The sequence below is a fragment of the Zootoca vivipara genome, chromosome 2, assembly GCF_963506605.1.
Source record: "Zootoca vivipara chromosome 2, rZooViv1.1, whole genome shotgun sequence".
NCBI lineage: Eukaryota > Metazoa > Chordata > Lepidosauria > Squamata > Lacertidae > Zootoca > Zootoca vivipara.
The window spans coordinates 1,238,355-1,380,549 of NC_083277.1; the positions used below are offsets into that span (position 1 = coordinate 1,238,355).

The following is a 142,195-nucleotide window of genomic DNA, read 5'->3' on the forward strand; positions in this document are numbered from 1 at the left end:
AATATAAAAAATTATTGAAAAAGCGTTTTAAAAAGAACTCTGTGCTGTTTTAAGTTCCCCTGGGCAGCACCAGCAGCAGAGCAGCGGCAGCAGTCCTTATGAGGTGGAGGGAGTCAGGGACAGGGCTTGTGGGCACTCACGGCAAGAAGAAGAAGAGTCCTGGGCAGCCCCCCTCTCTCTGCCCCCCCTCCCTCTGCCCTCCTCCCTCCACCCCCCAGTCTCCCCTTTGCCCAGAGGCCCCCCTGGCAGGCTCACCCTTCTTGCCAAATCTCTCCCAAGCGCCCCCACCTCTCCATCCGGAGGGGCCTCGCCAGATGAGCAAGGAGGGGGGAGAGGGGGGAGACCGGGGGTCTCTATCCAGACGCAGATCTGGCTCGCCCACCCGCCCCGTTTCCTCTGTCGGGAGCGCGCATCCGGCGGAGGGAGAAAGCCGCTTGCTCCCTCGGCTGGCCGACGCGCGCTCTCCCTGGGGGGGAGTTGAGGGGCGGGCCAGAGGGGCGTCAAACGCGGCGGCCCCCCTAGGGGCGGGGCGCCGCGCCGCAGCGTCGTGACCTCACGACGCACGGGCGTGACGCCCGCCTCTGGCCCGCCGCTTTTGACGCCCCATGGGCTCTCCCTCCCTGCGGTGCGCGCTTTCCCAGGACGGAGTCGAGGGGCGGGGCCAGCGAGGAGCGTCCCCAGGGAGAGTGACGTCACGGGTGTCAAAGCGGCTAGTAACGCCCCTGACCACCTGGGAGAGGAGACTAGGCTTCCATGATGATGATGACGTACGCTCTGCAAAGTAGACTGGCCTTCTGCACATTTCGCTGGGCGGAGGCAGATCCGTGGCGGCGGCTCAGTTCCTTTGCATGCAGAAGAAGGAGCTACTTTCAGTTGCCGGCAGGGAAGGAGACGCCCCTCCCTGGAGAAGACTCGGGGGGGGGGGGCGGTGTATGTGAAGCTTGCACAGCTGGACAACTCTCTGCTCGGGCCTCCCCCCTCTCCCACCCTCATTTCGACAGGGCTGCTCTTGTTCGTAGCTCTATTGGCAGACGCATTCGGAAAGGAAGCCGAAGCACTTCGGGAATGTCCAAGCCGAAGGGGAGGGGGAGGGGGAGGGGAGGAGCCCCTCCCTCCGAGGGGGCGCGTCCTTGGAGAGCCCCCAGGAAAGGAAATCGGAATAGAATAGCGGACGAGGGAAGCGGAGGGCCAGAGAGGACAAAGAGGTAATGCTGGAGGGCGGGGAAGGGGGAGAAAGAAAGGGGGCAGAGACCCCCCCCCCAAGAACAACTCCCTTCCTGGGCGATATCTGCACAGGCCCCGAACCATGCGATCCGGCTGCAGAGGAGGAGGAAAAGGAGGTGCTCAATATATCTATATATTAGGGGGGCGGGGAGGGAGAGAAGGATGCGCTTTTCCTCCCCCTGAATCTGCATCTCTAGGGGAGGAATCAAAGCCATCTTGGAGAAAGAGAGAGGGACTTGGGGGCTGCCTGCCTTGACTTCTCCCTTTTGCCTAGGAATTTCCTTCGAGTCGACCAGGGAGAGATACCTGAGCAGGAGGCCTGATCCACCCACCCTCTCCTCCCTTGAAGCTCAGGCCTTGCCCTGCCAGAAGTCCCAGGTCAGCTGCTGCATGGGGCGCTGGGGGCTGTTATAGGGAGTCTAACCATGGGGGGAAAGAGGAAAGGGAGGAAGCCCCCTTTATTCTTTCCGCCCTTTGAGGCTTCTGTCTTGGCAACTACAGTCTCACCCACATGCCTGTGTTTCTCTGGAGAAGCATCGAAAGTGTTCCTACCCAGAGATACCTGTGTCCAACTCCTTCTCTCCATTCCACCAGGTTTCCATGATTGTCACTATTTCAGATCTCTTAAATCTGTGGGATTTAAGGGATTGGGAAGATTGTTAAATGGGTGGGGGTCCCCCCCTACCAGCCTGTGTAATTATTACTAAAATTGTTTTTATGTATTTACTTATTGAATCTGTTAGTTGCTTTCTCTTGCCCAGGGCAGCCCAAAGTGACTTACAACAAGTTGTTGTTGTTATGATTTTCCACTGTGACACTCCAAGGCTGTTCTCAGGGCCTGCTCCACGGTGAGGGAGACTGAGGCAGCCCCCTCAGGAAGCAGATGCAGAGAGGGGCAAGGAAGCAGATGCAGAGAGGGGCAAGGAGGGGACTGAGCTGAGTGCCATTTGGCCTGCCCTGATCTAACCCTCTATCCCAGGGGTCAGCAAACTTTTTCAGCAGGAGGCCGGTCCACTGTCCCTCAGACCTTGTGGGGGGCCGGACTATATTTTTTTGGGGGGGGGAATGAACAAATTTATATGCCCTACAAATAACCCAGACATGCATCCTATATAATAAAGTCCAAATGTCTCTGCGTCCAAGTTTTCCCGTGTGTCCCTGGGTTACTGCGCATGGGCCCCAGGGACACAGGGATTGGACAGCAGAGACTGGACGCACACACGCACGCTCTCTCCCCCCCACCTACCGTTTCCCTGCGGCTGCCAACCGCCGCTCCTGGCTGGACTGAGCGTTGGCGGGGGGGGGAGCGCGCATGTGTGTGCATCCAGCAAGGACAGGTCTCCTTCCTGTCACCTCCCGTTTGAGCTGGTAGTGGCGCTCCTGCTGACGGGCCAGCCGGTCACCCCCGCCGAAGCCTCCCAGTCCCCGGGCTCCGGCTCCTGCTGCTGCGGCTCCGGCGGCCAGGCTTTCCCCGTCATCGTCGTAGGCGAAGCCCGCGACGAAGCGCACCATGGCTGAGGGAGGTGGCTAGGCCCAGGCGCCGGACTCCGCCTTCCCCTCGCGCGCTCGACGGAGAAGCCCGTGAGAGGAGCGGCGAGGCCACGGCCTTCCCTCCCTCTCTGCGCTCAGCTGCGGGGCATGACGGGATAGCGAGTTTGTTTACTTGCGTTCCTGGCGCGCCCCGCGGCAGAGCGCAGAGAGAGAGAGAGAGAGGGAAGGCTGCGGCCCCGCTGCTCCTCTCACATATCCTCTAGCGCCCGTTTTCTAAACGGGCTGAACAACACTAGTTTTAAATAAAAGGACACATTGTACTAATGTAAAAACATGCTGATTCCCGGACCCTCCGCGGGCCGGATTTAGAAGGTGATTGGGCCGCATCCGGCCCCCGGGCCTTAGTTTGGGAACCCCTGATCTATCCTCTCATCCAGTGGAAGGTGCTGTCCCATTGCCAGTGTCCTAGACACAATGCAGTAGCCTCAGGAAGTCAGTGGTGCAGGATTATTTGGGAATGTGTGCAGTTGGACTATATTAGGAAGATCTTGGAGATCGTGGAGGAAGGAGGAAATGAAATACAGATGCAAGGGAGATATTCAGCATTTTCAGAAGAGGGGGGAGAAGGGGAAAGTGTGTCCCACTGGATAAGGCTCCCATAATCCCTGGCCATGGACCATCCTTGCTTGGGCAGATGGTACTTTGTGTCCAAAATGGGACTCGGGTGGCACTGTGGGTTAAATCGCTGAGCCTAGGGCTTGCCAATCAGAAACAGAATAAGAATAAAAATAAGAATTTATTATTTATACCCCACCCATCTGGCTGAGTCTCCCTTGCCACTCTGGGCGGCTCCCAATTGAATATTAAAACAATACAGCAATAAATATTAAAAACTTTCCTAAACAGGGCCACCTTCAGATGTCTTTTAAAATTAAGATGGCTGCTTATTTCCTTGACATCTGATGGAAGGGTGTTCCACAGGGTGGGTGCCGCAACCAAGAAGGCCCTCTACCTGGTTCCCTGTAACCTCACTTCTTGCAAAGAGGGAACTGCCAGAAGGCCCTCGGCGGTGTATCTCAGTGTCCAAGCTGAACGGTGGGGGTGGAGACGCACCTTCAGGTATACAGGACCGAGGCCGTATAGGGCTTTAAAGGTCAAAACCAACACTTTGAATTGTGCTCGGAAACGTACTGGGAGCCAATGTACTGTTGGTCTTTCAAGACCGGTGTTATGTGGTCTCGGCGGCCGCTCCCAGTCACCAGTCTAGCTGCCGCATTCTGGATTAGCTGCAGTTTCCAGGTCATCTTCAAAGGTAGCCCCATGTAGAGTGCATTCCAGTAATAAAAGCGGGAGATAACTAGAGCATGCACAACTCTGGCTAGACAGTCTGCAGGCAGGTAGGGTCTCAGCCTGCGTACCAGATGGAGCTGGTAGACAGCTGCCCTTGACACAGAATTAACCTGCACCTCCATGGACAGCTGTGAGTCCAAAATGATACCCAGGCTGCGCACCTGGTCCTTCAGGGGCACAGTTACCCCATTCAGGACCAGGCAGTCCCCAACACCCGCCCGCCCCCTGTCCCCCGAAAACAGTACTTCTGTCTTGTCAGGATTCAACCTCAAACCTCAATCCGTGGTTTGAATCCCCGCAGCAGGGTGAGCTCCCGTTGCTTGGGCCCTGCAAAACACATCAAAGTGCAAGAAGATAAATAGGTACCGCTCTGGCGTGTCATAGGTTCGCCATGACTGCTCTATCCTCTCATCTAGTGGAAGGTGCTGTCCCATTGCCAGTGTCCTAGACACAATGCAGCAACCTCGGGAAGTCAGTGGTGCAGGATTATTTGGGAATGTGTGCAGTTGGACTGTATCAGGAAGATGTTGGAGACCATGGAAGAAGGAGGAAATGAAATACAGATATTCAGCGTTTTCAGAAGAGGGGGAAGATGGTGAAAGTGCGTCCCTCCAGATGAGATTCCTATCATCCCTGGCCATGGGCCATCCCTGCTTGGGCAGCTGGTGTTTTGTGTCCAACCACATCTGGGGGGCCAGAGATGCCTCACCTCAGCACAGAAGGTTTCTCTAGGGCTCAGTGTTCCTTGGGAGTTGGTGGAACTGGATCTTAAAGGTTCTTGATACATTTTTTTCAGGGATTATGATTGGTATCTAGACCCTAACACTATAACCCCCCCCCAAAAAAAATTTCTAGTAGCACCTTAGAGACCAACTAAGGTGCTACTAGAAGATTTTTTTAAAAAATTTGTTTCAACTATGGCAGCCCAACGACTACCTGCCTATATCTAGAACTATAAATCCACGGTGTCCACACTCAGCAGTGTAGCAACCCCTGCCAGCCCCTGGGGAAGAGCTTTTTCAAAGAAATTGTTCACCCCCAAAGCTGCTTGCTTAGGAACATACAGTGTGTCCATCAACCTGCAGCGCGAGAGCTGCCTCCCCCCCCCCCCATCCCATCATCTTCTGCTTCTGCCCACACTAAAGTCAAGCGGTTACGGAGAAAAGTGGAACCTGGATTTTCACGATTTTTACATTTTTATATATATAGATAATTTGGGTGGGCATTTTATTTTTATTTTTTTAATATATTTTTATTGAGGTTTTTTAACAGGCACAAAAATCCAAAAAGAAAAAAGAAAAGAAAAAAGGTGTCACAGTGGCCGGAGTGGACTACTTCAGAGTAACGACGCTACGCAGCTCTGCATTTTATTCTTTTATTGGTGCTGCGTATTTACAGTGCTCAAGTCATTGCTATTTACACGGAGCGATGTTGTCAGTCGGTTTCAGAACCTCCTAATGGCTTTTGGCGCGTCTTTCTCCAACACAAAAGCTTTGGCAGACCCATCCTCTTGCCCCTCCTCTTCCTGCGTAATTCTGGAGTTGGGGGGATGGGTCTTCCCCCCTTACTTGCCCCTTCCTGTCCCACCTGGGACCCTGGCTCCTCTACCTTGCCTGAGCCTCGGACACGACTTCCTGCTTCCCCACTGGAATCGGAACTCTCCCTGCTTTCCCCTTTGCTCGGGGACGGGCTTGAACTCAGGAGGGGAGGGACTTCGCGATATCCCCTGTCCCTCACATCCACCCCCCTCCCAAGCTCTCCTTCACCCCTCCCCAGGCCCCCCCCATGTGTCGGTGACGACTGGAAGCCTAAAAACTCGGTGCTCTCCGAGCCCGTTGGTGTGAACACCTCCCCCCAGTCCTGCGAGCCCCCCCCTTCCGCCTGGGAGGACGGGAATCCCAAAAAGTCCGTGGCGTCAGAGCTGGTGGGGGTAAAAATGTTTTGCCAATCTGCTCCTTCCTCTGACTGGGTGGATCTTGGCGACACCCATACCTCATCCTCCGGTTCCTCAAACTCCGCTTCCCAGCGCCATGGTGAGCTGTTCTCCCGTGCCTCCTCCTCCTCCCCCTCCCTTTCCATGTGCCAGGGCTTGGGTCTGTGGGGAAAGAGGGCGTGAAATTCTTCCACCAAGAATTCCTCCTGTATCTGAGTGGCGGGAACCCATTCATTCTGGGACGGTGGAGCATCCTCCCATGCCATGAGGTACTCCAGGCCCCCCACCCCCCACCTTGAATCCAGGATGGCCGTGGCCTCATTGAGTTGCTCCCTGCTTTCCCTCTCCCCCCCTCCCTCGGGGGTTTGTTCGCTGTCTCTGAGCCTGCTGCTTTCCCTGTACGGCGACAGCAGCGATCTATGAAACACTGGATGCACCCTCATGTCCTCTGGCAGTGCCAGCCTGTATGCCACCGGGTTGACCTGTTGCGTGACCGTGAAGGGGCCCAGCCATTTGGGTGCCAGCTTTTTGCACCTCCCTCTGGTGGGAAGGCCCTCCGAGGACAACCACACCTTGTCCCCCACCCTGATGACCTCCCCTTGTCGCCTGTGGCGATCTGCCCCCTTTTTGTACGCTTCCTTGGCCCTCTCCAAGTGTTCTCTGAGCTGCTGGTGCACCGTCTCCAGTTCCTCTGCCCAATCCTCAGCCTGTGGGCCCTCCTCCTCCTCCTCCCTCTCCCTCTCTGGGAAAGATCTGAGGTCGCGCCCGTAATTGGCCTTAAAGGGCGACACCCCTGTGGAGACGTGCACTGCATTGTTGTAGGCAAATTCTGCTAGTGGCAAGCGATCCACCCAGTCCGTTTGCCGCTGGCTGACGTAGCATCTCAGGTACTGCTGCAGAATGGCGTTGACCCTCTCCGCTTGTCCGTTGGTCTGCGGGTGTCTAGCCGTCGACAAGCTGACCTCCACCTGCAGGAGGTTCATGAGCCGCCGCCAGAACCTGGAAACAAATTGGCGGCCACGATCCGAAATAACCCTTAAAGGTAATCCATGCAGTCTGAAAATGTGATCAACAAACAGTTTGGCTGTCTCTTCTGCCGAGACTGCCCTGGCACACGGTATAAAGTGACACATTTTGGACATGAGGTCCACCACCACCAACACTGCAGTCTTACCCCTGGACGAAGGCAGATCTGTGATGAAGTCCATGGACACCACTTCCCACGGCCTGTGTGGTGTGGCTAAGGGCTCCAGCAACCCTGGTGGCGCTGCTCTGACCACCTTCGCCCGCTGGCAGGTGGTACAGCCCCTTACATAGTCTCGAACATCTTCCCTCACCCCTGGCCACCAGAAGTGTCTCATGACTAGGTGAGTGGTCTTGTCCCTTCCAAAATGCCCCGCTGTAGGGTTGTCGTGCATCTGCTTGAGGACCGTACGTCGAAGCTGGGTGGTGGGTAGGTACAGCGCACCCTTGTAGAAAAGCAGCCCTCTGCGTTCTGCAAAGTCTTTTGCCTGCTCCCTCCCCCCTCTCAGTTCTCTGAAGATGCGGTTGGCAAATTCATCCGCTGCCGTCAGTGCTGTGAGTTCTGCCTCGCTCACCACTGCTGCTCCGCAGGACCATGCCGACGGGGGGAAAATGTGCCTTGGGGCTGGTGGCGCCTCCTCCTCCATGTACTCTGGCTTGCGGGAGAGGGCATCCGCCCTGACATTCTGCTCTCCTGGGATGTAGTGTATGGAGAAGTTGAAGTTCGAGAAGAACTCCGCCCACCGTATCTGCCGCTGGTTGAGCACCCTGGCAGTTCTCCAGAACTCCAGGTTCTTGTGGTCTGTGCACACCTGGATGGGGTGCTTGGCGCCCACCAGGAAGTGTCTCCAGTGCTGGAACGCCGCGTGGATCGCAAGAAGTTCCCGATCAAAAACTGTGTAGTTTCGCTCGGGCTGGGTCAACTTCCTGGAGAAGAAGGCACAGGGTCTCCACTCTCTGTTGGCGTCCAGTTGCAACAAAATGGCGCCCACAGCCTTATCAGAAGCATCTGTTTCAATGCGTAGGGGCGCGTCCTGAACCACGTGGAACAGGTTCTGGTCTGAGGCGAACACCCTCTTGAGGCTTTCGAACGCTGCTTGCGCCTCTGGTGTCCACCTGAACTTCTGCTTGCCTCTCAGGCAGTCAGTGATGGGAGCCGTAACTCGAGAGAAGTTCTTGATGAACTTCCTGTAGAAGTTGGCAAAGCCTAGTAGGCGTTGGGCATCTTTGCGCGTCCTGGGGCTGTGCCAGTCCAGGATGGTCTGCACCTTGTCCTTGTCCATTGCCAGCCCCTTGTCTGACAGCTTGTAGCCCAGGAAGTCCACCTCCTTGGTGTGAAACTTGCACTTCTCCAGCTTCACATACAGGTGGTTCTCCTTCAGGCGCTGTAACACCTCCCTGACGTCCTTCACGTGCTGCACTGGGTCGTTGGAGTAAATAAGGATGTCATCCAGAAAGACCAAGCATTTCCTGAAGAGTAGGGACCCCAGGACGTGGTGCATGAAGGCCTGGAAGCATGCTGAGCCCCCTTGCAACCCGAAGGGCATCACCAGATATTCAAAAGAGCCCAGAGGCGTGAACATCGTGGTTTTCCACTCATCGCCTTCCCGGATCCTGATCAAGTTGTACGCCCCCCTCAGGTCTAGCTTGGTGAAAATCTTGCCTCTGCGTGCCGCTGTCAGGAGATCATCCACTCTGGGCATGGGGAAAGCCACTGGCTCTGTCACCGAATTCAGCCGTCTAAAATCCACCACAAGACGGCGCTGTTGCGTGTCTTTCTTGTCCACCCAGAAGACCGGGCTGCCCCCTGCTGCCTTGCTTTCTCTGATGAACCCCCGCTTGAGGTTCTTGTCGATAAAAGCGCGCAGATCCTCCAGTTCCTGGTCTGACATGGCGTACAGCTTGGCTGGGGGTATAGTTGCCCCAGGCACCAGGTTGATCTGGCAGTCAAAAGGCCTGTGTGGGGGCAGGTGGTCGGACTCCGCTTCACTGAAGACCTCCTGCAGGTCCCAGTATGGTTTGGGTATCGCCTCACCCCCTTTGACGTGCATGGTGGCCACCGTGGCTATCGGAGGCCCCTCCCCTGGTTGGTGCTGCATGCAATGTTCCAGGCAAAAGTCCGATCCAAAAGTGATGCATCTCTGATGCCAACTTATGGAGGGGTCGTGGCGCGCCAGCCAGCTCATGCCCAAAACGATTGGGGGGTCTGAGATGGTGGTGACGTTGAATGCCAGTGTCTCTGAGTGCCTTCCAACCGTCATTCTCATGGGGGGGGTTTGATGAGTGATGGCCCCTCCCAGCAGCTCTCTGCCGTCAATGGTTGCCACGTGCAGAGGAAAATCCAGCTGCAGAAGCTGGATCTGGTGCTCTTCTGCAAAGTTTCTCGAGAAGAAGTTGGCTGAGGCACCACTGTCAATTAGGGCGAGGACCGTCAATGGATAGCCATTTGGGAGCGTGAGCGTCACTTCTAGAACCACTCCTGCTCTGGGAGGGGTGGGCTGGCTCTGCTCCTCTCTGTGCGGGTGGGTGGGCTGGGGCTGTTGTCTGCTGACTGTGCCTGGCTGCCGCCCCTTGTCTCCTGCAGCCAGGCTTTCCCGTTTCCCTGCTGTGGTGCTGCGTCAGTGGGGGAGGGCACAACCGTTCCCGCCTTTCCTTGCCACTCCCTGCGATGTGGGCAGTCTCTGACGAGATGCTGGGGGGAGTTGCAGAGAAAGCAATTCCCACCCCTTCCCTCCTTGCGTCTTGGCGCCGCTGGGGTTTGAAAAGCCCGCGCGCGCGCGCGCTATCAATCTGCATGGGTTCCTGGTCCTGACTGGCCCCAGGCGTGGCTTGAAAGGGTTGTTGAGGGAGTGGCTTCTCCTGCGACCGTGGGAACCAAGCCCGCTTTGCGCGCGTTGCTTGCTTGTCGCTCCATCTGGATTCCTGCCTCACCCCCACCGCCAGAGCCGCTTTGCTCAGTTGATCCATATTACTGGGCTTTGGACCTCTCGAGAGCTCATCCTTCACCTCCTCATGCAACCCCAAGTAAAACGCCGCTTGCATTGGGGCAGACTCCAGATCCCACCCCAATCTGTGCACCAGCATGGTGAATTTCGCCCAATACGCGCGAACTGTCATATTTCCTTGGCGTAAATTATGAAGTTCCTCCTTAGTCTGGTCCATATGACTATCGGACGAATACATCGTTTTCAAACCTTCTAGAAATAGTTTGACATTCTTCATGCAAGGATTCCTTGTTGCAATTAACGGTCTTAGCCACTCCCTGGCCGCCCCTGTAAGGTGCTCCACAATAAACGCTACTCTGTGCTCATCATCAGGGAACTCATCGTGGTGCAGCTCAAGAGCATACACAATCTCAGTCTCAAAGCCCTGAAACTCCTTCGGGTCTCCATTGAACTTGCTTACTAGGGTCCCGGCTCTCCTTCCTGGCAGCACTTGGACTTGGGGTGCCCCTCCCGCCTTGTTTTTCTCTGCATCCAGCTTGTTTTGGAGGTCTACCGCCACCGCCCTTAAATGCTGCTCTTTTTCCTGGAGCTCTCTCACCTGTTCCGCAAGTTGTAGCCGGTCGTCCTGGACCTTCTTAGTCTCCTCTTTAGCTGCCTTCAATTCTCCCTGCGCCTGCAGCGACAGCTGTTGCAGTTCTAGCTGGGCTTGCTCAGCGATCTGCCGCCACTTCTCCGCCTCTGACACGCTCATCCCGGCAACTCCAAAGTAGCCCAAAAATGATTAGGAGGTTGCTGTCACAGTGGCCGGAGTGGACTACTTCAGAGTAACGACGCTACGCAGCTCTGCATTTTATTCTTTTATTGGTGCTGCGTATTTACAGTGCTCAAGTCATTGCTATTTACACGGAGCGATGTTGTCAGTCGGTTTCAGAACCTCCTAATGGCTTTTGGCGCGTCTTTCTCCAACACAAAAGCTTTGGCAGACCCATCCTCTTGCCCCTCCTCTTCCTGCGTAATTCTGGAGTTGGGGGGATGGGTCTTCCCCCCTTACTTGCCCCTTCCTGTCCCACCTGGGACCCTGGCTCCTCTACCTTGCCTGAGCCTCGGACACGACTTCCTGCTTCCCCACTGGAATCGGAACTCTCCCTGCTTTCCCCTTTGCTCGGGGACGGGCTTGAACTCAGGAGGGGAGGGACTTCGCGATATCCCCTGTCCCTCACAAAAGGTATAAAAAAAAAGCACAAAAAAAGAGAAAGAAAAAAAAGGCTTTCCCGTCCCTCCCTACCCGGGTCCATTTCATATCTTATCTTTACAGCTTTCATATTATACAAAATAATATATTTCTCACAATATCTTATTTTTTAACTATTTCTTTAAATTTCCCTTAGCCTCTAGTTTCCCCCTAAAAAGAAATACCCCTTCCTACTTTCGAATTCTAATATACCCCTTCTCTTATTTATCTCACTTCCCACCCCCTCCCCACCCCTGGTAGCAGTTTCCCTTATTCCCCGACCAGCATCCTTATACTATCCAAATTCAAACCTTTTATCCATCCATTTAATCTATTTATGCACCTTTCTTACCCCACACCCTCTCTTAACCATTCCAGACCACCCTGATCTTCCTTCCTCCCATTCTGTTGTTTTAACATTTCATCCAGTCTCTCGCTCTTGTCCTCATTTTCACTGTCCCCTATAGTTTCCAGTCTCTCTTCTGGCTTGCACCCCCTCTCTCTCACTGGGGGGGTACAAACCAAAATTTTCCCTCCTACGACATTTTGGCTGTCCTTTTCTGGGGTCTGGTCCCCCTCTCTCACAGAGCAGACCAAGTCCTCAGGTCTCTCTTGAGCATATTCTTCTGGTGTCAGGTGGTTATTCAACGTTTCCTCTCTCACAGGTTGCGTTGATTTCTCAGTCTGTTGCTCCTTATTCTCAATCTGTTGTGTTGATTTTCTTTCTTCTTCCAATTCCAGAACTTCCGTAGGAGGTAACTGTTGTTGGTCTTCCTCTGGGGACTGGAAAATTCTTTTGCCATAACGTATTTCTTCTGACATTTCTCGAATAAAATCCAGAATGTCCTGTAGACAAACTTCCTCTATTTGCGTCATGGTTATTTTGGCTGGCTGCCTTCTTTGTCGTCTCGTATTACCGTGGGAAATGTCTCTCAATCCACCAGAGGTGGTGCTGTATTACATAGGCTAATTTCTTTGTTTAATCCAAAATTATTCAAAAATCAGCTTCTTTTCAAATCAATTTCGATGTGGTATCTTTTTGGGTGGGCATTTTAATCTGGGATTCCCAGCAGTCAGGCTCCAGCTGCTTGCCTTCTGCATCTCCAGCTCTCTCCACGCAATGCAAGGCTGAGAGATGGAGGTCCAACCCCAAGAACATTCTGCTACCTGAGCACTCCTTCAGCCAACCACAAGCACCAAGCCTTGTCACTAGGCTTATATATGGGTCTCCCCAAATTGTCAGTATGCACCTCCAGAGGCAAAAGGGACTGTGCAGGTGATTAATTAAGATCTAGAGGTCAAAGGGGACAAAATGTGGCCCAAGGGGTGGAGGGTTATAGTGCGCAGTGCATCAGTTAGAATGGGATGCTTACGAAACCTCTGCAGATTCTCAAACGGGAGAAGCCATTTAGATGTCTGGAGTGTTTGACATATTTCTTTCAGAGTTCCCTCTTTCCTTCCCATCAATAAACTCAGATAATGGGAAATCAGTCTTAAATGCATGGAGTGTATGTGAAGTTCTGGTATTCGTATATAAAGTTGTATAGACAGGTCTTTAAAGAAATGAAGGTAATGTCTCACAAGTATAATAGAAGATATAAAGTAATGTTAGATAGGGAGGGGGAGAATCTGGAGTGTTGGGGTGAGTGATGACGGGCTGAGAGTCAGCTGATTTTCGGTCCTTGGTGGAGAGAGTTGGAAATGTTGGTGTTAGGAGTTGGGGTGGCAGTTTGGGAGCAGGGTTGGTGGGATTACAGCATCATAACTCCCATTGATGTAAGTGCAATAAAGGAACAATAAAAACACAAAAAGACTAAAAGCATCTTGTACATTCTGCTAATATCCAAACCCTCATACAGTGGAACCTCTACTTAGGAATTTAATCCGTTCCGAATGCACATTCGGTAGAAACATTTGTAAGTCGAAACGATGTTTCCCAGAGGAATGCATTGGAAACGGATTAATTCGTTCCAGGGCCTTTAAAAAAGGCACTTTGAAGGCAAGCAGGAGGCCTGCGAGGGGAAGCAAGTGTGGGGCAGCAGGAGGCCGGTTGAGCGGCGGTGGCGGCAAGGGCCTGATCCGGCCATAGGGCCGGATCAGCAGGAAGCGAGGTCGGCGGGAGGCTGGCAGCAGCGGTGACAAGGGCCCTATCCAGCCCTATGGCAGGTGGCGCGGCCGGTGGGAGGCCGGTGGCAGCGGTGAGGGCCCGATCCCATGGGTGTAGGCAGGGGGGGCAGGAGGGGGCAGCTGCCCCCCCTAGAAGCAAAAAAATTAATGTATTTTACAGACCATAACCAGCACTTTTCCCCTCCAAAAACTGAAGTGGAAAGGGCTTTGCTTTAGCAAGAGCAGCTAAGTCTCCGCTTGCTGGGGGGGGGGGGACACAGCAGTAACAAAAACACATCAAATAAATAAAGCAAAGTGGCTACCAGTAGTTAAGCAGTTAAGACAATGGAGCATATATCCCCAGGCAAGATTCGATAGCTGACCATTTCACCCTATTGTTCTTAAGTGGGAGCTGTTAATGAGCATTCAGGAGCATTAAAGAGTTCTATTGGCGATTTAATGAGGGTGCAGACTCAGGGGATTCAATTTGACTAAGGTGGCTCTGCAAGGCTAAAAAGAAGTGAATAAGAAAGGGGGGGCTGTAGCTTTGACAGACACAGTGATGTTTATAAAAAGCATTGGTGTTCCAGTCTGCCCCTCCTCCTGCATCTGTATACTGTAAATCAGGGGTGGCCACCTCCCAAGAGACTCTGATCTACTCAGAGTTTAAAACTGGGGGTGATCTACCCCCTTTTGGGGGGTTCAGGTCAAAGCTGTTGAGTTTTTTTTAAAGGAAGGGAAGCCCTGTTTTTTGGGGTTTAGGTCAAACTTGTTGAGCTTCTTTTAGGAGGGAGGGAGGTCCATTTTTGTTTAGGGCTTCAGGTCATAGTTCAACTTTTTTGAGGGAGGAGGAAAATTTTGGGTGAGCTTTTTTTAGGGGTGCCAGTGACCTACCAGTGATCTACCACAGACATCCAGTGATCTACTGGTAGATCACAATCTACCTGTTGGACGTGCCTGCTGTAAATCAAGCAGAGAGAAAGCTGCTTACAAGGCTCCTGTACATGCAGAGTTCCAGCATCCCAGCGTCACCCAGAGGCACCCACAAATATGAGTTATCCCTCTCTCTATTTCTTCCTTCCTTCCCTCCCTCTTCCATCTTTAATAAAATACGGGGGGGCAGATAAGCCCCACATAGAAAGCCCATCAACATGGGGGGATGACTCTTTCAAATACGGTATTTACCAGTAATTGGGGGGGGGGAGAGGGGCACCTAGGCCTCTAGGAGTTGGCTGCTATGCCTAGGAGTAGGGCAATTCAAGAAAGCAGAACGATGCATATGGTATGGTAATATATCAATAGAATCGTAGAATTGTAGTCGGAAGGGACCACAAGGGTCATCTAGTCCAACCCGCTGCAATGCAGGATTTTTTTCCTAAGGTGGGGCTTGAACCATGGTTGAAATATTATGCTGATATGCAGCAACGCCTCGGAGCCGTCGTGGCTGCGGCCATGCCTTGCCCCGCCCTCGCCCGCCCTTCCACCCCCTCTCGCCTGCCCGACCCTCCTGTCCTCTTGCTGCAGAGTTCCAGCATCACAGCGTCATCCAGAGACACCCACAAATATGAGTTATCTCTCTATTTCTTCCTTCCTTCCCTCCCTCTTCCATCCTTAATAAAATACGGGGGGGGGCAGATAAGCCCCACATAGAAAGCCCATCAACATGGGGGGATGACTCTTTCAAATACGGTATTTACCAGTAATTGGGGGGGGGCACCTAGGCCTCTAGGAGTTGGATGCTATGCCTAGGAGTAGGACAATTCAAGAAAGCAGAATGATGCATATGCTATGGTAATATATCAATAGAATCATAGAATTGTAGTCGGAAGGGACCACAAGGGTCATCTAGTCCAACCCCCTGCAATGCAGGATTTTTTCCTAAGGTGGGGCTTGAACCATGGTTGAAATATTATGCTGATATGCAGCAACGCCTCGGAGCCGTCGTGGCTGCGGCCGTGTCTTGCCTCGCCCTCGCCCGCCCTGCCACCCCCTCTCACCTGCCCGACCCTCCCGTCCTCTCCAGCCAAGCAGGGTAGCCGCCAACGCTACCAGCCCCAGAAGCACAAGGTGGCCGCTGCTGCCACCGCCACGATGTCATCAGGCCCGTTGGCCCTTTAGCCCCGCCCACTTTGTGGCCCCTCCCCTTCTGTGCCTTGGCCCCGCCCCTGAACAACCATGGCTTGCCCCCCCCTAGTTTTGATCCTGGCTACGCCCCTGCCCGATCCCATGAGGCGCAGAAGGCAGGCCTTGCAGTGGCAGCGCCAGGCGCGGGGCAGTGAGGGCCCGATCCCCCGAGGCCAGCCCTTGCAGTGGCGGAGGCGGCGGGGAGAGTGTGGTTGCGTGTGCCGCAGTGGTGGTCGCCGATCGTGGGCCTGACACCCCCCCCCCCCGAGGCCGGCCCTTGCAGCAGTGGAGGCGGCGGGGGAAAGCGTGATCGCGCGCACCGCAGCAGCAGCAGCAGCAGCGGCCGATCCTGGGGCCGATCCCGAGGCCAGCCCTTGCGCGCGCCGCAGCTGTGGCCGCCAATTGTGGGCCCGCTCCCCTGAGGCCAGCCCTTGAGGCGGCGGGGAGAGCGCGATCGTGTGCGCCGCAAGAGCGGAGGCGGCCGATCGCGGGCCCGATCCCCGCCCTTGCAGCAGCGGCGGGGAGCGTGTGATTGCGTGAGGCGGCAGGGAGAGCGCGATTGTGCGCGCCGCAGTGGTGGCCGCCGATCGCGGGCCCGATCCCCTGAGGCCGGCCCTTGCAGCGGCGGAGGCGGCCGATTGCGGGCCCGATCCCCGCCCTTGCAGTGGCGGCGGGGAGAGCACGATCGTGTAAGGCCGGCAGAGCAGCTGTGGTGGCGAGCGCGGGGCAGCATAAGTCAAATAAATTTGTAAGCGCACGGTCATTTCCCCCCTTCGTAAGTAGAAAAATTCGTATGTAGAGTCATTCGGAAGTCGAGGTACCACTGTATATTGTTTATGTTTTATAAATTGTGTCGCAACACCTCCTCATTCTTGGCTATGTGAAGGGGGAAGTGTTCAGATAAACATTATCTCTGGGGGCATCCGGAATAAAAGGGCTGTTTAGCGGCAGAACCAGGAAGGACTCGCCTCCTAGTTGCACATCTTGCATGAGGAGGGAAGGTGGCAGAGCAGAGAGTGGGCAGTGCCAGAGAGACCTCGATGCAGTGGGGAGGTGGCCTAAGTGTGTGTTCAATGCTTCACTTGAAGCTCATATCAAATAACCCCCAAGATAACACACATAGGGGAGAAACCCTATGGATGTCTATAGTGTGTGTTTGGCAGGTCCCAAACTTAAGGGTCAACTGTCTACAAATTCACAATCTGCCTGGAGGCAGGATCCACCTCATCCCTGTGATTGGGCCCACCCTGTCCTGACTCATGACCTATTCGGACCACCCCCCACCCAGGCAAGCCCCTACCTCCATTTGGCCAATCTGGAAAGCGGCCTAGTCTGCAAAGCCGAGCCAAGTACCAGTGTAGCCATCGCTAGAGTCGCTGTGTCGCGACCTCTCCTGTACTCTCAGCATGCACTTTCGTATGATTTGTGAGTACTGAAACATGGGGTTTATGGGATTTTACGTGGCCCAGGTGTGACATCTGTCTACGCAACCACACAATTGCAAGGGATAACACCATTTAGGGTTGTTGTAAGTCACTGTTCAAAGCTCCAAACTCCGGTCTACTTTGCAGGGCTGTTGTAACGGGGACACCCTACGCCATGGCCCTGCCTCCCCCATGTTGGGAAATGAGTGTGAAAATGACTGGATCCCCACCCACCCCCTCTCCTGGGAAGGGATTAAAAGAGATGAAGGGGGAATGTAACCTTCATGCCCCGGAGGACTTTTTGGGAGGTGGGGCAGGCGTCTCATTCCCTGCAGTTTCCGGGGATTGAACCTGGGAGATTATCAGGAAAGAAACAGGATAACGTCACCCATTCCTCCCCAAGGTCAGCGAGCTCCACTTCCTATGGAGGAAGGGAGGTTTGGAGGGGGGAGCCAAGGTTGGAGGGGGAGGGGCCGCCATCTACATTCCCAGAAGAGGAGCAAGTCTGCAGAGGAGGAGGAAAAAGAGGTGCAAAACTCTCTTTTTTTAGTGGGGGGAGATTTGGGGTTGTGGGGAGAGGGAGGAGGATGCCCTTTTCCTCCCCCCGAATCTGCAACAGGGCAGCTGGGAAGGGAGGGCAGACTTTTGGGCGGGGGGATGAAAGGAAGTAGGGGAGTGCTCCCCCTCCCCCTTCTTTCTGAAGATCAGTCGAGTGGGGGAGGGGCTGATTTAGGCCCTTTGGGATAAAGGAGCCCCTCCCCCATAGGGGGGCGCATCCTTGGAGAGCCCCCAGCCCTTATTATTGCAGGAAAGGAAATCGGAATAGAATAGCGAGCAAGGGAGGGGGAGCAGAGAGGACAAAGAGGTAGAGCTGCAGGGCCTTTCCTAAAAATTTGGAACAAGTGCTAATTCATGTATGTAATATTCCTTTGTTCTCTTCCTAGAAAACAAATAGGATTTCCTCCCCCCACCCCGTCGAAAGAACACAATGGAGAAGGCAGTCAGAACTCTGGGGGGCCCATGTCCAATGTGAATAACGAATAAACCACTAAAATGCATGGAGTGTGGCAAGAGAAAGAAGAATCAATTTGAAAGTATGGAGTGTGGGAAGAGCTTCAGTGACAGTGGAACACTAAGAAGACATAAACAGACGCACACAGGAGAGAAACCATTTAATTGCATGGAGTGTGGAAAAAGCTTCACTGACAGTGGAACACTTAGAAAACATCATCGGACTCACACGGGGGAGAAACCATTTAAATGCATGGAGTGTGGAAAGTGCTTCAGTAGGAGTGACAACCTGAATTTGCATCATCAGACTCACACAGGACAGAAACCATTTAAATGCATGGAGTGTGGAAAGTGCTTCACTGTTAGTGGAAAACTTAGAATTCATCAATGGACTCACACGGGGGAGAAACCATTTAAATGCATCGAGTGTGGAAAGTGCTTCAGTAGGAGTGACACCCTGAATTTGCATCATCAGACTCACACAGGAGAGAAACCATTTAAATGCATGGAGTGTGGAAAGAGCTTCAGTTGGACTGGAGACCTTAGAAAACATCAACGGACTCACACGGGGGAGAAACCATTTAAATGTATGGAGTGTGGAAAGAGCTTCAGTCAGAGTGGAGGCCTTAGGAAACATCAACGGACTCACACGAGAGAGAAACCATTTAAATGCATGGAGTGTGGAAAGAGCTTCAGTCAGAGTGGAGGCCTTAGGAAACATCAACGGACTCACACGAGAGAGAAACCATTTAAATGCATGGAGTGTGGAAAGAGCTTCAGTGAGAGTGGAGGCCTGAATTCACACCATCAAAATCACACAGGAGAGAAACCATTTAAATGTATGGAGTGTGGAAAGAGCTTCAGTCAGAGTGGAGGCCTTAGAAGTCATCAGCGAACTCACACAGGAGAGAAACCATTTAAATGTATGGAGTGTGGAAAGAGCTTCAGTGTGAGTGGAAACCTTAGAAGACATCAACGGACTCACATAGGGGAGAAACCATATAAATGCATGGAGTGTGGAAAGAGCTTCAGTCAGAGTGGACACCTTAGAGTTCATCAAAGGACTCACATGGGGGATAAACCATTTAAATGTATGGAGTGTGGAAAGAGCTTCAGTGAGAGTGGAAACCTTAGAGTTCATCAAAGGACTCACATGGGAGATAAACCATTTAAATGCATGGAGTGTGGAAAGAGCTTCAGTCAGAGTGGACACCTTAGAGTTCATCAAAGGACTCACATGGAGGATAAACCATTTAAATGCATGGAGTGTGGAAAGAGCTTCAGTGAGAGTGGAAACCTTAGAGTTCATCAAAGGACTCACATGGGGGATAAACCATTTAAATGCATGGAGTGTGGAAAGAGCTTCAGTCAGAGTGGACACCTTAGAGTTCATCAAAGGACTCACATGGGGGATAAACCATTTAAATGCATGGAGTGTGGAAAGAGCTTCAGTCAGAGTGGAAACCTTAGAGTTCATAAAAGGACTCACACGGGGGAGAAACCATTTAAATGCATGAAGTGTGGAAAGAGCTTCACTAGTAGCCGAAACCTTAGAATTCATCAACAGACTCACATGGGAAAGAAACCATTTAAATGCATGGAGTGTGGAAAGAGCTTCAGTCAGAGTGGGCTTCTTACAAAACATAAGCAGTTACATACAGGGGAGAAACCATATAAGTGCTAGGGAAATGGAGTGTTAAGAGGTGTAAGAGTGGAAACTCTCCAAGCCATCAATTAACTCAAAGAAGAGAAACGGTTTAAATAGAAGGAGTGTGGAATCTGATTTGGTTATTATGGAATGCTTTTGTCAACAAGGCATGGGTCATGAGAAGACATTGGGGAAAGGCTGCAGACATTCCTGCATTGTGCCTGGGGGATCGTTCCTCCCCCACAGTGGCCCGACATTTTGGTTATGGGCCCAGCATGCTTCCAGAAACTTTGTTTTCATTCCCAATTTTACATTCTTTGGATTCAAGCTGGGATGTGATTGCTAGCCAGTTAGCTGTTTTGCCTATGCAGCAGTTAAATGTGGCACACGTCACGGCAGTCATTCAAAATGAAGCCGACAGGCGGAGTACCGGGTTCATTGCTCAGGGGGAGTCAGCAGATACCTCACCCCAGACCGCACTAAGTGGAACTAGAGCTTTGAAGGCCGTGAAATGTTTCTCGTATGGACATCTTGGACACATGCAGGAGGAGAGCAGCAGAGGGAGGGGGAGAGGCCCGAAGCCCAAATCTTTCTAGGGTATCAGAAAGGAGCTTATTCAGTGCGAATGTCCGACACTGGTATAATTAGACTGACCAGAAATGTTGAGTACAATGCGAAGTGGGGGGACGGACAATGTGGAAATTTTCCAATGTTACCCTGTCACTGATGAAGAGTCTGAGGATGACTCTACCTCTACTAGTGAAGAAAGTGATAGTAGTGGAGATAGTGATTCTGAAAATTACACAAGAGTGCAAAGGCCTCTTTGAGACCATCTGAAGGGTCTGACCAGGAATTGGAGGAGCCACTGTTCTGTTAAGACCAGCAAGGCTGAACCTGGCGTAAATGCCAACTAGTACCAGTTGAACCCAGCAGAGTAAGCGCAGGCATAGTGGAAACTTATTGGCTGCAAGGCGAAGGCAAGTGGCATGGACACGGGAACTCACTGCCACTAGTACTGAGTAACTATATACAGCTTTATTTACAAATAAAAACAACAAACAGTACATAGATCAGCACTTCTCTCTCTATCTCTCTATACAACCTCCAACTCTCCACAACGTCAGACTACACCACCAAACTACACCACACTAAGCACACGGTGGCCTTAGTCTTTATGTATTTCTAAACCAGTCACCTGGCTGTTACTAGGCTTCTAGCACCAGGCAGAGTTGAGCCCTTGGAGATAGCTGACTCATACTTCTAATTGCTATGTGGCTAGCTGCACGTACACAGTAAGGCAAATTCTACAACATGTTCACCATAGGTACCCATTCTCCTAAGGAGGAGAAGCCTGGTCCTCAGGATTTGCGTATGGCACGTTGATCCGGCGGAGCGAAAGCTACTCCATCTGCTGGGGAATTGCGTACCTTACGCAGAAGTGAGAGAACCACAAAGGGTGTAGCCCCCAAAAAGGAATGCTGATCAGTTTGCTAAAACAGCCAAAACAGATACAGTTGTTGTTAGTAGCTCAAAGAAGGTTTTTGAACCTTCCAGCCTCCAAAAGATCCAGTCTTTGGACTCAAAGGATCCTGAGCCATGGTTAAATGCCATGAAGGCTGAACTTGATTCCCAAAGTTCCAGGAATAAAGCTGCTTGCCAACCCTGTAGATACACCATTGGTAACAGGTTTTAAGGTAGATGATACTGAAGCATTTTCTGACACTACGCTGTACAGATGTGTTCTAGGCAAACTAAGCTTCATTGCCAGATGTTCAAGACCTGATATTGCAGTTAGCACAAATTTGCTAAGCAGACAAGCTAACAATCCTACAGTTAAGGATTGGAAAGCACTGAAACGCATAGTACGCTATCTGAAAGGTGCTATGCACTACAGACTGAGATTCACTGATCAGAAGTCTGGAGGTCTTGAGATATTTGCAGATCCAAGTTTTGGAAGTGATGCCACAGATGGCAAAAGCACTTCTGGTGTTTGTTACATGTACAACCAGTGTCTTTTTGACTGGTCGTGCAAGAAGCAGACAACAGTAAGCCTGAGTTATTGTGAAGCTGAACTCAATGCATTGTCATATTCACTTATGGATTGTGAGTGGTTATTGCAATTGTGTAAATACATGATAATTCATGTAAAGTGCCCTATACAGGTTTATCAGGACAACAAAGCATGTTTGGCTTTGCTAACTTCTGGGAGTTGTAAGCAAGGCACAAAACACTTGCAGTTAAAATTACGACGTGCAAGAGAATGTGTTCAGAATGGACTCGTAACCATGTCCTACATGCCAGGAAATGAAATTCCTGCTGATTTGTTATCCCAGGTTGTTCCCAGGGAACACAGTACCTATGTACAGAAACTGGGATTGTTTTAACACACTGCCCAGTGATATTTATAGAAAGGGGGAGGGTGTTGGGTTTCTATAGCCTCTCACTGTGCACTCACAAGACTGTGCTGATACATTCCAGCAAAAGACTGTTGGAATAACGGGAGCGGATGTGGTGCTGTATTCTGTTTCCGTTTGTTGTTTCTTCTTCTTTGGACTTCTCTCAGCGAGAGGAGACATGCTTTATTTTGTTCTGTCTATCTCTTAGCAATAAAGTAGCTTGTAGCCACAACCCTGCCTCAATCCATTGGGTTTACTCTGCAAGATTTATGGAACACGTGCCTGGTGTCAACAAAGCATGGGTCATGAGAAGATGTTGGGGAAAGGCTGCGGACATTCCTGCGTTATGCCTGGGGGATCGTTCCTCCCCCACAGTGGCCCCACAGTCTAGACATGTATTTAAAGTAATGAAGGTAACATTTACAATAGTAAGCATAATACCGGCAGGCACGCCAACCGAATTTGTTTTCATACCCCTCCAGATCTAATAATTTGTGGTTGTCTAACATAATCCATTCTTTCAACCATAGGAAGCCTGCCGCATCATGGTACAGGTTTAGGTCTTGCAAGGCCAGGCCTCCCCTATTTTTCGTATCAATCAATAATTTATATTTGATTCTTGCGGGTTTGTAATTCCAAATAAAGTTTGTAAGATCTTTCTTCCATTGTTTAAAAATATCAGTTCTCGGTCCTAAAATTTGTAACATTTGGAACATGAATAGCAAAATGTTCATTTTAATCGTCGTGATTCTTCCCAATAACAATAACTTTAATCTATTCCAAGCCTCCAAATCTTTCTTTATTTCTTTCCATTTTTTAATATAATTATCTTTAAATAAATTGTTCGTGTTGTTTGTGATCCAGATGCCTAAGTATTTTGCTTAATTCACTACCTTTAACCCCACCTAGTTTTGTAATCTGTAAACCTAGACAGCATCTTAAAAAGCAGAGACACCACCTTGCCGACAAAGGTCCGTATAGTTAAAGCTATAATATAATAAAGCTATGGTTTTCCCAGTAGTGATTTATGGAAGTGAGAGCTGGACCATAAAGAAGGCTGATTGACAAATAATTGATGCTTTTGAATTATGGTATGGAGGAGACTCTTGAGAGTCCCATGGACTGCAAGAAGATCAAACCTATCCATTCTTCAGGAAATCAGCCCTGAGTGCTCACTGGAAGGACAGATCGTGAAGCTGAGGCTTCAAGACTTTGGCCACCTCATGAGAAGAGAAGACTCCCTGGAAAAGACCCTGATGTTTGGAAAGATGGAAGGCACAAGGAGAAGGGGACGACAGAGGACGAGATGGTTGGACAGTGTTCTTGAGGCTACGAACATGAGTTTGACTAAACTGCGGGAGGCAGTGGAAGACAGGAGTGCCTGGCGTGCTATGGTCCATGGGGTCACAGAGAGTCGGGACACGACTAAACGACCAAACAACACTTTGTGGGATCAGCCCACCTGCTGTGGAGCCCCCCCTCCCTCCCTGTGTGTCTGCTGTAGGACCAGCCTTTTTATAGATGAAATTTGGGAGAGCCCGTGTGGTGTAGTGGTTAAGAGAGGTAGACTCGTAATCTGGGGAACCAGGTTTGTGTCTCCGCTCCTCCACATGCAGCTGCTGGGTGACCTTGGGCTAGTCACACTTCTTTGAAGTCTCTCAGCCCCACCCACCTCACAGGGTGTCTGTTGTGGGGGAGGAGGGGATAGGAGATTGTTAGCCGCTTTGAGACTCCTTTGGGTAGTGATAAAGCGGGATATCAAATCCAAACTCCTCCTCCTGCTCATCCCAAGGGGAAACCCCCCCCCTAGAAGCCACTGGGATAACTTTAGACTTTTAGCAGTTCCTGCCCTTGGCAGACTCTCCTTCAAATGGTCACCTGTCTTGCTTCATTTACCGTACTTTCAAATGAGGCAAGCTACCTCTCACATTCACTAGACCTGTGGCTCTTTCTGCCAAGTGGGGCCCTGGCCTCCTGCCCCACCTCCTTGCCCTGGCAGCTCCCCTGGCCCTCCTTGTTCCCCACATGATACTTTGCTGAAGGTTCTCCTTTGCTTCTGCCTTGAGATCCAGGAGAATGTTTGCTCTTTTGGTGAAAGAGGATCTGCAAAAAAAGGTGATATTTCCCCTTCTAAATAAAAATTGACAACTGTCAGGTATAATATCACACAGCAGGCTGGCCCTTGTCTCTCAGTCCCTGGGATGTCCCTGCACAAGCGTTGGCCCAGAAGGGATGCCTCTCCAAAACCCCTCTCGGGGGGGGGGGTGTCATTGACCTTCTGGAGACTCTTGCCAAGGGAAGGAAGAGCTGGGCGACTCTTTCCGAGGTCCTTCTCGGTGGTGGCGCCTGCCCTGTGGAACGCCCTCCCAACAGATGTCAAAGAGGAAAACAACTACCAGACTTTTAGAAGACATCTGAAGGCAGCCCTGTTCAGGGAGGCTTTTAATGTTTAATAGATTACTGTGTTTTATTTTTCTGTTGGAAGCCGCCCAGAGTGGCTGGGGAAACCCAGCCAGATGGGCGGGGTATAAATAATAAATCATCATTATTATAATATTATTATTTTGACTTGTATTCCTTTTTGGAAGGAGGTATTTCCGCAAGGAACACACAGAATAGGGGCAAAAGAGGGAGGTGGGAATTACCTAAAATGTCAATTGCTGCTGGGCTGGGGGGGGGGCGGACGGCTGTGCTGCGGGGGGGGGGGGGCTGGAAGCTTCTTCTTTGTGAGGAGGTTTTGCTGCGCTCCCTGTTGACCTCAGTCTCCTGGATCATGGCCAGCTTCCCTCTTTCATTTCCCTGAATGCTGAGCTGTGCTCCAGGCCTCCATGTGTCGGGAAGCAAACCCCCCCCCCCAGTGCCTTTCTGCAGCATCTCCTCTGATGCCAGAAACAAGGGGGCAGAAGGAAGGAGAGGTGGGGGAGGGAGAAGTCCTGCTTCTCTCACCAGGGAGCAGACTGCCTGGATCCTGCCCCTCCTGTCCAGGGACTCCCTTTGCCCCCCCCTCCGCTTGGTCTTTATTCCACCAAGAGGCCTCCTTCCCAGCCTCAGGCAGCAGCTGCATGTACACCCAAATTATATTGGCACTGCCTGCAAGGAGAAATGTAGCACAGCAGGGAGAAAGGCTGCAGGCCAAACCATTGCCCCAGTTTCCTGCTTACAGTGGGGAGTTTATTTTGCTTCTCCTTCCCATTGGCGAGAGCGCAGTAAAAACATGATGCTGCAGCTACAGTGGAACAGTCTCTCCCATGTTGGCATGGGAGCCGTTGTGGAATATAGATCTGAAGTTTATAGCAAGTTATGGTTTGAGGGGAAACTATATGAAAATGATGTATAGATGTTATTTGACACCCAATGGATTAGCAAAAATGTATGAATCTGAATAAAATGCCTGTTGGAAATGTTACATATTCATCCAACTGACCTGGGTTGTTGTTGTTATTATTATTATTATTATTATTATTCTCATGCCCAATTTTTCCCCTGAGCATCTTGTATTCCGAATAGATTTTGACCCACAGTTTCCTCCTCTCTCTCTCTTCCTTGCCTTCACCATTGGCTGCTCCAGGCTCCAGCCAAGGCCCGTCTCTGTGGAAGTAATTCCTGAGCATCTGGCATCAGGTGTTGCTAGTCTTTTGTGCCACAACTAGGAAAGGACCAATGTGCAGATCCAGTTATTGGATTGGAAGCTCATGTACAGATAACCTGCAACAGTGGGCGTAGCTGTGCTTGGTGTTTTTGTTGGGGGGGCAGGCCTTTTGTTGGGAGGGCAGATCCTCAGTTTGCTTTGTATTTGTATTTATTTGTATTGATTTTGGGGCAGTTTCCCAACCCTGCCCCCCTGGCTACGCCCATGTTTGCAGCCTATTTGATTGGTTCTTTTTTGAAGCAATTTTTCCTTCAGAAAAAAAATGAGGCACAGGAAATTCCCTCTGTAGGTGGGGGGATGACTGAGTACTGGGATAATATTGGCTCCTTCCTCTTTGAAGCAAAATGCAAAATACAGAGGCTGTCACAAGCTCACAGAATGCAAGCCTTGTGGTTGGTGGGGAACTTGAAGAGCCTGTCATTTCCAGTTTTGCATTTAAGCACAAAAATAGAAATTAGAGTGTTGGATTTCACATTTTACATCGCCGGCAAAACCCAGCTAGACGGGCGGAGTATAAGTAATAAATAATTATTAATTATAGTAGGTTTAGAATCAACATATATGTTTTTGGATAATAATATCACCAAGACATTAGATAAATATATATGGAACTGGAATTGTTAACTCTTATAATGATATAGTGTAATATTATCATATTATCATCATTGTCATCATTATTACTTAGTGTTGTCCAAATACCCTGATCTTTTAAAAATAAAAATCTGTTTAAAAATAATAATAGTAAACAACTGCAAGGTTGGACCCGAAAGGACATCTAGTCCCACCCCTTGCAATGCAGGAATCTTAGCTAAGGAGTCCCTGACATTTGGCCTTCCAGCCTCTGTTTGGAAAACCTCCAAGGAAAGCAACTCTGTTCCTGGTGGTTTAGAAACAGGGAAGGAGTGTTTGATGACACTGAAGATCCAGAGGACAATTTAATTTCCTTTTACTTCTTAACGCAGGAGTACTGGAAAGGAGAAAAATCAAGGGGTGGGTGTACATAACAATGAACTAACTCATGCCCAGGTTGGGAAATGGTGCATCAGCCCCACAGCAAAAGGGGTGACGTTTCCCAGCCTCAGTTGTGGCGCCTGTGAAATGGGTATATCACAGGGAGGCTGGATTCAGAGGGGCTTCAAGTCCATCCAGGTGGATGAGAAGCAGGGCTGGGAAGGGGACAGGCTGGGCTTTGCAAAGGGCTAGAGGGCCTGGTTCTTCTTCTAAGGGTGGGGTGTCATATGGGGGGGGGGGTCTCCATACCCAGGACCTGGAAGGCCAGGCCGGCCTCCACCTCCGGGGGCAACTCAGACTCCAGGGCAGATTCTTCCAGGCGTCTCCCGGGGGGGGGGGAATGGGCTCTCAAGTCCCCTCCTAATATTGAAACACACTTTCAGTCCAGCCATCTAAGAGCAGGGCACCAGGCTGCTGTCTTGATGGCCTCTGAGCCCAGAATCACAGAGAACTCTGCACATGCCCCCTGGACCATCCGGATTCTGGGAGGGAGCGGCTTGCGAAGGGTTAAATCGAGCAGAGCTGGAGTCCTAGAGAGGACAGGAAGTAGATCCTTTTAACATGGGAGTAGCTCTCCGCTTTGCTCCTTGCCTCAAAGTGAAACCAGTAATAAATGGATTTCCTCTCTCAACCCTGGATCACCCACAGTCCCCCCCTTGAGTTGCCTCATGGCTGCCACGAATTAAAGCTTTGGGCATCTTTATAAAAGAGATACAACTGTTGGCCACGCGCCTCTTTCCTTTCCTGAAGCGACTTCCTTCCGGAGGGAGAGTGGCCAGCTGGATGTGCTCAGCTTGCGAATGTTGTTGTTGTTGTTTAGTCGTTTAGTCGTGTCCGACTCTTCGTGACCCCATGGACCATAGCACCAGCTTGCGAATGCGAAGGGTTAAATCGACCAGAGCTGGAGTCCTAGAGAGGACAGGAAGTAGAGCCAGCAGGGGGCAGGTCCTCCGAGCAGAACCCCCTCCCTCCCTCCTTGCCCATTTCCCTTCCGGCATCTCTGGTCTCCTCCACGTGCTGCCTCGGTTTCCCTCCTGGGAAGGATCCGGTGAGTCTCCTCCTCTCTCTTCCCCCTTGGGGTGCAATGGGGAGAAAGAAGGGGGTCCCAGGGGCGCAGGGAGGGTGCATGGGGGGTCCAAGTCAGGGAGAGGAGAGTCATGGCGGAGGGCAAAGGAGACGCAGCAGCTAAGGGGAGAAATTGCAGGAATTTGGGCGAAAGGGGCGGAAAAGAGGAGGCTGGGAAAAGGGGAGAAAAAGGCGGGGAGGAGGGAAGCGCCATTCGGTGTAACACGGAGGGATCAAGGAGGCCAAAACAAGGCGGGGAAGGGAGGGGGCGCTGGGGGGGAGGGGGGCGCTCCTTGGCTGGCTCCGTCCTTGGCCGGAGGTCATAAAGTACCTTTTGCTGCTTCGTTCCTGTGCTTTAGGGTTAGGGTTGCCACCTTTGGCTGGGCAAAATACAGGTGTAATTGGGGGGGGGTACAAATTCCTTGACCTGGTGCATACCTGGTGCAGAAATCACTTCCAAGCAATCCATTGCCAAGACCCAATGGAAGCTCTCAGTCACTGCAACCATTCCAGCAACAATATTGAAAGGAATTCCTCCCCACCTGCTGGATTTCTGCCTGCCAGAAGGATGAATGATGTAGAAACCCAGCCAAAAAGGGGGAGGGGGAGCAAGAAATTCTGCTTCTCTTCCTCACAGATTGGCATAAATAACCCCAGGGCACCTTAACAGGAGACATTTGGGGGTCTTGGCAGGAGTGCCTATAAATTAAGGAATACAGTCAACAGGTCTCCCAGCCAGCCAGCCATGACTGACTGCATAATCCTAGAATCCTAGAGTTGGAAGAGACCACAAGGGCCATCCAGTCCAACCCCCTGCCAAGCAGGAAACACCATCAGAGCATTCCTGACAGATGGCTGTCAAGCCTCTGCTTGAAGACCTCCAAAGAAGGAGACTCCACCACACTTCTTGGCAGCAAATTCCACTGTTGAACAGCTCTTACTGTCAGGAAGTTCTTCCTAATGTTTAGGTGGAATCTTCTTTCTTGTAGCTTGAATCCATTGTTCCGTGTCCGCATCTCTGGAGCAGCAGAAAACAACCTTTCTCCCTCCTCTATATGACATCCTTTTATATATTTGAACATGGCTATCATATCACCCCTTAACCTTCTCTTCTCCAGGCTAAACATACCAAGCTCCCTAAGCCGTTCCTCATAAGGAATATTTTTTCCAAAAGGCAGGCATGGGCATAGCCAGGATTTATGTTAGGGGGCAGAATCTCAGTTAATTAAGGATTTAATTCTCCCCCTTGGACGTCCCTGGACCCAAGGAAGCCCCGCCCTGCAAAACTGATCACAAGATGCAGCTGCACACACCATTTGGATGGCAATGCCCATTAACTGAGGGAGGGGCCTCAAATATTTTATGGGGGGCACCAAGGGGACCTCGGCCCTCGAAGTTGCCTCTCTTCTGGAGTTTATTATTCAGCAGAAAGGAGCAACCAAGCATACTAAGACTCAAATCCTAGACTTTAAGAAAGCCGACTTCAGAAAACTTAGGGAAACGCTGGGTGAAATCCCATGGACAGAAATACTAAAAGGGAAGGGAGTTAAGATTTAAAAGGGATATGTACAAAAAATGGAAAAGGGGGGAAATCACCAGAGAGGAATTCAAACAAATAGCCAGCACGTGTAGAGACAAAGTCAGAAAAGCTAAAGCACAGAATGAACTCAGGCTTTCCAGAGAGGTTAAAAACAACAAAAAGGGCTTTTATGGGTATGTCCGTAGCAAAAGGAAGAACAAGGAAACAGTGGGGTCACTTAGAGGAGAAGATGGTGAAATGCAAACAGGGGACAGAGAAAGGGCAGAACTCCTCAATGCCTTCTTTGCCTCAGTCTTCTCCAAAAAAGAAAACAATGCCCGACCTGAAGAATATGGAGCAGATTATTCAGCAGGGGAAACATAGCCCAGAATAAGTAAGGAGGTAGTACAAGAATACTTGGCTAATTTAGATGTATTCAAGTCTCCAGGGCCAGCTTGGGGACCCCTGATCTAGATCAAGGGAAGTAATAGTACCACTGTATTCTGCTCTGGTCAGACCTCACCTGGAGTACTGTGTCCAGTTCTGGGAACCACAGTTCAAGACGGATACTGGCAAGCTGGAACGTGTCCAGAGGAGGGCAACCAAAATGGTCAAAGGCCTGGAAACGATGCCTTATGAGGAACGGCTTAGGGAGCTGGGTATGTTTAGCCTGGAGAAAAGAAGGTTAAGGGGTGATATGATAGCCATGTTCAAATATATTAAAGGATGTCATATAGAGGAGGGTGAAAAGTTGTTTTCTGCTGCTCCAGGGAAGCGGACACGGAGCAATGGATTCAAGTTACAAGAAAGAAGATCCCACCTAAACATTAGGAAGAACTTCCTGACAGTAAGAGCTGTTCGGCAGTGGAATTTGCTACCAAGAAGTGTGGTGGAGTCTCCTTCTCTGGAGGTCTTTAAGCGGAGGCTTGATAGGCATATGTCAGGAGTGCTTTGATGGTGTTTCTTGCTTGGCAGGGGGTTGTACTGGATGGCCCTTGTGGTCTCTTCCAACTCTATGATTCTATGATTCTAAGGTGCAAAAAGGGCTTCCGTGCTCGAGGGGAACAGGAGGAGGAATGGCAGGCACGAGGGCCACCAAGTTTTTCTGACAATGAGAATGAAAGTGGTCGAGACAGAGGAGGAGTTCCCCCTTCCCCACCTCTTTCTCTCTCCCCTCCCTCTTCAGGAGAGCTGCTGGCTTGCTCTAAGCCTGCCTCGCCAGCCGAGGGGCTTTTTATAGAGCTGCGGGCGGGCCAGAGAGACAAAAGGCGCCCTCCTGCCTCAAATGGGCTTGTTTGGGATAGCGCACCATTCTTCAGCGGGGCGTGCTTGGACGGCCCCGTTTAGCAAGGACCTGGGAGCCCCTCGCCTCCGCCCGTACCTGCCGTCCCGTTACGAGCTGCCGCTCACTCGCGGCAGCCCGTTACGGGCCACTGTGTCTGTGTGCAAGTGCCAGCAGCAGCTCGTACTGGGCGGAGTGCGCACGCGCTGGAATGCGGCCCATGTGCAGTCAGTACGTGCTGCCGCTCGCACACAGACACAGCGGCCCGTAATGGAACGGCGCGCACAGGCGGAGGCGAAGGGCACCCAGAGTGGAGCATGCCCCTATGGACTGTATCAGGAAGATCTTGGAGATCATGGAAGAAGGAGGAAATGAAATATTGTACAGATAGGCATTTTCAGAAGAGGGGGAAGAAGGTGAAAGTGTGTCCCACTAGATAAAACTCCCATCATCCCTCCCTATGGGCCATCCTCCACATGCAGCTGCTGGGTGACCTTGGGCTAGTCACACTTCTCTGAAGTCTCTCAGCCCCACTCACCTCACAGAGTGTTTGTTGTGGGGGACAAAGGGAAAGGAGAAGGTTAGCCGCTTTGAGACTCCTTAGAGTAGTGATAAAGCGGGATATCAAATCCAAACTCCTCCTCCTCCTCCTCTTCTTCTTCTTCTTCTTCTTCTTCTGGCTTTTGGCCGGTGGTACTTTTTGCCCAACCACATCTGAAGATTCCTCTAGGGCAGCATTTCTCAACCTTGGATCCCCAGATGTTCTTGGATTGCAACTTCAATAAACACTAACCACTGGCTCTGATTGCTAGGAATGATGGGAATTGTAGTCCCACATCTTGAGAAATTTCCCAGGGATTATGATTGGTATCTAGACCAATCTGTGGTCATCAACAGGTTTACCACACCTATCAGCCAATCACTCATTCCCACCACCCTTCTGAGTAATACCGTTCCCCACCCTCCCACTATATATAAGGGTCTGGTGACTTCTGTTTCAGTGTATCTGAAGAAGTGTGCACGCACACGAAGGCTCATACCTATGACAAACTTAGTTGGTCTCTAAGGTGCTACTGGAAGGAATTTTTCTATTTTATTTTTATTTTTTATCTTAGACCCTAACACTATAAATCCAATGTGCTCACACTCAGCAGGGCTGGAGGATTATTGTGCAGAGGACGAAGAACTTAGGACCCTGCTCAATAGTGAGCAGGTTCATGGACATACAGCAGCTCCCTGTCCTGTGAGAAACCACTTTTTATAAAAAGTAAACCCCACAGTTCAACCGTATTCTAAGATAATGCTGATTCATTAATGATGATTAAGCATTAGGAAAGGTTGATGATGCATGGCCATTATTTAACATTATTTCATTTGCCTTTCCTAAAAATTTGGAACATATGGAGGACAGGAGAGAATGTACGAGATGTTAAAATAAGAGAAGGTGTTAATTGATGTGTGTAATATTCCTTTGTTCTCTTCCTAGAAAAAAAGGATTTTCTCTCTCCCCCCCCCCATCAAAAAAAAACGAAGAAGGAAGTCAAAATTCTGTTGGGCCATGTCCAATGAGAATAACGAAGAAACCATTTAAAAACAAGGATTGTGAAAAGAGAGAGGATAAACAATTTGAAAGTATGGAGTGTGGGAAGAGCTTCAGTGAGAGTGGACACCTTAGAAGTCATCAACGGACTCACACAGGGGAGAAACCATTTAAATGTATGGAGTGTGGGAAGAGCTTCAGTCAGAGTGGAACACTAAGAATTCATCAAGGGAGTCACACGGGGGAGAAACCATTTCAATGCATGGAGTGTGGAAGGAGCTTCACTTGTAGTGCAACACTAAGAATACATAAACGGACTCACACGGGGGAGAAACCATATAAATGTATGGAGTGTGGAAAAAGCTTCACTGATCGTGGAACACTTAGAATGCACCATCGAATTCACACAGGGGAAAAACCAAATAAATGTATGGAGTGTGGAAAGAGCTTCAGTCAGAGTGGACATCTTAGAATTCATCAACGGACTCACACGGGGGAGAAACCATTTCAATGCATGGAGTGTGGAAAGAGCTTCAGTGAGAATGGACACCTTAGAATTCATCAACGGACTCACACGGGGGAGAAACCATTTCAATGCATGGAGTGTGGAAAGAGCTTCAGTGGGAGTGGACACCTTAGAATTCATCAACGGACTCACACGGGGGAGAAACCATTTAAATGCATGGAGTGTGGAAAGAGCTTCAGTGAGAGTGGACACCTTAGAATTCATCAACGGACTCACACGGGGGAGAAACCATTTAAATGCATGGAGTGTGGAAATAGCTTTATTGACAGTGGAACACTTCGAAAACATCAATGGACTCACATGGGGGAGAAACCATTTCAATGCATGGAGTGTGGAAAGAGCTTCAGTCAGAATGGATCCCTTAGAATTCATCAACGGACTCACACAGGGGAGAAACCATTTAAATGTGTGGAGTGTGGAAAGAGCTTCAGTCGGAAAGGACACCTTAGAAGTCATCAACGGACTCACACGGGGGAGAAACCATTTAAATGCATGGAGTGTGGGAACAGCTTCAGGGAGAGTGGACACCTTAGAATTCATCAACGGACTCACACGGGGGAGAAACCATTTAAATGCATGGAGTGTGGAAAGAGCTTTATTGACAGTGGAACACTTCAAAAACATCAACGGACTCATACGGGGGATAAACCATTTCAGTGCATAGAGTGTGGAAGGAGCTTCACTTGTAATGTAACACTAAGAATACATAAACGGACTCACACGGGGGAGAAACCATTTAAATGTATGGAATGTGGGAAGAGCTTCAGTCAGAGTGGACACCTTAGAAACCATCATCGGACTCACACGGGGGAGAAACCATTTCAATGCATGGAGTGTCGAAGGAGCTTCACTTGTAGTGCAACACTAAGAATACATAAACGGACTCACACGGGGGAGAAACCATTTAAATGTATGGAGTGTGGAAAGAGCTTCACTACAAGTGGAAACCTTAGAAACCATCAACGGACTCACACAGGAGAGAAAGCATTTAAATGCATGGAGTGTGGAAAGAGCTTCACTACAAGTGGAAACCTTAGAAAGCATAATCGAACGCACAGAGGGGAGAAACCATTTAAATGTATGGAGTGTGGAAAGATCTTCAGTCGGAGTGGACACCTTAGAAACCATCATCTGACTCACACGGGGGAGAAACCATTTCAATGCATGGAGTGTGGAAGGAGCTTCACTTGTAGTGCAACACTAAGAATTCATCAACGGACTCACACAGGGGAGAAACCATTTAAATGCATGGAGTGTGGAAAGAGCTTCACTTGTAGTGCAACACTAAGAATTCATCAACGGACTCACACAGGGGAGAAACCATTTGAATGTATGGAGTGTGGAAAGAGCTTCAGTCAGAGTGGAGACCTTAGAAAACATCAACGGACTCACACAGGAGAGAAACCATTTAAATGCATGGAGTGTGGAAAGAGCTTCACTATAAGTGGAAACCTTAGAAAGCATCATCGAACTCACACAGGGGAGAAACCATTTAAATGTATGGAGTGTGGAAAGAGCTTCAGTCGGAGTGGAGACTTTAGAAAACATCAACAAACTCATACAGGGGAGAAACCATATAAGTGCTAGGGAAGTGAACAGATAAATTTTTTGATAATTTTTATTTTATTTCAAATATCTTCATACACCATCACATCAAAAAATTAAATCTTCAAACCAAATCACATTACAAAGTATACAATCAAATTACAATCACATTACAAATTACATCAAATTACAACCCATCAGATTTACATCCCCCAAAATATATCCCTAATACCCCTTATTTCCCCCTAAAGCCTCTTTTTCCCCCTCCCACCACCCTCCTCGTGTCTCGCCCTCCCCCATGTGTGGTATCAATCCTTAAATTTTATCCGTTTCTGTTTCCTTTTTCAGTTGTGTTACTTTTTCTTTTATTATTATTATTTGTTAACTATTTCTGTTGTTATTGATTTCTCTTTACTTCTTTTCCTGTGTATTTTTTAACATATTTATTTATAGCATATCCATTCCTGAGCAGTACTTCCCCATATATTCCTTCAATCCTTCCCATTCTTTAGTTATTTCCTGGTTAGCACGACCTCTGATATTTACTGTTATTTTGGCCATCTCCACAAACTCTATAAGTTTGTTCCCCTTTCCATTTTTTTGCAATTAGCAATCTGGCCGCTGCCGTAGCATACAGGAGTATATTTTTCTTACGTATTTCTGTGTTATCTGGTATTAAACTCAACTAAAATATTTCTGGTTTTTTGTTCACAGGAATTTTTAGTATTTTCTTTGTTTTTCCATATACTTCACTCTGGAAACTCCTTGTTATTTTACATCCCCACCATATATATTGGGAAAGTACCAATCTCTTTTTTACATTTCCAGCATATATTAGATCGTTTTTTATAGATCTTAGAAAGTTTTTCACTTTATAGATCTTAGAAAGTTTTTCACAAGGTCCGAGAGACAGTGGACTAGCCCCCTGCTGAAAAAGTTTGCTGAACCCTGATCTAGTAGATCCATTGTTGTAACCATATTGTGAGGGACAGAAGCTACAGGCAAGTCCCTCCCATCTTAAGTACCAGCTCGTCTCCCAGCGCTAGTGCTAGTGGGGAGGGAGATATCTCCAGTGGAGACTCAGGAAGTGGTGACTGAGGCTCAGGCAAGGTAGCGGAGCCCATGCCCAGTGTGGGAAGGGAAGTGGGAGGCAAGGGAAGAAGGCCGATCCCGCCGACCCCGGAATTGCGCAGGAAACGACGGGGGCGGAGATTCAGTATCCCAAGACTACTTTGCTGGAAGAAAACGCGCGGACTCCTAGCTGACAACATGTACATAGCACTGTTCTGCACTGTAAATAATCAGCACCAAATAAAAGGATGAAAAGACAATGCTTGGAGGAGTCGTTACTCTAGAGTAGCCGCTACCGCGCCTGTGACAGCAACCTCTGAATCTTTTTGGCTACTTTGGAGTTGCCGCGATGAGCGCGCAAGAGACGGAACGATGGCGGCAGGAGGCGGAGAAAGCGCAGCAGGATTTGCAGAACCTGGCAGCGCAAGCCCAGCAGCAGTTGAATGCTGTCAAAGAGGAATCTCGCAGAACGCAGGAGGAGCTACAGAAACTAGTGGAGCAGGTGAGAGCGAAAGACGAAACCGAGAGGCAGCTGAGGGTCATGGTGGCAGAGCTGCAAAACAAATTGGATGCGGAGAAGGCAGCGAGAGGTGGGTGGATGCCCCAGCCACAGATGCTACAAATAAGGAGGGGGCAAGCCCTAGTGACAAAGTTTAACGGAGACCCCAAAGAGTACTTAGGATTTGAGACTGAGATTAATTATGCGCTGGAACTGCATGACGCGGAGTTTCCGGATGATGCGCACAGAGTCTCGTATATCGTGGAACATTTGACGGGAGGCGCAAGAGAATGGGTCAGGCCGTTAATCGCGTCAAAAAATCAATGCATGAAGAATGTAAAACAATTCTTAGAAGCCTTAAAAGCAATGTATGCTAGCGACAGTGAGATGCAGGCTACTAAGGAGGAGCTTCACAATTTGACGCAGGGGAAAATGACGGTCCGAGAATACTGGGCGAAGTTTACCATGCTGGTTCACAAACTGGGGTGGGATCTGCATAGTGACCCAGTGCAATCTGCTTTCTACCTGGGGTTGCACGTGGACGTGAAGGATGAACTCTCGAGGGGGGCAAAGCCACGGAACATGGATGAATTGAGTAAAGCAGCATTAGCGGTGGGGGTGAGACAAGAATCCAGGTGGAACGATAAACAGGCGACGTGCGCAGCTCGACCTTGGTTCCCACGCTCGCAGGAGAGACAGCATTATCAGCCCCCACCCCAAGCCCCGCCCAGGGCCGTCACAGATCCGGAACCCATGCAAATTGATGGAGCGCGCGCGGGGGCTTTTCAAACCCCAGCGGCGGCAAAACGCAAAGAGGGAAGGGGCGGGAACTGCTTCCTCTGCAACTCCCCTAGCCACCTCGTCAGAAGCTGCCCCCACCGCAGAGAATGGCAAGGGAGGGCGGGAACGGTCGTGCCCTCCCCAACTGAGTCCGCGCAGACGCAGGGAAACGAGACAGCCTGGCTGCAGGAGACCAGGGGCAGCAGCCAGGCGCAGTCAACGAACGACAGCCCCAACCCTCCCACCCGTGCACAACGGAGCAACGCCAGCCCCCCCCCCAGAGCAGGGGTGGTTCTAGAAGTGACTCTAACACTCCCAAATGGGTACCCCCTGAGAGTTTTAGGTCTAATTGACAGCAGAGCATCTGCCAACTTTTTTTCGAGGGAATTTGCAGAAGCACATCAGATCCAACTTCTGCAGCTGGACTTTCCCCTGCACGTCTCCACCATTGACGGCAGGGAGTTGCTGGGAGGGGCCATCACCCACCAGACCCCCCCCCCATGAGAATGATGATGGGAAGGCACTCAGAGACGCTGGCATTCAATGTCACCACCATCTCAGACCCCCCCCCAATCGTGCTGGGAATGAGCTGGCTGGCACGCCACGACCCGTCCATCAGTTGGCACCAGAGATGCCTCACGTTTGGGTCGGACTTTTGTCTGGAACATGGCATGCAGCGCCAACAAGGGGAGGGGCCACCGATAGCCACGGTGGCCACCATGCACGTCAAAGGGGGGGAGGCGATCCCCAAACCGTATTGGGACCTGCAGGAGGTCTTCAGCGAAGCAGAGTCCGACCACCTGCCCCCGCACAGGTCCTTTGACTGTCAGATCAACCTGGTGCCAGGGGCCACGCTACCCCCAACGAAGCTGTACTCCATGTCGGATCAGGAACTGGAGGATCTGCGTGCGTTCATCGACAAGAACCTCAAGAGGGGGTTCATACGAGAAAGCAAGGCAGCAGGGGGCAGCCCAGTCTTCTGGGTGGACAAAAAGGACATGTCACAGCGCTGCCTGGTGGTGGACTTCAGAAGGCTGAACAGTGTGACAGAACCAGTGGCCTTCCCAATGCCCAGAGTGGACGATCTGCTGACAGCGGCACGCAGGGGCAAGATCTTCACCAAGCTCAACCTGCGGGGGGCGTACAACTTGATAAGGATCAGAGAAGGCGATGAGTGGAAGACCACGATGTTCACGCCTCTGGGCTCTTTTGAATATTTGGTGATGCCCTTTGGATTGCAAGGGGGCTCAGCTTGCTTCCAGGCCTTCATGCAGCACGTCCTGGGGTCCCTCCTCTTCAAGAACTGCTTGGTCTTTTTAGATGACATTCTTATTTATTCAAATGACCCCGTGCAGCATGTGAAGGATGTCAGGGAGGTGTTGCAGCGCCTGAAGGAGCACCACCTATATGTGAAACTAGAGAAGTGCAGGTTTCACACCAAGGAGGTAGACTTCCTGGGCTACAAGCTGTCAGACAAGGGGCTAGCGATGGACAAGGACAAGGTGCAGGCTGTCCTGGACTGGCACAGCCCCAGGACTCGCAAGGATGCCCAACGCCTACTGGGTTTTGCCAACTTCTACAGGAAGTTCATCAAGAACTTCTCCCGCATCGCGGCTCCCATCACAGACTGCTTGAGAGGCAAGCAGAAATTCAGGTGGACACCGGAGGCGCAAGCAGCGTTCGAGGGCCTCAAGAGAGTGTTCGCCTCAGACCAGAACTTGTTCCACGTGGTGCAGGATGCACCCCTGCGCGTCGAGACGGACGCTTCTGACAGGGCTGTGGGCGCGATCCTACTGCAACTGGATGCCAACAGAGTGGAGACCCTGTGCCTTTTTCTCCAGGAAGCTGACCCAGCCCGAGCGCAACTACACGGTCTTCGACAAAGAACTTTTGGCAATACATGCTGCGTTTAAACACTGGCGCCACTTCCTGGTGGGAGCCAAGCACCCCATCCAGGTGTGCACGGACCATAAGAACCTGGAGTTCTGGAGAACGGCCAGGGTGCTCAACCAGCGGCAGATACGGGGGGCGGAGTTCTTCTCGCACTTCAACTTCTCCATCCACTACATACCGGGAGAGCAGAATGTCAGGGCGGATGCCCTCTCCCGCAAGCCAGAGTACACGGAGGAGGAGTTGCCACCAGCACCCCGGCACATTTCCCCCCCATCGGCATGGACATGTGGGGCAGCAGTAGTAAGTGAGGCAGAACTCACAGCCCTGACAGCAGGGGATGAGTTCGCCACACGCATCTTCCGAGACCTGCTAGGGGGGAGGGGGCAAGCGAAGGACTTTGAGGAACGTAGGGGGTTACTCTTTTATAAGGGAGCCCTGTACCTGCCCACCACCCAGCTCAGACGTAAGGTCCTCAAGCAGATGCACGACAACCCGACGGCCAGCCATTTTGGTAGGGACAAAACCACGCACTTAGTCATGAGACACCTTTGGTGACCGGGGGTGAGGGAATCAGGGAGGACATTCAGGACTATGTGAGAGGCTGTAAGACCTGCCAGAGGGCCAAAGTGGTCAGAGCAGCGCCGGCAGGGTTGCTGGAACCCCTGCCCACCCCCCACAAGCCGTGGGAAGTCCTCTCCATGGACTTCATCACCGACCTACCTTCCTCCAGGGGCAAGACGGCAGTGTGCCACTTCATACCCATACAAGATGTGCCACTTCATACCCTGTGCGAGGGCTGTCTCGGTGGAAGAGACGGCCAAACTGTTTGTAGACCACGTTTTTCGGTTGCACGGATTGCCCTTGAGGGTTATATCCGATAGGGGGCGCCAATTTGTTTCCAGGTTCTGGCGCAGACTCATGAACCTCCTACAGGTGGAGGTCAGCCTTTCCACGGCAAGACACCCGCAGACCAACGGACAGGCAGAGCGGGCCAACGCTATTCTTCAGCAGTACCTGAGGTGTTATGTCAGCCAGCGACAAACAGATTGGGTGGATCGCCTGCCACTGGCGGAGTTCGCCTACAACAATGCAGTGCACGTCTCCACAGGGGTGTCGCCCTTCAAGGTCAACTACGGGCGGGACCTCAGATCGTTCCCGGGGAGGGAATGGGAGGAGGAGGAGGAGGGTCCCGCAGCAGAGGATTGGGCAGAGGAACTGGAGACTCGTGCATCAGCAACTCAGAGAACACTTGGAAAGGGCCAAGGCGGTGTACAAGGAGGGGGCGGATCGCCATCGGAAACCCGGGGAGGTCATCAGGGTGGGCGACAGGGTGTGGCTGTCCTCAGAGGGGCTTCCCACCAGGGGGAGGTGCAAGAAGTTAGCGCCCAGACGTCTGGGACCCTTTAAGGTCATGCAGCAGGTCAATCCGGTAGCTTTCAGGCTGGAGTTACCGGAATCCATGAGGGTACACCCAGTGTTCCATAGGTCGTTGCTGTCGCCCTATAAGGAAAGCACCAGGTTCACAGACAGCAACCAGCCCACAGAGGGTGGGGAGGAACGGGGAGGCCCGCAGCAACTCAATGAGGCCACGAAAATTCTGGATTCCAGGTGGGGGGAGAGAGGGCTGGAGTATCTCCTGGCGTGGGAAGACACTATGCCGTCCCAAAATGAGTGGGTGCCGGCCATGGAGATACAGGAGGAATTCTTAGTGGAAGAGTTCCACGCTCTCTTCCCTCACAAGCCCTGGCACAGGGACAGGGAAGGGGAGGGGGAAGGACCCTCAGGAGGGGCATCCGAGAGCAGCTCCCCATGGAGATGGGAAGGGGGTTTTGAGGAGCCAGAAGAGGAGGTATGGTTTTACCAGGAGGCTGGAACGTCGGAGTCAGTAGAGGACTGGGGACAGATTTTCACCCCCACCAGCTCTGACGCCACGGACTTTTTGGGCTTTCCGTCCTCTCAGGGAGAAGGGGGGCATTCCCAGGATTGGGGGGGGAATTTTCACCCCTACCAGCTCAGATGCCACGGACTTTATTGGTTTCCAGTCATCCCCGGCTCTCTCTGAGCCCTCAGGAAGGGGGGGAGGGGAGCCTGGAGGGGGCTGGATGTGAGGGACAGAAGCTACAGGCAAGTCCCTCCCATCTTAAGTACCAGCTCATCTCCCAGCCTTGTGCTAGTGGGGAGGGAGATATCTCCAGTGGAGACTCAGGAAGTGGTGACCGAGGCTCAGGCAAGGTAGCGGAGCTCATGCCCAGTGTGGGAAGGGAAGTGGGAGGCAAGGGAAGAAGGCCGATCCCGCCGATCCCGGAATTGCGCAGGAAACGACGGGGGCGGAGATTCAGTATTCCTAGACTACTTTGCTGGAAGAAAACGCACGAACCTCCATTCGGAGGTTCTGACCCCTAACTGACAACATGTATATAGCACTGTTCTGCACTGTAAATAATCAGCACTAAATAAAACCATGAAAAGACAACGCTTTGAGGAGTCGTTACTCTAGAGTAGCCGCTACCGCGTCTGTGACAAATATCAACAAAGTATTTGGTAGTTTGCGCTCTTTTGAGATTCTTTGGTGTTCTTTCCTCCAATGGTGAGAAGAAATTTTCTCCCTCATTAGGTGCTACGAATAATATTTTTTTTTCTCCTTCCACCTTCACTTTCACTGCAATAATTTTTCACCTTAAATGATTTGTTTTACAGTCCAGTTTGGAATTCATATATAGTACCACCCCTCTTTTATTTGTTTTATCTGAATTCCTGTCCTAGTCCTTTTCTTGTTGTTTAGTCGTTTAGTCTTGTCCGACTCTTTGTGACCCCATGGACCAGAGCACGCCAGGCACTCCTGTCTTCCACTGCCTCCCGCAGTTTGGTCAGACTCAGGTTCGTAGCTTCGACAACACTGTCCAACCATCTCGTCCTCTGTAGTCCCCTTCTCCTTTTGCCCTCCATCTTTCCCAACATCAGGGTCTTTTCCAGGGAGTCTTCTCATGAGGTGGCCAAAGTATTGGAGCCTCAGCTTCAGGATCTGTCCTTCCACTGAGCACTCGGAGCTGATTTCCTTCAGAATGGATAGGTTTGATCTTCTTGCAGTCCATAGGACTCTCAAGAGTCTCCTCCAGCACCATAATTCAAAAGCATCAATTCTTCGGCGATCAGCCTTCTTTATGGTCCAGCTCTCACTTCCATACATCACTACTGGGAAAACCATAGCTTTAACCAGATGGGCTTTTGTCGGCAAGGTGATGTCTGCTTTTTAAGATGCTGTCTCGGTTTGTCATTGCTTTTCTCCCAAGAAGCAGGCGTCTTTTAATTTCGTGACTGCTGTCACCATCTGCAGTGATCAAGGAGCCCAGAAAAGTAAAATCTCTCACTGCCTCCATTTCTTCCCCTTCTATTTGCCAGGAGGTGATGGGACCAGTGGCCATGATCTTAGTTTTTTTGATGTTGAGCTTCAGACCATATTTTGCACTCTCATTAAAAGGTTCTTTAATTCCTCCTCACTTTCTGCCATCAAGGTTGTGTCATCAGCATATCTGAGGTTGTTGATATTTCTTCCGGCAATCTTAATTCCAGTTTGGGATTCATCCAGTCCAGCCTTTCGCATGATGAATTCTGCATAGAAGTTAAATAAGCAGGGAGACAATATACAACCTTGTCGTACTCCTTTCCCAATTTTGAACCAAATCAGTTATTCTATCATTCATATTCTAACTGTAGCTTCTTGTCCCACATAGAGATTTCTCAGGAGACAGATGAGGTGATCAAGCACTCCCATGTCTTTAAGAACTTGCCATAGTTTGCTGTGGTCGACACAGTCAAAGGCTTCTGCATAGCCAATGAAGCAGAAGTAGACGTTTTTCTGGAACTCTCTAGCTTTCTCCATAATCCAGCGCATGTTTGCTATTTAGTCTCTGGTTCCTTTGCCTCTTCGAAATCCAGCTTGTACTTCTGGGAGTTCTCGGTCCACATACTGCCTAACCCTGCCTTGTAGAATTTTATGCATAACCTTGCTAGCGTGTGAAATGAGCGCAATTGTGCGGTAGTTGGAGCATTCTTTGGCACTGCCCTTCTTTGGAATTGGGGTGTAGACTGATCTTCTCCAATCCTCTGGCCACTGCTGAGTTTTCCAAACTTGCTGGCATATTGAGTGTAGCACCTTAACAGCATCATCTTTTAAAATTTTAAATAGTTCAGCTGGAATATCATCACTTCCACTGGCCTTGTTATTAGCAGTGCTTTCTAAGACCCATTTGACTTCACTCTCCAGGATGTCTGGCTCAAGGTCAGCAACCACACTACCTGGGGTGTACGAGACCTCCATATCTTTCTGGTATAATTCCTCTGTGTATTCTTGCCACCTCTTCTTGATGTCTTCTGCTTCTGTTAGGTCCTTTCCATTTTTGTCCTTTATTATGGTAATCTTTTTTATTAAATGTTCCTTTCATATCTCCAATTTTCTTGAACAGATCTCTGGTTTCCCCCATTCTGTTGTTTTCCTCTTATTTCTTTGCATTGCTCATTTAAGAAGGTCCTCTTGTCTCTCCTTGCTGTTTTTTGGAAGTCTGCATTCAATTTCTTGTATCTTTCACTATCTCCCTCACATTTTGCTTGCCTTCTCTCTCCCGCTATTTGTAAGGCCTCATTGGACAGCCACTTTGCATTCTTGCATTTCCTTTTAATTGGGATGGTTTTTGTTGCTGCCTCCTGTATAATGTTACGAGCCTCCATCCATAGTTCTTCAGGCACTCTGTCCACCAAATCTAAATCCTTAAACCTGTTCCTCACTTCCACTGTGTATTCATAAGGGATTTGATTTAGATTGTATCTTACTGGCCCAGTGGTTTTTCCTACTTTCTTCAGTTTAAGCTGGAATTTTGCTATAAGAAGCTGGTGATCTGAGTCACAGTCAGCTCCAGGTCTTGTTTTTGCTGACTGTATAGAGCTTCTCCTTCTTTGGCTGCAGAGAATATAATCAATCTGATTTCGATGCTGCCCATTTGGTGAGATCCATGTGTAGAGTCGTCTCTTGTGTTGTTGGAAAAGAGTGTTTGTGATGACCAGCTTGTTCTCTTGACAGAACTCTATTAGCCTTTGCCCTGCTTCATTTTGAACTCCAAGGCCAAACTTGCCAGTTGTTCCTTTTATCTCTTGATTCCCTACTTTAGCATTCCAATCCCCTGTGATGAGAAGAACATCCTTCTTTGGTGTCATTTCTAGAAGGTGTTGTAATTCTTCATAGAATTGGTCAATTTCACTTTCTTCAGCACCTTTCTTCAGTTGGTGCATAAACTTGGATTACTGTGATGTTAAAAGGTCTTCCTTGGATTCGTATCGAGATCATTCTGTCATTTTTGAGATTGCATCCCATTACAGCTTTTGCCACTCTTTTGTTGACTATGAGGGCCACTCCATTTCTTCTACGGGATTCTTGGCCACAGTAGTAGATATGATAGTCATCCGAACTGAATTCGCCCATTCCCTTCCATTTTAGTTCACTGATGCCCAGGATGTCAATATTTATTCTTGCCATCTCATTTTTTACCACATCCAGCTTACCTCCACCCATGGTTCTTACATTCCAGGTTCCTATGCAATATTTTTCTTTACAGCATCGGACTTTCCTTTCGCTTCCAGGCATATCTGCAACTGAGCGACCTTTCGGCTTTGGCCCAGCCGCTTCATCAGCTCTGAATCTACTTGTACTTGTCCTCCGCTCTTCCTCAGTAGCATGTTGGACGCCTTCCGAGCTGAGGGGCTCATCTTCCAGCGTCATAACTTTTATATGCCTGTTGTCTTTGTCCATGGAGTTTTCTTGGCAGGGATACTGGAGTGGCTTGCCAGTTCTTTCTCCAGGTGGATCACGTTTAGTCAAAATTCTCCACTATGACCTGTCCATCTTGGGTGGCCCTGCATGGCATAGCTCATAGCTTCTCTGAGTTATTCAAGCCCCTTTGCCACGACAAGGCATTGATCCATGAAGGGGGTGAGTTTTGGTAATGATTACATTACCAGGGGTCATCTAGTCCAGCCCCTTGAGATGGTGGAATCACAGCTAAAGGATCCCAGATAGACAGGCAAGCTGTGCTTAAAAAATGAAGGTGACTCTGCCACCTCTGGTCCCACATCAAACGGGAAGTTCTTCCTAACGTTTAGCCAGAATCTCTTTTCTTGTCGTTTGCATCCGTCGGATCGGGTCCTGTCCTCTGGTTTCCCTTTCCCTGGGTCCAAGCAGTTAAGGGCATCGAGTTCCTCAAAGACTCTGGAAAACCAGGGTTCTGCGCCAGCCAGGACGGGCCATGGGGCCTGCCAATGCAGCTCTGCCAACATTTGGCCACTTCTGACGCCGCTTTGCCCTCTGGCAACCCTATAATGTCCACAGTCTCAAGGGCAGCGTGGGCCGTCAGCCCTGAGCGAGTGGAAACCGAGGCACCGCTCTGTCCTCCTGCCGCCCAACTCAAAAGAGGGCCCTGGCTATCTTCCGCCCGGTGGCCTTGATCTTTGGGAAGGTGGCGCTGATTTCCACCCCCTTGGGCGCCGTCGGCTTAGGCGGGGGCGGTGGAGGGGGCGGCTTCTCCCGCGGGCGCTTGGGTCGCAGCATGAAGTCCAGGCAGGTGCTGCTCATCGTGTAGAAGACGTTCGCTGTGGTGGGGAAGGCCAGCTCTGCAGGGGTGGTAGGAAGACAGAGGGCAAGAAGGGGTCAAGGTGGAAGAAGGAGAGGAACTGCCCGTCTTTGGAGTTCCCTGGTGGAAAAGGAAACGGCACGCCCAAAGCCAGAACCAGCGATTCTTAGGGGCGCAGCTCATTTTCTGTCTCTAAAATAAACCCTCCTCTATTAGCATTGCTTTCCCAGACCTCTGTTGCTTTGCAGAACCTGAGCTGCCATTTTCTGAAAAACCCAAATAGAAAGCCGGAAGATTTTTGCCACTTTGTCAACATCAGAAGATGACAGGATTAGAATCGTCTGACAAACAAGGGGAGGACAATAAAGACATTGAAGTCCATTGGGCAGCCTTGAGGCAGGGAAAATGTTTAAAAGGCATCGTCCTCTGTGCTGCTGCGTTGGAAAAATATTTTTTAACAAAACATTTCTAAGCTGCTGGAGAAGTGCCAGAAAGGTAATTGTAACCTAAAAGCAATTTAGACACACTGCAGAATCCCGCAGGCAGCAGTTAAAACCAGTGGTGTAAATGCTTGCAACAGAATTGTAGAGCTGGAAGGGACCTCCAGAGCTCATCTAGTCCAACCCTCACCTCTGCCTTCTGGCAGGAGCTGCACCAGTTCATAGTTGGGGGCCAGGACCCGATCCTGGTTGTGCTTCTCCAGCGCCTTTCCAATCACAACCGGTGCCTTGTCTTGGCTCGTGACCTGCAGAGGGCAGGCAGCAATAGCACAGGGAGAGAGAGAGAGAGAGAGAAAAGAGAGAGAAGAAACAGGTTTTTCAGCCTTCGCCCAAAGGGTGCCCCTTGGGAGTTTTTGGACTGGGTCTGATTGGGAGTTTATTTCATAAAATTTATAGGCTGCTGGATTGTAACAAAACAAAGTGGTTTTGAAAAATAATGAAGTTACTGGTAAAACAGTGTGAAAATAGCTACCGGTATGTAAAACCTTAAATGAAACAAAAAGCAAACCAAAAACAGATTAAAACACACCAACGTTCTACGTTTTCTGGGTAGAAAACATAAATATATCGCGTATATATTTATATAAACATAAAAAAAGTTTTTAGGAGGCGCTAGTAAGATCACAGCAAAGCTTGGGCGCCCATCTGTCGGGGGTGCTTTAGCTGAGATTTCCTGCATTGCAGGGGGCTAGACTAGATGACTCTTGGGGTCCCTTCCGATTCTATGATTCTATGGTATCTGCTTGGTGTCACTCAGCAGGCAGTTCTAGTCAGGAGCTGCCACACCAGAAAATCCATTTTATTACAGGTGCAGAACGGGTGTTACATGGCCCCTGCAAATGGGCCAGTTCAGCCAATCACAGAATCACATCAAATTAGTTGGAAGGACCCCCAAGTGTCATGCAGCCCACCCCCCTGCAATCGAAGGAACTGAGCGGGTGAGGGTGGGGCCAGGCCACATCACAGATAACCTGGTCCCACGTCATAGCGCAAACAGCTGGCAGGTGCCCAGTTGGGGAATCATAGAGCTGCAGGGCAGGAAGGAACCCCCCCCCCCCCCGAGGCCATCCAGACCAGCTAAAATCTGCTCTTGTAGAGGGTGTCGTTGTGCAGAGCCATGCTGACGCGGATGATGCGGCAGTCCGAGGGGAGTCCACTGTCCGAGGGGAGGGCCATGGGGTAGGCCGACCCACAGGATGCCGAGCGCCGGTGGCCCCGGACGAAGGTTCCCCCAATGCCAGGGGGTGGGGCCACGTCCTCCGGGGAGGAGGGAGAGGCGTTCTCCGGGGCCATGTCCAGCGAGGAGAGGCAAGGGTTAGCGAGGGATTGGTCCTGCTCAGTGCTGCCTACACAGGCCGGCAGCAGGGGGGGAGTTCAATAAATATCCCCCCTGCTCCCCCCCACAGTTCTAATATTCACAACGATGCCCCTTTTAACAACATGGAAAAAATGCAACATAAAACCACCAACAGGCAGCCGCTGGGAGGGTAAAGTGGCCTCATTCCAAACCCAGGTACTTTTGAAGGGGGCTGACGGATAAAATGGACACAGATAAAAGCATCATAGGAAAGACAGTTGTGAAAAAGCAATTAAACACAGGTAGATAAGATACATTAGAGGTGCCATATTTCCAAAAGTGAAACTCCGGACAGAGTTGCTGATTTGATTTTCTGCGAGAAAAGGAAGAAATCAGCCCTTAGTGCTCATTGGAAGGACAGATCCTGAAGCTGAGACTCTAATACTTAGGCCACCTCATGAAGAGAGAAGACTCCCTGGAAAAGACGCAGATGTTGGGGGGAAATGGAGGGCACAAGGAGAAGGGGACGACAGAGGACGAGATGGTTGGACAGTGTTCTCGAAGCTACGAACATGAGTTTGACCAAACTGCGGGAGGCAGTGGAAGACAGGAGTGCCTGGCGTGCTCTGGTCCATGGGGCACGAAGAGTCGGACACGACTAAATGACTAAACAACAAGTCCATTATTCTGTATCCTTTTCCTCCAGATGCGTATTTCACAAGGATACCTGCTTGCGCTCTGGAGTCAAGCTTGTGTCTATGTTCTTTTGGAACGTGGGAGTAGCATAGACTTCCAAATACACGAATGTGCGCCAGGTGGGGAATTCTCCCATGCCAAAGTTCAAAAGGTGTGCATTTAGCTCCCTTGGTTGACCATCTGTTCTAGAGATATACTGCAGGACTTGCTGCATCCGCCCACAGCTTCTGGGGTAGGGATGCATCTTTTAACACTCATCTAGTCGTCTCCATGATAGACCTAAACCAGGGGTCCCCGATTGCGTGGCGGGCCGGAAGGCGGGGGAGTGCGCCTTACTGGCGCGGTGGCGCACTTCCAGGTTGGAAAAAGCACCGGAAATCGTTTGTGCGCATGCGTATGGGCCTCCCCTGACCCGGAAGTGCACCGGAAATGACCTCTTCTAGGTTGGGAGAGGCCCATATGCATGCACACAAACGATTTTTGGCACTTTTTTTCGACCTGGAAGAGCGCCGCTGCGCTTTGCGCCGTAAGAGCGCGCGGCAGCAGCGGGCGGCGGGGGTCGTTGTGGGCCGGATTGGGAGGCCAATTGGGCCGCATCTGGCCCGCGGGCCGTAGTCTGGGGACCCCTGACCTAAGCATTCTCTTAGCTATGGGGTTTTGTTTTGGGGTGTAGTAAATTGTGGTTACATGATCTATTCCCTCCTTCGCATCTCTCGTGAGCAGTACTCACCCCCATTGTCTTTTCATCAGCATAGCTGGAGTTCTCTGGAACTACCGTAGTTCTTCACCATTGCAAGGTATTTCTGGAACATGTCCACTGTCTCACTCTTGATGAAATATGCAACACGATACTTCGATAAATCACCAAGAAATATTAGTATGTACCTCTTCTTCCCTAGTGAGGGAACATTCATAGGTCCACTGTAGACTCTGTCAAGTCACTGCAGACTATTTCAAGCACTTTGGTGCTTCTCTGCTCTGTGCAAGGAGGAGATGAAGGCTTTACAGCTTTCTGAGTAACGCAGCTTAGGCACTTTGTTGGTGCTGTGTTGCTCTTTGTCACCTGTAGTCCCCTTGCAAGTTCTCTTTTCTGTAGATCCTGAATGGCGTTGGTGTCCCGGTGTCCCAGCCTTCTATGCAACAGCTCCAGTTCCGCCACATCTTTCTGGTTTGACCATGACAGCTTAGCAGACTGATTCTCTGAAAGATCAACCTCATGTATGTCATTTATTAGATTGGCTTCAACATACACTTCACCATTCTTTGTCAAATTATATTTTCCATTCCCAAATGTTACAGTTCCTTGCAGTGTGGCCTTCTTTGTTACAATTAAAGCACAATTTTTTATGGGTGTGACTCTGGCCTTTGCAATCTGTTTAGACGCATAATTAGTGTCCTTTAAGATTTGAGAAGCATCATTTATTGCAGTCAATCATGGATTCTTCAGCTTCCATGCTCTAATCTTGGCTAAATCCTTTTCACTTGAGCCGGTAGGCTTAGGATTTTCAATACAGTGGTACCTCGGGTTACAAACACATCGGGTTATAAACACTTTGGGTTACAGACTCCGCTAACCCAGAAGTAGTACCTCAGGATGAGAACAGAAATCGTGTGGTGGTGGCGGCATTGGGAGGCCCCTTTAGCTAAAGTGGTACCTCAGGTTAAGAATGGTTTCAGGTAAAGAACGGACCTCTGGAACGAATTACAGTAAGCTGCTTTCCTTCTGCATCTCCAACTCTCTACATGCAATGCAAGGCTGACAGATGGAGGTCCAACCCAAAGAATATTCTCCTACCTGAGCACTCCTTCAGCTGACTACAGGCACCAAGCCTTGTCACTAGACTTATATATGGGTCTCCCAAAATGGTCAATATGCACCTCCTGAGGCCAAAGGGACTGTGCAGGTGACTAATAAAGATCTAGAGGTCAAAGGGGACAAAATGTGGCCCAAGGGGTGGAGGATTGTTGTGCAGAAGATGAAGAACTTCATGGTGAGCTTAGGAACCTGATTGATAGTGGACAGGTTCATGGACATAGAGCAGCTCCCTTTCCTGTCAGAAACCTCTTTATTTAAATAGTAAATACCACAGTTCAACCGTATTCTAAAATAATGCTACTTCGTTAACGATGATTAGGGATTATGAAAGGTTGAATGATGCATGACCATTATTTGACATTATTTCATTCCCATTTCCCAAAAATTTGGAACATATGGAGGACAGGAGAGAATGTGCGAAATGTTAAAATTATAGCAGGTGCTAATTCATGTGTGTAATATTCCTTTCTTCTCTTTGTAGAAAACAATCAGGATTTCCTCCCCTCTTCACCCTCCAAAGCAGACAATGGAGAAGGCAGTCAGAATTCTGGGGGGCTATTTCAATGTGAATAACGAAGAAACCATTTAAATGCATGGAGTGTGGAAAGAGAAAGGAGTAATAATTTGAAAATATGGAATGTCGGAAGTGCTTAAATGACAGTGGAACACTAAGAAACCATCAACAAACATACACTGGGGGAAAACCATTTGAATGCATGGAGTGTGGAAAGAGCTTCAGTAGGAGTGGAGGCCTTAGAACTCATCAACGGATTCACACGGGGGAGAAACCCTTTAAATGCATGGCGTGTGGAAAGAGCTTCAGTAGGAGTGGAGGCCTTAGAACTCATCAACGGATTCACACGGGGGAGAAACCATTTGAATGTATGGAGTGTGGAAAGAGCTTCAGCCAGAGTGGAGAACTTAGAAACCATCAACGGACTCACACGGGGGAGAAACCATTTAAATGCATGGAGTGTGGAACATGCTTCACTAGGAGTGGAAACCTTAGAACTCATCAACGGATTCACACAGGGGAGAAACCATTTGAATGTATGGAGTGTGGAAAGAGCTTCAATGACAGTCGACAACTTAGAAACCATCAACGGATTCACACGGGGGAGAAACCATATGAATGTATGGAGTGTGGAAAGAACTTCAATGACAGCCAACAACTTAGAAACCATCAACGGATTCACACAGGGCAGAAACCCTTTAAATGCATGGAATGTGGAAAGAGCTTCAGTCAGAGTGGAAACCTTAAAATTCATCAACAGACCCACACTGGGGAAAAGCCATTTAAATGCATGGAATGTGGAAAGTGTTTCAGTAGGAGTGAAAAACTGAATTTGCATCATCTGACTCACACAGGAGAAAAACCATTTAAATGCATGGAGTGTGGAAAAAGCTTCAGTCAGAGTGGTGACCTTAGAAACCACCAACGGACTCACACAGGGGAGAAACCATTTGAATGCATGGAGTGTGGAAAGAGCTTCACTTTGGGTAGAACACTTAGAATTCATCAACGGACTCACACAGGAGAGAAACCACTTAAATGCACGGAGTGTGGAAAGATCTTAAGTTGCATTGGACAGCTTATAATTCACCAACGGACTCACACGGGGGAGAAACCATTTAAATGCATGGACTGTGGAAAGAGTTTCACTACTAGTCGAAACCTTAGAATTCATCAATGGACTCACACATGAGAGAAACCATTTAAGTGCATGGAGTGTGGAAAGAGCTTCAGTCACAGTGGAAGCCTTAGAAAACATCAACGGACTCACACGGGGGATAAATGATTTCAATGCATGGAGTGTGGAAAGAGCTTCAGTCAGAGTGGAGTTCTTGCAGAACATCAATAAACTCATACAGGGGATAAACCATAAGTGTTAGGGAAGTGGAGAGAGGCTCAGTTGAAGTAGAAGTCTTACAAACCATCAAAAGGACTCTGAGGGGTAAGAGCTGTAAGTGTGGGAACTACAAGCCATCATTTAACTCGAAGTGAAATGGTTTAAATAGAAGGAGTGTGGATTCTGCTTTGGTTATTATGGAACGCTTTTTAGAGTGTAGAACCTGTTTATCTCCGAGTTGACAGTTTCTCTCACATCAATAACAGGAAATGAATCTTAAATGCATGCAGCATATGTGAGCTTTTGTATATAACATTTAAAGTAATGAAGGTAACATTTCACAATAGTAAGCATAATATAATATTTAATGGACTGTTAGATAGGGAGGGGGAGTGTGTGAGTCTGGAGTGTTCCTTTTGTGCACAGTTCATCAGCGGATTCACATGGAGAGTGGAAAGAGTTTTAGTCCAAGTGGAGCACTTAGAATATATCAATAGACTGTCGAAGGGCAGAGACCATTTCAATGTATGCAGTGTGCAAAGAAGTTCACTGATAGTATAAAACCTAGAAGACATCAACAAGCTCAGACAAGAGAGAAATCATGTAAATTTCAGCAATATAGAAAGAGTTTCAGTCAAAGTTTAAGTCTTTAATGTATTGAAATGAAGATAGCATCTTCCAATAGTAAGCATAATGGAAGACTTAATGCAGGCATCCCAAACTTGGCCCTCCAGCTGTTTTGCGAGTACAACTCCCATCATCCGTAACCACTGGACCTGTTAGCTAGGGATGATGGACGTTGTAGTCCCAAAACATGTAGAGGGCTGAGTTTGAGGATGCCTGGCTTAATGTGTGTGAATCTGGAGTGGTGGGGATGAGTGATGATGAGATGAGGGAAAGCTGGTTTTTGGTCTTTGTGAAAGAGAATTGGAAATGGCCGCCATGTGGCCACCCCTAAGATGGCCGCCCGGCATGCGTACAAGGTAATTCCAGCACCAGCGACGGCCATTTTCTGGTGCCCATAGATGGGCAAACTGGCACCAGAAAAATGGCTGCCGGCAGGAGCGGATTTAAGGGAGATTTACGGGAGAGGAGCTCAAATGGGAGACCGCCGGGAAAATAATAATAATAATAATAATAATAATAATAATAATAATAATAAAATTATTATTTATACCCCGCCCATCTGGCTGGGCTTCCCCTGCCACCCTGGGCGGCTTCCAACAAACATTAAAATACATCAAATATCACAGATTAAAAACTTCGCAAAACAGGGCTGCCTTTAGGTATTTTCTAAATGTCAGGTAGTTGTTTATCTCTCTGACCTCTGATGGGAGGGCGTTCCACAGGGCAGGTGCCACTACCGAGAAGGCCCTCTGCCTGGTTCCCTGTAGCTTTGCTTCTCGCAGTGAGGGAACCGCCAGAAGGCCCTCGGCGCTGGACCTCAGTGTCTGGGCAGTCTTAAAAGCATTTATAAACCACTTCATATTTTCAAAAGATTCCATCACTCTGACACTCCAGAGTGCCAGAGCACCACCCCAGCCCGGCCCTGCTCCCATGGTGGAGTCTACCTCTTTCTGAATCTGAGCGACTTTATCTGCAAAAAACTTTGCAAAAGCATTGCAGGAGATCTTGGGGTCCTTACCAAGCCCCGATGACGAAGGTGTTTCTGACAGATTCCGAACCACCTGGAACAGTCTCCTGCTGCTGTTTTCTGCAGATGGAATGGAAACAGCAAAGAAGGTCCTCTTCGCCGTTGCTACTGCCACTTGGTAGGCTCGAAGTTGAGCTCTAGCCCGTGTCCGGCGGTCTGATTCAGAACGAGTTTTCCGCCACCGGCGCTCTAGCTGTCTCAGCGACTGTTTCATCGCCCTTAGCCCCAGGGAAAACCACGGGGCTGTCCGGGCTCCATGCAATCGGAGAGGGCGCTTCGGAGCCAGACAGTCAATAGCGCTGGTTAACTCCGCATTCCAGCGGGCCACCAGGGAATCAGCTGAAAGGCCATCAGCAAGGGATAAAACGTCCCCTACCACTCTCTGGAAGCCAATTGGATCCATTAAGTAACGGGGGCAGACCATCCGAATCGGTCCCACCTCCCTGCAGAGGGGAAGGGTCACGGAGAAGTCCAGTTGCACCAGGAAGTGATCTAACCATGGCACTTCTTTTGTTTCGCTTTTACTTAGTGTCAGATCCCCAACATCCATAGAGGTAAACACCAGGTCTAAGGCGTGTCCGCGGCTATGAGTCGGGCCAAACTCACTTCCGGTCTGCCGCGCTGGAAAATGGAGGCGCAGAAACCTCGCGCTGCGAGGTTTCTGGCATCGCGGAGGGGGGGGGAAATCCGCGGGGGCACGCGGATCCCCGTAAATACCCCTGGTTGAGCGTCCAGGGGGCAAAATTTTGCCTGGCGGAGCTCCAGAAGCGACTCCTCAGCTGCCCAGGAAGCCCGCAAGAGCCCCTGAGAGCCAGCCGAGTGGCAGTCGCGGGAGCCATTTTAGGCATACCATCGTTACCTCCAAGAAGCGAAGCTCCGAGCCTCCAACCTGCAGGCGGTGGATTCTTCCTGAAAAAGTTACGATCTGGACGAAGTAAGTTGAAACCAATCAATTTGAAACAAGAATTTGGCAGTGGGAGGCGGAGATTAAAAAGGGAAGTCATCTCCCCCCGATTGAGTAACTAAAGATCGCAGCAAGCTAGAAAACCCAGAAATGCTGTAAAAAGAGCTTTTTCCTGAGGCAGAGTAAAGGAAAAAGTAAGCGGTGTATTTATCTCTGCAAAAGACTGAGATTCAGCATGAGAAAAGCCCCCTGTGAGCCTGGAGTCGGGTCAAAGGAAAGATCAGGCAGTTTGCTGATTAACGTCACAATACAAAGGAATGTGTCTGGCTGAATGTGAGAAACTGAGAGCTGTAAACAGTGAAAGAGGACTTGTTTTGCCTTGAGGCTGCTCAGTATTGAATCTGAGGAAAAGAAGGAGTAAAGAGAGAGATTCTGACCAAGTGGGACTGGATTCTTGGCTTTTTGCATATTTGCTCACTTTTCATATATACTGGACTAAAATTTCAACTCCACGGCCAGTCTGTACAAAGATGGAGGAGGTTTTAGACAAAGGAATAGGAGAGAAGGTTCCAGAGAGTGGACAGGAAGTCACACAGTGGGACTTAATATTGGCAACAATTTTGGATCTTACTAAGCAAGTGAGCATCTCCAAGCTTGATGTAAACTTTCTGAGAGAAGAGACTGTCGAGACATTTGTTTTTGACTGTAAAACACAGGATCCAACAGATATAGAAGAGCAGGAGAAGGGAGAAGAAAAAAGATTGGAAGACCAGGACTGTGCTGGAGTGACGTATGTAAAAAACATAGAAGAGGAGAAAGATAATACTGAAGGACAATATGCTGAACCAATGGATTTATTTCCTGAAAAGAACACTGTTCTACTGGTGGGAGGGGTGGAACAGGGAGGGAAAGTAGGAGAAAACACTGTTTCACTGGTGAGAGAAGTGAAACAGGAGAGGGTAAAAGCAAAAAAGCACCCCAAAAAAGAGGTTGGGAAAATCAGCGCCCCGGTGAGAGAGGGGAGGACACAAACAGTTGGGGGGCAGAAAGAGGATGAAAAGGTGCAAAGATACAAAGTGATGCGATTACAGAAGAGGGGGGCAAGAGTTCGGCAAAAGTTGGTATGGGACAGACTAGGGGTGGGTTGAGAGGTCTTGGATTATTTGGTATTGTCTGAAATAATATGGTCTGATCTCGGAATGTATTAAGGATTGTATGAAGAACCTGGCTGATTCATCTGGAGACTTCGATTCCAGGGAAGGGGGGGTGGGAACTTTGTTGTGTGGGTGGAAGTAAATGGGTAATAAATTAGGATGTGAATCTTATATATTTTTGGGTAAGGGAAAGAGACTAGGGATTAGATAAAAATAATTTTGGAGAGAGGATGTTAAGAGAAAAGAGGTTAAAGTACAAGGAGAATGGATAATAGCAATGAAAAAGATGAAAAAGTTGAAATTTAGAAAAAAGAATGTGAAGTTAGAATGGGAAAATGCGAGAACTATTTTTAACAATAAGAACTCAAGAAGGGGAAATGAGGAAGTCTGAATCTGTTTTTGTTTTTTTGTTTTTTTTTGTTTTTTTGTCGTTTTTTTATGTATCTTTCTTTTTTTTGTGCCTTTCTCTTTTTTCTTGTATTTCTTGTTAAAATCTAATAAAAATTATATATATATATAAAAAAAGAGTTGGGCCAAACTTATTCAGGGACAGCCCCATGGAGGCCATGCTTTCCACGAAGTCCCGAGCGGCCCCTTGTAAGGTCGTGGCGGCATGGATGTTGAAATCCCCTAAGACAACCAAGCTAGGTGTCTCCAGGAGGACATCCGCCACGACCTGAAGCAGCTTGGGCAGGGAATCCTTGGTGCAGCGGGGAGGTCGGTACACCAAAAGGAATCCTGTGCTGCCCATATTGCCCAACTTCCAAAACATGCACTCAGAAAACTCGCTCTTTCCAATAGGACGCCGGGTGCAAACTAAGGACTTCCTAAAAATCACTGCAACCCCCCCTCCCCGCCCAGATGGCCTGGGTTGCTACGCGTAAGAGAAACCTGGTGGACAAGCAGCGGCAAGGACAGGTCCATCTGCATCATCCAACCAAGTCTCAGTCACACATGCCAGGTCAAATCCTCCATCCACAATCAAGTCGTGGTTGGCAGTGGTCTTATGGATCATTGACCTGGCATTGCACAGCAACACTTTCAGGTCATGTGGGTTTCCCTTGCTGATTCCAGTATCCTTCTGGTCAGGACCAAACCTGGAGGCAGGGATAGTCCTCAGAAATGGTAAGGGAAAACGGGGGGTTTCCCGGGGAATACGGGGTACTTGGCAGCTATGCTCCAGCAGGTGCAGAATGCTGCAGCGAGGCTCCTCACGGGGTCCCTGCCATGGGAGCATATTCACCCAGTGCTTTTCCAGCTTGTCTGGCTCCCGGTGGAGTACAGGGTCAGATTTAAGGTGCTGGTCTTGACCTTTAAAGCCCTTTACGGCCCATGACCCTCGTACTTATGGGATCATCTCTCCCAGTATGCCCCGTGGAGGACCTTCAAGTCCATAAATAGTAACACCTTAGAGGTCCCAAGCCCGAAGGAAATCAGTTTAGCCTCAACTAGAAGCAGGGCCTTCTCAGCACTGGCCCCGACCCGGCAGAATGCTCTGTCTCCTGAGACCAGGGCCCTGCGGGACCTGATTTCTTTCCGCAGGGCCTGTAAGACAGAGTTGATCCAGCTGACATTTGGCCTGGAGCCAACCTGATCCCCTCCCCCATTTTCCCTTTCCTTCCATATGAGGCTGCATTTTTAATTTTAACGTATTTAGTCTTGTTGTTAAGTTGTATTTTAATCAGTTGTTTTATATCTAGTGTTAGCCGCTCTGAGCCCGGCCTTGGCTGGGGAGGGCGGGGTATAAATAAAAAATGATTATTACTATTAGTAGAAGCAGCAGCAGTATACAGTACATCTGGCTGGGTTTTCCCAGCCACTGTAGACAGCTTACAGGTAATCTAAAACCATGAACAAAAACATCAAGCATAATAAACCTCCTGATAAAGGGCTGCCTTCCGATGTCTTCTCAAAGGATGATCTTGCAGTGCAAATTGGGCGGGGGTGGGACACCCCACTTTGGGGCTGGCTTGCCTGTATCAGCCCCTCCCCCCCACTCTACTAATCCCCAGAATGAAGGGGCAGGGGGGAGCCCTTCCCTACTCTTCTGATCTTCAAGGCCAGCTGTGGGTTGTGTGAAGCACCAAACCATTATCCCACAGGATCCACCCATGGAACCCCAATCTGTGGGACCAGAGGAGAGAAACAGCCCCCCCCCTGTCCTGCTCTTCCTGAGAGTGGAGTGAGTGAGGGGGGGAAGAGGAAGAAAATGGGCAGAGACCCCCCTCCAAATGCAGTGTGCATGACTGCATGTCTTCTGGCAGGGAGAACAATCCACAGGGGAGGGGTGTGTTTCAGGACATGCAAGGTCAGGATGTGACCCAGTCAGCCTGGCCAGACCTCCATCATGATTTGGCTGTGTTGCCTGGATCATGCCTTAACATCCTCAAGGAAGGATTCATTCTTTTCTGGTATCTTTATCTGGTGGTTTCCCGCCTCTCCCTATGTTGTACCTTATTTCTGTGCCTCATTAAAATAAATTAATGCAAGTTGAAGGAGTTGTTCAGCTCTTTCTCTCCCCCTTGCAAGAGTCTCCAGAAGGTAAATGACACCACAGAGGGGGGGGGGGGTTTGGGAGAGGCGTCCTTCCTGGAGCCAAGCCTTGAGCAGGAACATCACAGAGGCCAACAGACAAGGCCCAGCCTGCTGTGCAATCTTCTATCTTCCGGCTGCTGAGATCTCTTTGGATCTGCTGGTCACCCAGTGGAAGACAAGCGGGATTCTTTTTGGAGAGCATCTTTCCCCAGAGGACATCCTGCTGGCGTGAGACACTCGGGGCTCGTCCACACTTGGCTCCTCCACTTCTCCCCTCTTTACAGCTGAATCGGAGCAAACCGCAGTCGGGTTCTCCAATCTCCACAGATTGCCATTTGTTGCCATTGAGCAGTGAAGAGATTTTGCCAAGGGAACCGGAGGGGCAAACAAACAACTGCTGTGGCATTTGCTTCCTGGGCAGGGGGCAGGCAGCAGCGTGGACAGGATGTGCAGCCACAATCCCTGGCTGGCCAGGTGCCTCCAGGAAGAAGCCGAAAAGCAGGATCCAAGCTCAAGAGCGAGGCGCTATGTGAATAGACTATGCGACTATGGGAGACCTAGGGAGCCGAACATGAGCCCCAGAACCCTCTTCTCTCCCTGGGTTTCCAGCAACTGATATTCAAAAGCGTTGCCGCCCCCATCTGTGGAGGCAGAGTATAGCCATCCTGGCTAATATCCATCGATAGCAGTCTCCTCCAGGAATTCATAGAACTCTTGTGCATTGTCCCATTTCCTCCCCGTCATAGAATCATAGAGCTGGAGAGTTGGAAGGTACCCCGGGGGCATCTAGTCCAACCCCCTGCAGGAGAGGAATCTTTTCCCCAATGTGGGGCTCTAACCCACAATCCCTGGATTCAGAGTCTCATGCTCTACCGACTGACCTACCCACTTACGGGCTTCCTGCATTGTGAGAAAGGTGGGCTGTGGGCCTTGTTCGGCACAAGAGAACACCAGGCACCCTGCAGAATCACACCCCCAGACTTGGCCTCGGGGAAGACACAACCCCCAGCACAGCCAGTCTCCCTTGCCTGGGATTCGCATTCCACAACGGGGCAGGGGTAGTTCCAGAATTTGTCTTGAACCAAAAAAAAAATGCTCCAGGTGGAAATAATCCCACAAGCTGTGTGAAGAGCTTCATTTTTGCCCTAATATGCATCATTTTAATTGTTTGGAGGACACACACTCTTCCTACCCACAGTCCCAACTCCTAGGATTAGAGATTTAAAGCAATCCAGACTGCAGAATGTATCAGTGGACAAGGACCTTTCAAGAGCCTTATCCTCTCAGTGGCACAGTACCTCCAGCATGCCTCTGGATTTGCATCAGTGGGGAGAAAGGGGTGCAATAATGTCGCTCCCCCCATACATGGGGCATCCCAGAGGCATCTAGCAAGCTGCTGTGGGGAGCCAATGCAGTGGGTGTTAGGATTTCATAGTAGATTCTGTTCCACCTTAAACAGGAACAGGCTTGGAAGAGGATGTTGAATGTATCACATGATATATATTTCCGTTTGGTTGTACTATTGTAATACTGTTAGTTAGTCTTGCTTTCGCTTTGAGGATGGAGACAGACACGTTTGGTCTATCTTCCGAGATGCTTTAGATGCTTTATAATAAACGCTTGTAAATATGCAAGGACTTCTCTCTGAGTATTCCTTCTGCTGCTGCTGCCACACCACGCTAACGCTGGAGATGAGCTCTGCTGATTGCGTGCTCAGGTCACTGAGACCTTGAGTCGTGTTCCCTGGGAATCACCGGGACTGAGGAGAAGAGGAGGCTGCTGGCTGGACCTCCCAATGGTGATATCTGAACAAAGGGTTATGGGGCCCAGACTATGGATTGCTGGACAAAGGGTTAACGGGCCCAGTGGAGACGGTGAACAAAGAGTCATGGGCGCCAGACTATGGATTGCTGGGCAAAAGGGTTCCGTGCCCAGTAATGAATTGGCTAATCGCCCAGGAGGCAGCAGGAAACGGCAGTGTGTTCCGAAAGCAGCTGGGATGCTGGAAAACTTCGGACAAAGAGGAGAGAAGGTATGTGGAAAAGCGAAAGGCTTTTTACTTGCCGCGGCAGGCACGCAAGCAAGAGACTTTGATCTCCGCAGCCTGAAGTTTTATGGCGGGCAGTAAAACCTTCACAGTGATTAATGACTGTGAGGACAGTGGACTGTGAGGGGCTGCAAGCATTTTCCCAGTTAGTAAGAGACAAGGGAAAATGGAGTTTTTGCACAGCTCTGGCTCTGAAGAGATAATTTTCCTTCAAGGAGAAAATTATCAGAATTGGGCAAAATGTACACAGAAGAGGCTGCAGGATGCTGGAGTGTGGTACACAATTGCCGAAAAAAGGGGGAGGGCTAATTGCCCAGACCCTAGCAGCTGGAGGGAAGATGATTCTTTTGCAAGAGGATTGATTATCACAAGTTTGTGTCCGGGACAATTGATTTATGTTGGTGCATGCAATTCGGCTTGCGAGATGTGGGAAACATTGAAGCTAGCTTTTGGAGGGGGAGGAAGCTGTGATGGCGATTCCCCAAATGATTGCTGGAGTGCTGGGGCACCCGGTTGCAAACCACAGGAAGAGCTGGCTGTGATGTCAGACGTGGTGGGGGGTGCAGTCTCCAGTGAATGCAAGAGCTGAGGGCGCCACTTGGGAATTGCAGCAGGAGCTGGCTGTCGCGTCAGGCCTGGAACAAGTGGCTGCACAGAGTGCTTCAATGGAAATTGCTGAGGGCGCCAGTTGCAAATCTCAGGGGGACATGGCGTCATCATCCCACACAGACGTGCAGTTCCATGGGAACGAAGGTCAGTCTTCAAAGTCTTTCCAGAAGCCGACACGTAAACAGAAGCTTGCAGGTGCAACAGCTTTGTCACAAAGGAGGGGCGAGGAGATGCCCACAAAAGTGAAGCTTGTTGCTAAGGCCCAGCCGAAGGGGGAAGAATTACAGCCCACAACAGTGTCACGAGGCCAGGAGCAGGGGGGCAGAGAGTTGAAGCCCACAACTGCAGCTGGCAAAAAGAAAAAGTCTTCGGCTGGAAAGAAGAAGGGGGGCGGCCAGGAGCAGAAGCCCACACAGCAGCAAAATGGGACTTTGCTGGCTCGAAAAGTTCAACGCAAGTTTTTTGTCAGTTCCACAATTCAGAAGCACATTTGCAATGACAAAAAATTGTTTACTTGCTTTTCTTCACAGGATGGTTTTGTGAAGTCTAATGGAGAACTTTTAAATGTGCAGGGAGCTGGACATGTCTACTTAAAAGGACTGAATTTGACACTGTATGATGTTTTGTATGTGCAAGATGCACAAAATAATTTGCTTTCCATTTCACAGATGTCTGAAGAAGGGTATGGAATTTCTTTTGAAAATGGAAGCTGTCTCATCAAGAAAGGCGATGAGGAATTTCTGAATGCTCCAAGAGTTGATAATCAATATGTGTTCACTTTTGATTATGTTGATGAAAATGTGGTTTATATGCCTGAAGATGCCTGTGATGCTAACACTAATCAGCTTCTTCTTACAGGTGGTTTTCGTCACACCAATGGTCACCTGAGTTTGCAGGAGGTGTCCAAGGAGGAGCATGGAGAGGGTTTAAAGGTTCAACCCTGTGATTCTTTTGCTGATTGCAATGATGTAATTGCTGATGATGGGAAGCTGTCTAGCAGACAGACTTCCACACCCTGTGAAGTGATTCATATTGATCTAGCTGATCAAATGACACTTTCAGTGGGTGAAGTTGCAAATGGCCAAGATGGTCAACTGACTCCCTCGGAGAGTGAAGAGGGGTACACCAGGAGTGATGGTAATGCCGATCCCATTGGAGTGAAATGCTCCAGTCCCAGTGAAGGAGAATTCACCTCTCAGAAGCTAGATGCTTTCCTGGATGAGAAGCGAATTCAAAAGGATCTCTCACGTCCCAACAGTTCTTGGGAGGGTGGTTTGTGTGAGGGAGCTGGGAATTCTGGAAAATCAATGCAGCAGGGACTTACACCCTTGTTGCACAATGCCAATCCAGATAAGGTGCAAATGGGAGGTATTTCCCAGGTTCACCCAGATGGTGATGTCAATCCCAAGGGGGTGGTAAAGGAGGAAATTTCCCTGGTTAACCTAGGTGGTGCCATCAATCCCAAGTGGGAGGAAGGTGGGGGAATTTTCCTGGTTCATGCAAATGATGTGATTCACCCAAGTGAGGATGTAATTAATCCAGGTGATGATGATCAGGATGGTTCAAATTCAGTGGGAGGTTGTGGTACTGCTGTAGCTGGTGATGCAGCAGGCTACGAAGGTGTTGAAACCTCACTCAGACCTGCAGTTGAGTCTGACACTGAATTGGGAGAACCACTGCTCACCATTGGTCATTTTTCTCCAGAGAAAGAGGAAATTAGTGTTTGCAAATCTGAAGAGGCTACAACAGGCAAACAGCCTGAGAGATTTGCTGTTGAGTTTGCTAAAACTGCTGATGCTGGTCTTAGTAGCTCAGAAAAGGTTTTAGAACCTGCAAGTTTCAAGGAGGTTCAGGAAATGACCTCAAAAGATGCTAAACCATGGCTAGCTGCCATGAAAACAGAGATTGATTCCTTAGATAGGAATCAGACCTGGGAACTGGTCAAAATGGTCCCAGGAATGAAGCTGGTAAACAGCAGGTGGGTCTTTAAGGCCGAAGCTGACCAACATGGCAAGGTAGTGAGGCACATAGCCAAACTGGTCGCAACAGGGTTTTCACAGGTTCAAGGTGAAAACAACATTGAGACTATTGCACCCGATGTGAAGTATGAATGCTTAAAGCTTTTGCTCAAGATTGCTTCGGAGGAGAAAATGCACGTATCACATATTGTATTGGATACTGATGATGCAAATGTTTTGACTGGGATTTTGCAGGAGGATCTGTTTTTACTTCCACCTGCAGGAGTGCAGGTACCACAGGGGATGGTCTGCAAGCTGAAGAAATCCCTGTTTGGTCTCAAGAAGAGTGCCAGGTGTTGGGACACAACACTAACAGAGATGTTGCTTTCTCTAGGTTTTCACCAAAGTATTGCTGATTCATGTGTGTTTGTCAAGGAAGAGGGGGAGCACAAACTGTATTGCTTTTGTTATGATGCTGAAATGCTTATATTCTGGAAACACAAGGATTTGTACCAGCGTACACTTGCTAAGTTGCAGGAACACTACACCATGGAGGATCTTGGTGAAGTTTCCAACTATTTGTCTCTGGAAGTTGAGAAAGACACAGTAGGTAATTTTCTGGTTCACCAGACCCACAAGATTACAGAGGTATTGAACAGGATGGATTTGGGTGATGCAAATCCTATAGACACACCTATGGTGCCAGGTTATCGGAGAGATGATAACGCAGAAGTATTTTCTGACACCACTTTTTATAGATGTGTTCTAGGCAAACTATGCTTCATTGCAAAATGTTCAAGACCTGACATTGCTGCAAGCTGTGATTTGCTTGGCAGGCATGCAAACAATCCTACTGTTAAGGATTGGCAAGCTCTGCAGCGCATAGGTCGCTATCTTCGAAGCACTATGCACTGCAGGCTGAAGTTGACAGGTCAGAAGACTGAAGGTCTTGAGATTTTTGCAAATGCAAGTTTCGGTGGTGATGCCACAGGTGGCACAAGCTATTCTGGTGTTTGCTACTTGTACAACCACTGTCTGGTTGGCTGGATGTGCAAGGAGCAAACAATAGTGAGTTTGAGTTCCTATGCAGCGGAACTCAACACTCTCTCATTCTCGCTCACAGATTGCGAGTGGTTGATGCAACTGTTTCAGGATGTCAAAGTCAAGGTGACTTGTCCAGTACAGGTGTATCAGGACAACATTTCCTGTTTGGATTTGCTAGCTTCAGAAGGTTGCAAGCAAAGGTCCAAGTTCTTGCAGATGAAAGTACGTCTTGCAAGAGAGTGTATCAGGAAGGGACCAGGTCAAGTGTCCTACATGCCAGGTAATGATTTTCCTGCTAATGTGTTGTCCAAGGTTATTGACAAAGAACAACTGCAGATGGATGTGCCAAAGCTACAGTTGGGATTACTGAAGTTTAAGGTTACACAGAATGGGGGAGTTTTGTTAGGATTTCATAGTAGATTCTGTTCCACCTTAAACAGGAACAGGCTTGGCAGAGGATGTTGAATGTATCACATGATGTATATTTCCGTTTGGTTGTACTATTGTAATACTGTTAGTTAGTCTTGCTTTCGCTTTGAGGATGGAGACAGACACGTTTGGTCTATCTTCCGAGATGCTTTAGATGCTTTATAATAAACGCTTGTAAATATGCAAGGACTTCTCTCTGAGTATTCCTTCTGCTGCTGCTGCTGCTGCTGCTGCTGCCACACCACACCACGCTAACGCTGGAGATGAGCTCTGCTGATTGCGTGCTCAGGTCACTGAGACCTTGAGTCGTGTTCCCTGGGAATCACCGGGACTGAGGAGAAGAGGAGGCTGCCGGCTGGACCTCCCAATGGTGATATCTGAACAGTGGGTGGGGTCTCTTATACAGCGGTTTCCATGTGTCATTTCCACCACCAAAAGAGCAGGCAGGAGAGTCCCTTTCAGGCAGAGGGCCAATTGTGGGCAGGGCCAAAGGGGGGAAATGGGTGGAGCACTGGATATCCCTGACACACATACAGCGGGCTACAAATACCTTAAGGTCCACAAATAACAACATTCTGGAGATTCCAAGCCATAAGGTGGTCATATTGGTTTTGACTAGGACCAAGGCCTTTTCAGTACTGGCCCCGACCTGGTGGAACCTGGTGGAACGACTCTCACAGGAGACCAGGACCCTGAGGGATCTGCCATCCTTCCACAGGGCCTGCAAGACAGAGCTGTTCCGCCTCGCCTTTGAATTGGAATTGGACTCGGACTGACCCCTATGTTGTCCCCCCCCCCCCGGTCAGGGTTTTTCATTCATGGATTACTTAAAATGAGGCTGCATATGTAAACTTTTAAATCTTAATTTTCAACATTGTATTTTAAACTGTATTTTAAATTGTTTTCTGGTTATGTCTTGCTGTGATTTTAGTGTTGTTAGCCGCCCTGAGTCTAGACTGGAGAGGGCGGGGTACAAATAAAATATTATTCTTATTATTTTATCAGGAAAGCCCTCCCATCCTCTTCCTGCCTCAGACCCAGGAAGAAGGAACACGGAAAATGATTTTTATTATTATTAAATCATTAGATCTCCACTTTCCCAAGCAATCCTCTTCTCCAAGCTGGGCCAAGGGGTCTCTGGGCAACATGGGCTTGGCTGGATCAGACCCAACCCCCTCAAGCCGCCCTCTTTGCAAGTTATGGGGCAGGAAAACGACGTCCTTCTCTCCCCCCAACCCCCAAATATGATGCCCCTCCCCCAGCCATCTCGACCCTCTTCTGTGGGGAGGGGGCCATGTCCCCACGGAGCCCCAAGAGCAGGTGGCCAAAGGCAGCGCCGTCCCGTCCTCTTCCCATCCCAACACAGGGAGAGGCTGCTCTACTTTCGTAGCTCTAAGGCGCTCGCATCCGAAAAGGAACCGGAAGTGGGGGAGCCAAGCTTGGAGGGGAGGGGCCTCCATCCACATTCCCAGAAGAGGAGGAAAAAAGAGGTGCAAAATATATCTATATATTGTTTGGGGGGGGGCGGGGAGAGAGAGAAGGATGCGCTTTTCCTCCCCCTGAATCTGCAAACAGGGCAGCTGGGAAGGGAGGGCAGACTTTTGGGCGGGGGGAGGGGATGAGAGGAAAGTAGGGGAGTTCCCCCTCCCCCTCCCTTCTGTGGATCAGGCGAGGGGGGGGGCGCCTCACGTCAGTGGAGATCCCCCTGCCTTTTATATTACAGGAAAGGAAATCGCATTAGAATAGCTGGGGGGGGTAGGACTTTGCAGCGCCCTCTCTGCTTGAGAGTCAAGAGATGCTCAGCTGCTCTGCCCCCCCTGGGCGATTTTGGGGGAATGAAATAGGAGCCCCCCCTTAAGGGCAGAGACTTGAACCGAGGCCCCAGTTCCGCGTCTCTCTGCCAGTTCCGGATTCCCCCTGGCAGGAATCCCTGGGGCGCCGCGATCCTGGCTCCCCTTTGGGTGGAGAAGTGGAGGGAGGGAGTCCATGGAAGGGTTAAAGGAGGCGAGAGACGCCTGGATAGAGACCCCCCCCTCCCTCCTTGCTCATCTGGGGAGGCCCTTCCGGATGGAGAGATTGGGAGAGATTTGGCAAGAAGGGTGAGCCTGCCAGGGGGGCCTCTGGGCAAAAGGGAGACTGGGGGGCGGAGAAGGGCAGAGGAAGTTGGGGGGCAGAGGGAGGGAGGGAAGCATCCCTGGGGGAGGAATGGAAGCCATCTTGGAGAAAGAGAGAGAGAGTTGGGGGCTGCCTGTCTTGACTTCTCCCTCCTGACCAGGAATCTCCTTTGAGTAGACCAGGGAGAGATCCCTGAACAGGAGGCCTGATCCACCCACCCTCTCCTCCCTTGAAGCTCAGTCCTTGCCCTGCCAGAAGTCCCAGGTCAGCTCCTGCATGGGGCGCTGGGGGCTGTTATAGCGAGTCTAACCCAGGCATCCCCAAACTTCGGCCCTCCAGATGTTTTGGACTACAATTCCCATCTTCCCCGACCACTGGTCCTGTTTACTAGGGATCATGGGAGTTGTAGGCCAAAACATCTGGAGGGCCGCAGTTTGGGGATGCCTGGTCTAACCTTTGGGGGAAAGAGGAAAGGGAGGAAGCCCACTTTATTATTTCCGCCCTTAGCAGCTTTTGTCTTAGGAATTACAGTTTCACCCCCATGCCCCCCATGGCCCCCCATGTTTCTGACCTGGATTCTATGTTGTCAGGTAATGGTTTCAAATCCTGCTGATTCTTTAAGAAGTCAGTAGCCATGGGCGTTGCAACTTGGGAGTGCATCTTGCATTTGCAAATTCTGGATTAGGTGATGAATCTTTTGACCCATCTTCTCTTTCAACTTGGATTCCGAGGTAGTTCTGGATCTTTCCCAGTTCCTTGACCTCAACCTCTTTGCTTAGATGTTTCACAACCTGTGCATAGTGTCTGTCATTTGCTGTGGCAAGAATCAAGTCTTCAACAAACGCTAAAAGGTATGAAAAGTTGTCCATCACTTGACTTGTTGTACAGGCCCTTGTCAGCATGCCCTTGCTTGTACCCATGTCATAGCGTTGAGAAAAGCCTTGCACTGCCCTTCCTCTTCTGCCCCTTCTTAATATGGCCTTCTTACCAGGAGGTAGGTCAGTAAGGGTCCACGTCTTATTCTGATACAATGCATAAATCTCCTTATGTGAATTAGGAAGAGCTTCCTGACAGTAAGAGCTGTTCAACAGTGGAATTTGCTACCAAGAAATCTGGTGGAGTCTCCTCCTTTGGAGGTCTTCAAGCGGAGGCTTGACAGCCATCTGTCAGGAATGCTTTGATGGTGTTTCCCACTTGGCAGGGGGTTGGACTGGATGGCCCTTGTGGTCTCTTCCAACTCTATGATTCTATGAATTAATCCATTCCCAATGCATTCCTATGGGAAACATCATTTCAACTTACAAATGTTTCTACTTACGAATGTGCATTCGGAACGGATTGAATTCGTAAGTAGAGGTTCCACTATATCTCTGTAAGTCAGCCAGTTTCCCTTCATGTTAAGTTTCTTTACCAATAAGGCCTCTTGAGCTGATAACCATCCTGGAGTCTTCCTTTCAAACCATTCCCTGTATCTCAGCCAAACTTCCAATAATGGCATCTTCATGGTGTGTTGTAAAAAATCCTTATGAACTTGTACCTTATCATACTACAGGTACGCATGCCAACCGTATCAGTTTTGGAAACCTTCAAGGTCTAATAATTCTAAATTTTCCAATTTTAACCAATCCCTTATCCATATTATACATGCTGATTCATAATACAGTTCAAGGTCAGGGAGGGAGAAGACACCCCTTTCTTTTTTGTCAGTTAGAATTTTAAACTTTATCCTGGGCTTTTTACCCTGCCATATAAAATGTGAAATTACCTTTTGCCACTCTTTAAATTGTGTTTTGCCTGTAATAATTGGGATTGTTTGGAATAAGGAAAGTAGCTTCGATAATATTGACATCTTTATAGCAGCCATTCTGCCCCACCAAGATAGGTTAAGCTTGCTCCATGTTTCCAGATTGAATTTCACTTCCTTCCATGCTGTTATGTAATTGTCTTTGTACAGGTATGAGTTTTTTGGTGATAACCAGATACCTAAATATTTTACTTTCTTAACCGCTGTTATTCCTATTTTTTATTGTAACTGGTCTGTTTGTTCTAAGTTCAGATTTTTCACCATCATTTTTGTCTTGTTTCTGTTCAATTTTAATCCCGCTAGTGCCCCATACTCCTCAATTTTCAAGGCCTCTGATGCTGATGTTTGCGGATCTTGTAGCGTTAGGACTACGTCATCAGCGAATGCCTTTAGTTTATATTCTCTCATTCCATGTTTTACTCCTATTATGCTTTCTGATTTCCTTGTTTTCTGTAATAATACTTCCAATGTAAGTATAAACAATAAGGGCAAAAGCGTGCCTTTCAAGATTCTGTGTTTTTTAAAAAAATCTAAAAATCTTTATTGAAATTTCAATTAAAACCATACAACTGAAATACATATATACAATAAAAATCTCTAATCAAAACTAATTATACATTACTAACAAAAATTCTACAAGGCAGGCTTAGGCAGTATGTGGACCGAGAACTCCCAGAAGTGCAAGCTGGATTTCGCAAGGGCAGAGGAACCAGAGACCAAATAGCAAACATGCGCTGGATTATGGAGAAAGCTAGAGAGTTCCAGAAAAACGTCTACTTCTGCTTCATTGACTATGCAAAAGCCTTTGACTGTGTCGACCACAGCAAACTATGGCAAGTTCTTAAAGAAATGGGAGAGCCTGATCACCTCATCTGTCTCCTGAGAAATCTCTATGTGGGACAAGAAGCTACAGTTAGAACTGGATATGGAACAACTGATTGGTTCAAAATTGGGAAAGGAGTACGACAAGGTTGTATATTGTCTCCCTGCTTATTTAACTTATATGCAGAATTCATCATGCGAAAGGCTGGACTAGATGAATCCCAAGCCGGAATTAAGATTGCCGGAAGAAATATCAACAACCTCAGATATGCAGATGACACAACCTTGATGGCAGAAAGCGAGGAGGAATTAAAGAACCTTTTAATGAGGGTGAAAGAGGAGAGCGCAAAATATGGTCTGAAGCTCAACATCAAAAAAACCAAGATCATGGCCACCGGTCCCATCACCTCCTGGCAAATAAAAGGGGAAGAAATGGAGGCAGTGAGAGATTTTACTTTCTTGGGCTCCTTGATCACTGCAGATGGTGACAGCAGTCACGAAATTAAAAGACGCCTGCTTCTTGGGAGAAAAGCAATGACAAACCTAGACAGCATCTTAAAAAGCAGAGACATCACCTTGCCGACAAAGGTCCGTATAGTTAAAGCTATGGTTTTCCCAGTAGTGATGTATGGAAGTGAGAGCTGGACCATAAAGAAGGCTGATCGCCGAAGAATTGATGCTTTTGAATTATGGTGCTGGAGGAGACTCTTGAGAGTCCCATGGACTGCTAGAAGATCAAACCTATCCATTCTTAAGGAAATCAGCCCTGAGTGCTCCCTGGAAGGACAGATCGTGAAGCTGAGGCTCCAATACTTTGGCCACCTCATGAGAAGAGAAGAATCTTTGGAAAAGACCCTGATGTTGGGAAAGATTGAGGGCACTAGGAGAAGGGGACGACAGAGGACAAGATGGTTGGACAGTGTTCTCGAAGCTACGAACATGAGTTTGACCAAACTGCGGGAGGCAGTGCAAGACAGGAGTGCCTGGCGTGCTATGGTCCATGGGGTCACGAAGAGTCGGACACGACTAAACGACTAAACAACAACAAACAAAAATTTAAATCAATTACCTAACTCAAATAACCTTAACTATAAATCATATAGTAACTTCTACTAATTCCAAATAATTCCTACTTATATTGACCTCCCCCTGTCCTCCTACCAGGTTAATTTTAACTCAATATTGTAATGCTTTCTTTTATTTTTCATCTTGGGATCTTTACAGAACATTGGAAGTAAATCCAAGCTTTTTAGATAGTCCCCAAACTTTTTCCAATTGTTTTTGAATTTTTGAATTCTTCCCCCTCTAATTGAATTTGTTAATTTGGCAAATTCAATATAGCTTATTACTTTTTCTTGCAATTCTCTAATAGTAGGAGTTTCCTCCTTTTTCCAATTTTTAGCAATTAAAATTCTCGCCGCTACTACTGCATAAAGGAAGACCTTTTCATCTTGTTTACTTATATCTTCCCCTACCATTCCCAGTAGAAAAGACTCCGGGGCTTTTTAATATTATATTTAAATATTTTTTTTTCAATTCTTCTAATATTTTGTTCCAGAATGGTTTTATTTTTTCACAATTCCACCAAATATGAGTGAAGGATCCCACTTCCTTATGACATGTCCTTGGTCTTATACATTTTGTTGATCTTCACCGGCGTCAAATACCATTTGTAAAACATCTTGATCATGTTTTCTCAAATACTTTCAGACGCTGTAAACCTCCAAGATGTTTCCCATAATCTTTCCCATTTTTCCATATGAATAGATTTTCCCAAGCCCATTGCTTCTGAACGTGTCCAGAAGAGGGCAACCAAAATGGTCAAAGGCCTGGAAACAATGCCTTATGAGGAACGGCTTAGGGAGCTGGGTATGTTTAGCCTGGAGAAGAGAAGGTTAAGGGGTGATATGATAGCCATGTTCAAATATATGAAAGGATGTCATATAGAAGAGGGTGAAAGGTTGTTTTCTGCTGCTCCAGAGAAGTGGACACGGAGCAATGGATTCAAACTTCAAGAAAGAAGATTCCACCTAAACATTAGGAAGAACTTCCTGACAGTAAGAGCTGTTCGGCAGTGGAATTTGCTGCCAAGGAGTGTGGTGGAGTCTCCTTTGGAGGTCTTTAAGCAGAGGCTTGACAGGCATATGTCAAGAATGCTTTGATGGTGTTTCCTGCTTGGCAGGGGGTTGGACGGGATGGCCCTTGTGGTCTCTTCCAACTCTATGATTCTATGTTCATGGAATCCGGCCAGATGGGCGGGGTATAAATAATAAATTATTATTGTTATCATCATCATCATCATCATCATCATCATCATCATCATCATTGTTTCCTTTACCATTTCATCCTTTACTTCTCAATCCAAAAGTGTATTATACATTTTAGAGATAATTTTCTGATTATTTTGTAATAAATTTATATCTATTAAGGATGGTTCCTCTCTAAATCCTTCCCCCCCCCTTATCTTCATTAAATCTACTACAGATTTGGTGATATTGGAGCCACCCCGTTACATGTTCTTTAATAACTTCAAATTTTTTAACTTTAAATTCCCCCTGATTTTCTTCAATTAAATCTTTATATTTTCCCCACTTTCCATCCCGAATTTAATTTCTTTATTGTTATTATTTCTACTGGTGATAACCATTTTGGGGGTTTGGGTTCCAAAAGTTGTCTGTGTTTCTCCCACACCTTTACTAATTATTATTTTTAAAAATAATTTTTATTGTTTTTTCTGACATACACATAACCATACATTTATAAGATGCAAATTAGGCCAAATAAAATACATAAACCATTACCAAACAAATGTTTACATGTTCCCTTTCCCCCCTACCTTCGTACCCAGTTTTGGTTCTGCCGAACCCAGCTTCCCTTTCACTTCACATTTAGTTTTACAATTTATCTCTTACGTTTTGCGCTTTTCTTTTATCTTATTTTCATCAATCCCCTTCTTTATCCATATTTTATATTTAACTCACTATTTCCTGTTGTAGGTATTATTTCAGACCTGTTAGTGTCTTTAGAGTCTTACAATACTGTGAGGTACAAGGGCTATCGCGAAGTCCCTCCCCTCCTGAGTTCCAGCCCAGCCCAGAGCGAGGCTGAAAAGAGGGAAAGCTCCAGCTCAAGCGGGGAAACAGGAAGTGGTGTCCGAGGCTCTGGCAGGGTAGAGGAGCCATCGTCCCAGGTGGGACAGGAAGGGGGAAGGAAGGGGGGCAGACCCATCCCCCCAACTCCGGAATTGCACAGAAAGCGTCGGGGGAAGAGGATGGGTCTCCCCAAGTTGTTATGCTGGCGCAAAACGCACCAAAAGCCACTTGGAGGTTCTGATACAAGCGGAGCAGATGTGTCTTTGTAAATAGCACTGCCATTAGCACTGTAAATACGCAGCACCAATAAAACCATAAAATGCAGAGGTGTGAAGAGTCGTTACTCTGAAGTAGCCCACTCCGGCCACCGTGACAGCAACCTCCAAGTCTTTCTGGCTACTTTGGAGCGGCAGCGATGAGCGCGCAAGACGCTGAGCAATGGAGGCTGGAAGCAGAAGCTGCGATGCAGGAAATACAGAAATTACAGAACCTGACAGCACAGGCACACCAGCAATCGCTTGCAGCCCAGGAGGAAGCGCGCGGAACGCGGGAGGAGCTGCACAAGTTGGGAGAGCAGGTGAGAGTGAAAGAGGAGACTGAGAAGCAGCTAAGGGTAATGGTGTTGGACTTACAGAAAAAGCTGGATGAGGAAAAAGCCTCAAGAGGTGGGGGGGGGTGCCCCAGCCCCAGCTAGTCCAAGTGAGGAGGGGACAAACCCTAGTCACCAAGTTTAGCGGCGACCCGAGAGAGTACCTAGGATTTGAGACGGAGATAACTTATGCGCTGGAATTGCATGATGCAGACTTCCCAGATGACGCGCACAGGGTCTCCTTTATCATAGAGCACTTGACGGGGGCCGCCCGCGAATGGGTCAGATCGCTCGCTCATAGCGCAAAGGAACGATTGCATGAAGAATGTAAAATTATTTCTAGAAGCTTTAAAAATCATGTATTCAAGTGACAGTGAAATGGAAGCCACTAAGGAGCAGCTGCATAATTTAACACAAGGAAAATTGACAGTGAGAGAGTATTGGGCAAGATTCACCATGCTGGTGCACAAATTGGGGTGGGATCTGAACAGTGATCCCGTGCGGTCAGCTTTCTATATGGGGCTGCACTCAGACGTTAAGGATGAACTAAACCTAAGACTATGGATGAGTTGAGCAAAGCGGCGCTGGCGGTGGGGGTGAGACAGGAATCCAGATGGAACGATAAACAAACGGCGCGCGCCTCCAGACCCTGGTTCCCACGCTCCCAAGACAGACCTCACCATCCAGCCCCGCCCCAGGGCCCACCCCTTGCCCAGCCCACACCAGCCCCAGAGCCGGAACCGATGGAGATCGGAGGAGCGCGCGCGCGGGCTTTTCAAACCCCGGCGGTGCCAAGACGCAAGGAGGGAAGAGGCGGGAACTGCTTTCTCTGCAACTCCCCTCAGCATCGCGTCAGAGACTGCCCACATCGCAGGGAGTGGCAAGGAAAGGCGGGAACGGTTGTGCCCTCCCCCACTGATGCAGCACCACAGCAGGGAAACGAGACAGCCTGGCTGCAGGAGACAAGGGGCAGCGGCCAGGCGCAGTCAGCACACAACAGCCCCAGCCCACCCACCCGCACAGCGAGGAGCAGTGCCAACCCCCCCCCCAGAGCAGGGGTGGTTCTAGAAGTGACGCTAACGCTCCCAAATAGCTATCCCCTGACGGTTCTCGCGTTAATCGACAGTGGTGCCTCAGCCAACTTCTTCTCGAGGAACTTTGCAGAAGAGCACCAGATCCAACTTCTGCAGCTGGATTTTCCCCTGCACGTCTCTACCATAGACGGCAGGGAGCTGCTGGGAGGGGCCATCACCCACCAGACCCCCCCCATGAGGATGACGGTGGGAAGGCACTCAGAGACACTGGCATTCAACGTCACCACCATCTCAGACCCCCCCCCCATCGTCTTGGGCATGAGCTGGCTGGCGCGCCACGACCCCTCCATCAGTTGGCACCAGAGATGCATCACGTTTGGATCAGACTTTTGTCTGGAACATTGCATGCAGCGCCAACCAGGGGAGGGGCCTCCAATAGCCACAGTGGCCACCATGCACATCAAAGGGGGTGAGGCGATACCCAAACCGTACTGGGACCTGCAGGAGGTCTTCAGCGAAGCGGAATCCGACCACCTACCCCCCCACAGGTCCTTTGACGGCCAGATCAACCTGGTGCCGGGAGCCACGCTACCCACAGCCAAGCTGTACTCCATGTCAGATCAGGAACTGGAGGATCTGAGGGAGTTCATAGACAAGAACCTCAAGAGGGGGTTCATCAGAGAAAGCAAGGCAGCAGGGGGCAGCCCGGTCTTCTGGGTGGACAAGAAAGACACGCAACAGCGCCGTCTGGTGGTGGATTTTAGACGGCTCAACAGCATGACGGAACCAGTGGCTTTCCCAATGCCCAGAGTGGACGATCTGCTGACAGCGGCACGCAGGGGAAAGATCTTTACCAAGCTCGACCTGAGGGGGGCGTACAACTTGATCAGGATCAGGGAAGGCGATGAGTGGAAGACCACAATGTTCACGCCGCTGGGCTCTTTTGAATATCTGGTGATGCCCTTCGGTTTGCAAGGAGGATCGGCATGCTTCCAGGCCTTCATGCACCACGTCCTGGGGTCCCTACTCTTCAAAAACTGCTTGGTCTTCCTGGATGACATCCTTATTTACTCCAAAGACCCGGTGCAGCACGTGAAGGATGTCAGGGAGGTGTTGCAGCGCCTGAAGGAGCACCACCTGTATGTGAAACTGGAGAAGTGCAAGTTTCACACCAAGGAGGTGGACTTCCTGGGCTACAAGCTGTCGGACACGGGACTAGCGATGGACAAGGACAAGGTGCAGGCCATCCTGGACTGGCACAGCCCCAGGACGCGCAAAGATACCCAGCGCCTACTAGGCTTTGCCAACTTCTACAGGAAGTTCATCAAGAACTTCTATCGTGTTACGGCTCCCATCACAGACTGCCTGAGAGGCAAGCAGAAGTTCAGGTGGACGCCGGAGGCGCAAGCAGCGTTCGAAAGCCTCAAGAGGGTGTTCGCCTCAGACCAGAACCTGTTCCACGTGGTGCAGGATGCGCCCCTACGCGTTGACACCGACGCTTCAGACCGCGCGGTGGGCGCCATTTTGCTGCAACTGGATGCCAACAGAGAGTGGAGACCCTGCGCCTTCTTCTCCAGAAAGCTGACACAGCCAGAGCGCAACTACACGGTTTTTGATAAGGAACTTCTCGCGATCCATTCTGCGTTTAAACACTGGAGACACTTCCTGGTGGGCGCCAAGCACCCCATTCAGGTGTGCACAGACCACAAGAACCTGGAGTTCTGGAGAACAGCCAGGGTGCTCAACCAGCGGCAGATACGGTGGGCAGAGTTCTTCTCGCACTTCAACTTCTCCATCCACTACATACCGGGGGAGCAGAATGTCAGGGCAGATGCCCTCTCCCGCAAGCCAGAGTACATGGAGGAGGAGTTGCCACCAGCACCCCGGCATATTTTCCCCCCGTCGGCATGGTCCTGCGGAGCAGCAGTGGTAAGCGAGGCAGAACTCACAGCACTGACGGCAGCAGATGAGTTCGCCACCCGCATCTTCAGAGAGCTGCGAGGGGGGAGGGAGCAGGCAAAGGACTTTGCAGAACGAAGGGGGCTGCTTTTTTACAAGGGAGCCCTGTACCTGCCCACCAACCAGCTCAGAGGTAAGGTCCTCAAGCAGATGCACGACAACCCAACGGCGGGTCATTTTGGAAGGGACAAAACCACGCACTTAGTCATGAGACACTTCTGGTGGCCAGGGGTGCGGGAAGATGTGAGGGACTATGTAAGGGGCTGTGACACCTGCCAGCGAGCAAAGGCGGTCAGAGCAGCACCAGCAGGGTTGCTGGAGCCCTTAGCCACACCGCACAGGCCGTGGGAAGTAGTGTCCATGGACTTCATCACAGACCTGCCTTCGTCAAGGGGCAAGACAGCAGTGTTGGTGGTGGTAGACCTTATGTCCAAAATGTGCCACTTTATACCGTGTGCCAGGGCGGTCTCTGCAGAAGAGACGGCCAAACTGTTTGTTGACCACATCTTCAGACTGCATGGATTACCTTTAAGGGTTCTTTTGGATCGAGGCCGCCAATTTGTTTCCAGGTTCTGGCGGCGGCTCATGAACCTCCTGCAGGTGGAGGTCAGCTTGTCGACGGCGAGGCATCCGCAGACCAACGGACAGGCGGAGAGGGTCAACGCCATTTTGCAGCAGTACCTGAGATGTTACGTCAGCCAGAGACAAACAGACTGGGTGGATCGTCTGCCACTGGCAGAATTTGCCTACAACAATGCGGTGCACGTCTCCACAGGGGTGTCGCCCTTTAAGGCCAACTACGGGCGCGACCTCAGATCTTTCCCAGAGAGGGAGGGGGAGGAGGAGGAGGAGAGGAGGAGGAGGAGGGCCCACAGGCAGAGGATTGGGCAGAGGAACTGGAGACGGTGCACCAGCAACTCAGAGAACACTTGGAGAGGGCCAAGGAAGCGTACAAAAAGGGGGCAGATCGCCACAGGCGGCCAGGGGAGGTCATCAGGGTGGGGGACAAGGTGTGGTTGTCCTCAGAGGGCCTTCCCACGAGGGGGCGGTGCAAGAAGCTGGCACCCAGAAGATTGGGCCCCTTTACGGTCACGCAACAGGTAAACCCGGTGGCATTCAGGCTGGCACTGCCAGAGGACATGAGGGTGCACCCAGTATTTCATAGATCGCTGCTGTCGCCATACAGGGAAAGCAGCAGGTTCAGAGGCAGCGAACAGCCCCCCGAGGGAGGGAGAGAGAGGGGAGGTATGGAGCAGCTCAATGAGGCCACGGAAATTCTTGATTCCCGAAGAGGGGTGGGGGGCCTGGAGTACCTCATGGCGTGGGAGGACGCCCCACCGTCCCAGAATGAATGGGTCCCAGCCACTCAGATACAGGAGGAATTCTTAGTGGAAGAATTCCATGCCCTCTTCCCACACAGGCCCAAGCCCTGGCACATGGAACGGGGAGGGGAGGAGGAGGGGACACAGGAGGTGGAGAGCAGCTCGCCATGGAGATGGGAAGCAGAGTTTGAGGACACGGAGGAGGAGATATGGGCATATCCGAGGTCCATCCGGTCAGAAGAAGAGGTGGACTGGCAGCAGATCTTCACACCCACCAGCTCGGAGGCCACGGACTTTTTGGGTTTTCCGTCTTCCCAGGAGGAAGGAGGGGGCCAACGGGACTGGGGGGAGGTGTTCACACCAACCGGCTCGGACAGCACGGAGTTTTTAGGCTTTCAGTCACCACTGACACCCGTGCAGCCTCTCGGGAGGGAAGAAGGGGGGCTTGGGAGGGGGGTGGATGTGAGGGATGGGTCTCCCCAAGTTGTTATGCTGGCGCGAAACGCGCCAAAAGCCACTTGGAGGTTCTGATAGAAGCGGAGCAGATGTGTCTTTGTAAATAGCACTGCCATTAGCACTGTAAATACGCAGCACCAATAAAACCATAAAATGCAGAGGTGTGAAGAGTCGTTACTCTGAAGTAGCCCACTCCGGCCACCGTGACAAATACGTTTCCAGATATTCCACAAATTTACTCCACTCTGTTTGTACTTTTTGATCTCTTTGTTCCCTTAACTTCCCAGTAAGCTTGGCCAGCTCTATATATTCAACCATTTTTATCCTCCAATCCTCTACTGTGGGGATATCCGCAGTTTTCCATCTTTGCGCCAATACCATTCTAGCCGCAGTGGTGGCATACATAAATACTTTCTCGTCTTCCTTTTTGATTTCCCTTCCTAACAATCCCAACAGAAACATTTCTGGTTTCTTGGGGAACGTATATTTTAGAATCTTTTTTAACTCATTATAGATTAGTTCCCAAAAAGGTTTCACTTCTTTACACAGCCACCACATGTGGTACATATCCCCAACTTCCAAATTACATTTCCAGCATTTCTTTTCTCTATTCTTACAAATCCTAGCCAATTTTACCGGGGTCAGGTACCAGCGGTACATCATCTTCATAAGATTTTCTTTGAGTACCGTACACGCTGTAAATTTTAAACCTTGGTTCCATAACTTCAACCATAAATCAATGTCAATATTATAACCAAAGTCCCTGGCCCACTTAATCATTACGTCTTTCGTCTCTTCGTCCTTGGTGTTCCATTCTAGTATGTAGTCGTACATTTTTGAGAACAATTTGCTATTTCCTTCAATTATATCAATTTGAAATCTCGATTTGCTACTCTCAAAGCCGTTCACTCTTTTTTCCTCATTAAACAAATCCTGAGTCTGGTGGTATTGTAACCAGGTTGTCATCCTATTCTTAAGGTCGTCATAAGGCTTCATTTTCCAGCCTTTGTCTGTCTTTATTATCATATCTGCATATGTTAGCCAATTAGCCTCCATGTTTTTTTTCTTTACAGCTAATGCTTCTGTTGGCGATAACCAAAGGGGCGTTTTTCTCTCGAGAAGGTTTTTGTACCTTTCCCATACCTCAAAGATTGGCTTAATCAAAATATGATTTAAAAATCCCCTATGGGATTTAACTTTATTATGCCAGAGGTACGCATGCCAACCGTGTCTGTTATTAAACCCTTCGAGGTCCAGCAAATCAGTATCCTTTAAGGCTATCCACTCCTTCGCCCAAATCAGGCATGCTGCCTCATAGTAAGTTCTTAGATCTGGCAGTGCAAAACCGCCTCGCTCTTTCTTATCTATTAATAATTTATGTTTTATTCTCGGCGGTTTTCCCTGCCAGATAAACCTTGAAATTTTTTTCCTCCAGTGATCGAAACAGCTTGTGCCTTTAATTACCGGAAGCATTTGGAAAAGGAAAAGCATTCTTGGCAACAAGTTCATCTTAATAATAGCAATTCTTCCCCATAGCGATAAACTCAGATGTTTCCACTTCTCTAAATCTTTTTCTATTTCTCTCCAGATTACTTTGTAGTTATCACTGAATAAATTTATGTTTTTAGGTGTCAACCAGATACCTAGATATTTTATTTTTTTTACTGCCATAATCCCATATTTGGTTTGTAATTCCTCCGTCTCTGATTTACTTAGATTTTTTACCATCATCTTAGTTTTAGTCGTGTTTAATTTAAAACCTGCCAAATTGCCGAAATCCTCTATCTCCTTTAACATCACCTCCATCGTTTCTTTCGGATCTTCCACCATCAAAATAAGATCATCGGCAAAAGCCTTTGCCTTGAATTCCTTCCTACCCACTTTTATTCCTTTTACCACTTTATTTTCTCTGATATTATTCATTAGGATCTCCATCACTGAAATAAATAGGAGTGGCGACAAGGGACACCCCTGTCTAGTGCCCTTCTCTATATTTAGATCTTCTGTTAATACGCTGTTAATTATTATGTTAGCCTTTTGTTCTTGATATACTGCTCTAATTCCTCTCAAAAACCTTTCCCCAACATCCATTTTCTCCAAACTTTTTTCCATGAATTTCCAAGATACGTTGTCAAAGGCTTTCTCAGCGTCTACGAATACTAGGGCTGCCTTGACATCAATTCTTAAATCTAGATATTCAATCACATCTATCACTGTTCTTATATTATTTCTCATTTGTCGATCCGGTAAAAATCCTTGTTGGTCTTTATGTATAATCGTATTCAATACCTTCTTCCATCTGCATGCCAAAGTATCCGCAAAAATTTTATAATCCGTATTTAACAACGATATCGGACGATAGTTCTTTATATTTGTTAGATCAAGATCTCCCTTGGGTATTAAAGTAATATAAGCCCTTTTCCATGAATTTGGAACTTCTCCTTTTACCAAAATATCATTCATTAATCTTAACATTACAGGTGAGATTTCATCTATCAGCTCCTTATAAAATTTGGCTGTTAAGCCGTCTGGACCCGGGGCCTTTCCTACTTTCAACCTTTTTATTACTCCTTGAACCTCTTCTATTGTTATTAGTTCATTTAGCACACCTTTACTAATTATTTATTAATAATATGTGTGTTGAACCCTTTATGTACTTTGATTTTCCCATCTTCCAAATAGGCGTGCCAGCCAAATTTATTCTCGAATCCCTCAAAATCCAGTAGTTTATGATTTTCTGCCTCGTGCCTTTTGAGATTCTGAATGGCTCTGTCAGGTCATTATTTATGATGATTTTCGCCTGCTGTTCTCTTTTTATTGCTCCCACACAGTTCATAAGGATCTTTCCCATCCCCATTGCCTCCAGATTCTTTTTCATAAAACACCATGAGACGTTGTCAAAAGCCTTCTCGGCATCGATAAAAATTAAGGCTGCTTGTTTGTTAATTTTAATGTCTAAATAGTCAATTATGTTTAAGATATTTCTCATATGTTCTCATGGCTTGAACATACACCTCACCATTCTTAGTCAAATTACATTTCCCATTTCCAAACATTATCTGGAAACCTTTGCTGTCCAAACTGGACACACTAAGCATGTTACAACTGAGTTGTGGAATAAACAAAACTGTCTCCACAGTAGTATCCAGAGCTTTGTTGTTCACATTAAATTTTAAATTTGCAGAACATGCATCTTTAGCTTCAACACTATTGCCACCTGCGATTTCAATGTGAGATTATGCAATATAGTTAATGTCATTAAAATATTCCCTTTTATACGAGAAATGGCTGGAAGCTCCTGAATTTCAAATCACTTTTTCCATTTATTTTCACGATTCTGAACAGTCAAATTCTTTTCTTATAGTAGCAAAGTGCATTCAGATATCCCCTTCTTTTCCTTACCTTGTTGATAAGGAAGGGGTTTCTTTGCCTTTGGAGCCTTACACCAGTGTTTCTCAACCTTTTTTGGGCAAAGGCACACTTGTTTCATGAAAAAAATCACGAGGCACACCACCATTAGAAAATGTTAAAAAAATTAACTCTGTGCCTATATTGACTATATATAAAGTAATTCTCCCACGGCACACCAGGCAACATCTCGCGGCACACTAGTGTGCCGCGGAACAGTGGTTGAGAAACACTGCCTTACACTTCCTTGCACTGTGGCCTTCTTTGTTACAATTAAAGCACACAATTTTCCTGGGTATGTCTCTGGCCTTTGCAATCTGTTTAGACGCATAATTAGTGTCTCCATCATCTCCTGCCGTCAATCATAGATAACTGCTCATGATGGAGCCCATCTAAAATGATGATTCTGGCTTTACTATTCTTCAGCATCCATGCTCTGATCTGATGGATTTTAAACCATATATCCAGACTCAAAACTGCTAGCTGTGAGCACCAATAAACAGATGAAATTCAGCTTCAGAGATTTTGAAGTCATTCTTCTTTTATTTTAATAATCTAAACAAATATAGCTATAATATACAGACTGTGTGAGTTTAACAGTAATAAGAACGCATCTTTACCTTAGAACACACACTCCAGAACTGACAGTTAGTGAGAACAGTTACCAAGGAAGGCTCCTCCCCCTTTTCTCTCCACTGAGTCAGGAGATTGACAGAAAAGGACGAATGAAAATACTAACATGATCTTGGCTAAACCCTCTTCACTTGAGTCAGTTGGCTTACGATTTTCAATACAGTGGTACCTCAGGTTAAAAACACCTCGGGTTACAGACTCCGTTAACCCGGACGTCGTACCTCAGGTTAAGCAATTTACCTCAGGATAAGAACAGAAATCGTGCGGCAGCAGAAGGCCCCCATTAGCTAAAGGGATACCTCAAGTTAAGAACGGTTTCAGGTTAACAGCAGAACTCCGGAACGAATTATGGTTAGCGCTTTTCCTTCTGCATCTCCAGCTCTCTCCATGCAACGCAAGGCTGACAGATGGAGGTCCAACCCCAAGAACATTCTCCTACCTGAGCACTCCTTCAGCCAACCACAACCAACAAGTCTTCTCACCGGACTTATATATGGGTCTCCCAAAATGGTTAACATACACCCCCTGAGGCCAAAGGGACTGTCCAGGTGATTAGGTTCGGAACCTGAGGTACCACTGTAGCTTCCAATATTTCTCTTGCATCTAGAAGCGCTATCAAATGTTGCTTCCAGTGAAAAAAATTGTATTCATTTAACTTGGACCCTGGTGAATAGTGGGCAGGTTCATGGACATAGAGCAGCTCCCTTTCCTGTGAGAAACCACTTTTATAAAAAGTAAACACAGTTCAAGCGTATTCTGAGATAATGCTGCTTCATTAACTATTAAGGGTTATGAAAGGCTGATGATGCATTACAATTATTTAATATGATTTCATATGCCTTTCTTCAAAATTTGAAATATATGGAAGACAGGAGAGAATGTATGAGATGTTAAAATAAGAGCAGGTGTTGATTGATGTGTGTAATATTCCTTTCTTCTCTTTGTAGATAAAAATAGGATTTCCTTCGCCCTCCAAAGAAGACAAAGGCAGTGAGAATTATGGGGGCCATGATCAATGTGAATAACGAAGAAACCATTTAAATGCATGGAGTGTGGAAAGATAAATTTTTTTGAAAGTATGGAGTATGGGAAGAGCTTCAATGATAGTGGAACACTAAGAAAACATCTACAGACTCACACAGGGGGGAATCCATTTGAATGTATGGAGTGTGGAAAGACCTTCAGTCAGAGTGGACACCTTAGAGACCATCAACGGACTCACACTGGTGAGAAACCATTTAAATGCATGGAGTGTGGAAAGAGTTTCACTAAGAGTGGAAACGTTAGAAATCATCAACGGACTCACACTGGTGAGAAACCATTTAAATGCATGGAGTGTGGAAAGAGCTTCAGTCGGAGTGGAAACCTTAGAATTCATCAACGGATTCACACTGGTGAGAAACCATTTAAATGCATGGAATGTGGAAACAGCTACAGTCACAGTGGGAGCCTTAGAACCCATCAACAGAGTCACACAGGAGAGAAACCATTTAAATGCATGGAGTGTGGAAAGAGCTTCAGTAGGAGTGGAGACCTTAGAATTCATCAACGGATTCACACTGGTGAGAAACCATTTAAATGCATGGAGTGTGGAAACAGCTACAGTCACAGTGGGAGCCTTAGAACCCATCAACAGAGTCACACAGGAGAGAAACCATTTAAATGCATGGAGTGTGGAAAGAGCTTCAGTAGGTGTAAGAGAGAGGGCTTGCAGAGAGCAGCCCACTCTGCTTACTTCCATCAGATGAGAGAGCAGCAGCAAGTCTGGGAGTTCAAATCAGGAACAGGAAGGGTTAAGACGGGTCCAGGGCTCTGCAGAGTCCTGGTGGCTCAGCTCCAGGTTGGTAGCAGGGAAGCAGGGGAGGAGCTAGCTTCAGCAGGGGCTGGAAAGGAGGGAGGAGAGAGAACGGCACCTCAGGAGCCTGGTTTGGGACCACGGAGGACCCATAGAGCAAGGAGGAGGGGCGTTTGGAGTCTTAAAAGGGGGGTCAGAGCCCACGAGACGCCATTGTGGGCTTCTGCCCCATGCAGAGCAGACATGATTTGAGACACCTCACCACTGTATATAGCATGCACAATAAAACTATGAAAATCCAGAGGATGTGTGGAGTGCTTACTCGGGAGTAGCCAACACCCCATCTGTGACAGCAAGCCCACAATCTTTTGATGGCTACCCCGAGGGAAGAGGGCTGCAAATGGAGCAGCCGGCATGAAGTTCGCAGCATCTAAAGCAGAAGAGAGAGATGCCGAGGGAGGATTGGCATGAGTTGCCAGCACCCTGCAACTATGGAACGGCTCAAGCACCAGGTAGGCACCCGGGCACAGGGGAAGCCAAGCTTAGTGAACCGAGCAGCTCTGAACACAGCCAAGCCGGGGGAGCGGAGGCTGGACAAGCAGAGAGGACACTCGGGACGGGCCAGCACTTCGTAGGGCGACCCTCAGCACAAGCTGGCTCTAAGACTGAGAGGCATGGTGGCGTGGAAGTGCAGGAGGCTGAGAGGCGAGTCCGGGCAGAGGGGACAGACGGAGGGGAAAGGCAGCGGCCACAAGTTCCCATACAGTCCCGGGGAGGCAGCTGCAGCACAGCACAGCCCCCTCCAGCCAGATGTGATGCAGAGGGACAAAGCCCGTGCGCGGGTACTTTCAAACGCTGACGCGGGAAAACAGAGGAAAGAGAAAGGCGGGAGATGCCTTTACAATGCACCCAGCCACTGGGTGGAACACTGCCCCCAGAGGAAGGAATGGCGAGAGCAGGCAGGCACAGACACAAGCCTGGATGCCAGATCAGGAGGGGAGGGGCCAGGCAGAGCACCAACAACTGAGCCCTCCTGTAACACCCCACAGCACGACAAAGAGATGGAAGTGAGTCTGCAGCTGCCAAGAGGCCAGACCCAGGAGACAGTCGGGCTTCTCCGCAGGGGCAGCAGCGACGATTTCCTATCGGTGGACTTGGCTAAGCAGGATCAGATTCCCATTTTCCCAAGGGAGCGGCCCATGAGCGTCTTGACCGTAGGCGGCCGGGAATTGCAGGAGGGTGAGGTCACGCAACAGACCCCCTCTCGGAAGATGACAGTGAACAAGCACGCAGAAGTGCTAGCTTTGGACTTAATGGACAATGACCCTGTGGGCAGCCAGCGCCGGGGAGATCTCACCTTTGGAGATGCAGACGGCAAGGAGCACTGCAGGAAAGAAGGAGAATCCTCAGGATCGCACCACATCAGCTCCCCAGGCGGATGGAACGACGCAGAGGCGGGGATGCAGGAAGAGAAACTGAGCCAACTCACCAAAGAGGACACTTTTACCCAGAACATACGGAGGGACTTGAGGGAGAAAAAGGGGGCAGGGGAAGGGCTTGCAGAGAAAGAGGGGTTACTCTTTAGCAATGATGCCCGGTATATGCCCCAGGACTCCCTCAGCGGGAAGATTCTCAGGCAATATCATGACAACCCCACGGAGGGGCATGCAGTACATGTCTTCACGAGGCTCACACCCAGTAAGGCCAGTCTTGGGCGAAACCCCAGAGCCTTCCCAGAGCAGGGGGAGGGGGAGATTGGGGGACCACCTATTGAGGCATGGGGTGAGAGGAGGGAGACAGTACACCAACAACTGGATGGAGACGTGGCAAGGGGCAATGAGGCTTACAAGGAGGGGGCAGACCATCACAGGGGACTGGAGAAGGTCTTCCACGGAGGGGACAGGGTCTGGCTGTGGTCAGAAGGCCTTCCCATGGGGGGAAGGGGGAAGAAGCTGGCACCCAGAAGGCTGGGGCCCTTCAAGGTTCTGACACAGATCAACCCTGTCACCTTCAGGGGGGAAGCACCTACAGCGAGAAAGGTCCATCCCGTGGGTCACAGGTCTTTGCTCTCACACTTTAGGGAAAGCCCAAGGTTCAGAGGACGTGACACACATCCAACACAAGACGCTGACAGGAGGGAGGGGGAGGAAATCACACAAAAGACACTAGACAGAAGGGTGGAGGGAGAAGGCAGCCAAGAGGTTCCAGAAAGAAAGGAAGAGGAGGAGGTCTACAGTGCCACAGCGAGCCCGGGCTCCCGGTGGGGGGAGGGGGGGTTAAAATGTCTGATGGCCAGGCAGGGCACTCCTGCTTCCCAAAACGCGGAGGCAACCACGCACACCATGCAAGGGGAGGACCGCACACTGGAACTGCACGCTCCTTTCTCCCACAGACCCAAACCACCACACGTCAGTAGCACAGGGAACACAGAGGGGGAGGGCGATCCCAGGTGGGGAGGAGGGGAGACGCAGACCCAAGGAGCCCTCCGGGAATCGGAAGCAATTTTCCAGAGGGAGGAGGAGGATGACAACGGAAGGAACTACACGGACCAGCCACCCAGCACCGACGGGGAACAGGATTTTACACACACTACAGAGGAAGAAGACCTGTCAGGCTTCCAGCCCTCTTTACAGACATCAGACCAGGCAAACCAGGCCTCAGAAAGGGGGGGGAGCCTGGAGGGGGGGTGGATGTAAGAGAGAGGGCTTGCAGAGAGCAGCCCACTCTGCTTACTTCCATCAGATGAGAGAGCAGCAGCAAGTCTGGGAGTTCAAATCAGGAACAGGAAGGGTTAAGACGGGTCCAGGGCTCTGCAGAGTCCTGGTGGCTCAGCTCCAGGTTGGTAGCAGGGAAGCAGGGGAGGAGCTAGCTTCAGCAGGGGCTGGAAAGGAGGGAGGAGAGAGAACGGCACCTCAGGAGCCTGGTTTGGGACCACGGAGGACCCATAGAGCAAGGAGGAGGGGCGTTTGGAGTCTTAAAAGGGGGGTCAGAGCCCACGAGACGCCATTGTGGGCTTCTGCCCCATGCAGAGCAGACATGATTTGAGACACCTCACCACTGTATATAGCATGCACAATAAAACTATGAAAATCCAGAGGATGTGTGGAGTGCTTACTCGGGAGTAGCCAACACCCCATCTGTGACAGTAGGAGTGGAGACCTTAGAATTCATCAACGGACTCACACAGGAGAGAAACCGTTTAAATGCATGGAGTGTGGAAAGAGCTTCAGTTGGAGTGGACACCTTAGAGACCATCAACGGACTCACACTGGTGAGAAACCATTTAAATGCATGGAGTGTGGAAACAGCTACAGTCACAGTGGGAGCCTTAGAACCCATCAACGGAGTCACACAGGAGAGAAACCATTTGAATGTATGGAGTGTGGAAAGGGCTTCACTTCTAATAAAGTACTTATAATTCATCAACGGACTCACACTGGTGAGAAACCTTTTAAATGCATGGAGTGTGGAAAGAGCTTAACTACAAATGGAAGCCTTAGAATTCATCAACGGAGTCACACAGGAGAGAAACCCTTTAAATGCATGGAGTGTGGAAAAAGCTTCAGTCATAGTGGACACCTTAGAATTCATCAACGGAGTCACACAGGAGAGAAACCATTTGAATGCATGGAGTGTGGAAAGAGCTTCACTTATAGTGCAACACTAAGACTACATCAACGGACTTGTTCTGTCCTCACTACCGTGCCTGGTGACCTAGGTAGTTCGACATACAGCTAAACCTTCTTGTCTTCGGGGAAAAAAGAAGACTGTTTTTTTACTTTTAATCCTATACTTTATTAACAGTCAAGAACGAGGTAAAACAGATCGAATAAGACAAATAATAAGTGTGAAGACAAGTATTAAATGGTAAAACAACAATACAATCTTGCAGGTGGAGAACATGTAACATGTACCCTCTGGTACCCTCACCCCTCCACTGAACTCCTACTCTCTAACCTCCCAGCCAGCAACTGTCAGCAACTGTCAGCAACTGCCATTCTTACAATATTCTTTTTGGCCAGTAGGTGGAGCCGAGCTACCCAGTACGATAACAGCCCATACAAACTGAATACATTTATGAACTTTGCCCGTGCCAAAGGCACGACACTCCCCGCTTGGTATCAACGGATACCACTATTTGATTCCCCCGATGACAACAGTAGAACCAGTTCAGAGACTGGTCTAAGAAACAACTTTGTTTGTTGGTTTTTGCATACTTTAATTTCCACTTTCCTGACTCTTCCATCTTCACTTGGAAAGACTTTGGTGATGCAGTACAATCAGAGAAGCGATGTGGTGCTGACCAGGTATAATTAGAGGGTTTCTTCCATTTAACTCTAATTTAGCTTGCTTGAGATGACCACCTACTCTTAACAGGCCATTTCGACCGAGGAATGGGTCAAGTTTCCTAAGAGTACTGTCCTTAGGGATAACCTTTTTGTTCAAGATACAGTTGATCTCTCTGGCATAGACTTCATGTTGCACAATGCAAATGATCACATTTTGCGCATGTTGATGCTCTGATGGTGTGCGGATGTTGGGACACAGATGCCAGCCTTTACAATTACTCTCTACTGGAGGTGTGACACGTTTAAATGAATGAGCTATGTGGGTTAGGCTAACAATGGCTCTAATGAGTGACTTCCAGGTCGAGAATCCACTGAACCTGTGAGACTCGAGATGACTGACTGTAGTCATTGTCTGAAGTGCAGAAACTTCAGGACGGACTTCAGAATCAAGGTCTGAGTCCACTAGTTCAAATATGTCATTCTGAGGGGCAGTCAGGGGTTTAGCTTTAAACACTTCAAGGGCTGGTGGTGTGTGATTGCCACCTTTTGTATGGAAAAAAAGCATTACAGAATTTTTTTGGCGCTTCAAGACACTTTTTCCTTTGCACATTTCTGATGCGCTCTCCATGACCCTGTTGACCGAAAAACAAGGCAGAAATATTTAAAGACTTTAACTTGTTCAATCAACTGATTCTCAATATACCATCTATGGGCCCTATAGTTTCTTGAAGACACCATGACTTTAGTTTTCTTGTCATTCACAGCCAGCTGGTCTCTTCGGCAGTATCCCGAGAATGCCCTCATCCATTCTTAGGCCCACTTTTGCTTGAGATAGAAGTACCACATTTTGCTTGAGATAGAAGTACCACATTTGCATATAGTAATATAAAAATGGCTTTTGTGGCCATTGGTAATCTGGAGATGTTAAACCCTGGACAATATCATTTATATATAAATTAAATATATAAATTAAACAATGCTTAACTCCCTTTGTGGCTGGTACGGATCCTGCGAGCTGCTCATTTGTAGAGCAACGCACTTTTAGCACAGCGTTTTTATACAATAACAATAATCTTTTATCTATACTTGAAGAGTTCTGCTTATCCCACAGTCTTCTTCGAGAGATTGAATCGAATGCGGCTTTCAGACCAATGAAAGCCGTACATAGCACACCGCCTGGTTTCTTAACATACTTATCTATAAATTGGGCAAGTACAAAGCAATGGTCTATAGTGGATCCGCCTTATCTAATTCCTGCTCCATCAGGTTATCCAATCAACTAGCTTATTGTAAAGATGCTTTGCAGATAATCTGCTAATTACAGGTAGCAAACTAATTGGTCTATAACTAGCCGGAAGGCCCTTTTTAGAGTAAAGGGATTACTGCAGCTGTGGCCCAAACTTCAGGAAATAACGCGGATGAATCGATAAATGACAATATTACCACCAGCAGGGAGGCCCACCAGGCGATGTTAGATTTCAACAGTTCTGGGGGCAAATAGTCTATGCCGGGTGCTTTATTATTATTTAACTGTGAAGTAAGGTACTTGACCTCGATACTGGAGGCCAGGGTGGGAAGTTTCCCAAAGATTCTGGTATTTGGTTGACCTCATCATCCTGCCCATGATAGAGTGAATGACAATACTGGATTCATTCATTGGGTCTGATAGTACACACTGGAACATTGCAAGCATTCTCCAGGAGGCCTGATATTGTACTCCAGAAGAGGGAGATGTCCTTATCATGAGAGGCCTTTATTGAGATACGCCAACCATGTTTTTCTGCTTTCTGTTCCCCCCCCCCAATCTTAGCAGAAGTTTCAAGCACCGATATCCTTCCCCAGTATGAATTTTTAAAAGGACAGTGAGACTCCGCTTGAAATCGAAGCCGTTTCCACATCTCCAGCATTTAACGGGTTGCTCCCCGTGTGAGTGCCTTCATGTAAACTGAGGCTCTCCTTCCGACTGAAGCTCTTCCCACATTCGAAACACTGAAATGGTTTGTGCCCTGTATGAATCCTCTGGTGGGAAGTAAGGTGTGTGCTCTGACTGAAGCTCTTCCCACATTCCAAGCACTGATAGGGTTTCTCGCCTGTATGAAATCTTTGATGGGCAGTGAGTTGGTTGTTCTGAGTGAAACTCTTCCCACATTCCAAGCACTCATACGGTTTCTCCCCTGTGTGAGTTATCTGATGGAGAATGAGACCTGTGCTCTGTTTGAAGCTCTTTCCGCACTCTTGACATGGAAATGGTTTCTCCCCTGTGTGAATTCTCTGATGGGAAGCAAGATTCACCCTCTGACCCTCCATTCTCAGGGTTCTCATTGCAAGCCCCACGCGCCAAAAGAAATAAGCCTTCCTGCCTTTTCCTATGGGGGTTCAGGGGGGGCCTTTCTGCAGAGGGAGCACCGGCAGGGTTTGCATTGCAATGTCTCCTTTGCAGCGCAAGGAGGTGCTCAGCTGTCAAGAGGTGCTCAGCTCCCCTGCCCCCCCCCGGGCGCCTTGGAGGGAATAGAAATGGGAGACCTGCCAAGGGGGTCCCCGCCAGGACCCCCACCCCCAAGCAGTGCTGGGACTTGAAGCGAGGCCTCCATTCCGCGCCCCTCTGCGTGTTCTGGGTTCCCCCTGGCAGGCATCTCTGGGGCAAGGCTTGGTGGGTTCAGCTTGTCTAGAGCAGGGGGGCCTGAACTTTTCTGAGACACATTGATTCCACCACTTGGGGAAGCAAAGCAAGTCAGGGGGGAGGAGATGTCCAGCCAGGACCCTCCTCCCTTGGGGAAAGGGGTGCACTGGAGAGCAGTCTATTCTGTGAGCTGCCTCCCCTGCAGTCTGAGGCGGGACAGATCCTGCCCAGCCATAGATCCACCACTCGGGAGGATGAGGACTGAGAATTTGGGTGCAACTTGCGCTATTAATGCTGCCCTGAGATTTCCTGTAACAGGAATAGCAGCTCCGCTGGGGCACCTCCTTGCATAACAAAATGAGTAACAGAATGAATTTCAACAGGGACAAATGTCAGGCCCTGCACTTAGGCAGAAAGAACCACCCGCCCAAAGAGAGGATGGGGGAGAAAAACAGTGGTGCGTCAGTTAGAATGGGATGCTTATGAAACCTCTGCAAATTCTCAAACGGGAGAAACCATTTAGATGTCTGGAGTGTTTGACATCTTTCTCTCAGGGTTCCCTCTTTCCTTCACATCAATAAACTCAGATAATCGGAAATCAGTCTTAAATGCATGGAGTGTATGTGAAGTTCTGGTATTCGTATATAAAGTTGTATAGACAGGTCTTGAAAGAAATGAAGGTAATGTCTCACAAGTATAATAGAAGATATAATGTTAGATAGGGAGGGGGAGAATCTGGAATGTTGGGGTGAGTGATGACGGGCTGAGAGTCAGCTGATTTTCGGTCCTTGGTGGAGAGAGTTGGAAATGTTGGTGTTAGGAGTTGTGGTAGTTTGGGAGCAGGGTTGGTGGGATTAGTACCGTGTTTTCCCAAAAATAAGACACCATCTTATATTTACTTTTCCTCAAGAAGACACACTATGGCTTATTTTCAGGGGGTGTCTTATTCCAGCGGGAAGGGCTCCGCGTGGTGCGGCATGGCTGAGGGCAGCGAGTTGTTGCTGGGAGGCACCGGGTCCATGTCTTATTTTCGGGGTCTGGCTTATATTGCGGAAATGCTTAGAAATCCTGCTAGGCTTATTTTATGGGTCTGTCTTATTTTCAGGGAAAGGGTATTATAGGAACAGCATGATAACTCCCATTGATTTAATTGCAATAAAGGAACGATAAAGACACAAAAAGACTAAAAGCATCTTGTTAATACCCAAACCCTCATATATTGTTTATATTTTATTATAGTTTTTATTAGATTTTTTATTAATAGTAAGCCAATATAAGCCACATTAATACGATTGTTTTATTGATTGTAGTTTCGAAATTATTGTAATTGCTAAGAGTGGGTTTCTGTTTAATTTTTATATGCTGATATTATTATTCTATACTATTCTAATGATTGTTGAATGTTACTTTATTTGATGTAGATTGCTTATTTTAAAGCTATGTTTTATTATCACATTTTTTGTATTGCATTAGATTGTTATAAGGTGATACATTCTTTGTTTCTTCAGCTTGTAAACTGCCTTGAGTATTGTAAGATAGAAAGACGCTAAACAAATTAAAAGTGATGATACCAAATCATAATACAATTAAAAAAGCCAATTATTCCATTCCAAATTACGATTGGTATATTTCACACGCCTGTCTGAGTGGAGCGTGAGAAAGGAAGACTGCATGGGCGTACCCACCGCGGGGCAGGTTAGGGCAGGTGCCCGTACCTAGAAGCAGGGCCGGGGCGGTACATCCAAGCGAGGAACTGCCATTGAGCACAGTGAGCCAAAACACGCGTAATTACGCATGGGATTGCACCCTGGCTGCCCCTTGCGCCCGGGGCTGTTCTGGGGCCTCGTTGTGCCACGCGGCAATCACTTCCTGCTCCTTCCCTTCACCGCTCGCCTTGCGGAGAGCCTGGAGAGCCTGAGTTTCCCCCGCAGGCTCCGGTGGCGCTGCGCGCCGTTTTCAAACACAAAGCCTGCAGCCGCAATTGGAGGGGTGCAAGGAGAAGGCGTCGCCTTTAAACAAACAAACAAAAAAACCCTACCCGGCTCTTTGCGCCGCCGGGAAACACCAGCTACGGGAAGGTGAGTGTGGCGAGAAGAACAAACAACACTTTGTTTAATATGAGAAGCTGGAAAACCTACAAGTCTGTAATGGAGAGGGGTGGCTTGTCGGGAAGGTCTCAGTTAAGGAGGCTGCAATCTCGTATGCACGTTGAACAAAGTCCCTTTCGAGAAGCCAAGCGGGGGCCTCTCTCTGGAGGAATGCCACACAGAAGATGTTGACACCATCGACCATAACATCCTTCTGGACCGTCTAGAGGGCTTGGGAGCTGGGGGCACTGTCATGCAGTGGTTCCGCTCCTTCCTCCTGGGCCGTGTTCAGAAAGTGGTGGTGGGGGATGAGTGTTCAGACCCCTGGGCTCTCACTTGTGGGGTGCCTCAGGGTTCTGTCCTCTCCCCCATGCTTTTTAACATCTATATGCAGCCGCTGGGAGAGATCATCAGGGGGTTTGGGCTGGGTGTCCATCAGTATGCTGATGATACCCAGCTCTACCTCTCTTTTAAATCAGAACCAGTGAAGGCGGTGAAGGTCCTGTGTGAGTGCTTGGAGGCGGTTGGAGGATGGATGGCGGCTAACAGATTGAGATTGAATCCTGACAAGACAGAAGTACTGTTTGTGGGGGACAGGAGGCGGGCGGGTGTGGAGGACTCCCTGGTCCTGAATGGGGTAACTGTGCCCCTGAAAGACCAGGTGCGCAGCCTGGGAGTCATTTTAGACTCACAGCTGTCCATGGAGGCACAGGTCAACTCTGTGTCCAAGGCAGCTGTTTATCAGCTCCACCTGGTACGCAGGCTGAGTCCCTACCTGCCCACTGACTGTCTCTCCAGAGTGGTGCATGCTCTAGTTATCTCCCGCTTGGACTACTGCAATGCGCTCTACGTGGGGCTACCTTTGAAGGTGACCCGGAAACTACAACTAATCCAGAATGCGGCAGCTAGACTGGTGACTGGGAGCGGCCGCCGAGACCACATAACACCGGTCTTGAAAGACCTACATTGGCTCCCAGTACGTTTCCGAGCACAATTCAAAGTGTTGGTGTTGACCTTTAAAGCCCTAAACGGCCTCGGTCCAGTATACCTGAAGGAGCGTCTCCACCCCCATCGTTCTGCCCGGACACTGAGGTCCAGCTCCGAGGGCCTTCTGGCGGTTCCCTCACTACGAGAAGCCAAGTTACAGGGAACCAGGCAGAGGGCCTTTTCGGTAGTGGCTCCCACCCTGTGGAATGCCCTCCCACTAGAGGTCAAAGAGAACAACAATTACCAGACCTTTAGAAGGCATCTCAAGGCAGCCCTGTTTAGAGAAGCTTTTAATGTTTGATGGATCTCTGTATTTTAATGTTTGATGGATTTCTGTATTTTAGAATTTCTGTTTTGTTGGAAGCCGCCCAGAGTGGCTGGGGGAACCCGGCCAGATGGGCGGGGTATAAATAATAAATTATTATTATTATTATTATTATTATTATTATTATTATTTTTACTTATTAAGCAAAATAGAAACATTATCACCCCCACCCTCCCCCCATCTACTTTCCTTCCCCTCTCCGAGTCCTCACCAATGTCTCAACAAATGAAACTGATTTGTAAAAATGTTAAGAGAGACATTGCACATTTCTTTGTAAACCAAGAAAACCCTTAATAATAATAAAACACAGACAGCCCTTGAGTTTATTCAACACCCCCACCCCTTTATTTGATGCCACAGTTGGTATTATTTAAAAGGATGGGAGACACCTGGCTTGAGAGCAGTACATGTGAAAAGGACCTAGGAGTCTTGGTAGACCACAAACTTGACATGAGTCAACAGTGTGATGCAGCAGCTAAAAAAGCCAATGCAATTCTGGGCTGCATCAATAGGAGTATAGCATCTAGATCAAACACACACACACACACACACACACACCTACCTTGACTTGATTCAACACACACACATACACAGCCCTTGAGTTTATTCAACACCCCCAAGAAGAGCCTGAAGTGGCTCAGCAAGGCGGCATTGGCCATGCTCCCCTTGGCCTGGCAGAGGAAGTCCAGCACCTCGGCTTGGCTCAGCTCTTTGGCCATGATGACCTCAAAATCCCGGGTGCTCTCGCTGCTGCTACTGCTGCCTCTGCTTCCTCCTCCATCCATCCATGTTCCACCTCGCCAAGCTTATCTCCTCCCCAGCCCCGCCGCGGCTCCGCACGCCCGAGGCATTCGGGAACAGAAACCGCCGCACACACGCATTCTCCCCCAGGGTGGCGCCCAGGATGAAACTTCTTCCCGGAGTCAGTTTAACCTGGACTCCGTAGCCCCGCCCACATTCCCACTTCGTGGCCCCTCCCGTGCCTTGGCCCTGCCCCTGAACAACCATGGCTTGCCCCCCCTAGTTTTGATCCTGGGTACGCCCCTGGAAGACTGTATTATCTCTCTTCTGGTGTGAGACTGTGAAATTGTACTTTCACTTTTCTTGGAGCTGATGAGAATGGACACCGTTATGGAATTTTCTGTAAATATTATGTAAATCAGGGGTCAGCAAACTTTTTTTCGCAGGGGGCCGGTCCACTGTCCCTCAGACCTTGTGGGGGGCCGGGCTATATTTGGGGGGGGGGGAAATGAACGAGTTCCTATGCCCACAAATAACCCAGAGATGCATTTTAAATAAAAGGACACATTCTACTCATGTAAAAACATGCTGATTCCCGGACCGTCCGCAGGCCGGATTTAGAAGGCGATTGGGCCGCATCCGGCCCCCGGGCCTTAGTTTGGGGACCCTGATGTAAATAAATAGTAGTTTAGAACTACAATGCCTCTTTCTTTTGCTGTGTTAAGCCAGAAGGCTGAGCTATGCTCACGGGAGGACGCTCAGAGATCCGAGGGGGGCTGCAGATTAGGCCAGAGCATTTTCCAACAAAGGCTTCCCTTCACCCACCTTCCAATCCGGTTACGACGATAGTCCTCTCCAGATCAAGACCCTCGCACTCAGTGGCTGATTCAATCAGCAGGTCATCTTGTCCCCTTCTTCCAGAGCATGTCTGTTTTTAAAGTCCAAATTAATATCTATCCTAAAAAACAGAGGAACTGCCGCTCATGGTGACTGCGTTGGAGAGTTACTGATTATGTGCCATGCTATGCACTCAGCGTTTCCCACCCCGCATCTTAGAAGCGAGCCACAGGTATTGGACAATCTGTGAGTGAGAGCTCACCCCCTCAACCCGGGGGGGGGGCATTGCAAGGATCATTACTCTCAAATCCTCCATTTCTGCACGCCAGGCATCTGCTATTGTGGGATATGTTCTCCACCATGGCAGCGCTGGACTGGCAGTGCTATTGTTTACATTTTATAAATTGTGTTGCAACACCTCCTCCTCCTTGGCTATGTGAAGGGGGAAGTGTTCAGATAAACATTATCTCTGGGGACATCAGGAATAAAAGGGCTGCTTAGCGGCATAACCAGGAAGGACTCGCCTCCCCAAACTTAAGGGTCAACTTTCTACAAATCCACAAGCTGCCTGGAGGCAGGAGCCACCTCTGAGCATTGAGGCAGACAACAGGAAGTTTCCTTTGAACGTCATAGGGGCACATGGACCTGGTGTGGCCACTTCTCAGGGCTCTTTCCAGGAACGGTTGAGCCCATCATTCACAAGTGAGGCCTGGTTTGCTCTCTCCTCCACACCCCCAGGGGTTTAGCCTGTATCTGGACTGCACCACTTCAGCCTGCAAGGAAGACCCTGTTTTCTGGGACACATTGATTCCACCACTTGGGGAAGCAAAGCAAGTCAGGGGGGAGGAGGTGTCCAGCCAGGACCCTCCTCCCTTGGGAAAAGGGGTGCACTGGAGAGCAGTCCATTCTGTGAGCTGCCTCGCCTGCAGTCTGAGGTGGGGCAGATCCTGCCCAGCCATAAATCCACCACTCGGGAGGATGAGGACCAAGAATTTGGGTGCAACTTGCGCTATTAATGCTGCCCTGAGATTTCCTGTAACAGGAATAGCATCTCCGCTGGGGCACCTCCTTGCATAACAAAATGAGTAACAGAATGAATTTCAAGAGGGACAAATAAATGTCAGGCCCTGCACTTAGGCAGGAAGAACCACCTGCACAAAGAGAGGATGGGGGACACCTGGCTTCCTAGCAGGACACGTGAAAAGGATCTAGGGGTATTGGTGGACCACTAGCTTAACATGAGTCCACAGGGTGAATCAGCAACAACAAAAAAGATAACTCTATTCTAGGCTGTAGGGTCTGACTCCAACCAATGGCTTCAAGTTGCAAGAAAGGAGATTCTGACTAAGCATTTGGAAACCCTCTTGGACAGCAAGAGCTGTTTGGCAGGAGAACAGACTCCCATGAGAGGTGGGGGGCTCTCCTTCCTTGGAGGTTTTTCAGCAGAGGTTGGGGGGCCATCTGTCCTGGATGCTTGAGCTGAGATGCCTGCCTTGCAGGGGGTTGGTCTAGATGACCCTTCAGACCCTTCCAGTTCTCAGATTCTGTGATGCTATGGCTCTTCAAAGGGGCAGTGGGGAGAAGGGGGAAAGGAAGGGGGAGACCCCTGGATCTGGAGATCGCCACCCCATGGAGAGGAGGGGGGTGGAATATCTTTTTGTTATGAATGGGGGAAAACCATTGTATTTCAATCTTGCCTTTGAACCAAAGCTGTCCTCCAAGCAGCTCACATAAAATAAGCGGATACAAAAGATAGATAGATAGATAGATAGATAGATAGATAGATAGATAGATAGATAGATAGATAGGCAAGGTATAACACCATTTAGGGTTGTCGTAAGTAACTTTTCCAAGCCCCAAACGCGCATCCCAACTCCGGTCTACTCTGCAGGGCTGTTGTAACGGGGACACCCTACGTCACAGCCCTGCCTCCCCCACGTGGGGAAATGGGCGGGGAAATGACCGGATCCCCATCCCCCCCCCTCCTGGGAAGGGATGAAAAGAGAGGAAGGAGGAATGTCACCTTCGTGCCCCCACAGGACTTTTTGGGAGGTTGGGGGGGGACTCTTTCCCTGCAGCCTCCGGGGATCGAACCTGGGAGATTATCAGGAGAAAAAAAGAGGATATTCAGAGCTTGTTTGGAAGGAGGAGAATTTGTGTCTTCTGGGAGGGAGGGGGGCGTCACTCATTCCCCCCCCAAGGGTCAGTGAGCTCCGCTTCCTAGAGAGGCAGGAAGGATTGGAGGGGGGGCGAGGGGGAGGGGCCTCCATCCACATTCCCGGAAGAGGAGCAGGTCGGCAGAGGAGGAGGAGGGAAAAAGAGGTGCAAAATATATCTATATATTGTGGGGAGGGGGAGAGAAGGATGCGCTTCCCCCCCCCCTTAATCTGCAAACAGGACTGTTGGGAAGGGAGGGCAGGATTTGGGGAGGGGGGTGAAAGAAAAGTAGGGGAAATGGAAATGGGAGCCCTCCCAAGGGCTGAGACTTGAACCGAGGCCCCTGGGATTCCGCGTCTCTCTGCCAGTTCCGGGTTCCCCCTGGCAGGAATCTCTGGGGTGCCGCGATCCTGGCTCCCCTTTGGGTGGAGAATCAGAGAGAGGGAGTCCATGGAAGGGTTAAAGGGGGCGAGAGAGGCCTGGATAGTCTCCCTTCTCTCCCCCCTCCCTGCTCACCTGGCGAGGCCCCTCCGAAGGTTGGGAGGGGGAGGGGCCGCCATTCACATTCCCGGAAGAGGAGCAGGTCGGCAGAGGAGGAGGAAAAAGAGGTGCGAAATATATATGGGGAGATTTGGGGTTGTGGGGAGGGGAGATGGATGCGCTGTTCCTCCCCCTGTTCTGTAGGGCAGCTGGGAAGGGAGAGCAGGATTTGGGACGCGGGGGATAAAAGTAAAGTAGGATAGTGCTCCCCCTTCCCTTTCCCTCTCTGGAAGGGCTGAGACTTGAACCCAGGCCCCAGTTCTGTTTCCCCTGGCAGAAATCCCTGGGGCGCTTCTGGCTCCGCTCGGGGATCCAGACGCGGCTTGGTGGGTCCCCTTTTGTCTAGAGATGGGGAGTCCATGGAAGGTTTAAAGGGGGCGAGAGAGGCCTGGATAGAGACCCCCCTCTCCCTCCTCTCCCCCCCTCATCTGGCGAGGCTCCTCCGGATGGAGAGGGGGGCGCTTGGGAGAGATTTGGCAGGAAGGCTGAGCCGGCCAGGGGGGCCTCTGGGCGAAGGGGAGACTGGGGGGCAGAGGAAGGAGGGCAGAGGAAGTTGGGGGGGCTGAGGGAGGGAGGGAAGCATTCCTGGGGAAGGTATCAAAGTCAGCATTGGCAGGAGGTGGGGAGAGAGAGAGAGAGAGAGAGAGAGAGAGAGAGAGAGATTTGGGGGCTGCCTGACGACTTCTCCCTTTTGCCTAGGAATCTGCCATGATTTCTAGTCGACCAGGGAGAGATCCCTGAACAGGAGGCCTGATCCACCCGCCATCTCCTCCCTGGAAGCTCAGTCCTTGCCCTCCCATAAATTCCAGATCAGCTCCTGCAAGGGGCGCTGGGGGCTGTTATAGGGAGTCTAACCATGGGGGGAAAGAGGAAAGGGAGGAAGCCCCCTTTATTCTTTCCGCTGTTTGCGCCTTTTTCTTGGCAATGATAGTCTCACCCACATGCCTGTCTTTCTGTGGAGAAGCATCTGAAGGGTTCCTACCCAGAGATGTTGTTTAGTCGTTTAGTTGTGTCCGACTCTTCATGACCCCATGGACCAGAGCACGCCAGGCACTCCTGTCTTCCACTGCCTCCCGCAGTTTGGTCAAACTCATGTTTGTAGCTTCGAGAACACTGTCCAGCCATCTCGTCCTCTGTCGCCCCCTTCTCCTTGTGCCCTCAATCTTTCCCAACATCAGGGTCTTTTCCAGGGAGTCTTCTCTTCTCATGAGGTGGCCAAGGTACCCAGAGATACCTGTGCCCAACTCCTTCTCTCCATTCCACCAGGTTTCCATTACTGCCACTATTTCAGATCTGTTAAATATGTGGGATTTAAGGGATTGGGAAGATTGCTATGGAAATGGGTGGGATCCCCCCCCCCCAGCCTGTGAATTTATTACTACAATTGTTATGTTTATTTATTTATTGAATCTGTTAGTGGCTTTCTCTTGTCCAGGACAGCCCAAAGTGACTTACAACCAGTAGTAGTACTAGTAGTAGTTGTTGTTGTTATGCTCCACGGTGAGACTCCTAGGTCTTCTTTGTCATGTTTCCTGTATTTGTGGGGGGGGGAGCAGATGCAGAGAGGGGCAAGGAGGGGACTGAGCTGAGTGCCATTTGGCCTGCCCTGATTTCACCCTCTATCCTCTCATCCAGTGGAAGGTGCTGTCCCATTGCAAGTGACCTAATAATAATAATAATAATTTATTATTTATACCCCGCCCATCTGGTTGGGTTTCCCCAGCCACTCTGGGCGGCTTCCAACAAAATATTAAAATAATCTACTAAACATTAAAAGCCTCCCTAAACAGGGCTGCCTTCAGATGCCTTCTAAAAGTATGTTAGTTGTTTTTCTCTTTGACATCTGATGGGAGGGCGTTCCACAGGACGGGTGCCACTACCGAGAAGTCCCTCTGCCTGGTTCCCTTTAACTTGGCTTCTCGCAATGAGGGAACCGCCAGAAGGCCCTTGGCGCTGGACCTCAGTGTCTGGGCAGAACGATGGGGGTGGAGACGCCCCTAGACACAATACAACAGCCTCAGGAAGTAAATGGTGCAGGATGATTTGGGAATGTGTGCAGTTGGACTATATCAGGAAGATCTTGGAGATCACGGAAGAAGGAAATGAAAACAGATATTCATGTTGGGGAAAACCAGAGATGTTAGACCTCGAAGGATGGAACAACCGCTTTGGTTGGTGTCAGAGGTGCTGATGTGGCTACTCTAGAGTAACGACTCCTCGCAGCATAGTCCTTTTAGACTTTTATTAAGTGCTGATTATTTACAGTGCTCAGAGCGATCTATATACATGCTTACGGTGAGGTGTCAGTACCTCCGAATGGAGATTGGCGCGTTTTCTTCCAGCAAAGAAGCTTTGGGAGACCCAGCCTCTTCCCCCTACGTTTTCGGCGCAATTCCGGAGTTGGGGGAATTGGCCTTCCCACCGGGCTCCCCCCTTCCTGTCCCACCTGGGTCATGGGCTCCGCAACCTTGCCTGAGCCTCGGACACCACTTCCTGATTCTCCGCTGGAGGCAGAGCTCTCCCTGCTCTCCCCAGCGCTTGGGGACGGGCTGGAACTTAAGATGGGAGGGACTTCCCTGTATCCCTTGTCCCTCACAGTTGGCATGCCTATTTGATTTACGATAAAACGGCAGTAAATAGGGACTTTCTGAACCACATAATCAGGAGGTCTCTATATAAAGTTTGGTCAACTTATAGATGGTTGTTAGAACCTAAGATCCCATGGTGGATTTATCCACTAGAAGTGATGGCGGTAAAAAAAGTACATATGGAAAAGGGCTGGGCAACATATCAACAACTAGCAATAATGGAACAAGGTGAGGTTAAAATAAGACCCTATGAGGAGGTCAAGAGTTAATTTAATGGTTTGTTACAATACCACCAGATATTGCACATTTTTAATCAAGATAAAAAGATAGGATTCGAACAAGAAATATCAAAATTACAAAGTGAACTTCTGCAGCCAAAAAAAAAAAAAATGATATCGAAAATATATAATCTGTCCCTAGAATGGGAACTGAAAGATGAGGTAATAAAGGGACCTATGATAAAATGGTCTCAAGAGTTGGGTCAAACAATTACTTTAGACAAATGGGAAAGACTATGGAAAACCGATATAAATTTTACTGCGTGCTACTCAGAAAACCATAGCTTTAACTATACGGACCTTTGTCAGCAAGGTGATGTCTCTGTTTTTTAAGATGCTGTCTAGGTTTACAGATTACAAAACGAGGTGGGGTTAAAGGTAGTGAATAAAGCAAAATACTTAGGCATCTGGATCACAAGCAATACGAACAATTTATTTAAAGATAATTATATTAAAAAATGGAAATAAATAAATAAAGATTTGGAGGCTTGGAATAGATTAAAGTTATCATTACAGTGGTACCTCTACTTACGAATAACTCTACTTACGAATGTTTCTACTTATGAACGAAGCTCCTTCCGCCATCTTGGATGCGGTTTAGATAGGATTTTTTCTACTTACGAATTTTTAGATAGGGTTACTTCGACTTACGGATTTTTTCTCCCAATGCATTCCTATGGGATTTGACTTACAATTTTTTTCGACTTACAAATCTGTGTTCAGAACGCATTAAATTCGTAAGTAGAGGTACCACTGTACAGATATTCAGCATTTTCAGAAGAGGGGGAAGAAGGGGAAAGTGTGTCCCACTAGATAAAACTCCCATCATCCCTGGCCATATGCCATCTTTCCTTGGGATGATGGTACTTTGTGTCCAACCACATCTGGAGGGTCAGAGATGCCTCACCTCAGCATAGAAGGTTCCTCAAGGGCAGTGGTGGTGAACCTTTTAGAGACTGAGTACCCAAACTGCATACCAAAACCCACTTATTTATCACAAAGTGCCCAAAGGTTCTGAGCTTTTGGGGGGGAGAGACAGAACAGAAAAATCACTGCGGTTTTTGCCATCTCCCTCCCCTCCCCCCTCCTGCTGGGCATGCTCCCCGACTTGCCGGCTTGCTCGCTCTCGGGCTCCTGCAATGAGGAGGATGGAGCAGCCCTGAGGCCAGGTGAGCGGTGGCGGTCAGGAGGAGAGGGAGAGCCCCACCCCACCCCAGCCAGCCAGCCCAACCTGCTGCCTGCTCCCCGCCTGCTATCCAGGCGTGGTCTTCCCCATCTTCCTCCCTCCCTCCAGCAACATCGCTGCGGCAAAGGATTGGGTCAGGCGTGCAGGGAGGTGGCGGGCACAAGGCCCACGGGAGGTGAGGGGTCTGCGGAGGATTGGAGCTGGGGGGGGAAGGGAATGGGCGAGACCTGACTTGGAGGGGGGGCTGGGAACTACCGTACCACACAGCACTGAAAAAGTGCAGGGGAAAAATCATGAGGGTCAAATAATGAACGCTGTTATGCCCAATTTAGAAACAGCCATTGCCGCAGCCAATTGAAAAGCAGACGAATTGCCGAACACAATCACCGGCTGCCAGCAAAAATAATGTTCCGGGTTTAAGCAGTGCATGCCCACAGTAGCATGGAGAGGAGTGGGAACACAAATGGAAAAAAACAAGAAAACAACGGTGCGGATGGGCCGATAGCAAACGTGCCAGCAGTGAGGGCTCCGCATGCCCACTGTGCCATGAGTGCCATAGGTTCGCCATTGCTGCTCTAGGGCTCAGTGTTATTTGGCAGTTGGTGGAACTGGATCTTAAGGGTTATTGAAAAATTTCCCAGGGATTATGATTAGTATCTAGACCATAACACCAAAAATCGAATGTTTCCACACTCAGCCACGCTGGAGGATAATTGTGCAGAGGATGAAGAACTTCATGGTGAACTTAGGACCCTGATGAAGAGTGGGCAGGTTCATGGACACAAAGCAGGTCCCTTTACTGTGAGAAACGACTTTATTTAAAAAGTAAACCACAGAGTTCCACAATATTCTAAGATAATGCTGCTTCATTAACAATGATTAAGGGTTATAAAAGGTTGATGATGCATTACCATTATTTGACATTATTTCACTTCCATTTCGCAAAAATGTGGAACATATCGAGGGCAGGAGACAATGTATGAGATGGTAAAATAAAAACAGGTGTTGATTGATGTATGTAATATTTCTTTCTTCTCCTCCTAGACAAGAAGCAATGGAGAAGGCCGCCAGAAATCTGGGGGACCATTTCAATGCAAATAACGAAGAAGACATTAAAAAACCATTTCAATGCATGGAGTGCGGAAAGAGATTCAGTCAGAGTGGAACACTAAGAAGACATCAACGGACTCACACGGGGGAGAAACCATTTGAATGTATGGAGTGTGGAAAGAGCTTCAGCCAGAGTGGAGAACTTAGAATTCATCAACGGATTCACACGGGGGAGAAACCATTTAAATGCGTGGAGTGTGGAAAGAGCTTCACTGAGAGTGGAAAACTTAGAAATCATCAACGGATTCACACAGGGGAGAAACCATTTGAATGTATGGAGTGTGGAAAGAGCTTCAGTTGGAGTGGAGAACTTAGAATTCATCAACGGATGCACACGGGGGAGAAACCATTTAAATGCGTGGAGTGTGGAAAGAGCTTCAGCCAGAGTGGAGAACTTAGAATTCATCAACGGATTCACACGGGGGAGAAACCATTTGAATGTATGGAGTGCGGAAAGAGCTTCAGTCGGAGTGGAGATCTTAGAATTCATCAACGGATTCACACGGGGGAGAAACCATTTAAATGCGTGGAGTGTGGAAAGAGCTTCAGTCGGAGCGGACACCTTAGAATTCATCAACGGATTCACACAGGGGATAAACCATTTGAATGCATGGAGTGTGGAAAGAGCTTCAGTCAGAGTGGAACACTTAGAATTCATCAACGGACTCACACGGGGGAGAAACCATTTAAATGTATGGAGTGTGGAAAGAGCTTCTGCCAGAGTGAAGAACTTAGAATTCATCAACGGATTCACACGGGGGAGAAACCATTTAAATGCGTGGAGTGTGGAAAGAGCTTCAGTCGGAGCGGACGCCTTAGAATTCATCAACGGATTCACACAGGGGATAAACCATTTGAATGCATGGAGTGTGGAAAGAGCTTCAGTCAGAGTGGAACACTTAGAATTCATCAACGGACTCACACGGGGGAGAAACCATTTAAATGTATGGAGTGTGGAAAGAGCTTCTGCCAGAGTGAAGAACTTAGAATTCATCAACGGATTCACACGGGGGAGAAACCATTTAAATGTATGGAGTGCGGGAAGAGCTTCAGTCAGAGTGGACAGCTTAGAATTCATCAACGGACTCACACAGGGGAGAAACCATTTAAATGTATGGAGTGCGGGAAGAGCTTCAGTCAGAGTGGACAGCTTAGAATTCATCAACGGACTCACACAGGGGAGAAACCATTTAAATGTATGGACTGTGGAAAGAGCTTCAGTAGATGTGACAGCCTTAATTTACATAATCAAACTCACACAGGGGGGAAAACCTTTGAATGCATGGAGTGTGGAAAGAGCTTCAGTCATAGTGGAACACTTAGAATTCATCAACGGAGTCACATGGAGGAGAAACCATTTGAATGCATGGAGTATGGAAAGAGCTTCAGTCGGAGTGGAACACTAAGAATTCATCAACGGACTCACACGGGGGAGAAACCATTTAAATGTATGGAGTGTGGAAAGAGCTTCAGCCAGAGTAGACACCTTAGAAACCATCAACGGATTCACACGGGGGAGAAACCATTTAAATGCATGGAGTGTGGAAAGAGCTTCAGTCAGAGTGGAAGCCTTAGAAACCATCAACGGACTCACACGGGGGAGAAACCATTTAAATGCATGGAGTGTGGAAAGAGCTTCAGTCAGAGTGGACACCTTAGAAACCATCAACGGACTCACACAGGGGATAAACCATTTAAATGCATAGAGTGTGGGAAGAGCTTCAGTCAGAGTGGAGTTCTTGCAGAACATCAACAAACTCATACAGGGGAGAAACCATATAAGTGTTAGGGAATTAGATAGAGGTTCAGTTGAATTTGAATTCTTACAAACCACCTAAAGACTCTGAGGGGTAAGAGCTGTAAGAGTGGAAACTACAAGCCATCAATTAACTCAAGAATAGAAATGGTTTAAATAGAAGGAATGTGGATTCTTCTTTGGTTATAATGGAACGTTTTTTGGAGTGTTGAAAATGTTTCTCTCCTACTTGACACTTTCTCTCACATCAATAACAGGAAATGAATCTTAAATGCATGCAGTGTATGTGAGCTTTTGTTGTTTTTATGTAACATTGTTTAAACATGTATTTAAAGTAATGAAGGTAACATTTCACAATAGGAAGCATAATATAATATTGAATGTACTGTTAGATAGGGAGGGGGAGTGTGTGAGTCTGGAGTGTTGCTTTTGAATGAGGATGGACTGAGAGTGATCTGGTTTTGGTGTTTGGGGGAGGGAGTTGGAAATGTTTGTATCTGGGAATGGAGAGTTGCACAAAGTGGAGCTCAGGATTTGGAAGCAGAGTTAGATTAATATTATAGGAGCAGCAGCATGACTCCCACTGTTATGATTGCAATAATGGAACCATGAAGACACAGAAAGACTGAAAGCACCTCCTTATATGCCCAAGGTAATTTTGAACCCCTCATCTGTTCTTTTGATTTTTATATAGATTGTGCATAGATATGTTTTGTGGCAGGAGACATAAAAGGGTTTTTTACTGGCATAACCAGGAAAGGCTCTGTTCCTAGCTGCACATCTTGCATGAGGAGGGAAGGGGGGAGAGGGAAGAAGGGGCCGTACCAGAGCATCTCAAAGCAATGTAAGGATGAGTCTAATGTGGAAGGAGCTTCAGGCAGGTCCCAAACCGAGAGTGCTAAGGGTCAACGTCCTCCAACTCCACCAGCTGCCCCAAGGCAGGAGCCCCCTCTGGGCCCTGAGGGTGGAAAGCCCCCCTCCACCTTTGCAACTGGACATGATCCGAGGGCAGTGATGGCGAACCTTTTAGAGACCGAGTACTCAAACGCGGGTGGCGCTGTGGGTTTAACCACCGAGCCTAGGGCTTGTCGATTAGGTCGGCAGTTGAAATCCTCGTTACGGGGTGAGCTCCCGTTCTTCGGTCCCAGCTTCTGCCAACCTAGCAGTTCGAAAGCACGTCAAAGTGCAAGTAGATAAATAGGTACCACTACAGCGGGAAGGTAAACGGCATTTCCATGTGCTTCTCTGGTTCACCAGAAGCAGCTTTGTCATGCTGGCCACATGACCTGGAAGCTGTACACCGGCTCCCTCAGCCAATAATCCGAGATGAGGGCCACAACCCCAGAGTCGTCCGCGAGTGGACCTGATGGTCAGGGGTCCCTTTACCTTTACCTTTACTCAAACTGCAACGCAAAACCCACTTACTTTTCACAGCAATTGTAACTGTTTATCAAAATTTTTTCCTGTTTGTTTCACGTTTCTTCTTTATGACTACTGTTGTAATGAATAATCCTTCATAAACGTTATTGCATTACATTCTTCATTAAATTATCTTTCCATTGATATGTAATATATAACTCGATGCTTTTTTTCTTTAAAAAATGTCTCATTTTGACTCAAGAAAATCAACACGGGGGGGGAATAAATACAGTTCAACTTGGGAAAAATAAATACAATGGTACCTCAGTTTTCGAACAGCTTAGTTCTTAAACTACTTGGAACCTGAACCCAGAACTGAGTGTTCCAGTCTTGGAACTTTTTTTGGAAACCAAACGTGCTCCGTTCTGAGTATAACTTCCGTTTTGAGTGCCACACGTCCCTTTTCCTAGTGAGGGAAGGCGGGCCAGGCGGCAAGCTAGCACCCAAGGGATGTTGTCCCCACCCCACCCCACCCCACTACCACCCACCCACCCAGCTCCTGCTTGCAGGTAAGTAGGAGTAGGATTGGGCTACTCCTCTAGGCAGCGTTGCTGCTTGCACGGGAGCAGGAGCTGGATCGGGGCTGCTCGGCTGGGGAGGGGCAGGCTGCACTCCCCTCAAGGGAGAAGTTGAAGGGAGCCCCCACCTCCGCATCAGATCCCCTGCACCCCATGAAGGCAGCCAGGCTGAATAGTTGCTGGGGTTGGGGAAGGGGGAGGCAGCCCGGAAGCTGCACCTGACAGCCCCTCCACCACCTCAAGGCAGCCAGGTGCTCCTCAGCTGCCGCTACTTGCATGCAAGCAGGAGTGGAGATCTCTCAGCATGAAGCCTCCCCGTCTGAGAGATCCCCGCCCTGCTCCTGAACAGGGCTGCCTTCAGAGGTCTTCTCTCTTTGACATCTGATGGGGGCGTGTGTTCCACAGGGAGGGTGCCACTACTGAGAAGGCCCTCTGCCTGGTTCCCTGTAACTCTGAGGGAACTGCCAGAAGACCCTCGGAAGTGGACCTCAGTGTCCGGGCTAAATGATGGGGGGATATTATCTTTCCCTTGCGTTAGACGGATGTTGAAACAAGGTGGGATTGACAAGGGCAGGTCTGGATCACAGATTTCTGCCCAACACCACTCCTCTTCTGTGACATACCTGTGATGTTTTGATGGCACTGTGAGAAATGTGTCGTGGGAACTTTTAAAAACTCATGTAATCTTTGTTCTGGACATTTTCTTTTTTTGCTCTCCTTAGAGATTGAAACGTTTGTTGCAACAAATAAATGATCAGGCCTTCACACATACACACGCCAACAACAACAACAACAACAGAATGTCCAGAAAGTATAAGTAATTACTTGTTTCCCCAGGGAAGAGTAGATCGTTCTCACTCATCCAATTATCTTGAAATGTCTATGAGGAGTTACAGGTAGGTAGCCGTGTTGGTCTGAGTCGAAGCAAAATAAAAAAATAAAAAAATACCTTCAGTAGCACCTTAAAGACCAACTAAGTTTATATTTTGGTATGAGCTTTTGTGTGCATGCACACTTCTTCAGATACACTAGAAACAGAAGTGTCAGACCCTATATATATACAGAGGGTGGGGGGGTGGGTAGGAATGTGTGATGGGCTGATGGGAGTGGTAAACCTGTAGATGGGTGTTAATGGCTGCTGATGGCTGCAATTAGTCCTGGGCTGAGGTGCTAAAGAAAGCTTGATCATGCATAATGAGATAAGAATCTGATGTCTCTATTCATCCCAGGTGCTACCCACTCAAACCTCTCTTGTACCTACGATACATTTACGATATTTTTATTATCTGGACACATGGACAACAGACCCTGGAAACCTTCCACCAGACATTCAATGACTTTCACCCCACCATCAACCTAACAATGAACCAATCCATGCAAGAAATACATTTTTTGGACACTACTATAAAAATACAGGATGGACGTATAGACACCACCTTATACAGAAAACCAACTGACCGACAAACATATCTACATGCTTCTAGCTACCATCCCAAACATACCAAACAATCCATCGTATACAGCCAGGCCCTACGTTACAACCGTATCTGTTCCAACTCTACAGACAGAGAATCTCACCTAAGAGATCTACAGCAAACCTTTTTAGAACTAAAATATCCACCTGATGAAGTTAAACAACAGATCAACAGAGCCAGACTGATACCTAGGGAGAACCTGCTGCAAGACAGACCCAAAAAAGAAAATAACAGAACACCACTAGTCATCACATACAGCTCCCAAGTTAAAACAGTACAACGCATCATCAGAGATCTACAGCCTCTCCTGGACAATGACAGCTCCCTTTCTCAAGCTCTGGGAGGAAGACCTTTCATTGCCTACAGACAGCCACCCAATCTTAAACAACTCCTCACCCACAATAATACAACCACCAGACTTAACATGGACACTGGTACCAGAGCCTGCAATAAACCCAGATGCCAACTTTGCTGCCACATACACCCGGACAACATCATTACTGGCCTCAACAACATCCAACATACCATCTCAGGACTATTTAATTGCTCATCTTCTAACATTGTGTATGCCATCAAATGCCAACGGTGCCCTTCAGCTCTCTATATTGGACAAACAGGCCAAACCCTACGCCAAAGGATAAATGGACATAAATCTGACATCAGGAACCATAAGACTGAAAAACCAGTAGGAGAACACTTCAATCTCCCAGGACATTCTATACAAGATCTCAAAGCAGCTGTTTTATTACAGAGAAATTTCAGGAACAGACTGGAAAGAGAAGTTGCTGAATTGGAAATCAATACCAAGCTTAAAACCATGGAAGCACCTGGGATGAATAGAGACATCGGATTCTTATCTCATTATGCATGATCAAGCTTTCTTTAGCACCTCAGCCCAGGACTAATTGCAGCCATCTGCAATTTTTTATTTTGTCTATGAGGAGTTGCAAACAATTGAAGATCCTTATAGTTTCTCTTTTTAGCAAAATATAGACATATGATTCTATGATATGCAGTCCTTTCGATGTTTCAGCCTCTCTGACCTGTTCCAAACATTAAAGTTTCAGTTTATCTCTCCAAGCATTTTTATAAGACACTCAGCTTCCAACTTTAAGAAGGTGGCATAGGGGCTGTCATGCTGCCAGATTCTGCCCAGGTCCTGGAACCACCTTCCCAGCGATCTTTGTATAAATAGGTTCTCCTTTCCTTTCAAAAAGACACAGGCATATCCAGTCCTTATCACTATTTCAGCTTCTCTAGCCCGTTCCAAACTTCAAAATTTCAATTTATCTGTAAGAATACTTTTAAAACAAACTCAATCTTCTTTAAACCACTCCAGCAATGGTGTATTCACAATCCACTGTTATAAATCCAGTTGAAGGTAAGAAAGAATGGGTTTCAGTTCATTTTTAGTCTCAGTGTCACATCAGCAGGCAAATATACCATTTATGCCTGCCTTGAGCCCCCCCCCCCCCCCGCTGCCAGCTCCCTGTACCTAGCTGGCCGAGGCTGGCTATAGATATAGCCTATCTTGATTTCAGCAAGGCCTTTGACAAGGTGCCCCATGATATTCCTGTAAAGAAGCTGGTGAAATGCGGGCTAGACAATGCTACAATTCAGTGGATTTGTAACTGGCTGACTGAACGAACCCAAAGGGTGCTCATCAATGGCTCCTCATCCTGGAGAGTAGTGACTAGTGGGGTGCTACAGGGTTCTGTCTTGGGCCCAGTCTTATTCAACATCTTTATCAATGACTTGGATGATGGGCTTGAGGGCATCCTGAGCAAGTTTGCAGATGACACCTAATTGAGAGAGGTGGCTAATACCCCAGAGGACAGGATCACACTTCAAAATGACCTTAACAGATTAGAGAACTGGGCCAAAGCAAACAAGATGAATTTTAAAAGGGAAAAATGTAAAGTACTACGCTTGGGCAAAAAAAAAAAATGAAAAAAAATGAAAGGCACAAATACAGGATGGGTGACACCTGGCTTGAGAGCAGTACATGTGAAAAGGATCTAGGAGTCCTGGTAGACCACAAACTTGACATGAGTCAGCAGTGTGATGCAGCAGTTAAAAATCCAATGCAATTCTGGGCTGCATCAATAGGAGTATAGCGTCTAGATCAAGGGAAGTAATAGTACCACTGTATTCTGCTCTTGTCAGACCTCACCTGGAGTACTGTGTCCAGTTCTGGGCACCACAGTCCAAGAAGGATACTGACAAGCTGGAACGTGTCCAGAAGAGGGCAACGAAAATGTTCAAAGGCCTGGAAACGATGCCTTATGAGGAACGGCTTAGGGAGCTGGGTATGTTTAGCCTGGAGAAGAGAAGGTTAAGGGGTGATATGATAGCCATGTTCAAATATATAAAAGGATGTCATATAGAGGAGGGTGAAAGGTTGTTTTCTGCTGCTCCAGAGAAGCGGACATGGAGCAATGGATTCAAACTACAAGAAAGAAGATTCCACCTAAACATTAGGAAGAACTTCCTGACAGTAAGAGCTGTTCGTCAGTGGAATTTGCTACCAAGGAGTGTGGTGGAGTCTCCTTCTTTGGAGGTCTTTAAGTAGAGGCTTGACAGCCATATGTCAAGAATGTTTGATGGTGTTTCCTGCTTGGCAGGGGGTTGGAATGGATGGCCCTTGTGGTCTCTTCCAACTCTATGATTCTTTGTGTCCCCAGAAGCGCAGAATAGGGTGCACAGGGGGAGGGAGCAGGCGGTGCCTCCCCAGACAGGGCTCTGTGGCATCACCGCTACCTCTGCTCCATAGCGGTGGGGGGTGGCATCCCAGCACATGCCCAGGGAGAGCAGGGAGAGCAGAGCCTGGCCACAGAGGTGGGGAGGCGACGTGATGCGATTCTGCTGGATTCCTTCCAAGTCAAGCGAGGGGAGGTGATCGTGTGCGCGCCCTCCCCCTCAAGTAAAAATTCAGAGTATTAGGGAAAATTCTGAGTGTGAGGCTGCTCAGCCACCCAGCTTGTCAGGCAAGAGCCCGTGGTCCAGTGCGGAATAAAGGAAGGAGTCCAGCTACCAACTGGAGCAAAATAGCAAGGATTGTTGCGTAACAGGTTCAAGCCAAGACTGAACACCGGGAATAGGGTTATAAGAACTTTTAAAGATTCCCACTCAAATCCCACAATGCATTTCCGAAGTGTCATGCCTACATCATAGTTACATACCGTAGACCTGAGACCCTATCTGCCCACGGACTGTCTCGCCAGAGTTGTGCATGCTCTAGTTATCTCTCAATTGGACTACTGCAATGTGCTCTACGTGGGGCTACCTTTGAAGGTGACCCGGAAACTAGAATAATAGAATCATAGAGTTAGAAAAAAACCACAAGGGTCATCCAGTCCAACCCCCTGCCAAGCAGGAAACACCATCAAAGCATTCCTGACATATGGCTGTCAAGCCTCTGCTTAAAGACTTCCAAAGGAGACTCCACCACACTCTTTGGCAGCAAATTCCACTGCCGAACAACTCTTACTGTCAGGAAGTTCTTCCTAATGTTTAGGTGGAATCTTCTTTCTTGTAGCTTGAATCCATTGCTCCATGTCCACTTCTCTGGAGCAGCAGAAAACAACTTTTCTCCCTCCTCTATATGACATCCATTTATATATTTGAACATGGCTATCATATCACCCCTTAACCTTCTCTTCTCCAGGCTAAACATACCCAGCTCCCTAAGCCATTCCTCATTAGGCATCATTTCTAGGCCTTTGACCATATTGGTTGCCCTCCTCTGGACACAGTCCAACTTGTCAGTATCCTTCTTGGACTGTGATGCCCAGAACTGGACACAGTACTCCAGGTGAGGTCTGACCAGAGCAGAATACAGTGACACTATTACTTCCTTGACCTAGATGCTATACTCCTATTGATGCAGCCCAGAATTACATTGGCTTTTTTAGCTGCTGCATCACACTGCTGGCTCATGTCAAGTGTAGTACTCTACATTTATCCCTGTTAAAATTAATCTTGTTTGCTTTGGCCCAGTTGTCTAATCTGTTAAGGTCATTTTGAAGTGTGATCCTGTCCTCTGGGGTATTAGCCACCCCTCCCAATTCCATGACATCTGCAAACTTGCTCAGGATGCCCTCAAGCCCATCACCCAAGTCATTGATAAAGATGCTGAATAAGACTGGGCCCAAGACAGAACCCTGTGGCACCCCACCAATCACTACTCTCCAGGATGAAGAGGAGCCTACAACTAATCCAGAATGTGGCAGCTAGACTGGTGACTGGGAGTGGCTGCCGAGACCACGTAACACCGGTCTTGAAAGACCTACATTGGCTCCCAGTACGTTTCCGAGCACAATTCAAAGTGTTGGTGCTGACCTTTAAAGCCCTAAACGGCCTCGGCCCAGTATACCTGAAGGAGCGTCTCCACCCCCATCGTTCCTCCCGGACACTCAGGTCCAGCTCCAAGGGCCTTCTTGCGGTTCCCTTGCTGTGAGAAGCCAAGTTGCAGGGAACAAGGCAGAGGGGCTTCTTGGTAGTGGCACCCGCCCTGTGGAACGCCCTCGCACCAGATGACAAAGAGAAAAACAAATACCAGACTTTTAGAGGACATCTGAAGGCAGCCCTGTTTAGGGAAGCTTTTAATGTTTAATAGATTGTTGTATTTTAGTGTTTGTTTGAAGCTGCCCTGAGTGGATGGGGAAACCTAGCCAGATGGGCGGGGTATAAATAATAAATAATTTTTATTATTTTTATTATTCACAAATGCTATGTGAAACATCACTAGTGAACAGGATAATTAAAACCACCAACCCAACAACAGTATTAAAATTGCAGGTTGAGAAAAAAATGGATTTAAAATTACCAAATGACAAGATGAAAGGTCTCGATACTAAATGAGGGAAGGGGGAGACATTTGGGGGGGGGCTTTTGAAGTCTCCCTGCTGACAAGGGAATTCCAGAGCAAGGACACCTATGTGGGTCTGGAATCCCTCACTGCCTCGTCTCCAGCAGGAAGAGAGGATTTCCAGAGTAGGACCCTTCACTGTTAGGGGGGAGGATTGGAGGTGAGGAGGTGCTGGGGCGATGGATGGACATCAGCCTGCAGAAATGCACACACACACCCTTCCTTTGACAGGACTGTTGTGGTGCTGTCTGTGTGTGACAAGGCAACACTCAAGAACAGTTCCCACCAACTCACGTTACATCATCCCACCACTGCCCACAAGAGGGCGAACTTTCCTCTATGCATGGTAGAATCCTAGAATTGTAGAGTTGGAAGGGACCACGAGGGTCATCTAGTCCAGCCCCCTGCAATGCATGAATATTTTGCCCAAAGTGGGGCTCAAACCCACGATCCTGAGATTCAGAGGCTCATGCTAATCCCTGAGCTGGAAAGAGACAGAGAGCAAAAGAGAAGCCATGTCTGACCCCCGTCAGCCTCTGGACTCCTCCAGCCCCCTAGCAGGAGATTCTTCCCAAGCCTCCCCCCCCCCCATGAAACTGGTTTCACAAGTATTGGCACCTATCCAGGGATCTGTGCATGAATGAAATCGGTCTGGGGCGATGGATTCTGCAGTCCAGGAATTCCCCCTTTGAAAGGATATCTCAGCCCCCCCTCCGTAAGCAGTCCTCCGTGGCAAGAAGGGGGCTCGGTTTCATATTCCCCGCTTCATCTCTGTTATTCCCATTGGGTTGGCAGGTCTGTCGTTGTTGTTTAGTCGTTTAGTCGTGTCCGATTCTTCGTGACCCCATGGACCAGAGCACGCCAGGCACTCCTGTCTTCCACTGCCTCCCGCAGTTTGGTCAAACTCATGTTCGTAGCTTCGAGAACACTGTCCAACCATCTCGTCCTCTGTCGTCCCCTTCTCCTTGTGCCCTCAATCTTTCCCAACATCAGGGTCTTTTCCAGGGAGTCTTCTCTTCTCATGAGGTGGCCAATGTATTGGAGCCTCAGCTTCAGGATCTGTCCTTCCAGTGAGCACTCAGGGCTGATTTCCTTAAGAATGGATAGGTTTGATCTTCTTGCAGTCCATGGGACTCTCAAGAGCAGGGGTCCCCAAACGAAGGCCCAGGGGCCGGATGTGGCCCAATCACCTTCTAAATCCGGTCCGCGGACGGTCCAGGAATCAGCATGTTTTTACATGAGTAGAATGTGTCCTTTTATTTAAAATGCATCTCTGGGTTATTTTTGGGGCCTGCCTGGTGTTTTTACATGAGTAGAATGTGTCCTTTTATTTAAAATACATCTCTGGGTTATTTGTAGGACATAGGAATTCGTTCATATTTTTTTTCAAAATACAGTCCGGCCCCCCACAAGGTCTGAGGGACAGTGGACCGGCCCCCTGCTGAAAAAGTTTGCTGACCCCTGCTCAAGAGTCTCCTTCAGCACCATAATTCAAAAGCATCAATTCTTTGGCGATCAGCCTTCTTGATGGTCCAGCTCTCACTTCCATACATCACTACTGGGAAAACCATAGCTTTAACTATACGGACCTTTGTCGGCAAGGTGATGTCCCTGCTTTTTAAGATGCTGTCTAGGTTTGTCATTGCTTTTCTCCCAAGAAGCAGGCGTCTTTTAATTTTGTGACTGCTGTCACCATCTGCAGTGATCAAGGAGCCCAGGAAAGTAAAAGGTCTGTCATTACTGCACCCTTTTCCCCCGCCGAGGGAAACCAGTGGGTAGCTTTTTAACGGGGGAGGGGCTGGTGTTTGAAGCTGGGCTTTGCTGGGGGGGGGTTAGGGTTAGGGTTCTGCTCTGCATGCAGAAGGAGGTCCCAGGTTCAGTCTCCGGCCCAGAAGGAGACCCCGCCCCCTCTTAAAAAATTATGGTGGGTGAAGCTTGCAAAACGTCCCACCCTCCCTGCCGCCCCCACTGAGACTGTCCGTGGGGAGGAGAGGCAACTTGGCGGGGATGAAGGGGGCCATGTCCCCATGGAGCCCCAAGAGCAGGAGGCCAAAGGCAACGCCGTCCCGTCCTCTTCCCATCCCAACACAGGGAGAGGCTGCTCTGCGGACGTAGCTCTAGGGGCAAGCGCATCCCAAAAGGAACCGGAAGTGTCGCTGCTAAATGTGCCGGAAGTTTCCAGGCCGGAAGGGGGGGCAGAAGGGCAGTTTCGGGGAGGGGAGGAGCGGCGTCAGTGGAGGACCCCCCATCAGCCCTTTCTATTGCGCATAAGGAAAGCGGAATGATCTGGAGCCAGGGAGGCGGAGGACCAGAGAGGACCAAGAGGTAAAGAGGGAGAGAGGGAAAATAGAGGGGGGGAGATAAGAGGGGGAGGACAGGACAAAGAGACCCCCCCCCCCAAGAAAGCGCCCTCCCTGGTGCCCATCGACAGGGCCCCGGAACCATGCGATCCAGGTAGGAAGTGGGGACCCAAACACCTGCAGGGTTTGCCTGGCAAGATCTCCTTGGCGGCAGCATCACCAAACTCCCCTTTCTCTTTCCTGGGGGGGGGGCGAGAGATGCCGAGAGATATTGTGAGTTTTGGTTGTTGTTGTTGTTGTTTAGTCGTTTAGTCGTGTCCGACTCTTTGTGACCCCATGGACCAGAGCACGCCAGGCACTCCTGTCTTCCACTGCCTCCCGCAGTTTGGTCAGACTCATGTTGGTAGCTTCGAGAACACTGTCCAACCATCTCGTCCTCTGTCGTCCCCTTCTCCTAGTGCCCTCAATCTTTCCCAACATCAGGGTCTTTTCCAGGGAGTCCCCTTCTCCTTGTGCCCTCCATCTTTCCCAACATCAGGGTCTTTTCCAGGGAGTCCCCTTCTCCTTGTGCCCTCCATCTTTCCCAACATCAGGGTCTTTTCAGAATCTATTCCCTCCTTCGCATCTCTCGTGAGCAGTACTCACCCCCATTGTCTTTTCATCAGCATAGCTGGAGTTCTCTGGAACTACCGTAGTTCTTCACCATTGCAAGGTATTTCTTGAACATGTCCACTGTCTCACTCTTGATGAAATATGCAATACGATACTTCGATAAATCACCAAGAAATATTAGTATGTACCTCTTCTTCCCTAGTGAGGGAACATTCATAGGTCCACTGTAGACTCTGTCAAGTCACTGCAGACTATGTCAAGCACTTTGATACTTCTTTGCTCTGTGCAAGGAGGAAATGAAGGTTTGACAGCTTTCTGAGTAACACAGTTTCTTAGGCACTTTGTTGGTGCTGTGTTGCTCTTTGTCACCTGCGGTCCCCTTGCAAGTTCTCTTTTCTGTAGATCCTGAATGGCGTTGGTGTCCCTGTGTCCCAGCCTTCTATGCAACAGCTCCAGGTCCGCCCCATCTTTCTGGTTTGAGCGTGACACCTTAGCAGACTGATTCTCTGAAAGATCAACCTCATATATGTCATTTATTAGATTGGCTTCAACATACACTTCACCATTCTTTGTCAAATTATATTTTCCATTCCCAAATGTTACAGTTCCTTGCAGTGTGGCCTTCTTTGTTACAATTAAAGCACAAATTTTTTATGGGTGTGACTCTGGCCTTTGCAATCTGTTTAGACGCATAATTAGTGTCTCCATACATGTTCTATAAATCCTTTAAGATTTGAGAAGCATCATTTCTTGCAGTCAATCATGGATTCTTCAGCTTCCATGCTCTGTTGTTGTTTAGTCATTTAGTCGTGTCCGACTCTTCGTGACCCCATGGACCATAGCACGCCAGGCACTCCTGTCTTGCACTGCCTCCCGCAGTTTGGTCAAACTCATGCTGGTAGCTTCGAGAACACTGTCCAACCATCTCGTCCTCTGTCGTCCCCTTCTCCTAGTGCCCTCCATCTTTCCCAACATCAGGGTCTTTTCCAGGGAGTCTTCTCTTCTCATGAGGTGGCCAAAGTATTGGAGCCTCAGCTTCAGGATCTGTCCTTCCAGTGAGCACTCAGGGCTGATTTCCTTAAGAATGGATAGGTTTGATCTTCTTGCAGTCCATGGGACTCTCAAGAGTCTCCTCCAGCACCATAATTCAAAAGCATCAATTCTTCGGCAATCAGCCTTCTTTATGGTCCACCTCTCACTTCCATACATCACTACTGGGAAAACCATAGCTTTAACTATACGGACCTTTGTAGGCAAGGTGATGTCTGCTTTTTAAGATGCTGTCTAGGTTTGTCATTGCTTTTCTCCCAAGAAGCAGGCGTCTTTTAATTTCGTGACTGCTGTCACCATCTGCAGTGATCAAGGAGCCCAAGAAAGTAAAATCTCTCACTGCCTCCATTTCTTCCCCTTCTATTTGCCAGGAGGTGATGGGACCAGTGGCCATGATCTTGGTTTTTTTGATGTTGAGCTTCAGACCATATTTTGCGCTCTCCTCTTTCACCCTCATTAAAAGGTTCTTTAATTCCTCCTCGCTTTCTGCCATCAAGGTTGTGTCATCTGCATACCTGAGGTTGTTGATATTTCTTCCGGCAATCTTAATTCCGGCTTGGGATTCATCTAGTCCAGCCTTTCGCATGATGAATTCTGCATATAAGTTAAATAAGCAGGGAGACAATATACAACCTTGTCGTACTCCTTTCCCAATTTTGAACCAATCAGTTGTTCCATATCCAGTTCTAACTGTAGCTTCTTGTCCCACATAGAGATTTCTCAGGATACAGATGAGGTGATCAGGCACTCCCATTTCTTTAAGAACTTGCCATAGTTTGCTGTGATCGACACAGTCAAAGGCTTTTGCATAGTCAATGAAGCAGAAGTAGACATTTTTCTGAAGCAGAATGAAGCAGAAGTAGACACTTTCCATGCTTTAATCTTGGCTAAATCCTCTTCATTTGAGCCGGTAGGCTTAGGATTTTCAATACAGTGGTACCTCGGGTTACAAACACCTTGGGTTACAAACACTTTGGGTTACAGACTCCGCTAACCCAGAAGTAGTACCTCAGGATGAGAATAGAAATTGTGTGGCGGTGGCGGCATTGGGAGGCCCCTTTAGCTAAAGTGGTACCTCAGGTTAGGAATGGTTTCAGGTAAAGAACGGACCTCTGGAACGAAATACAGTAAGCTGCTTTCCTTCTGCATCTCCAACTCTCTCCATGCAATGCAAGGCTGACAGATGGAGGTCCAACCCCAAGAACATTCTCCTACCTGAACACTCCTTCAGCCAACCACAAGCACCAAGCCTTGTCAGTAGACTTCTATATGGCTCTCCCAAAATGGTCAATATGCACCTCCTGAGGCCAAAGGGACTGTCCAGGTGATTAATAAAGATCTAGAGGTCAAGGGGGACAAAATGTGGCCCAAGGGGTGGAGGATTATAGTGCAGAGGATGAAGAACTTCATAGTGAGCTTAGGAACCTGATTGATAGTGGACAGGTTTATGGACATAGAGCAGCTCCCTTTCCTGTCAAAAACCTCTTTATTTAAATAGTAAATACCACAGTTCAAGCATATTCTAAGATAATACTGCTTCATTAACTATGGTTAAGGGTTATGAAAGGTTGAATGATGCATGACCATTATTTGACATTATTTCATTTCCATTTCCCCAGAATTTGGAACATATGGAGGACAGGAGAGAATGTATGAGATGTTAAAATTAAAGCAAGTGCTGATTGATGTCTGTAATATTCTTTCTTCTCTTCATAGAAAACAAGCAGGATTTCCTCCCCACTTCGCCCTCCAAATCAGACAATGGAGAGGGCAGTCAGAATTGTGTGTGGCCATGTTCAATGTGAATAACGAATAAAACATTTAAATGCATGAAGTGTGGAGAGAGAAAGGAGAGAGAAAGGAGAAACAAGTTGAAAGTATGGAGTGTGGGAAGTGCTTAAATGACAGTGGAACATTAAGAAACCATCAACAAACCTACACTGGGGAAAAACCATTTGAATGCATGGAGTGTGGAAAGAGCTTCAGTAGGAGTGACAACCTGAATTCGCATCATCAGACTAGCACCGGAGAGAAACAATTTAAATGCATGGAGTGTGGAAAGAGCTTTAGTCAGAGTGGAAACCTTAGAATTCATCAACGGACTCACACGGGGGATAAACCATTTGAATGCATGGAGTGTGGAAAGAGCTTTAGTCAGAGTGGACACCTTAGAACTCATCAACGGACTCACACTGGTGAGAAACCATTTAAATGCATGGAGTGTGGAAAGAGCTTCACTTATAGTGGATCACTAAGAGTTCATCAACGGACTCACACGGGGGAGAAACCATTTAAATGCATGGAGTGTGGGAAGAGCTTCACTGACAGTGGAACACTTAGGAAACATCAACGGACTCACACGGGAGAGAAACCATTTAAATGCATGGAGTGTGGAAAGAGCTTCAGTCAGAGTGGTGAACTTAGAAAACATCAACGGACTCACACAGGAGAGAAACCATTTAATTGCATGGAGTGTGGAAACAGCTTCAGTCAGAGTCGTGAACTTAGAAACCATCAACGGATTCACACGGGGGAGAAACCATTTAAATGCATGGAATGTGGAAAGAGCTTCACTGACAGTGGAACACTTAGAAAACATAAACGGACTCACACGGGGGAGAAACCATTTAAATGCATGGAGTGTGGAAAGAGCTTCAGTCAGAGTGGAAACCTGAATTTGCATCATCAGACTCACACGGGGGAGAAACCATTTAAATGCATGGAGTGTGGAAAGAGCTTCACTGACAGTGGAACACTTAGGAAACATCAACGGACTCACACGGGGGAGAAACCATTTAAATGCATGGAGTGTGGAAAGTGCTTCAGTCGGAGTGAAGACCTGAATTCACACCATCAAACTCACACAGGACAGAAACCATTTAAATGCATGGAGTGTGGAAAGAGCTTCAGTGTAAGTGGAACACTTAGAATTCATCAACGGAATCACACTGGGGAAAAACCATTCCAATGCATGGAGTGTGGAAAGAGCTTCACTAATAGTGGAACATTTAGAAGACATCAACGGATTCACACTGGGGAAAAACCATTCCAATGCATGGAGTGTGGAAGGAGCTTTAGTGTAAGTGGAACACTTAGAAAACATCAACACATTCACACTGGGGAGAAAACATTTAAATGTACAGAATGTGGAAAGAGCTTCAGTTGGAGTGGTGACCTTAGAAACCATCAACGGACTCACACAGGAGAGAAACCATTTAAATGCATGGAGTGTGGAAAGAGCTTCAGTTGGAGTGGTGACCTTAGAAAACATCAACGGACTCACATGGGGGAGAAACCATTTAAATGTATGGAGTGTGGAAAGAGCTTCAGTCACAGTGGACACTTTAGAATTCATCAACGGAATCACACTGGGGAGAAACCATTTAAATGTATAGAGTGTGGAAAGAGCTTCACTGAGCGTGGAACACTTAGAAAACATCAACAAATTCACACAGGGGAGAAACCATTTATATGCATGGAATGTGGGAAGAGCTTCAGTTGGAGTGGACACCTTAAAATCCATCAACGGACTCACACGGGGGAGAAACCATTTAAATGCATGGAGTGTGGAAAGTGCTTCAGTAGGAGTGACAAGCTGAATTTGCATCATCAGACTCACACAGGAGATAAAGTATTGAAATGCATGGTGTGTGGAAAGAGCTTCAGTCAGAATGGTGACCTTAGAAAGCATCAACGGACTCACACAGGAGAGAAACCATTTAAATGCATGGAGTGTGGAAAGAGCTTCACTGATAGTGGAACACTTAGAAAACATCATCGGACTCACACGGGGGAGAAACCATTTAAATGCATGGAGTGTGGAAAGTGCTTCAGTAGGAGTGACAAGCTGAATCTGCATCATCAGACTCACACAGGAGATAAACCATTTAAATGCCTGGAGTGTGGAAAGAGATTTAGTCAGAGTGGAAAGCTTAGAATTCATCAACGGACTCACACGGGGGAGAAACCATTTCAATGCTTGGAGTGTGGAAAGAGTTTTAGTCAGAGTGGAAACCTTAGAAATCATCAATGGACTCACACGGGGGAGAAACCATTTCAATACATAGAGTGTGGAAAGAGCTTCACTGAGAGTGGACATCTTACAAAACATCAACAAACTAATACAGGGGAGTAACCATATAAGTTCCAGGGAAGTGGACAGAGGTTCTGTTGAAGTGGAAGTCTTACAAACCATCACAAGACTCCGAGGCCTAAAAGCTGTAAGAGTGGAAACTACAAGCAATCAATTAACTCAAAGAAGAGAAATTGTTTAAACAGAAGTATTGTAGATTTTACTTTGATTATTATGGAACGCTTTTTAGACTGTAGAACCTGTTTCTCTCAATAACATTGATGTTAGAGAAACTGTCCACTCGGAGAGAAACAGGTTCTACACTCGAAAAAGCATTCCATAATAATCATAATAATCAAATAATAATCTCTGTGTAATTAAGAAGAACAGAGAGACTCTGGGTACAGCTATTCCAGAGAATGGGTTGTTTGTGCTTAGAGACTGTTCTGAATATTCTGCAGTAGTTAGTAATGCTCAAAAAGTGTTTAAGAATGAGCCTATGCACAAAAACTGCATTCATTTACTTCACCGCAGATTAGGACATGCTAATTGGGAAAATGTGTTGAAAATGCCTGATTTAACTGAAGGATGCAAGTTGCAGAATTGTGAAAAGTATCTAGACTGTAACGTTTGCAAGAAAGTTAAAAGTCACAGAGGTTCTTATCCTAGAAGTGACAGGGTGTCTGAAGTCCCGTTTCAGCTAGTCCATGCTGACGTGTCAGGACCGTTCCCTGAGAGCAGGGGTCGTTCATGTTTTGCCCTTATAATTGTGGACGATGCCACACGTTTTGGCTGGTGTTATCCCATGAAGCACAAAGGTGAAGTGTTCACCAAGTTTAAAGGTTGGGTTGCTATGGTTGAAAGGCAATTTGACCGTAAAGTCAGGAAACTCCAATCGGACAGAGGAGGAGAATTTATGTCTGGGGCATTCCATAATTGGCTTCAAAATAAGGGCATAGGGCATAGGAAAACAAATCCTTTTAGTCCTGAAGAGAACGGCCTTGAGGACGCAGGTCTTTCAATTGTCTTTGGGCGGAATTGATGTTAACTGCTAATTATTTGCAGAACAGGTTGTTCCATAGTGCCATTGGTACAATGCCATACTTCGAATTGTTTAAAAAACAGCCTACAGTTGACCACCTGCATACATTTGGAGTACAGGCATGGGTACACATTCCCAAATCCCAGAGAAGCAAAGGTGACCCTAAGTCCAAGCTGCTTGTGTTTGTCGGGTACCAAGATCTTGGCAAAGGGTACCGGTTTGCTGAAGGGCTGAGTGGGCTTGTAATCTCCAGACCAGAAACGCAACATTTTGTGAGCAAAAGGGCTGGGAGAAACTGCACGCTAACTCAGAAGTCTGGTTACAATATTCTCAAAAGTTTACTGGCACTAAAGAGCAAAGAGGAGGGAGTACAGATTCTGAGGGGGAGGAAGATAAGGAAGTGCAGGTGCAAAGAGGAAATAAAAGAGTGTTATGTTCAGACTCAGAGCAGGAGGATAGTTCGCCTGTTGCGAAGCAACGGCAAGGGGGGCTGCAGACTGAGGGGGATGGGAGTAAAGAGGAAGAAAGTTTTTTCTCCGAGACGTTCTAAGAGGGAGAACAAGGGAATTCCTCCGAAAAGATTTTCCCAAGATACAGTCAATGTTTTTCATGTAGCCTGTGAACCTGGAGGTTCCAGGAGGTTTTGAAACTTCCAGGGGAAGAAGCAAATCTCTGGATGCGGGCCATGAGAGAAGAGATGGATTCTCTTAAAGAACATGATGTTTTTACAGCCATGTCACCACCCAAAGGAGTCATGACCAAACCATTGGCATGTGTAAAAAAAAAAGAAACTGATGTGCGAAAATTTGGGTTTGTTTGAAAAAATGAGTTAAAAGCACTTTGCTTATGCTCAGGAGCTAATTGCTTAGGTGTGTTCACTGTGAGGGGTGTTAGAGATTTGACCTCTCTGTGTGAACGTGCAGCTCAACACACCACACCAATTAAGCACCTGGTTAATGACTCAGCTCTGCTCGTAGCTGAAATCTGCCCAGAGATAGTAACCTAGCAACAATTTCAGAGATAGTAACCTAGCAACAGCTAGTTGATCGGTGTAAGGAACAATAAAGATAGAGACCAACATGTGCTCAGTGTGGAGAGTTAGTGGAGATGGTGTATGGTGTGAGAGGTTTGGTTAATGCGAGAGAGAGAATTAGGATTACTGATCTATGTACTGTTTGTTGTTTTCTTGTAAATAAACCTGTATATAGTTACTCAGTACTAGTAGCAGTGAGTTCCTGTGTCAAGCTACTTGCCTTCAACTGCGACCAGGAAGTTTTCCCTGTGCCTGTGCTTACTCTGCTGAAGTCCAACTGGTGTAGTTGGCATTTACAGACAGCCTACAACAGTTTTGAGAGTACAACTCCCATCATCCGTGACCACTGAACCTGTTAGCTAGGGATGATGGAAGTTGTAGTCCCAAAACATCTGGAGGGCTGAGTTTGAGGATGCCTGACTTAATGTGTGTGAATCTGGAGTGGTGGGGATGAGTGATGATGAGATGAGGGAAAGCTGGTTTTTGGTTTTGTGGAAGAGAATTGGAAATGTTTGAAGTTGGGACTGAAGAGTTGTGAAAAGTGGAGTGTGAGTCTCATGATATTGCTTTGGAAGCAGGGCTGGTAGTAGTAGTAGTAGTAGTAGTAATTGGAAATTGAGAGAGCGGTTGCTGAACAGCTTGGCAGGATTCTGGAGGAAACATCAGCTTTGGAACCAATTCAGTCCGGTTTGCATTATGGTTTTGGGACCGAGACAGCTCTGGTCGCCCTAACAGATGATCTCTGTAGACAACTGGACCGAGGGAGGTCGGGACAGCTGATTCTCTTCAATTTGTCAGCAGCCTTTGACATGGTCGATCATGATCACCTGGACCACCGCATAGCCCGACAATGGCTGTGCTCTTTTATCTCTGGTTGGGGACTAGGGAGGCTCTAGGGAGGGAGATGCCGCCGCGCCACTCCTTGGTGTGTGGAGTGCTGCAGGGCGCAATCCTCTCCCCGATGCTTTTTAACATCTTTCATAGAATCATAGAGTTTGAAAAGACAACAAGGGCCACCCAGTCCAACCCCCTTGCCAGGATTGTCCAGAGCTTTGGGCTGCGTTGTCACCAATATGCTGATGACACTCAGCTCTATCTGTTGATGGATGGCCATACCGACTTGGCCCCAGACACACTGACCAGATGCTTGGAAGCTGTGGCTGGATGGCTACGTGGGAGCCGGTTGAAGCTAAATCCTTCAAAGACAGAGGTCCTCTGGCTGGGACGGGATGGCATGGGAATGAGGGACCAACTCCATTATATTGTGGGGGCTGCCCTTGAAGCTGTCGCAGAAACTCCAGCGGGTGCAGAATGCTGCAGCGAGGCTCCTCACAGGGTCCCTGCCATGAGAGCATATTCACCCAGTGCTTTTCCAGCTGCACTGGCTCCTGGTGGAGTACAGGGTCAGATTAAAGGTGCTGGTCTTGACCTTTAAAGCCCTTTACGGCCCATAACCCTCGTACTTATGGGACCGTCTCTCCCGGTATGCCCCGCGGATGACCTTCAGGTCCATAAACAGTAACACCTTAGAGGTCCCAGGCCCGAAGGAAATCAGATTAGCCTCAACTAGAAGCAGGGCCTTCTCAGCACTGGCCCCAACCTGGTGGAACGCTCTGTCTCCTGAGACCAGGGCCCTGCGGGATCTGATTTCTTTTCGCAGGGCCTGTAAAATAGAGTTGTTCCACCTGGCATTTGGCCTGGAGCCAACCTGATCCCCCCCCCCAATTTTCCCTTTCCCTTCCGTATGAGACTCCATTTTTAATTTTAATTTTAACGTATTTAGTCTTGTTCTTAAGTTGTATTTTAATCGGTTTTATATCTTGTGTTAGCCGCTCTGACCCCGGACTTGGCTGGGGAGGGCGGGGTATAAATAAAAAATGATTATTACTATTAGTAGTAGTAGCAGCAGCAGTAGTAAATATGGCCTGCCCATCTGGCTGGGTTTTCCCAGCCACTGTAGACAGCTTACAGGTAAACTAAAACCATGAACAAAAACATCAAGCATAATAAACCTCCTGATAAAGGGCTACCTTCTGATGTCTTCTAAAAGTTGTGTAGTTCTTTATCTCCTTGACATTGGAAGGGAGGGCTACTGCCAAGAAGGCCGTCTGCCTGGTTCCCTGTAACTTTGCTTCTCTGTTTTATACACACACACACACACACACACACACACACACACACACACAGAGTGGGGCCTCGCAAGACGAAATTAATTCGTTCCGCGAGTCGTTTCTTACTGTGAAAATTTCGTCTTGTGAAGCGCGGTTGTGCAATTTAAAACAAACCGGGGGAAATTCGGCTTGCGAGTCTCCAAAAAAAAATCGCAAAGCACTTTCGCCTTGCGCGTTTTTCGTTGTGCGAGGCATTCGTCTTGCGAGGCACCACTGTATATATTCTCCCACCCCCAGAGGCTGGGTCCATCTCTATGCTTCACAGATGACCTTCAGTGCAAACTTGGGCGGGGGTGGGACACCCCACTTTGGGGCTGGCTTGCCTGGATCAGCCCCTCCCCTCCCCCTCAACTAATCCCCAGAATGAAGGGGGAGGGGGGAGCCCTTCCCTACTCTTCTGATGTGGGTTGTGTGAAGCACCAAACCATTATCCCACAGGATCCACCCGTGGATCCCATATCTGTGGGAACAGAGGAGAGAAACAGAACAGCCCACCCCCCTGTCCTAAAATGCCTCACCAGAGCAAAGCACCTGCTCTTCCTGAGACTGGAGTGAGTGATGGGGGGAAGAGGAAGAAAATGGGCAGAGAACCCCCTCCAAATGCAGTGTGCATGACTGCATGTCTTCTGGCAGGGAGAACAATCCACAGGGGAGGGGTGTGTTTCAGCAAGGTCTGGATGTGACCCAGTCAGCCTGGCCAGACCTCCATCATGATTTGGCTGTGTTGCCTGGATCATGCCTTAACATCCTCAAGGAAGGATTCATTCTTTTCTGGTATCTTTATCTGGTGGTTTCCCGCCTCTCCCTATGTTGTACCTTATTTCTGTGCCTCATTAAAATAAATTAATGCAAGTTGAAGGAGTTGCTCAGCTACTTCTCTCTCCCTGCCCCCACCTTACAAGAGTCTCCAGAAGGTAAATGACACCACAGAGGGGGGGGGGGTTTGGGAGAGGCGTCCTTCCTGGAGCCAAGCCTTGAGCAGGAACATCACAGAGGCCAACAGACAAGGCCCAGCCTGCTGTGCAATCTTCTATCTTCCGGCTGCTGAGATCTCTTTGGATCTGCTGGTCGCCCAGTGGAAGACAAGCGGGAACCTTTTTGGAGAACATCTTTCCCCAGAGGACATCCTGCTGGCGTGAGACACTCGGGGCTCGTCCACACTTGGCTCCTCCACTTCTCCCCTCTTTACAGCTGAATCGGAGCAAACCGCAGTCGGGTTCTCCAATCTCCACAGATTGCCATTTGCTGCCATTCAGCAGTGAAGAGATTTTGCCAGGGGAACCGGAGGGGCAAACAAACAACTGCTGTGGCCTTTGCTTCCTGGGCAGGGGGCAAGCAGCAGTGTGGACAGGATACTCGGCCACAATCCCCGGCTGGCCAGGTGCCCACAGGAAGAAGCCAAAAAGCAGGATCCAAGCTCAAGAGCGAGGCGCTATGTGAATAGACTATGCGACTATGGGAGACCTAGGGAGCCGAACATGAGCCCCAGAACCCTCTTCTCTCCCTGGGTTTCCAGCAACTGATATTCAAAAGCGTTGCCACCCCCATCTGTGGAGGCAGAGTATAGCCATCCTGGCTAATATCCATCGATAGCAGTCTCCTCCAGGAATTCATAGAACTCTTGTGCATTGTCCCATTTCCTCCCCGTCATAGAATCATAGAACTGGAGAGTTGGAAGGTACCCCGGGGGGCATCTAGTCCAACCCCCTGCAGGACAGGAATATTTTGCCCAATGTATGGGGCTCTAACCCATAATCCCTGGATTCAGAGTCTCATGCTCTACCGACTGACCTACCCACTTACGGGCTTCCTGTATTGTGAAAAGGGTGGGCTGTGGGCCTTGTTCGGCACAAGAGAACACCAGGGACCCTGCAGAATCACACCCCCAGACTTGGCCTTGGGGAAGACACAATCCCCAGCACAGCCAGTCTCCCTTGCCTGGGATTCACACTCCACAACGGGGCAGGGGTAGTTCCAGAATTTGTCTTGAACCACCCAAAACATTTGTATTCCTTTTGGGGGGGAAAAATGCAATCGCTCCAGGTGGAAATAATCCCACAAGCTGTGTGAAGAGCTTCATTTTTGCCGTAATATGCATCATTTTAATTGTTTGGAGGACACTCTCTCTTCCTACCCACAGTCCCAAATCCTAGGATTAGAGATTTAAAGCAATCCAGGCTGCAGGATGTATCAGTGGACAAGGACCTTTCAAGAGCCTTATCCTCTCAGTGGCGCAGTACCTCCAGCATGCCTATGGATTTCCATCAGTGGGGAGAAAGGGGTTCAAGAATGTCAGGAACCCCCTATACATGGGTCATCCCAGAGGCATCTAGCAAGCTGCTGTGGGGAGCCAATGCAGTGGGTGGGGTCTCTTATACAGCGGTTTCCATGTGTCATTTCCACCACCAAAAGAGCAGGCAGAAGGCCAACTGTGCGCAGGGCCAAAGGGGGGAAAGGGGTGGAGCAATGGATTTCCCTGACACATACAGCGGGCTACAATCCAGCCCCACTTTTGTATCTGCGGGACTGCCTCTCCTGGTATGCCACACGGAGGACCTTAAGGTCCACAAATAACAACATTATGGAGATTCCAAGCCATAAGGTGGTCAGATTGGTTTCGACTAGGACCAGGGCCTTTTCAGTACTGGCCCCGACCTGGTGGAACGCTCTCTCACAGGAGACCAGGGCCCTGAGGGATCTGCCATCCTTCCGCAGGGCCTGCAAGACAGAGCTGTTTAGCCTCGCCTTTGAATTGGACACGGACTGACCCCTGTGTCACCCCCCCCCCCGGTCAGGGTTTTTCATTCATGGACTACTTAAAATGAGGCTGCATATGTAAACTTTTAAATCTTAAATTTCAACATTGTATTTTAAACTGTATTTTAAATTGTTTTCTGGTTATGTCTTGCTGTGATTTTAGTGTTGTTAGCCGCCCTGAGCCCGGTCTAGACTGGGGAGGGTGGGGTACAAATAAAATATTATTCTTATAATTTTATCAGGAAAGCCCTCCCACCCTCTGACCCAGGAAGAAAGAACAAGGAAAAGGATTTTCTTCTTATTAGATCATTAGATCTTCACTTTCCCAAGCAATCCTCTTCTCCAAGCTGGGCCAAGGGGTCTCTGGGCAACATGGGCTTGGCTGGATCAGACCCAACCCCCTCAAGCTGCCCTGTTTGCAGGTTTTGTTGTTGTTGTTGTTTAGTCGTTTAGTCGTGTCCGACTCTTCGTGACCCCATGGACCATAGAACGCCAGGCACTCCTGTCTTGCACTGCCTCCCGCAGTTTGGTCAAACTCATGCTGGTAGCTTCGAGAACACTGTCCAACCATCTTGTCCTCTGTCGTCCCCTTCTCCTTGTGCCCTCAATCTTTCCCAACATCAGGGTCTTTTCCAAGGATCCTTCTCTTCTCATGAGGTGGCCAAAGTATTGGAGCCTCAGCTTCACGATCTGTCCTTCCAGTGAGCACTCAGGGCTGATTTCCTTAAGAATGGATAGGTTTGATCTTCTTGCAGTCCATGGGACTCTCAAGAGTCTCCTCCAGCACCATAATTCAAAAGCACCCATTCTTCGGCGATCAGCCTTCTTTATGGTCCAGCTCTCACTTCCATACATCACTACTGGGGAAACCATAGCTTGCAGGTTTAGGGGCAGGAAAACCACGTCCTTCTCTCCCCCCAAACTCAGATCACCCCCAGATATGATGCCCCTCCCGCAGCCATCTCGACCCTCTTCTGTGGGGTCCCCTTGGAGCCCCAAGAGCAGGAGGCCAAAGGCAGCGCCGTCCCCTCCTCTTCCCATCCCAACACAGGGGGAGGCTGCTCTGCGGAAGTAGCTTTACGGGCAAGCGCATCCCAAAAGGAACCGGAAGTGTCGCTGCTAAATGTGCCGGAAGTTTCCAGGCCGGAAGGGGGGCCAGAAGGAAAGTTGGGGAGGGAAGGAGGGGCGTCACTGCAGACCCCCCCCCAAAACCCCTTTCTATTGCGCATAAGGAAAGCGGAATAATCTGGAGCCAGGAAGGCGGAGGAGCAGAGAGGACCAAGAGGTAAAGAGAGAGAGGGAGAAAATAGGGGGGGGAAGAGACAGGAAACACAGGGAAAAAATGGCACGTGTCCCTCTTCCTTTGAAGTGGGAAGAGTCCCAGAGGGAGGGGCCGCCCCACTGAGCAACATGCGCCCCCCTCCCTCTCTCCGCAATCCTGAGCTTCTCCTTTCCTGTCTGGGGGTGGTTTGGGGCTTCCACATCTGCTCCCCCTTGAGCCCCCCAATCGCGTGTGCGTTTCATTCCTTGCCTGGGACACTTCACTTCCTCATCTGTCTTTTCCTGGGATGAGAAGCGGATTGTTGTTGTTGTTGAGTCGTTTAGTTGTGTCCGACTCTTCGTGACCCCATGGACCAGAGCACGCCAGGCACTCCTGTCTTCCACTGCCTCCCGCAGTTTGGTCAAACTCATGTTCGTAGCTTCGAGAACATACAGAAGCAGAAAAATCCACTTGACCCCGGTGGGGGGGGGATTATTTTCCGGAGGGGAGGGATCTCCTGGCTGAGAAGCCCCTCCCCCACGTCCCCCCCCACTCGCTGAGCTGGAGTTTGGGTTTTTTTAAAAAAAGAGGGTGTTTTGATAAAGCCATTTATGAGCCCTCCACTAGGCAGACTTTCGCCTTTTCTCCATCCCAGACTTTCCTTGGGATTCAGGAGCCTGGAGGTACAAAGTTGGGGGAGGGGGAAGAGCCAAGATAACCCCCCCTTCACGGACACCCTCCTCTCCCTTGTGGTTTGTCTGCTTAGATGTGGGCTCCTTGGGGCAGAGTCCTTGGCACAGAGGGAGAAAGAGGGAGGGAAGGGGGGCAGCCCCTTGAGCGCAGGCGCAGAAGCAGGAAGGGCAAGGGTTAAAAGGAGCAGAGCTGCATTCCTAGAGAGGACAGGAAGTGAAGGGGGAGGGGGCAAGGTCCTCCATTGCTGAATTCCCTCCCTCCCACATCTCTGCCTGCAAAGCCCAGAGGAGGCTGCTTTCTTCTCCCCTCCTGGAATCCGGTGAGCCATAGAATCATGGAAGAGACCACAAGGGCCATCCAGTCCAACCCCCTGCCAAACAAGTCTCCCATCTCTCTCTTCCCCCTGAGGGTGCCATGGGGAGAAGGGGGTCCCAGGGGTGCAGAGAGGGTGCATGGGGGTCCCTGTTCAGATCATGCATTGGGGGGGAGACCCCCAAGTCAGGGAGCGGAGGGTCCTCCCTTGTCCTCTCTGCCAAGCCAGGGAGGGGGCCAGTTCGCAGGGGGTCTGCAGCTCTGTTCTTCCTTGGGATCCAAATGCTGCCTTCCTTTTTGGGGAAGGGGCTTTGGGTCAAGGAAAACTGCGCATGCAAATAAACCCCCTTCAGATGGAGGGATAAGTCACATTTGTGAACAGAGGCTGCAGCCAGATGGAAACATTTGCACATGGGAGGAGCAGAGGGAAAATGTCCTTCTGCATCTGCAGCAGCAAAAACCCGACCACTTCCTCTCTCCCAGATGCAACAAAACATGTCTCTCCCCTATTCAGGCTAAAAAAGTAGAGGAACTAATGTGAAAGCAGATTTTAGATCTATCCTCAGGAAATGCTAAAGCAAGGATAAAAGACTCCGTCTCCCAACATTCTGGAGGGATTATCAGTCATTGGGTGTCTTGTACTACTAACAGAGGACATGGCACTCATAAGATCATTTTTGACTGACTGTCATAAAATTCTTACCAGCCTGATAGGTACTTGTAAAAGCTTTTGGGGGGAAATATAGCAGAGAGTCTGTGGGGTTTGATTAACAAGAAATGGAAATTGGTGCTGTCTCAAAATAATCTAGTTCTATCAAGCTACCCTAAGCCTTTGGGAATCTTGTCACAAGAGGAGCCTAAAGTTCTCCTCTGGAGTTCTTACTGTATGTTTTTATGTTTTGTTTTGTTTTTCATTTGGGTGGGTTTTAATCAGCTGAGGTTAATTGCAAATTTTCTGGATTCCAAAATACATTTGAGCATAGATCACAAACTTGCAAAAGTCAACTTACATCAGAGGAAAATGATAGCATCCTTTCTCTGTGGTAACTTTCCCCCCTTCCAGCGGCTGAGTCTTTCCTTGTTTTGCTAGTCTTTCATTATTATTATTTTGCCTTGTCCACATGTGATTTTTATATTCATATACAATCTTTTCAACAGAAGACTTACATCCAAAATTAACCAGAATAGAAGCAAGAACATGACTTGCATATTTTCCTTTGTACCAAATTATTCTGAAATCTCTTGTTTTTTCATTTCTTAATGTTAGTATCCTTCTTTTAACTCCTTGTTCTTGACCTTTTAAATCACATTTATATCTTTAACAGATTTCCAGATGTTGCCCTTTACCCCCCTCCCCTCGACCCGTTAACTTTCCTTCACCCATCTGCGATCTGTGATCTTCTCTGCATGTTATTTCTCGTTGTGTTAACTAACGTTTGTATTTCTTATTCCATATATGTTATAATATCATCTTATATTCTTCTGTGCTTTGAACTCTAATCCCAATTCTTTCCATATATTCCTTTACACAGTTCCACTCTTTGTAGATTTTTTTGGTTAGAACAGCCTCTAATTGTTGCCATTAATTTTGCCATTTCAGCAAATTCACAAATTTTACAAGCTCACCTCTGGAGCTTTTAAAGGGTCTACATGCCCGGTGTTCTTAAGAACACAACAGATTTAGGACATGCGGAAGATCTATACTTTGATCTATACTTTGACGACTTCCATGCCAGGGTGGGGGCCACATTTTGAGACAGGAGATTTGTGAAGAAGGTGTATAAGCACAGGGAATATCGAAGAAGGAGGGGTGTATACACCCAGACAACACCATTACTGGCCCCAACAACATCCAACATACCATCTCAGGACTATTTAATTGCTCATCCTCTAACATTGTGTATGCCATCAAATGCCAACAGTGCCCTTCAGCTCTCTATATTGGACAAACAGGCCAAACCCTACGCCAAAGGATAAATGGACATAAATCTGACATCAGGAACCAGAAGACAGAAAAACCAGTAGGAGAACACTTCAATCTCCCAGGACATTCTATACAAGATCTCAAAGTAGCTGTCTTACTACAAAAGAATTTCAGAAATAGACTGGAAAGAGAAGTTGCTGAATTGCAACTTATCACCAAGCTCAAAACCATGGAGGGACCTGGTTTGAACAGAGATATCGGGTTCTTATCTCATTATACATGATAAGCGATCTTCAGCCATCTCCACCCTTGCTTTTTCATGCAAAACCATTTGCAGTCGTTTCCGGTCATCAACAGCTATCAGTCAGTCAATCACCCATTTCCACCACCCTTCTGAGTGATCCCCCCTCCCCATCCCCACCCCTCCCCACCCCTTCTCTACATAAGTGCCTGGAAACTTCCATTTCACTGTATCTGAAGAAGTGTGCATGCACACGAAAGCTCATACCAAAATAAAAACTTAGTTGGTCTTTAAGGTGCTACTGAAGGAATCCTTTCTATTGTGACATCATAATGGCGGCTAGCTGATCCTTCCTTTGACCCGACTCCAACTTCCAGGGGGGGCTTCCCCTTGTCAAAAACAGTCTTTTGCAGGGATCTATTTACAGTTCAACTTTCCCTTTTACCCTGCCTTAGGGAAAGCCTTTAGACTCAATTTTTAGGCGATTTGAAGCTTCCTGTCAGTTCACAGCTTCAGACAAGTTAACTGCATCATGAAGCACTCAGTGGGAGAGATCAACTTCCCTTTAAAATCTCCTCCCGTGGCCAATTTTTAAAGTTCCGATTTTTAAATCTTTCTTTTACTCACGGTGTCCAATTTGTTCAAATCTTCTTTTTGAAGGAAAAACCTGCCGCTTGCAGACTGTCGGCTCGGAGCTTCGCTCCGTGGAGGCAGCGGTGTGCTCAAAATGGCTCCCGCGACTTCCACTCCGCTGGCTCTTGGGGCTCCAAAAGAGCTTACTGGGCAGCGGAGGAGTCGTTTCGGGGCACTGCTGAGCCCTCACAACCCCAGAAAGCTCGATCTGGGGGTCCTCTGGGGGTCCGCGTCGCTCTCGCGGGTCCCCCCCCTCCACGCAGCCAGGAACCTCAGAGCTCGAGGTTTCCTCGCCGCTCAGCTTGCACAGTAGACCAGACGTGACCTGATCCTAATTTCAGGATTGACTGCAGATGGGGCCTCCGTGTGATGCCATTTTCTTTTCTTTTTGGAATAACTTTTTATTGCTTTTAAAAACAAGGATCATGGGACTAATAGGTGATACAAATATATAAACACAGTCTTCTCATGTCATTTGTATATTGTATGTTAATATTCTGTTGTAAGCCGCCCAGAGTGGTTGGGGAAACCCAGCCAGATAGGCGGAGTATTAATAATAATAAAAATATATTATTATTATTATTATTATTATTATCATCATCATCATCATCATCATCCAAGAGCCCATATAGTCCTTAAGTGGGTTCCCTATCAGTAGGAGAAAACAACAGAGGCCAGGAGGGAGGTGTGCAAGCCCTTATATAGTCTTTTGAAATTGTCCACCCTGTAACCCAAGACCATCCCCCAAAATATTATACAGAAGGAGACTGACTACAGCAGGAATACATCACAGGAGGCGGTATACAGCAGAAAGCCTGTCTGCAAGGATACCTGTTAATGGTCACTAATTGCATTACCTGGGCAGCCTGGCGATTCTTTTTTGATTAGACCCAAGCACATTTTCCTACCTGAGCACTCCTTCAGCTGACCGCAAGCACCAAGCCTTGTCACTCGTTCTCTGACAGGCCCATATCACAGTCCCTAAAAAAGACTCAGGCCTGGATCTCCCAAAATGGTCAGTATGAACCTCCTGAGGCCCAATGAACTGTGCAGGTGGTTAATAAACATATAGAGGTTGAATGAGCAAAAATACGGCCTGGGGGTGGAGAATTAGTATGGAGAGGATGAAATATGTCATTATAAACTATGAACCAGACGACTAGAAGGCATGTTCATGGATATTTCTTCATTGCAGGGGGGAGGACATGGGAGAATGTATGAGATGTTAAAAAAGGAGAATATGCTAATTGAACTTTCTGTGTTTCATATTCCTTTGTTCTCTTCCTTGAAACCCAAACAGGACTTTATTTTCCACGTGCTCCAAAGCAAGCAGTGGAGAAGACATTTCAGGGTATGGAGTGTGGAAAAAACTTCACTGGTAGCAGAACACTTAGAAACCATCAATGGACTCACACGGGAGAGAGACCATTTAAATGCATGGAGTGTGGAAACAGCTTCAGTCAGAGTAGTAACCTTATAAACCATCAACGGACTCACACAGGAGAGAAACCATTTAAATGTATAGAGTGTGGAAAGAGCTTCAGTAGGAGTGACAACCTTAGAATTCATCAACGGATTCACACGGGGGAGAAACCATTTAAATGCATGGAGTGTGGAAAGAGCTTCAGGCAGAGTCAAGAACTTAGAATTCATCAATGGATTCACACAGGAGAGAAACCATTTAAATGTAGAGAGTGTGGAAAGAGTTTCAGTAGAAGTGGAACACTTAGAATTCATCAACGGAATCATACTGGGGAGAAACCATTCCAATGCATGGAGTGTGGAAAGAGCTTCACTGACAGTGGAACTTTATCAATTCATCAACGGATTCACACTGGGGAGAAACAATTTAACTGTATAGAGTGTGGAAAGAGCTTCAGTTCAATTGATACACTTAGAATTCATCAAAGGATTCACACCGGGGAGAATCCATTTAAATGCATGGAGTGTGGAAAGAGCTTCAGTAGGAGTGGACATCTTAGAATTCATCAAAGGATTCACACTGGGGATAAACCATTTAAATGTATGGATTGTGGAAAGAGCTTTAGTGCGAATGGCAACCTTAAAAACCATCAACGGATTCACACTGGGGAGAAACCATTTAAATGCATGGAGTGTGGAAAGAGCTTTAGTACGAATGGCAACCTTAAAAACCATCAACAGATTCACACAGGAGAGAAACCATTTAAATGTATGGAGTGTGGAAAGAGCTTCAGTCAGAGTGGACACCTTAGAAACCATCAACGGACTCACACAGGGGATAAACCATTCCAATGCATGGAGTGTGGAAAGAGCTTCACTAATAGTGGAACATTTAGAAGACATCAACGGATTCACACTGGGGAAAAACCATTCCAATGCATGGAGTGTGGAAAGAGCTTCACTGACAGTGGAACTCTTAGAAAACATCAACGGATTCACACTGGGGAGAAAACATTTAAATGTATAGAATGTGGAAAGAGCTTCAGTTCAAGTGATACACTTAGAATTCATCGAAGGATTCACACTGGGGAGAAACCATTTAAATGTATAGAGTGTGGAAGGAGCTTTAGTGTAAGTGGAACACTTAGAAAACATCAACGGAATCACACTGGGGAGAAACCATTTAAATGCAGAGAGTGTGGAAAGAGCTTCAGGCAAAGTGGAACACTTAGAATTCATCAACGGATTCACACTGGGGAGAAACCATTTAAGTGTATGGAGTGTGGAATGAGCTTCAGTGAAAGTGGATCACTTAGAGTTCATAAACGGATTCACACTGGGGAGAAACCATTTAAATGTATGGAGTGTGGAAAGAGCTTTAGTGCAAGTGGAACACTTAGAAAACATCAACGGATTCACATGGAGTGTGGAAATAACTTCAGTTCAAGTGGAACACTTAGAAAACATCAACGGAATCACACTGGGGAGAAACCTTTTAAATGTAGAGAGTGTGGAAGGAGCTTTAGTGTAAGTGGAACACTTAGAAAACATCAACGGATTCACACTGGGGAGAAACCATTTAAATGTAGAGTGTGTGGAAGGAGCTTTAGTGTAAGTGGAACACTCAGAATTCATCAACGGATTCACACTGGGGAGAAACCATTTAAATGTAGAGAGTGTGGAAAGAGCTTCAGGCAAAGTGGAACACTTAGAATTCATCAACGGATTCACACTGGGGAGAAACCATTTAAATGTAGAGAGTGTGGAAAGAGCTTCAGGCAAAGTGGAACACTTAGAATTCATCAGCGGATTCACATGGAGAGTGGAAAGAGTTTTAGTCCAAGTGGAACACTTAGAAAACATCAACGGAATCACACTGGGGAGAAACCATTTAAATGTAGAGAGTGTGGAAAGAGCTTCAGGCAAAGTGGAACACTTAGAATTCATCAACGGATTCACACTGGGGAGAAACCATTTAAATGTATAGAGTGTGGAAGGAGCTTTAGTGTAAGTGGAACACTTAGAAAACATCAATGGATTCACACAGGAGAGAAACAATTTAAATGTAGAGAGTGTGGAAAGAGCTTCAGGCAAAGTGGAACACTTAGAATTCATCAGCGGATTCACATGGAGAGTGGAAAGAGTTTTAGTCCAAGTGGAGCACATAGAAAATATCAGTAGACTCTCAAAGGGCAGAGACCATTTCAATGTATGCAGTGTGCAAAGAAGTTCACTGATAGTGTAAAACGTAGAAGACATCAACAAGCTCAGACAAGAGAGAAATTATGTAAATTTTAGCAATATAGAAAGAGTTTCAATCAAAGTTTAAGTCTTTTATGTATTGAAATGAAGGTAGCATCTTCCAATAGTAAGGATAATCATAGAATCATAGAGTTGGAAGGGCATTTATGGGTATGTCCGTAGCAAAAGGAAGAACAAGGAAACTCTTAGTATTTTGAAGTGTCAGGCATAGCTCTAGTGGCTTTAGCCCAAACCTAGCAGAGTTTTTCTGCACACCGCAGAAGTTAGTTGAGGTGGAAATGACTAGTTGGCTAGACGCAGAATAACTATTTACAGGACTTATTAAAAGAAAATAAAACCAGCAGTTTTCTGCAAACAAAGCAAAGCAAAATAAATCCTTACTCTCTACGCAGCACTCCTACTCCTAACACCCACAAGAAACAACTGTGCTAGCATTCCTAGATAACAGAGTTCAGTGCTGGTCATTAACCAATGAGAGAGTTGTTGTCAGGTCAGGCAGACCTTGGCTTTCTGCCAAGAGTAAATTGACACTGCCTTGAGTTAATTGTGTGAAGCAAGAATCTGTAAGTTTCCCATGAGAACCAATTATCAGAAACCGAACAGAAACAGTGTGGTCACTTAAAGGAGAAGATGCTGAAATGTGAACAGGGGACAGAGAAAGGGCAGAGCCCCTCAATACCTTCTTTCTGAAGACTTAATGCAGCTGGCCCTCTTTTGGGAGTACAACTCCCATCATCCCTGACCACTGGACCTGTTAGCTAGGGATGATGGGAGTTGTAGTCCCAAAACATCTGGAGGGCTGAGTTTGAGGATGCCTGACTTAATGTGTGTGAATCTGGAGTGGTGGGGATGAGTGATGATGAGATGAGAGAAAGCTGGATTTTGGTTTTTGTGAAAGAATTGGAAATGTTTGAAGTTGGGAATGAAGAGTTGTGGGAATGAAACTCAATGGGGTGCAGAATGCTGCAGCGAGGCTCCTCACGGGGTCCCTGCCATGGGAGCCTATTCACCCAGTGCTTTTCCAGCTTGTCTGGCTCCCGGTGGAGTACAGGGTCAGATTTAAGGTGCTGGTCTTGACCTTTAAAGCCCTTTACGGCCCATGACCCTTGTACTTATGGGACCGTCTCTCCCGGTATGCCCCGCGGAGGACCTTAAGGTCCATAAATAGTAACACCTTAGAGGTCCCGGGCCCGAAGGAAATCAGATTAGTCTCAACTAGAAGCAGGGCCTTCTCAGCACTGGCCCTGACCTGGTGGAACGCTCTGTCTCCTGAGACCAGGGCCCTGCGGGACCTGATTTCTTTCCGCAGGGCCTGTAAGACAGAGTTGATCCAGCTGGCATTTGGGCCTGGAGCCAACCATGATCCCCTCCCCCTTTTCCTTCCATATGAGGCTGCATTTTTAATTTTAACGTATTTAGTCTTGTTCTTCAGTTGTATTTTAATCAGTTGTTTTATATCTAGTGTTAGCTGCTCTGAGCCCGGCCTTGGCTGGGGAGGGCGGGGTATAAATAAAAAAGGATTATTACTATTATTATTATTATTATTATTATTATTATTATTATTATTATTATTATTAGCAGCAGTATATATGGCCTGCCCATCTGGCTGGATTTTCCCAGCCACTGTAGACAGCTTACAGGTGATTAAAAACCATGGAAAAAACCATCACGCATAAAAAACCTCCTGATAAAGGGCTGCCTTGGTGAAACCAATATATGAGCTAGATGCATGACATGCAATGCAAGATATGTCAAACCTTGATTTGTTATAATTGTACAGTCATACCTCATGTTACGAATGCTGCGGGTTGCCTACGACACAGGATACGTCTGTGCCGAACCCAGAAGTTCCGGAACGGGTTACTTCCGGGTTCGCCGGTGCGCGCATGCGCAGACACGACAAATGACGTCATGCACATGGGCGGAAGCGCTGAATCGCACCATGCACATGCGCAGACGCGGCACTTCATGTTGCGTACTGCTTACGTTGCGTACAGGGCTCCGGAACGGATGCTGTACGCAACATGAGGTACCACTGTAATTATTTGTCGTTAGGCGGGTCAATTATAAATGGAATGTAATAGTGATGTTTATTTTTGTATTTCCTTTATTACTGTGGAATTTCCAAAAGAAAGCATTTGTAAAAATTAAAAGAAAAATAAACAACAACAACAAACAAAGGCTTGACATATCTTGCTCATATATCTATCTCATATATTGGTTTCACTTTTAAGTTGCATTACTGAAATCAACGATTTTCTAATTTTCCAATTTGTGTGTTTGTGTTTGTGTGTATATTCTCCCACCCCCAGAGGCTGGGTCCATCTCTATGCTTCACAAGATGATCTTGCAGTGCAAACTTGGGCGGGGGTGGGACACCCACTTTGCAGCTGGCTTGCCTGGATCAGCCCCTCCCCCCCACTCTACTAATCCCCAGAATGAAGGGGGAGGGGGGAGCCCTTCCCTACTCTTCTGATGTGGGTTGTGTGAAGCACCAAACCATTATCCCACAGGATCCACCCGTGGATCCCATATCTGTGGGAACAGAGGAGAGAAACAGAACAGCCCACCCGCCTCTCCTAAAATGCCTCACCAGAGCAATACATCTGCTCTTCCTGAGACTGGAGTGAGTGAGGGGGGGAAGAGGAAGAAAATGGGCAGAGACCCCCCTCCAAATGCAGTGTGCATGAATGCATTTCTTCTGGCAGGGAGAACAATCCACAGGGGAGGGGTGTGTTTCAGCAAGGTCAGGATGTGACCCAGTCAGCCTGGCCAGACCTCCATCATGATTTGGCTGTGTTGTCTGGATCATGCCTTAACATCCTCAAGGAAGGATTCATTCTTTTCTGGTATCTTTATCTGGTGGTTTCCCGCCTCTCCCTAAGTTGTACCTTATTTCTGTGCCTCATTAAAATAAATTAATGCAAATTGAAGGAGTTGTCCAGCTATTTCTTCTCCCCCCACCTGCTGTGCAATCTTCTGTCTTCCGGCTGCCGAGATCTCTTTGGATCTGCTGGTCGCCCAGTGGAAGACAAGCGGGATTCTTTTTGGAGACCATCTGTCTCCCCAGAGGACATCCTGCTGGCGTGAGACACTCGGGGCTCGTCCACACTTGGCTCCTCCACTTCTCCCCTCTTTACAGCTGAATCGGAGCAAACCGCAATCGGGTTCTCCAATCTACACAGATTGCCATTTGCTGCCATTCAGCAGTGAGGAGATTTTGCCAGGGGAACCGGATGGGCAAACAAACAACTGCTGTGGCCTTTGATTCCTGGGCTGGGGGCAAGCAGCAGCGTGGACAGGATACTCGGCCACAATCCCCGGCTGGCCAGGTGCCCCCAGGAAGAAGCCAAAAAGCAGGATCCAAGCTCAAGAGCAAGCGGCTATGTGAATAGACTATGCGACTATGGGAGACCTAGGGAGCCGAACATGAGCCCCAGAACCCTCTTCTCTCCCTGGGTTTCCAGCAACTGATATTCAAAAGCGTTGCCGCCCTCAACTGTGGAGGCAGAGTAGAGCCATCCTGGCTAATATCCATCGATAGCAGTCTCCTCCAGGAATTCATAGAACTCTTGTCTTTTAACATCTCATACATTCTCCCATGTCCTCTCTCTGTCATAGAATCATAGAGCTGGAGAGTTGGAAGGGACCCCAGGGCAGTTGTGTAGTAAGGCCAGGTGGCACCCGGTGCATTTTTTTTGTCAACCCCCCCCCAATTGAAATTATTAAAAGGAGGAAAAATAATATACAGTTGCAATTTGTATTTTCTGGTTTATTATTTACATTTTGAGCATAAGCACTTAAAAGCTCCCCCCCCCAACTTTGTTCTCTGCAAATTTTGAAATCAAATCATCCAAATCCATTCCTTTCACTTTCGTCTGAAATAAACGCCCCCTCTCCTTCCTTATCCATCTCCTCTCCTCTACACAGCATCAAGTTCAGCCACGTCCCGTTGTGTTTGTTGACAGAACTAAAAAGTTTCAATATCATGTTGAGGTAAATCAATTGTCAGATGAAGTTATTAAACTCATTTTAAATAATTTCCCCCCACAAAGTGTCGTGAGCCCAAATTTATTTAAAAAAACACATATTTTTGCCATTTTGTCACACACACACCGTGATGACACCTGGGGAGGCTTGCACCCCCCTTCCTGTGCCACTGGCAAGAGCATTGGTTCTTTAACTAAAATGTCATTTTTCTAGGTGCTATTGGAAGAAACTGGTTTTCTGTATCCATTTCAATGGGGGTTTAGGGCCGGTTTTGGCCCAGAAACTATTTTGGTCGCCCTTATGATGACCTATGGTGCTGGAGGAGACACTTGAGAGACTCCAATACTTTGGCCACCTCATGAGAAGAGAAGACTCCCGGGAAAAAGACCCTGGTGTTGGGAAAGATTGAGGGCACTAGGAGAAGGGGACGACAGAGGACGAGGTGGTTAGACAGTGTTCTCAAAGCCACCAACATGAGTCTGACCAAACTGCGGGAGGCAGTGGAAGACAGGGGTGCCTGGCATGCTATGGTCCATGGGGTCACGAAGAGTCGGACACGACTAAACGACTTAACAACATGATGACCTCTGTCAAGAAAGAGACATGGGAAACATGTCTGGGGTGGGGATGAGCAGGTAGACTTCTCAAAAATTAGTTTTTCAGCTAGTTCATTGCTCCCCCCCCCACATTCCCTACAAAAACTCATCAATAAATCCAATCAGGATTTATTTATAACAGCTAGTGTCTCTGTCTTTAGATCTGTCTGCAAGTGGACGATTCCATAAGCAGGGAATCCGGTACTGCATTGGCACCCCTTAACCCCAGACCATAAGCAAATACAGTGGTACCTCGGTTTATGAACACAATTGGTTCCGGAAGTCTTCATAAACTGAAGCAAACTTTCCCATTGAAAGTAATGGAAAGTGAATTAATCTGTTCCAGATGGGTCTGTGGCGTTCATAAACCGAAAATTCATAAACCGAAGTGTTCATAAACCGAGGTTCCAATGTAAGCCTTTTCCAACTCAACACAGGTAAAGCTCTACTCTTATGCACACTTTGGAGGATGGATGGCGGCTAACGGATTGAGGTTAAACAGTGGGGGCACTGTCATACAGTGGTTCCGCTCCTTCCTCCTGGGCCGTGTTCAGAAAATGGGGGGGGGATGAGTGTTCAGACCCCTGGGCTCTCACTTGTGGGGTGCCCCAGGGTTCTGTCCTCTCCCCCATGCTTTTTAACATCTACATGCAGCCGCTGGGAGAGATCATCAGGGGGTTTGGGCTGGGTGTTCATCAGTATCCTGATGATACCCAGCTCTACCTCTCTTTCAAATCAGAACCAGTGAAGGCGGTGAAGGTCCTGTGTGAGTGCCTAGAGGCGGTTGGAGGATGGATGGCGGCTAACAGATTGAGGTTGAATCCTGACAAGACAGAAGTACTGTTTGTGGGGGACAGGAGGCAAGCAGGTGTGGAGGACTCCCTGGTCCTGAATGGGGTAAATGCGCCCCTGAAGGACCAGGTGCGCAGCCTGGGAGTCATTTTGGACTCACAGCTGTCCATGGAGGCGCAGGTCAATTCTGTGTGTCCAGGGCAGCTGTTTATCAGCTCCACCTGGTACGCAGGCTGAGTCCCTACCTGCCCGTGGACTGTCTCTCCAGAGTGGTGCATGCTCTAGTTATCTCTCGCTTGGACTACTGCAATGCGCTCTACGTGGGGCTACCTTTGAAGGTGACCCCGAAACTACAACTAATCCCGAATGCGGCAGCTAGAGTGGTGACTGGGAGCGGCCGCCGAGACCACATAACACTGGTCTTGAAAGATCTACATTGGCTCCCAGTACGTTTCCGAGCACAATTCAAAGTGTTGGTGCTGACCTTTAAAGCCCTAAACGGCCTCTGTCCAGTATACCTGGAGGAGCGTCTCCACCCCCATCGTTCTGTTCGGACACTGAGATCCAACACCAAGGGTCTTCTGGCGGTTCCCTCGCTGCGAGAAGCCAAGTTACAGGGAACCAGGCAGCAGAGGGCTTTCTCAGTAGTGGCGCCCACCCTGTGGAACGCCCTCTGTAGTAATTTAGGCAATCCTGTGTATGAAAATATTATACTTTGGCTCTTCGTGGTGCAGTCTGGGAAGCACCAGAGGGGCTGCTGGGATTTGCCAAGCCCCAGCTCATGAGAAAGTGCCTTTTTGCCCTTTAAGTTGGAATGCTTTGTT

The 142,195-nt window shown here is 48.4% G+C and overlaps 5 protein-coding genes, 1 long non-coding RNA gene and 1 pseudogene across 10 annotated transcripts; 5 read left to right on the forward strand and 2 right to left on the reverse strand.

Moving 5' to 3' along the window:
• The first annotated feature begins 756 nt into the window (after window positions 1–756).
• Window positions 757–34,109, forward strand: LOC118081223 (oocyte zinc finger protein XlCOF6-like). Of its 3 annotated transcripts, XM_060271130.1 has the most exons (4): window positions 757–1,340; window positions 17,796–19,481; window positions 21,770–21,774; window positions 32,094–34,109. In XM_060271130.1, exons 2-4 carry the CDS (start codon window positions 17,909–17,911, stop codon window positions 34,083–34,085), a joined length of 3,570 nt encoding a protein of 1,189 aa, XP_060127113.1. In that variant the 5' UTR covers window positions 757–1,340; window positions 17,796–17,908; the 3' UTR covers window positions 34,086–34,109. The 3 variants fall into 3 exon arrangements, 2 of the variants coding, with proteins under 2 accessions (XP_060127113.1, XP_034963467.2); XR_004692073.2 differs by lacking the exons at window positions 17,796–19,481; window positions 21,770–21,774; window positions 32,094–34,109 and adding an exon at window positions 1,499–1,602; XM_035107576.2 differs by lacking the exons at window positions 757–1,340; window positions 17,796–19,481; window positions 21,770–21,774 and adding an exon at window positions 27,142–27,614 and having other exon boundaries at window positions 31,919–34,107.
• A 10,258-nt stretch (window positions 34,110–44,367) lies between these two features.
• LOC132591782 (uncharacterized) lies at window positions 44,368–46,696 on the reverse strand. The gene is made up of 3 exons (XM_060272206.1): window positions 46,529–46,696; window positions 45,534–45,888; window positions 44,368–44,943 (listed from the first exon to the last, which is right to left on the reverse strand). Exons 1-3 carry the CDS (start codon window positions 46,694–46,696, stop codon window positions 44,738–44,740), a joined length of 729 nt encoding a protein of 242 aa, XP_060128189.1. The 3' UTR covers window positions 44,368–44,737.
• A 3,313-nt stretch (window positions 46,697–50,009) lies between these two features.
• LOC132591617 (oocyte zinc finger protein XlCOF6-like) lies at window positions 50,010–51,011 on the forward strand (annotated as a pseudogene).
• A 13,798-nt stretch (window positions 51,012–64,809) lies between these two features.
• On the forward strand, window positions 64,810–66,681 carry LOC132591256 (uncharacterized). Its single transcript, XR_009556873.1, has 2 exons — window positions 64,810–64,886; window positions 66,569–66,681. It is a non-coding gene; the product is annotated as an uncharacterized LOC132591256 (long non-coding RNA).
• Window positions 66,682–81,501: 14,820 nt separating this feature from the next.
• Window positions 81,502–125,331, forward strand: LOC118081421 (zinc finger protein 658B-like). 3 transcript variants are annotated; one of them, XM_060268630.1, is made up of 4 exons: window positions 81,502–82,322; window positions 85,575–85,889; window position 86,745; window positions 102,199–104,850. In XM_060268630.1, exons 1-4 carry the CDS (start codon window positions 81,676–81,678, stop codon window positions 103,957–103,959), a joined length of 2,724 nt encoding a protein of 907 aa, XP_060124613.1. In that variant the 5' UTR covers window positions 81,502–81,675; the 3' UTR covers window positions 103,960–104,850. The 3 variants fall into 3 exon arrangements, with proteins under 3 accessions (XP_060124613.1, XP_060124605.1, XP_060124619.1); XM_060268636.1 differs by lacking the exons at window positions 81,502–82,322; window positions 85,575–85,889; window position 86,745 and adding exons at window positions 96,720–97,076; window positions 108,729–108,733; window positions 118,245–125,331 and having other exon boundaries at window positions 102,105–103,894; XM_060268622.1 differs by lacking the exons at window positions 81,502–82,322; window positions 85,575–85,889; window position 86,745 and adding an exon at window positions 96,585–96,633 and having other exon boundaries at window positions 102,105–104,850.
• On the reverse strand, window positions 87,589–89,175 carry LOC132591239 (zinc finger protein 664-like). Its single transcript, XM_060268852.1, has one exon. The coding sequence runs from the start codon at window positions 89,034–89,036 to the stop codon at window positions 88,566–88,568; it is 471 nt and encodes a 156-aa protein (XP_060124835.1). The 5' UTR covers window positions 89,037–89,175; the 3' UTR covers window positions 87,589–88,565.
• A 2,836-nt stretch (window positions 125,332–128,167) lies between the features above and the next one.
• On the forward strand, window positions 128,168–140,489 carry LOC132591203 (zinc finger protein 850-like). The gene is made up of 2 exons (XM_060268571.1): window positions 128,168–128,530; window positions 133,610–140,489. Exon 2 carries the CDS (start codon window positions 133,663–133,665, stop codon window positions 135,910–135,912), a length of 2,250 nt encoding a protein of 749 aa, XP_060124554.1. The 5' UTR covers window positions 128,168–128,530; window positions 133,610–133,662; the 3' UTR covers window positions 135,913–140,489.
• The last annotated feature ends 1,706 nt before the right edge of the window (window positions 140,490–142,195 follow it).

Excerpts from the sequence above, each read along its gene's own strand:
- LOC132591782 (XM_060272206.1), bottom strand. The coding sequence starts at position 46,696 with ATGGCCCCGGAGAACGCCTCTCCCTCCTCCCCGGAGGACGTGGCCCCA. Across the intron at positions 45,889-46,528 it reads CGGACTGCCGCATCATCCGC|GTTTTACATACCGGTAGCTA; the intron begins GTCAGCATGGCT and ends GTTTCATTTAAG. Across the intron at positions 44,944-45,533 it reads GCTCCTGCCAGAAGGCAGAG|AGCTGGCCTTCCCCACCACA; the intron begins GTGAGGGTTGGA and ends CCACCCCTGCAG.
- LOC132591203 (XM_060268571.1), top strand. The coding sequence starts at position 133,663 with ATGGAGTGTGGAAAAAACTTCACTGGTAGCAGAACACTTAGAAACCAT.
- LOC118081223 (XM_060271130.1), top strand. The coding sequence starts at position 17,909 with ATGGAGTGTGGCAAGAGAAAGAAGAATCAATTTGAAAGTATGGAGTGT.
- LOC118081421 (XM_060268636.1), top strand. The coding sequence starts at position 96,919 with ATGGAAGGGTTAAAGGGGGCGAGAGAGGCCTGGATAGTCTCCCTTCTC. Across the intron at positions 97,077-102,104 it reads CAGAGGAGGAGGAAAAAGAG|ACAAGAAGCAATGGAGAAGG; the intron begins GTGCGAAATATA and ends TTCTCCTCCTAG.
- LOC132591239 (XM_060268852.1), bottom strand. The coding sequence starts at position 89,036 with ATGAGAACCCTGAGAATGGAGGGTCAGAGGGTGAATCTTGCTTCCCAT.